The sequence below is a fragment of the Salminus brasiliensis genome, chromosome 2, assembly GCF_030463535.1.
Source record: "Salminus brasiliensis chromosome 2, fSalBra1.hap2, whole genome shotgun sequence".
Taxonomy (NCBI): domain Eukaryota; kingdom Metazoa; phylum Chordata; class Actinopteri; order Characiformes; family Bryconidae; genus Salminus; species Salminus brasiliensis.
In genome coordinates, this window is record NC_132879.1 from 48,821,144 (window position 1) to 48,950,495 (window position 129,352).

The window sequence follows — 129,352 nt, forward strand, 5'->3', positions numbered from 1 at the left end:
TCCCTCAAGCCGTGGGGTGTGTGCGCGCCTGTGCTGTAAATAGTCCTGTCCAGTCATCTTCGGAGTCTCCTCGTTTTACACTCATATGACTGTCATCCAGCGCCTGCCGCTCCTGAAGCCTTTAAGCAACATGGAAACAAGCACAATATAAGTTAAATGAGGCTCTCGGGTCAAGAGACCATGAACGTGGTTGTGACGCCATATCCACCTTGTCGACTCATGGTGGTCATGAATTAAGCTGAGCCCTGCGGTGTGTGACCTCAGCGTGTCAGGCACGTGAAGGGCTGGTACGCATGGTGGCCCCCCCACATCAAACTCTGGCATCGTGCCAAAGCATCTGCCACACGTGCCAAAGAGCCTAAAGAATAATTACACGTCACATGTATAGCAATGACTGTAATTCATCTGCTTGAAGACGTTATCAGGAACACATGTCTTCGGCCTGCGTGTGTGTGCCTGCATGTAGAGAGCGACAGAGAGAGAGAGAGAGAGAGAGAGAGAGAGAGAGAGAGAGAGAGAGAGAGAGACATAAAGAGAAAAGAAAGACAGGAGGAATTACAGCTTGTCACAGGAGAAGAAGTAACAGGACTGTTTGAAATATGACAGGTATTAATAAATGTTAATGAGTGAGGGAGCGAGAGAGTGATTGAAAGAGAGAGAGAGAGAGAGAGAGAGAGAGAGAGAAGCAGCTGGCAATTTCAAATTAAAGTTAATTAAAAGAAATACGGATAAGAATGATTTATTTAACATATTTAAACATATGGGCATTTGATCTGCATTTTAAAGGTCCTGTCTGCTCATTTTCATGATTCTCTGCTATTTATTATCTGTAGTTATTGATTAATTTACTTTAAACTGGCAAAGAAACGAATGTTGTTGGTCTTTTCTCTAAGGAGAACTTCTGTAGTTTTCCTCTTTTGTATTTAGATAAATTATGGAGTTAGCAATATATTTTTATTAGTTCATCTAGTTCATCATGATGCACATGCAATGCTCACGACACTTGGAGAGTGAAGGCCGACACACGTATGCATCCAGCCATCGTCTCGTTTTTTGAACCACCGTCGATGCAATGTCACCAGACCACCAACCCATGACATGCACCCAGCTCTGATGCATCAGCCAGCAGACGCCAGTGCCGACTGCACTGGAGTGATGTGGGGGGAGTGATCATAACTCATCAATGTTTTTGACGTGTTGCAGTACTATCATATATCACACACTGTATTTCCCACTCTGTGCAGATACGTGTATTACTTTGTGTATTGATCCTGTCATTGTAAGATCAAGGACACATACTTCTACAGTAGCTGCTCTTGGGAATGTCCATCAGTAGCTTCTAAAAAAGGAACTTGAAAGATGGTAAGCAAGGCCAGGAGTCAGAAGGTCGGTAGGTCAGGGCTAGTCATCACACTGATCTCGCTCCCCACCGATGTCTCAATCAGGCGCTGAGTGTTATATTATGGCTTTTATTGACTGAAGCAGTCTATCTACCGTATAAAGCTGTAAATAATATACAAATGAAGATATTTTAGAAACTGTTGAGCTTTAGTTATACAAATTAAGATTTTTTAGGAAACTGAAGCTGAATATTTGAATAATAACTGGATTGCTGCTGTAATCACTATAGAAATGTGAAACGTTTAGCTGTAAATGAAAATGTTTAGGAAACGGTAAAGCTGTAAATGTACACACATTAAGAAGTTTTAGGAACTTATGAAGCTGTAATTATCCAAATTAAGAATTTTTCACAATAACTGTGAAGCTGTAAATCAGACTAAGTTTCATAAAACTATGAGGCTGTATTTTTTTTTTTGGAAAAGATGTATTATAAGCTGTATATCAAATGAAGAATTTTTTTGGAACTGTTAATCTGTAAATTAAATTTCAGGATACTAAAAGTTGTGAAATTAGATTTGTTTTTTGCAACTTTTACACAAATTAAAATCGATTTTTGTAACAATGTGAAGTGAAGTATGGAACTAAACTGAAATGAAAGAAATCTACAAAGCTAAATCTATGTAAATCTAATTACATTTTATTAGGACACTGAATAAATGTGTAAAATCCTCTATTACTATGAAATTTTTTGAACGGTAGTGTTAATCATGTAATCAATACGTACAGTTAAAGTAACTGAGAGAAATAGATACATAAAATGGATGAAGGTGAGGTCGCAGTTCTGTCAGAATGTCTAAAGAACCATCAGTCAGAAGTAGCTGTTGATGAATGTGGAGGATGTTCCACAGGATCAGCCATTTAACCACAGTCTAATAAGGCAGAGAGGGGCATCAGTGTTACCCGCGGTATTTAAAGTGAACTCTAATGGAAATTGTGAAGCAGATACGCCACACTGTAGGAAGATACAGTTTCGACAGGGCCCTAATGATTTTATTTAGCCGGCCGCTGATGAGCGGGTGATGATTTATTAATAGCCAGGGATTGAGTAGAGCTGTTAGATTACCACAGCAGAAGCCGTGTTTACGCCTAGTGGGATTTTCCTGCCTATTTCGGGAGTCGTCTAGAGACAGCATGTAGACGGGGGTTCATCTTTCCAGCCCTCCACGGGCCTCGGATTCTTTCCCCAGTGCTCTGACCTTTGACCTTTGGCCTGCTGGCACACACATCACAGCGTATTCCCATAACAGTGGCCAGGATCACGACCCGGAACACAAAACCGGCACGGAAGAAAGACGGCTGAATTTCAGCACCATCACCTGTAGTGCCCACCAATCTGTCCACCCTGTCTCACCTCTTTGTCTCCTGTCCCTTTCTCTCTATCTCTCTTTTTCTATCCTTCTATCCCTCTCAATGCTCTCTGTGTCCACCTGTCTCTCTCTCTCTCTCTCTCTCTCTCTCTCTCTCTCTCTCTGCTTTCGGTTTATGTCTCTTTACCCTACTCTTTTCTGTCATTGTAGCTCTTCTCTTCTCTGTCTTCTTCTCTTTTTCTGCCTTTTTCCAAATGCTCCCAACACTGGGAGGGTGAAGATCGACACATGCCTCCTCTGACACGTGTGCCAGTCAGCGCCTCTTTTTCCGAACTGGCGCCAATGTAACGCCACCGAGCAGCCAATGCGCTCGGAGGAAAGCGCTGTGTACCCAGCTCTGAAACATTGGCTAGCAGACTCTAGTGCCGACCAGCACTGCTTTGGAGTGATGAGGGGAGAAAGCGCCATCTACCCACCCTGGAGGGAGCAAGGCCAATAGCGCTCAGCCCCGGCTGCCGATGGTTAGCAGCATGACCAGGATTCGAGTATATTTGAACTCAATACTCTTTATCTACTCCCTGTTGCTGCATCTCTCCTCTCTCTCCTTCTTTCCTTCTCTCAATTCTTTCTTTTCTATCCCTTCTTGCTTTCTCTCTCTATCCCATTTTTCTATTTCTTTCCTGTTTCTTTCTCTTTCTATTCTCTATATCCTTTCCTTCTCTCTCCATCTTCCTTTCTCTCTCTCTTTTATTCAATCTCCCTTTCTGTCTTTCTCACTTTCCCTCTCACAAAATCTATCTTTCTACCCACCCTCTTTCTCTTTCCCTCACTCTCTCTCACTTGCTGACTCTCTCGCCCTCTTGTCTTACTCTGCGGGTCTGTCTCTCGCCCCCATTATATGAAGGTGAGTTCTCTCCATTACATGAATCAGACGCTGCACTGGAGGGGTCTGTAATTAAACACATCCAGCGCTGGTCATTACCAAATACCATCCCTAATTGCCCCTTATCTGGGGTAATTACTGCCTAATGGGGGAAAATGACTTCATATCATGTGGAGAGAGGCTTCGTTCAGTGTGTGTGTGTGTGCGTGTATGTGTGTGTATAACTGTGTTAAATTTGTGGTGAGATTGAATGTGTAGTACGGACTGGGGGAGGTGAAAGCAGGCTGTAATGCAGCGGTAATGGTCTGGCTCTGTGCTTGAGCAGGTGCATTAATGCTACTAACACACATACACACATACACGTCCTTCATAATAGAAGAGATCAGTGGATGTAAGAGGGCGAGTATGTGAACCATACACCCTGTTGAGTCTGGTGTTGAAAGTGACAACACAATAAATGGGAGGGAAACACATTTTTCCTGTTTGCTTTGGTGGAGAGTTCTTTTCTATGAGTGTGTTTCATTTGAGCATGGGCGCTAAGAGCACCAGCACTTCAATGGTGACAAAAGGCTCCTGCTCTGTGGATATACAAGCTGCTGCTGTAGGCTAAAGCAATGGTTCATGCACAGACGAGTGAGCTCTATCTCTGTATCAGCGCTTTTGGGCCGTCTGCTGCTCTAAGCACACCATTCCCCTTCTGTGTGTGTGCGCATATGTGTGTGTACTTGTTTTTCTAAATTTGCAGGACAAAAAAAGCGGTTAAAGCGCTGGGTTATCAATAACAGGGTTGTGTGTTCGATTCCCGGGCTTGGCAAGCTGCCACTGTTGGGCCCTTGAGCAAGGCCCTTTACCCTCTCTGCTCTCCAGGCGCTGGAGTTGGCTGCCCACCGCTCTGGGTGTGTGTGTACTCACTGCCCCTAGCTCACTTGTGTGTGCGTGAGTGTGTGTTCACTACCACAGATGGGTTAAATGCGGAGGACACATTTTGCTGTACAGTGCACACTGTACAGTGACAAATACGTGCGCCTTTAAAAAAAATGTCCTGACATTAAAAACTAGAGACAATTGTTATAGAAATATAGAAATGTGTAATAACACTTTTGTAACACATAGTGTTATTACCATAAGGGTTAAAGGTGCCCTAGAGGGGAAGAAAAATGTCTTAGTTGCATAATTAGAGTCAAAGGCAAAGCCAAGTCAGTAAAACAGCACTGTAAAACATGCCAATCCCAAAACCCCCAAACTGTGATGTAACAGTCTTGACTCATTATATTTACACCTCCAAAATATACACATGCCCAGCCCACTAATTGGCTAGACACTAAATGCTAAAAAGCAATGCTAAAAAGGCAAAAAGCTACCGCTAACTGACCGGGTGAACCATCTCACAGAAATGAGTTGTGTGTCACATGGTTGCCACGCCAAGCTGAGAAAGCGAATGAGCCAGGCAACTGCTTTTCTGGCCCGAGGAGATGCATTGCTGTACCAGCCAGCCAACAGTACTGTACAGTACTGCAACAGTATTGCAGAGTTAGTGCATCGCATTATGTTTTATTCTGCAATAAAATAACAGGGTGGTAAATTGGCTTGTGACATTACAGCATTTTTCTCCCCAACCAAAATCAAATACATCAAACAACAACTTAAAATACTCAATAAATGCATTACCTGGTACCTTAATAAGCTTTGTTGTCTACAATCCCACAATAATTTTCAAAAATCCTAACTTTAAATGACCTTTCATAATAAAAGGACCGGTACGAACTGTTTTTGCTGGGGTTTTGCTGCAACAGTCATAATATACGATACCTATGGGACATGCTGTATTAGCGCATGTCCTGACATTGTATAAAAACAAGCGTGTGTGTATGTATGTGTATGCCTGTGTGTTAAGGAGTGAGGGTGTCACTAGTGGATCAATGACTCATTCTGTCTGACACTACTATGTCGACTCAGCATCTAACTCTGAAAAAACACACACACACATATGCTTGTACAAACACACACACACACACACACACACACACACACACGGTACAAACTAAGGCAAACTCTTGAAAACCTTTCTCAAGGTCGGAACGTTCAGTGCTGGAGCCCAGGGGACCTGTATAAAACCCTGCGTCCTACTTTAACATCATGCTCTGACACTAAAGGTGAGCGTCTAAAGTTATTCAACAGCACAGAGAGTCAAAGCAAGCCTTGCAGCGTCCTCCCTTAAACATAACCTCAGTTGAGAGCTGTAGAGATAAGCAGTCTGTTCTGATATAATGAAATAATGTGCGTGAGAAAAAGGAATGGCGTTTGCACACTGTACACACAAGGAATCTGCTACATCTGCTACATCTGTACCATACGGCCGGTTACCATGGACAAAAAACTGTAGGACAGGGCGGAAAACCTGTTGAGTCTAAGCACACTTGTGTGTGTTGATGGACAACATCATTATTGACTGACACAGTATATAAATCTCATACTTCAGTGGACGTATAGATACACCATACGTCCAAATATTTATGGACACCCCTTTAGATGAGTGCATTAAGCTACTTTAACATTGCTGGCAAAGATGTGCAAATGCACACTCACTGTCCCTGTAGAGAAGTACTTCCAATTGAATAAAACATAAACCTATTGGCACCATGTCTAATACCAGGAGTGGGCTAGAGGGGTACAAAGCCCCCCAGCATTGAGCTGTGGAGCAGTGAAGATGTGTTCTCTGTAATGATGGTTGGTGCTCCATTCAATATTTTTGGGGATGAGGTAGGGTGGTAATCATCCAGCATCTTGACTAAATACAATCAAATCCTCACAGCAATGCTCCAAAATCTAATAGAAAGCCTTCCCTGGACAGTGCCATCAAACCTGGACAGCTCACCTTAAATCATCTAAGTGAGAGTTCTCCTTGCAGTGTTTAAGGACTTGCTCTACTGTCCAGGAGCATTGCTGTGAGGATCTGATTGCATTCAGGAAGTCAGGATGTTGGATGATCACCACCCCACCTCATCCTCAACTCACTCCAAAAGTATTTGGATGGAGCACCGTCATTCCAGAGAACTCAGCTTATACAGTGTTATACATCATACCACCTCTAGCTCGCGCCTGGTATTAGGCAATAGGTTCATGTTCATCTGCTCCAGAGAGTCCTATTCTATTGGCAATACTTCTGTACAAGCTGTGTGTGTATGCATTAGCACATTCCTGTATGGGATAGGTTGGTAATCATGTATACATCTCACATGTTCCCTGATAAAGCCCTTGCTCTTGGCTCAGCTGAAAAAAGAGAGCAAAATTAGCATTAAGTGTTTGCCTATTAAGAGCCCTCCTCCCTCCATGTGTGCTTGTGTGTACTTGTGTGTGTCTATGTGTGTGTGTGTGTTGTGAGACTGGATGGAAAGTGACAGCACGAGTGCATTGACAAGAGCTAAAGTGAAGCACTCAGACACACACGGCACGGCGCTCCCGCCTCACACACATTAGCTCTGATAATGGGCATCCATCTCCCCGGCTGACAGAGGCATTTCATTAGCATGGCTCTGGCCTGATTCCTACACACCGGCGCTGAGCAGGACATCTGTTCAGTGCCCAGATTATGAGGAAAGACCTGAATACTAATGTGCGCTTACCTATGCCTACAGCTCACTTACTGTGTACATTTGCTAGCTGTGTGTGTTGGTGTTCATGGGTTTGTATGTGTGTGTGCTCATTACTTATTAAACAGTGCCAGCTTCTGATTGAGAACAGAAACAGCCGCAAAGCTGACTGCTGAAGTGCAGCACTTGTAGGGTTCCAAATGGTGAGGATGGTTACATACAAAATATGCACTTATTTCTAAACAGCTCGTTTGTGTTATGTAAAAAGCACATCAACCCCTTCTGGAATGTGTAGAGATCAGAGACCATCCTTAATGTATTTAATTCTTAGTCAAAGCAGCCATTACATACAAGTTACTCATTTTTCACATAGAAGTCGTAGAGCTGAATTTAGTGAGGTCACCCTTTACCGTTATTACACCTCCCATTCTTTTCAGGAGCCTCCATTTCATATTTAGGGATGTTTTCCCAGACCTTTAAAATTAAGTCTTAGAAATTGGAGCATTTTCAGCTTCTTACAACCCAAGTAATCAAACTGCATTCAATGATGTTAAGATCTGGACTCTGGGACGTCCAGTATATTGTTCTGAGAACACCAGCAGCTTTAAGAGTTACATATCCTTTCAGACCCACAGTAATGAGTTCCTTTCTCACAGTGGATGGATGAACAGAAGCGCCTATGGATGGGAACAGTCTTGGTGGTCTACCAGGCTTTGCATGGCAATGTGTTTTATTCCACTGTATTTATTTGTACCTGGCCCTTTTGCAAGTATCTCTCTGTTACAGTCTCCCCAGAGTGAGTAATATTAGCATGTGCACAGCTGCAGTTTTAGTGAGTGTTACAGAACAGTGTGAGGAATCAACATACCAGAACTGTGCAGAAAAGATTGGGATTTAATTTATTGTAGAATATTTTTTTAATGATTTAATACAGTGGTGACATTTCATGACTGCAATTCTCTGGAATATCATTGTCTGCTATGCCATTCTGAGAAAATATATAAATTCCACCTTCAAATAAAGTTGCAGTTACATTCTAGTGCTTGTTGCTGATGTGTGTATCATAAATCACTACATTCCGAATGCGATTGCAAAAATATAGTTATAATAGTTATACTGAGGTCATGTGACGGGGTGGTTGAAAGAACTGAAGCACAGTTGGCATTGTGGAACTTTCCCCAGCTGTTTTTGCAAATATTGAGGAAAGGACATTGTAGGAGTGTATTTTGAACATGCTTCCTTAAACACACGAAGCTTGTGTACGCTGATTGCAGGTGTCAGTGTTATCAGCAGTGTTCAAAGTTCAAGGTTAATTAGTCATGTATGAGGACTACTAGTGAAATGCTTTGATGACAGTCTGGTCACATGAAACAGTAAAGATATAAAACAAGGAAAACTGTTTTGTTCTGAAATAAACAAGATAAGAAGTCATTAGAAGAATGAATAGAAATTGTTGTCGTTTTGTTTTGCTCTGGCATTAATGGCCCGTGGGGACACCACTGCTATGCAATTGGACGGCACTCAATGTGTGAGTCCATTCTCTGTAAACCTTCACTGTTGACACCCCTTGTAATGAATGCATTGCACCTGTGTGTACCCATTGCTGACACAGATGTGCACAGATGTATTACAGAATTATCGAATAGGACAGATAAACATATTGGCACCATGTCTAATGCCAGGCATGGGCTCGAGGGGTATAAAGCCCTCCAAGCATTGAGATGGAGAACAGTGGAATGACGATGCTCCATCCAATATTTTTGGGATGAGTTGGGGAATTGGGGATGAGGTTGGATGGTGATCAAATGCTCACAGCAATGCTCCAATATGCTCCAAAAGCCTTCCCTAGACAGTACAGACAGATAATCCAACAAAAGCAGGTATTTTTAACACTCTTGATTTTGGAAGAAAATGAATGAATAGTATAATAGTAGTGTATGTATAGAAATGTAGTGTGTGTGAGCTGTGAGCTGGGGGAAGCAGATATATTAGAAGAACTAGTGGAATTAAAGATGCGTCATGTTCAAAGCTGAAGGTTTCTATGCTGACTCTCCCAACCAAGGACCAGACATAGTAAATTCTGGTCTGATGGAACCGTTTTTTTTAGCAAAAGGGTTAATGGCAGTTTTGAAGGGTGGTCTCTGACTTTTGCACAGTACTGTAGGTGCATATGTAGTACATATCAAATGCACTTTTATTTCTAAACATTTCACTTGAAGTTTCTCTTTTTCACTTTTTTATCCAAACTAGTTAGAAATAAGAACACGTATACATTTGCAAAATTGATGGTGTGACATGGGCGAAAAGTCTATTGTCTGTGCTCTAACTCAGTCACACAGTCATACTATTATTCCAAATCCAAAATGCTGGAGGACAGAAACATAATAAGGTGAAAAAAACAAAACAAAAAAAAAACAGAGACAGTAAGACTTTAGTAGCCCTGTCTGTGTGTGTGTGCTCATTATTCTCTGAACAGTGCCAACTCTCTGACTGATGTCTCATATCTCCAGCTCCCTGCGGCCCCATTAGGCAGCACAGTCTGTGTATTAGTGCCACTGCTAAAGCCGCTGCAGATCTCGCCGCGATCCCTCCTCAACCTGAAGGACGGCCACATGAGGCTCAGTCGTCCCCCAACAGCAACAAATAAAGAAAGTGGAGACTCCACCAAAGTCCCTTCTGCAAAGTGTTCTCCTCCGCCAGAAATGCTTTTTGGCACCCACCAAATCAATATCAGCTTTCAGTCCCCACACCCAGACGTCACCAGCAGCTCCTGGTCATAACATCAACCCGAGGGCCGTAAATCCCTAGTCCTGTAGGTCTTTCATAATATTTACACCATACAACATTATATGATACGCTCAGAGCTCCCATATGGAGGAAAGGGGATTTCTAACGGATGTTGAGAAGTTGACACCTATAAGCGTCTGCCATAATTCTTGCTTTTAGGAGATTCCAAGGTGTCTGTCGTTCTTCTCCATGAATGTGAACCAAAGGTGGTTGCGCTTTTATGGAATACATGGAGGCCCTGGGAAAATATTAACCTGGTGCACGTTCCATGATACACAATCTTCGAGTTACCCCATGTCACAGCAATCAAGAAGTTTCTCAAAGCTAAATATTTACAGAGAAGTTGCCAGTGCCTTCCAAACCTAAAACGATTCTCCATCTGAGAGCATCACCTGGGATTGCATGTATCAAACGTTTTGAGGAACACTGCTCTAGGATCGGTTCTTTGACTTTCGTATCTTAATGAATTCCAGTGCTGCGATGAGGAGCTGATCCAAGATCGGCAGTATTTCTGTCCTGGGACATGTGATACTGAAGGCCTTGATTTGGGTGGACAGGAGGTTCATGGAGGGAGTATGGACGACTGACAACACTTCTTGGAAGACTCCTGCTAGCAAAGACAGACAGAGACAGTCTGAATAGCCCACCTTTTAACAGAACTGGGCCATGAAAACCTGCTTCTAAAGTGCAACATGGAGGTAAGTCAATGGAAAACAGATCTGGAATTGCAACCGTTTTACATTTAAGCTTAAGTCAACCTTATAGTGCATGGCCAGCTTTCATCAACAAGGCTTCACTACGTTTGCAAGCAGAGATGTGAAGTAACTGTTCTATGGCTTTGCACCTGCTCACATCTGTCCCATCTCAGTGTTAGATTTTTATTTTAGCCCATAAAGATCGAAAAGAGAAGAATAACCCTTTTCATTTCACCCTTTAACATTTTTATTATTGTGCATTTATTACCCAGTTTTTTAGAAGAAGCACATGCTAACTTTTATCCTCCACTGGGAGCTTTACAGGGAGACCTACACCATGTGGACAAAAGTATTAGGACACCTGCTCATTTTTTGTTTCCTGCTTTTGTTGAAATAACTGTCCCTACCACCCCAGCAGCCATTCTACTAGATTTTGGAGCATTGTTGTGAGAATTTGATTGCATTCAGTGACAAGTGCAAGTGAGGTCAGGATGCTGGATGACCACATCCCCAACTCCCCAGCTCACCCCAGTATTGGATGGAGCACCCTCATTCCAGAGAACAGAGTTCCACCAGTTCACACCTGTTATTAGACATGGTGCCAATATGTTCATTTTTTACTATGTAATTCTCATAATTTATGGCTTGATGTCTTCATGTTATTTGTTGTGCTATCTGGTGTCGACCAGAGTTGGATGGATTCCCCCTTTGAGCTTTGGTTGTTCTCAAGGTTTCTTTCTCTTGTTCTGAGGGAGTTTTGTCCTTGCCACTGTCGCCCCCGGCTTGGTCAACAGAGGCTCTTCACCGGATCTCTGTAAAGCTGCTTTGTGACAGATTTCATTGTGAAAAGCTTTACATAAATACACATTAATCTCCTCCATAGCATTTTAATCTATTGGCGATCCTTCTGTGTGCATTTGCTCATCTGTGTCAGCAACAGGAGCTCAAACATTTAGACATATAGTGTAGCTAGTAGATGGAATTGCATGTGACAAAAATGGGTGAAACTTCCCAAAAATAAAGAAGACAATACAACACTTTGTTTGGCTCCCTGAAGAACCTGTCACTGGATTGTGCAGAGGTCTATGGACGTCCAGTTTTGGGTCAGCCTGGCTTGACTTCATCTGCTTTATTTAGAAATGCTACTTACATTTCTGACCAAAATATGGATGTAAGGTAATGAGGAAAGTTTAGCTGTGATGTAAGACTCAGACTTCAGCATTCATCAAAGAAAATCCACCAAGACAGTTGCCTCCCTGTTTTATGTCCACCAAAAGATCTAGACGTCATTTGAATGCTGCCTCAGTCGTATTATTCATGTCTTTTGAATCTTCTTGTGCTCACTGGGATACCTCCTAAAGTTTTCTTTTTCATGAACATCAAGAACATCCAGCCCAAAAACCACATATGAGACCCTTTCAGAGTGTACCGTCCTCTGACGATGAGGCCTTGAAGCTAAACGGAAAAGTTGAGTTTATGAGCTCAGTGCTCCTCTCTCGAATGTGACTTTGAGTTTGAAAAGCATAAAAAAGAAGAGAAGCAATAATTTTGTGCAGATAGAGATCCCCACCCCATACACACACACACAGGGCAGCTGCATCAGTAATGAGGATGAATAGCACCTCTGTGGTGCTCTCCCAGTCACATTGATCATGGGCCAGAAAGAGTGATGGTCTGGGGGTTGGGGCAGAGCTGTCTGCATGCTTTAATCTGTGTCTAATCCATTCTAATTTGGCTTGTATTGATAACCCCCAGCACCCCAGCGCCGCGTACAATCTGCACACCAAACAAGTGGCCTTTCACACTGCCTGCTGCTATTCGTCTTCCTGAAAAGGCCTTTTCATAATTGGAGGGCCCCCTCTTTATTAAGCGGGAGAGCAGATATGAGGTCTATTGGAAAACCAGGCCCGCGGACTTCATCCCCGAGCCAATTAAGCGGGAGTGGTACAAGCATCCGGAAAGACGAATAACTCGATTAGGCCGGCGTTAATGCTCGATCCTCCGAGAAGTTCCTCATCGATAGTATCGACCGCAGAAACACGGTGGAACAAAAGGGAAGTTATTTCCGCCGCCGCGGCGAGCCTTCTCGTCTTACTCCTTGGAGAGCGTCACAGAGGGGAAGGGAATTGAATTGATAGACTGTGCTGCCCCTTGCAACCCTCTTTCTCTCTCCCTCTCTCTTGTTCTCCCCCTTCCTCATAAATGTCATCCCGCTCTTTCTATGCATTAATCTCCATGAGGCCTTGGCTAGTAGCTCCAACACAAACCGATTTTTGCGGGGTCTGCTGGCTCACGCCCCAATGGACTAGGGGTTGGCAGGTTTTGAGAAAGGGACTGGCGTGTTTGTGTGTGTATGTGTGCGTGTGTGTGTGTGTGTGTGTGTGTGTGTGTGAAGGCCCATTTTTCATCCAGGCGAGCCTACAGCAGCAGGGGTACGAGTGGGAAAATATGAGGCGCATTATGGTGCTGGTCATCCGTGCCATTGCAGTCAAAGGCAGCACAAAGAAGAGAATTGCAACGCTTGGTGACAAGACAGTCACTGCGAGAAAAAAAGCTCAACCAAGCAAATCGTGTGTGTGTGGGTTTGTGTGTGCACTTGTGCATCACGCTGTAACACTTCACTGTGATATAAATGACAACCAGCCGAGCCATTCGGGCCCCAACATTTGATATCGCATAAACAGGAACAAACGCGAACGTCCTTCAGGCCTGAAAAAAACAAAGCAATCTGACTTCACTATACAAACACTCCATTGAGGTCTGGACTCAGTTACATCACAGAGACACGCCAGGAACTGTGTGAAACTGCTGGTCTTGTGAAGGAGGGGTCCCGGGGCCGGGTTACATTGCACACATCATTGTGTCCTGGCAAATGGAGGCATTTGACTGGCACGGCTAATGACCAGTAGCTACATCTATGGCATCTGCACCAAAACCAAATGCTTGAATCCCATTGGTGGAGGGCACAGAGGGGACGGGCACGACCCTTGGCTGAGAAACAGTTTTAAATGCCACAGCAATTTTCTTTGCTGTTAAGTTTAAGGTGACTCACGCTGCTTTACAAGACTTTATTTCGAGAATACCACACTATAACAAACGCAACTGTAGCAAAGTCCAGTTTGTGATGTGAAAATAACACCGAACCGCTGCTCCTGATTTAACATATCCAAAAACGTCCATGCAAGGACAGGAGACAAAAGTCCTAGCATGAGTGGAAATAGCCTTGTCTATATCTGACAGTCCTTCAGTACAAATAGTATTTTAGCACAACTACTATAAAAGCATTTCCCAGCACATCTATTCAGAAATGAGCGAAATGCAAGATGAATGCATATATTTCGCATGTCAATAGGCCGCCTCTCCAAACCTCTATACCCCATCATTTCTTATAAGGCAAAATGAATGGCTAAATCATTCAGCACCACTGTGTCCATAGCAACGGCAGAACCATGTAGCCTCCTAATAAATGAAGGGTCACAACAGTGTTTTATTTTTCTGTCACTAGAGATGATGAAAGCTGGAGCAGCTGAAAGACCACATTTGTGCAGAATAGGTGTGTATGTGTGTGAGTTAGGGCAGCAAAAATGATGAAAGGTGACTAATCATGAAGATTAGTCATTGATGATGTTGCTTATGGAAAAAAGTGCCTTATAGTTGTAGATACACCAATCAGCCATAACATTAAAACCTGATAGATTAAGTGAATAACATTGTCTCATTACAATGACTCCTGTCAAGGGAGGGGGTGGGGGGAAACTATGTCAGTTCTTGCAGTGAAATTATGACTTGAGAGCATCTCCAAAATAGCAAGGCTTTGGGGGCAAAGGTGAGCATGTAATGACAGTGGTCTGAGGACCACAAACTAGTCACAGGGTGTTGGGAGCCTCAGGCCTGTCAATGCACAAGGACAACGAAGGCTATTCAGTCCTGTCTAAACTGATGTTATATGACGGAAGTCTGGTCACATTTATGACCAGGTGCGTCTGCTCTGTTTACCTCTGAGATGTTCTGGATCTGATACTGACATCTTGGTGCCAGACAGTACAGGGCACCCTTAGAGGTCTTGTAAAGGGAGCTGTTTGGGTGAAACAGGGACCAACAAGTTTAGGCAAGGTTTGGCTCTTCAGTGTGTTGCTCAAATGGCACATGCATTCATTTTTTTAGTATGTCACACCGCATTCTGTTTAAGACCTTATGTCATTATGTGATGGTGGTTTACTTGCTCTTTACATATTTTTTCTTTTTTAAAACCCCTAATTCTAACACTGCTCTTATTGAATGGTGGGCAGTTATTTGATATGTAATATCCTACATAATATCATGGATACGAGATGTTTAGACAGCGTTTACCCTAACTTTCACCCCGGGAGGTCACAATCTTCACATAAAATGATGTTATCTAACTGTGCCTTGCCTTTATAGTACTCACTAGCTAAGCTAAAGCAAGCTTCATTGCATTTTATACATAGCAATACTATGCTGTGCTATTCTAGCTTAAATGCGCATCTCGCATAACAAAATTGGACAGAGGGAGCATTCTCCTCCAAGTATGCTGAGCAAACTACTTGGCATTTAGAAATACATAGTATTTTATATACCTACCTGCCTAGCATTTTATACATAACAGCACCATGCTAACTATGCTAACTAACATTAGTGTCTACCTTCTACATTTTTAAATACATAGTGTTTTATATACAAACCTACGTACCTAGCATTTTATACATAGCAGCACTATGCTATCCATTTAGCTTTCTCCTCCAAGCATGTCGAGCTGTCCAAGGACGTTGTGCTAGAGGCAGCTTGAGGAGGTCAAATTTCACATGGCTCGGGCGAATTGTGTGCTAGCCTACCTGGATACCTAACTCCACCTGCAGGTTGAGATTGATACGTTGATTGTAGAAGTAATGGTCAGTTGCAGTTCTAGCGTGAGCGAGAGAGAGGGATTCAGTATATGGAGCCTCCGTAAGGAGTTATCGCAAACATATTGAGGGAAGTGAACTGCTGACTGACTCTAATCATACTTAGGCCTTCAGACTCGCTCCGGGCAGCAGGCCAAGCGCTTTTCAAATCTTCAATCAATAATGTCTGCCATGATGTCAGCTTCTCCAAGTCCCAGTTCACCTGGGATCCCACCATCTCAGCCCCCTCCCCTCTCTTTCCTTCTCATACCTTGCCGAAACTAAGGTTTCAGTGCCCAAGAGGTTTTGAGTCAAAGCTGACCCTTTGTACCAAACATCCACCCCACCAATCTTTGGTTCTCCATGAGCTGTCGAGGGCTTAAAAAATGGCTCCAAAGCTGGGAAGCTGAAACCATTACTCACATACGGTTGTACAGACATATAAAAAAAGAGAAAAAACGCTTCTTCACCCCCCTCTGACCAACAAAATGTGTTTCTAATTAAAAGAACTTTGTTAAAAGTATTGGTATTACATAACAGCTGCACTTGGAACACTTTCGCAAGCCACAGATTGTTCTCTTGGTCAGCACACATAGTTGTGAGGCCTACCATAAGTGATTTTCTCCTAATCGTCAATTCAAATAAGCAATTTTGGAGTGAGGGAATACCGAGCGGTTAGCACGGAATACTAGCCTGTTATTGATGGCCACGGTACCAGCAGAAGCACATCTTGGAATAATGCTCTATGTCTATACATATGGCCATTCATTATGTATTAATAACACCACACTGCACCAAGAGTCCTTTTGAGAATGGACAGCGCTTCTGTAGAGTCCAGGACTCTGACTGCGCTCAAGCTATTACCTGGAACTGTAACATCTAGAAATATTAGAAACCGCCATAATGGCTACACTTTTTTCCCCCAGGATGATGTTAAAGCATTTCTCATCCAGGGGAAGCACACAGGAAGGCATGCTTGTTCTTAGATGTTCTGGACCACAGTTTGGCATGAGAGGCTTGGATCGGTGGTCTTAAAGGCTTGTCGTCATGGTGATTTGTCTTAACGCCCGTGTGACCTCGCCCCCTGCATCTGTTTTTCTTTCTCTTCTCTCTCTTTAATCTGCGTAATTATTTATCATTAATTATTTATCCCTCGCCACTGCCATGTTTCAGAGCGGAGTATTCAGCAGCAATAACTGGATTTCTCAGTAAAGACTACAGGAACTCTAAATGCTGAATGCCGGTAGGGACAGTTTTCCAGACAGGGATTGAGTTTAGGCCTGAGGGTATTCTGAGTGGAGATTCTCCATTAAAAGAAACCTGTAGTCCAGGACTAGGCTTAATCTTTGTATGAATACAAAGTGAAAATAAGTCTAAATAAGCTTTGATGGACCAACACAGCACCATGAGGGATATATCAAAGCCAAATCTGATGTAACTGATGTGTTCTCATATTTCCAAACTAATATCAGGGAAATCTGGAGTAATCTTAATTATTCCCAGAGTGGATACAGTCATAAATGCCATCGGTGACTAATTTACCCAGCTGTAAGACTTTGGGCCAACATTGCCCTCTGCTGGACACATTGGCCATTACAGCCAGTGCTCCGCTCAACAGAACAGCCATTTTGTTTAATGTTCAACCACAGCTAATAAAAGTAACATTGATATACACCAGACTTCAAAACCATGAGTTTCGCTCACCTCATTTCCATGCGTACAGACACACACACACACACACACACACTCACACTCACACATGCAGAGTGATGCCCCTAAGAGCAGCAGGGAATATGCCAGTTGTAATGTGAAGCATGTGTATGTGTGTATGTGTGTCAGACCAGGCCTTGCAATGCTCGGCAGGATTGTGGTGGGGTGGGGAAAGGATCTCTGTGTCTGTGTCTGTGTGTGTGTGTGTGTGTGTGTGTGTGTGTGAGTGTAATGGTATGCATAGCTCCGAGTCAGCCAGAGTTCTACACAAAAACACACAGGCACACACAAACACACATCCACACACCCTTGTTCCTCTTCCCTTGGGCAGAAATATGCCAAATCTTTTACCACAGGACGAAAGGGAGGGAGAAAAAGTGCTTGTGAGTGTGATAGAGAGACAGAGACAGAGACTGAGAGAGAGAGACAGAGAGAGAGAGTCTCAAATTGTGTCATTTTAGAGTCAGCAACATGCTCAGACTTTGGTCACCCGTTACAATAACGCTTTTACCATGTCCTCGTCTACTAGGCCTCGTCTGTGCCTCTCTGGGGAAACCCTCTGAAGCCACCTCCACTACTTTATTAGTTGAAGTGAAGTTGGTAATATGAGCCCTCGGATGGGCAGGGGATAGAGTGAACACCAGTGTCGACCTTGCGCAGATACTTCCTTTTTCAATTCCTTTAAAAAAAAAAAAACCTGCGGACAAACCTGCTAACATGCTAACAAGACATGCTAACATGACAGAAGATTATTTTAAAAATATAGATTTCAAAGCCTCAGCATTCTGTTAACTGGACTTTTGGTTACTACTGACACATCTTTGTTACTTTGCCCTACTAACTGGCTAGTTAGCAATCTAAAGGCTATACAGCTAACAAAAACAAAGTGATGGTCTAAGCTTATACATACACAAAGCAATTATTCATCAAATATGTTCCAATTGAGCTCTGAGTGGTCCAGTGGACTAAAGCGCTGCCACTAGGATCTGGTTTGAATCCCGGGTCATGCTGCTTGCCATCAGCAGCCGGAGTCAGAGAGAGCACAATTGGCTGTACCCTCTCAGGGTGGGTTAATGGCACTTCCTCCCCACATCACTCCTCTAGTGAGATCCTCTGTCTTTCCTCAGAGTGCACATTTGGCTTCACCTTCCTAGTGTTGGCAGCAGTTCACATGAATGGGGGTTGGGTAACTGACCTCCTAAATTGGGTAGGAAATGTAATTAAAATGAAAAATAAATTTGCTTAATTTCATTTAATTTAATTAAATAAACGCACGCTGGCGTGAATACTTACAATACTTACTTTTTTAATACCCCTGATTTCAAAAGAAACCACCAATGAATATTGATGTCCCAATACTTCTGTCCACACAGAGTATGGCCAGAACACAAATCACAGATTTTTCTACAATATTTTCAGTCAAAACAATTAAACACAACAAAAAAGAACTTTTGTCTCAGTCTTGAGTTGCTTACAGAGTAACGCTTAAAAGAGCAATGGGGTGTTAAAAGCATACTTGCCCATAATGAACTCAGACCTGCTGAACATTGCTCTAATATAATACAGCATGGAGAGAATGAGCTCAGTCCTCTCTGAGATACGTACTCACACAGATTGTCCTACTGAGAGTAGGAAAACACATGAGTATGAGATGCTATCTGGCACTAGCTTTCAGCTCTCGTATTTGTGTATTAGAGAAATGCCAGCTGGTCTTGACACCCAAATTATTAATCCTGTCGATGGTCCCTGCTTTCTCACAGACATTTCTGCAGTGTTTAATTCAGGATTTATGTGTGTCCAAATATTATCACAGAATGTTGTGCTGAAGGCTAAAAATATTGTCCGGCTTTCTGAGGGTGTGACGTGATAAAAGCATTATGTAAACCACATCACAGAACTGCAGGATGAGTAATGTGCTGTGGACCTGCTCAGAAAAACCTCTGTGTTTATAAGACAGTCTATGATAATCTGACAAAATAAAAGTTCCAGGGAGAAGAAATGAAATAACAAAGTTAGTCAGGTCCCTCCTTCAGGGGTGTCGAAATCTTGTTCAGTTTTGGGGTGATGAAGAAATTGTCATTAGTTATGCTAAGATAAACAGAAGATGCTGTGTTTTATATATATATATATATATATATATATATATATATATGGTATTTTTACAGTAGATATAGACATAAAATCTCTGGGTATGTAGGTGTCTCTTTAAGTGGGGGCTCTTTCTACCATCTTAACTTTAAAAAATACATTTAGCAATAATTTAGTTTTAATTATATTCAGATAATATTCACGTGTTTTAAGCTAAAGACACAATGATGTCCAAGACTGAGCTTATATAGAAATACATTATTTCATATTAATTTGCTACTGTCACAGTGCAGGACTCCAGGAAGTTCCAAATGGTTCAGTTATGGGCGTATGGAGAAAAACAAGCTTTAGGAAGTTTAGTTTGCAATTAGCTTTAATTTCTACAGTTTTAAACATGCTGATGGTGAAACTGAAAACCTGTCATTACCATCACCAGGTGTCATTACCACCACAACCAGTTTTCTGATGTTAATAATGTGTTGCGATAATGACAATGTTTAGTTTTACAGAATAAAAGACCCTGGGTCATGGATAAGATGTGTTTTAAATTTAAAAAGAAATAATCTGAGTATTTCAGCTGTTTTTTTTTTTTAAATATTGCCAGAACGGTATAAATGGTAATGACACTAAATAAACCTCCTCCATGATCAGAATGAACACATGATTAAATTACTCACTTTTCCATGGTTGACATGCGTACCTGTCAGTCATCATTTCAATGATTACAGTAAAACACCCCCCCTGAGAACTGCCTGGGCCGTGGTCTTAACATTATAATGAACATGCATGCCTGACACAATTCTATTTACATTACCATGGCCATGGTGTACCAGTGGCCCAGTACCCCACTGTTCCACTGCTCTAAAGATCAAAGCTTAGGGACATTAAACCCCTTTAGCTGAACATTGTAAGTTTACACACATGCTTTTCTATGGACAAAAACAAGCTGCATGTGCAACTCCTGTGTCAGCAATGGGTTCATCTGGTGATGATGGTGTCTGGATACTGGATGGACACATACAGTGTACTTTAAAATGGTCCTGAACTCCCAATAAAATGCTGTGCCATGATCTGTATGTCAACATGAGTCTGCAGAGCCTGAAGGAGAACTGGAGTTTTGACAGATGAGGGAATGCACTTTTTGTTCTAGTCAAGCACTAACTGAACAAATGAACCCATGAGTAAAGCGATAAATCTTTAAAAGTCTCGACAGAGAGCTAAATCAAACACAGTAGTGCTAGACTAACACAAGATATCCCTGGGTTAGAGGGTTTCCTTAAGTGAAAATCAACAGCTAACTCCTGCTATCCATGCAGAAATACACTTAACTGAATTGCCTGAGATTGAAGCAGTATGGGTTCTTCAGTGTAAGCTATTTCATCAGGGCTTCAGTTCTCTAGTCAAGTGGAGGCACACACTGCCTGTAGTCCCAGGGCTTTTTTTTTACTACACTAAATGACACTGTCTGGACCCAAATTAGTATATTTAGCTACTTTAAGATGCACCAATTGCGAACACAGATGTTTAGAACTGTCCACACAGCTTGTCCACAGATCAGCCATAACATTAGTGTCACTGAGGTGAAAAACATTCATTATATTCATCTACAGTGGCATCTGTCAAGGCTTGGGGTATATTAGGCAATATTATGTAAACAGTCTTAAACGGTTTATGTGGTGATGTGTTACAAGCAGGAAAAATGGCCAAGCTTAAGGATCTCAGCCTCTTTGACAAGGGTCAAATTGTAATAGCTAGACAACTGGGTCAAAACATCTACAAAACATCAGGCAGGTCTTAAAGAATCTGCTTCTGATGTCCTGGTGCCAGATTCCAGAGGTCTTGTGGAGTCCATGCTTTGAGGGGTCTGATCTGTTGTAGTGGCACATGGGGGACCTACTCAAAATATAATGTTATGGCTGATTGGTGTATATTGTCCACAGAAAGACACTGATGATAGAATGGGACACACTAGTCAGGCCATTTCTTGCTGGTGTTTCACCCCAGACTAATGGCTTTCCCCAAGCATTAGCTAGTGGGATACACAGCCCCAAGCATTGGGTGGTGGAGCAGTGGACATGTCTTTTTTGGAGTCATAGAGTGCCAAAAGATACCTGGTTTGCAGGCAGCAATGGCATAAAGTGGAAAAAGAGAAAGCAGGCTTGGGGCTGGAAAAATGCTGGTTGCTGGAAAGTGTCTTTCTACTCCTTCAACATTCACAGCTATGGTCTCATTAAGCAAGGCACTTAACCCCCAATTGCATTGAGGTGACAGCCCACTGCCTTTGGTGTGTGTTCTCATTTCCCTGTTTACTAATGAGTGTGTGTGTTCACTGCCATGGGTGGGTTAAATGTGGAGGTTGATTTCTATTGTACTGCTGTGTAATAGCTGTAATCTAATACAATCTGAGATAAGTTGGAGTGGTGTTTTTGATCCAGGTCTAATCATCCAAAATCAGTATTGGGACTCACTAATAATTATTTGGCTGAATGTAATCAAATCCTTACAGCAATGTTTCAACATATAGTTAAAAGCCTGAAGGCGAAGGTGTCACAACAGCTTGATCAAAGGCTACAGTGATTCACATATTGGCTTATTCTTTTCCACAGTTCAGTGCCAGTTGAAGTATTTTGAAGTAAACAAACTAAAACAAAACCCAGAGCAGTTTTCTTGCGAGAGTAATGACCATTTTAATCCACTCTGACAAAATCCGCTCCGGTAAATGATTTAATACAATTACACCGACTAATCCAGGGCTTCTGCGCAATACTCTGGGTTTGGGGTCAGTTGAGAACACACTTAATGTTTGGAAGAGATCCTGCAAAGACAATAAAGTCCTGATCTGGAAAACCAACATCTGGTGCACTTGATCTCTCAGTGGGCCTGCATGGTTCTGACATTCAGTATGTCCACATGCTGACAGTATCACATAAGGAAAAACCTTTTCCGCCAATAAAGCTCTATGCAAAAGTAATGGTCATTGTGATACACTGTGACACACTGTGCTGTATTGCCCCAGTTAATCCAATTAAACAAACTAATCCAATTCTTCTGCACAATGGTCAGTAGTTTGGGTCACTTAAGCACACATTTAATGTTTAGTCACACATCTTGAGAAGGCCTGGGTGGAAAACCAACATCTGGTGCACTTGATCTCTCAGTGGGCCTGCAAGGTTCTGACACATGTCCACATGCTGACAGTAACACAGGGGCAGATTTATGCAGCCGTGATGACGGGTCGTGGCTCTGGGCCTTCTGACATGCAAAGCTTTTGCTACCTCAAAGCCAGTCTCCTCCACGCTTTGATCCCCATCCTAAATCTGTCAAGCACGTTTACTGCAGAGGATAATGCACTCTGAAAGCGTGGGGGTCAGGGGTCTCAAGGTCCACGTCAGAGGAGCCTGTTCACTCATGTTTTCTGGTTCCAAGTGGTGTGGTTTTAGGTATAGCTGATGATATATTAACATGTGCTTTTAAAAAATCTTATTGTTATTAAAAACTCACCACGTTTTTCCAACGTTTTTCTCTCTTCATGCCATTGGAAATACAAGCTGCCCTTTACTCACATTGTGTGATCACTGTCAATTTCATGACCACTGGACCAATGAAAGAAGTTCAGAACTATTGTCTTGGTACACTAAGGTATACTAAAGGTTCTTTGGTCACCATTCTACAGTAAAGGGAACCTATAGTCATCTTGTAGTCATCCTTCAAATTAGGTCAATTTTGAGAACTTTGGGCTGGAGTTCAGGCAGCTTCTGCTTGTGGTGAGAATGAGGGCTGGAATGAGAGACGACAAGGTTAAAGGGGTTAAAGTGAGGGGTTGGTGGAGGGTTGCAAACAAGTAAACAAGGTAGAGATTATATTTGTAGGATGTTAGATTTGAGAGGAGGGGCTTCAGGCATGTTCCTCTTCCCAAAAACAACACCACTATGTTCCCCTCATTTTATTCTGAGATATTTTGCTGCCAGTTCCTATGACTGTCAATCAGCAATGCCCATTAGAATATGAGCACGATGGCCTGACAGTACCCTGAAGAACTAAATGGACGAAAGTATTGGGACACTTGCTCATTCATTGTTTTTATACTCCATCTTTTATGCTCCAGAGAATCCTATTCTATTGGTAATACTTTTCTACAGGGGCTAGAAAAGCTGTATGTTTGTGATAACACTAAGAACGTGTGATAAGGAGAAAACAAGGCCGTTTACGCTCTTGGGAGGTCCAGCCATGGATGGTTGTGGCATTACTGGGGATCGAAATGATTGGACCAAAGCTTCGATGGCTGTGCCCAGAATGATGTAAAAGACTTACACAGTAACAAACAAACAGTCTTTTTATTTGTGATGAAAAGAGATAAAGAGAGGCTGACTGTTCTGAGTGTTTTTGGTACATCAACCTACCTAAATGTAGTGAGTACAACGATATGAGCCCTTCAAGTGTCAGAAACTAATTTCCATACAAAAAGTGTATATCAATTTGTACAGAATGCTGTTCTAATTAAGGGGTAGTAATCATAATAAAAATGAAATCAGTAAAAATAATGTTCTAATGTAACCAAATACCTTCATAGAGCAGCCAATTTCCCATCTGCTTTCACTCATGAGTGATATTCTGCAATGCCTTTACACCCTAACAGGTCTTTTTCATACAGGCCATGTAAATGGAATAACGTGTTCTGTAAATGCAGTTCAGCACAAGAGGCAGTTAGCTGCATACACCCACATGTGTATGAATCATGCTCCGATCCCCTTAACCCACACACATGCTTCACACACCTCCTAACCAGCCTTGTTCAATACTCACCTTGTTGAAAGTGTGGCATGTCCGTGTTTCATGTCCTGGTCCACTGACTAAACACTTGCTTCTATTGAAGCGGCCTATTCCCAGACGCATTTATAAGCAGAAACATAAGAAGTAAAACACATTCAGTATGACACTCAATATGATGCCAAATACCTTCATCAAATGTGCTGTCTATTTACATATTATGAATATCAGGCAACTTTACATATCTATATATATTAACACACCTTTGGACCAAGAAAACTGGCAATTAAAATGTGTTTGTCTCCACCTATTGGCCAAGTTGTGTCCATGCATCTCATCACTCAACAATAACAAAAGTAGGAAGAGTCATACAGTGCTTATATATTCCATGTATTTCTCCAAAACATACATTTTACTTTCAGTATCAAAAGTCACGCTGCACATACATACATTCATATTCACTTACAGTACATGCCGTTGCCGTATCTGCATACACAATGCCTACAATTCCCTTCCAAAGAAGCACATGTTAGTCTTAAGGCATTCAGGCAACAGATGTAGCACACATTCAGGGCAAGTGAATTCAAATGCGAGAAAAATAGATGTCCACTTCATATAATGCATAAGCTATTAGTATTCAGCTGATGTCAATTATAAACATGATGCAGTGTAGCCCTACATTGTACATTGTCATCCACTGCTGCATTTCCATCTGATTACATAGTGAGCAGAGACTATACAGGTATCGTGGTTGTCCAAGCATGCTTCAGGTATAGGCGGTACATACATAAAAAATATACAGTTGAGCGAGGATTTGGGTTGCTGTGGTAACCATGTGACGAGTTGGTGGAAAGTATTTGCATTCCTTGGTTCATATTTACGCCTTATCAATGCTCCAATGCGAGCTTCAGTGTGGAATTCATCGGTTTCATCCAAATGGATGCAACTGAACATCGAGCACACAGAGGTTTAGCATATGTCACACCTCCACACCTTTGCAGCTGTAACAGGCCTAATTATATTAAAGGCAGGGGTCTAATAAAGGCCTCTCTGACAGATAATGATGATCCACACTGCACACCACACTTTGCATCAACACGCAAAGTCAGTTTGTTAAGTGATCTCTAATAGAGCTTGCCTTTGCTGTATCTGTCACTAGACTAATGCTGTTATTCGAACATAGGCAGACAATATTCAGGTTCCTCTACTGCTTTTAGCTGCAGGTTTAGCACCTGGAAAATAATTGCCGGCAAAAAGGCAGATAACAAACAGCTGTAACAGGTCTAATTATATCAAAGGCAGTGGTCTAATAAAGGCCTCTCTGACAGGTAAGGAAGGTTTACTCTGCAGGTAAATGCATCCACATTACACATCAGCTTAGGAAAGTAATTAAAGATTATTAATCAAAGGCATAATGAACAACACAATGGACTATGACATTATAAAACCAGTAACAGCCTCACAGAAAAGGCTCATAAAGAAGGCACAGTCTCTCGTGTCATTATGAAAGCACCCTATGACTGTATGGCCACCTAAAGTGTGTCTAAAGAAGAACATTACTCACTCATTATAGCTACAGTCTGGCAAAAAATCTAATGTACACACTACACTTTTTTAATTACCCAAATGTGGCTGAGACATGTTTAGTATCTAAGGGTTGCTGCTTTAGTTCTGAACTGGAGCTGTAGCTAATGCAGCTAAAAAGCAAGGGAAGCTAATGTTCTGACAACTAACAAACTGCAGGCCTAAATCATCAACTTGTAAAGTAATCTTAAACTGTAGCCTCAAACTGTGTCAACTTGTAAAGTAATCTCAAATAGACCCTCAAACCATGTCAACTTGTTAGGTAATCTTAAGGTGTAGCCTCAAACTGCTTCAAACCGTTTACGGCTAGGGAACTTTGCTTATTCAAATATTTGAAGAACATCAAATCCTAGCTTAGCAGGTTAGCTGTATCATGACCTGAAATAGAACTTTAATAGGTTTTTACATAATGTTGGAAACCTACACTTACCAAATGCTTAAGCAGTAAAATGTTATGCAAAATACTATGGCAGTTGTTCGACTCTTAAAATTGAAGTTGCTACAAAGGCATGGCATGTCACAAAAGAACCACTTTTGGTTTCATTATGGAACCATTTTGTGTGAAGAACCCTTAAATAGTTTAAGGGTCTTAAATAGTTTTAGAGTTTTTTTTTATCTTTATGAAGCTAAACATTGTTGTTCTATGCTAGCTGTCTCTGTGAAATCTTTCTCTGAACCACTACCTTAATCAGCGACTGATGTTCTGTAGACACACACCGGGCAATTCAATGTTAAAAATGTGTTACTGGTTTAGTAGTCATTCTGAAAAGCATGCCAGCACTTACTACACAAAGCTGCTTCACTTATAACAGACACCTGGCAAAAGAACTACACTTATAGAGAATAGTCCAAGTTTCCTGTAAACCACTGATGTGAAAATACTTTAATACACTTTAAAAGTATATTATTTCTAATGCATACTGTGTGTAATATATTATTTTTTTTAAGGAAAATAGCACAGTGAATACCTCTAACAAGTAGAATGCATTGGTCCAGTTCTTGTGCACAGCAGTTTGCAGCTGATGCCTAGTAGCAATAAGGTTAAATGTCTTAAGACTGCTACTGACATAAGACAGATAGAGTCAAATAAACATACACAGTACAGATCATAGAGGCACTGAATAAAAATAGATTTCTTCATACTGTTCAAAAATGATTTTTTGGCCAATTCATGATTCCTCCGTCGCGCTTAAATCAGATGATTCTGCTACACCCTTGCTGCGATTCCCACTTTATAAATAGGTAAGACTCTTGGCCATAAACATTCTTATAATGTGTCTTTACCCATCAGACTGAAACAGAGAGCACCGGCTCTCCATTTAAGTCTGTTTCGGGACGGAGGGCACATTCATGTAGTTTAGGCATTTAAAAGAAGAAGGAAAGTGGGTGCAAGCTGGCAGCAGGCAGTTGGGGTGACCCGCAGTGGTCGTGCTGATTGGTCAGTACGGGTCTAGCTTAATCTGTCTGTGCAGGCAACAGGTAAACACCATCCCACATATCTGAAAAACACCAAAACACAGCATATGTTTATGTGCAAAAATAAGACAAACAACAAAACTTAAAAGTAATAGAAATTAACCCCTTAAACCTTTAGGGCCTTTTGTGGGTGCACACTTCAGTTTCTCACTCTCATAAGCTGTTTACGTTTCAATAGGTTTACCACCTCACCCCTGTCCTGAAAGTGCTGGAATAAAGTGGATATTTTGTTAAATTCGGTGAAGGCCTGTGTACCAGGACAGCCAGAACAATAAAGGAACATGTCTTGGATGGAAGGAAACCCTGTTTATAGTAGATGCTGCTGTTTTATGATGTTAAGAGGTTTAAGGGGTTAATAACCACCACACTTATCACAGAAGCCCATAGGTGAATCTTTCAGTCTACATTTAATGCATTTAGCTGACAAACCCAGTCTACCACAAGGATGGCAGTGTTGTAACTGTACACTACACCAACCAAGCCCTAATCTCGATTTAATAAGCCCTCATCTACTTGGCCTCAAGATTGCTCCTCAAGGCCATCTCCAATGTCAATTTAAGGGTCATCACTATATTAGTTCAAGTGATTATTTTTGTATGGGCCCTCAGAGGGGTAAAGAACTGAGTAATGTATGCCTGGATCAAAAGTCTCCAGGCTTTAGACTGCAATCTGTTCCATCTGTGACTGTTGATGGAACGTCATTACTCTATGCTGATAGCTTGTAGGGTAACAATAAAAAACGATAAAGAAAAACACCATCATATCAAACCACAGTGTTTATACAGACAAAGCAGTTCTTAAACAAAAGTATTTAAGTTACACTATGTGGACAAAAGTATTGGGACACCTGCTCATTCATTGTTTCTTTCTAAATCAAGGGAGTAACTGTGTCTACTGCACAGAGATTTTGGAGCATTGCTGTGAGAATTTGATTGAATTCAGCGACAAGAGCACTAATGAAGTCAGGATGTTGGATGATCACCATCAATCATTCCAGAGAACACAGTTCTCTGTTCTCAATGCTGGGGGCTTTATACACCTCTACCCCACGTCTGGCATTAGGCATGATGTCCATAGTTTCATGTTGAGTCCTATTCTATTGGAAAAAACTTCTTCAAGTTCTATGTGTGTGCATTTGCACATCTGGGTCAGCAATGGGTGCAACTTAAAGTAGCTGAATTCATTCATTACAAGGGGTGTCCAAAAACATTTGGCCATACAGCGTATGTTTAAAACTCTCAAAAAATGTTTTGCTTTACAAAGTTTACACGGCTAGTTGATCAGCATCCTGAGGCTGGCCCAGTCCTACTGTCCTGCAAGTGGCCACAGTTCTGAGCGGTGAGGTTTTTGAAATTAAGCTAAGAATTGTTAAAAAGATACTAAAACAGACATCGGCTTAGTCTTCTAGCTGAGAATTTGGATCTGCTCTATTGCACCGTATTACAAATGGGAAGCTGGGCATTAACATTACACAGGTCATTCATCTGGTGAGATAAGCATCATCATTTCTCCAGACAAATACCATGTGTTCACCTATGGGTCTGTGGAGCACTTATGGTAAGTGACTGGATGGAAAGTGTAGGACGTCTGGGGGACAACAAAACAGCACCAGGTTTAGCGTGGCAGACATTTGAAGGAGAAATGAAAACGATGTCTAATGATGTCTATGTGAAAAATGATGAAAATGCTTGACGTTGGCCAGCGTGTTTCAGCAGGGAGAGTGATAGTCCTTAAATTGTGCTTGGAACCAGTTGGATGTATGAGTGTGTGTGTTTTTACAGTTGTAGAAGCTCTCTTGTGATGAGGAGCTTGAGCAGCATACAGTTACTATGGGAACCGAGGCGTAAAGCAGCCGTTTTGGCAGTAGTGTTGTAATTGGGTCGATTAGCATGTGTGGGAGTCGATGTGCGTGAGCATGTGTGCATGAGTATGAGTTAGACAAGTTGTTAAAGCTCAATTGTTAAATCAGAAGGGGAGATAAATAAGTGTAAACACTCATTTGCAGATTGTCTTCTATCAAAGCAACAGTGCTTGTGTCTCAGATCCTTGAACGCGGGCCTAAGATTTGTGCAGAACAAACTGGAGGATCTGAATGTTGTTCATTACTATTCCCTAAAATAGCAGCAGACATACACCCCTGGACTTCTACCAAAATATCTACAGAGCATATAAAGAGAGATTCACAAGAAGAAAAAAGTTTAGAGCAGAGGGTGGATCCAAAAATAAAAAGCAACTTGTGCGTGTTTATGTGAGTGCTCTCTAAAAAGGTCTAAAAGGTCTGAATCCACATCCTTGAGAGGGAGGAAAAAGTAGCTTGTGTTTTGTGTGCTTTTTGAGAGCTGGGCAGGCTTCGTGCAGGCCGTAGCTGCGTCCCGGGGGAGTATTTAGTGGGCGATTATTTCTATAAAAGTGATAGAGCTTCCTCCTACCCACAAAACACAGACATAGAACAGACCTGAAACAGGAGAAATCTGGGAACAAAAGCATCGAAATTCAGGCGGAAATAAACTTGTGTGCCCTTTGCACAGCAGCGTTCAGCAAAGTATGTACGAGTATACAAGCACCGACTGAAGCCCTGTATCTGTAGCTGTACACTCTACTCCATTCATCAGTAGAAAGGATTAACCACAGGGAGAATCACTGACCACATATAATTTAGGTCATTCTCAGTACAGCAGTGATATCAGCATGGTAGTGTTCTATTATTAGACATGGCATTGGTGCGAGCGTAGAACCTGCTCAAATAACACATCACTGCTGTGTTACAACATATAAAAATAAAAATAATAATGTCTGGCCATGACTTACTTAGGGAACAAGATCTTTATCTCAGGGATACAAGTGTTTAATATGGATCTATCAAACTGGTTCCTCAGTTCGGTTTCACCAGACCGAGTCACAGCTTTTGTGAAAAAGCGGTATACTGCTTGAGCTGCTCACTAATGACAGCATATGAGCATGTAGGCCGTTGAACTTATTCCTGATAGGCTTATTAGTTTAATTCCAACTATAATATTGTAATACTGTTTATATTGTAATATGATTGTAATAGTTAAAATAGTAAAAAAGCAAAAAAAGGAAAACTTAATCAAACAAACTAGGTGTGAAAGCAGCCTGAGTTAAGCAAGGGCAAAGACTTAGTAGGCCTTCATTATCTTGTTCCCATGCTTTACTAAGAAGATTGTCACCACCAGGGTGGTGGATGGGAACATTAAACCAGACGTGGTCCTGTGGACAGAACCTGACCAGACAAATGGCTAGAGGATGATTACCACCAAATGTGCATAAAAAAAATACACTTGGACATATTTCCCCTCTTGAATGACTAAGTGGTTTGGTGGTTAACAATTGCTTCTTTCATTTTTTCAATGGTGTGATCATTCTAATGTAGCTAACCATTACCAGCAGTCTACGTCACACAAGATCTTGTCTTCACCACACTTGCCTTGGCCAATCAGCTACATTAGCGGTGAGGGAGGAAACTGTGTAAATGAGCTTTTTTACTGAACCGTTCCATTTCTGCTGTAAACAAACCATCACCAAATAATCCCTGGTTAAGGATGGTTCAACAGCTGTGCCTGCAAGCTTAGAGAAAAGACAGCTCAGAGTGTGCAGCTACAGACAAAATCAGAGAGCCTTTAAGGCAACGGCTGTCAATAACCCATTGATTCTCAGCCTTGAGTCAGAGCTTCTTGCAGGAAATAGAAGAGCTGATATCTGAGATGAAAATATGAATGGACTGACAAACACCATTCTCCATCAGGCTATTCCTCACAGGACTGAAGAGAAAGGTTTAAAGGTGAGGCAACACTCTTAACATATGGGATGTAAACAAGGCATGATCTAGCACCTGATATACCTCATTTTCCAAGAACTCCAAGAAAGAGGGAGATACCTGCAAAAACTAATTTAAATTTATGAGGGGCAATAACTGTATTGGTAGTAGGTAGTATGGCCAATAAAACCAATGTAGATGCTTACGTGAACATATGTTTGTATAAATATATATAAAAATAAATATATAATCAATTAACCCAAAATACTAAATGTACTTTCACGTCTGAATTTCTCATATCCTTTGTCTTTGTCTACGTATACTCCAGCGGTCTCTAAATGAACCACCCTCTGGCACCAATCTTTGCTTTGATAATTTCTTACACCCCTAATTCATGAACTGCACTTTTACTGCTGAAACAGTCCACTTACTGGACAAACTAGCATCCAGGGGGAAACACACTTGGTCTTGGACAAGGTGGGTGGGTCTAGCAAATAAGTAGGTGAGTCTGGCTCCACTTCTGGTTTCTACTGCGCAGACTCTGGTTGCAAATTTGGCAACATGGCAGACAGCTTGGGCCTTATTTCTATATTTCTTTATTTCTTGCTTTATTTTCGAACTAATTTGTGGACACTGCTTCCTCACCACCTTTCCCTGCACCTTATTCCGACCACACACATATAGTACTGTCTGCTTACTGTGTTTAATGTCTGTTGTATTTATCCTATTTATTGTATTGTTCTGATTCAATGTTGGCACTTTTCTTGTTCCACGGTGCATCATGGTGGAACCACCTGGAAGACTGTAATTTTGCTCCACTGTGTACTTGTACTCAGATGGAATGACAATAAAGGCCTCCTAACCTGACTTGACTACATAGACACACAAACCTACTTGCTAAGTGCTGTTTTCAAACTAGCAACAGTCACCCTCTTTATAAGACTACATACTGTATGTCCTTTGGTAACGACCAGATGGGTGGGTGTTATAGGTGGAGTAAGGCAGTTAAAGGCATGCAATGCTGGTCAGTGTACTGCCTGAGCGTTCTGCATTCCTGCATTTGCATTCGGAAAGCACAGCCATGTGATGTGGTGAAGACAACATGCTGCAGTACCATGCACACACACACACACACACACACCTTGTCACCTCTTGGCTGTTCAGGTGCCAAACATTGGCACTAGCCAATCAAACGTCAGAGAAGTCTTCTTCCTCTTCTTTATAAAGTAGATAAATAAAGCAGGCAGTCAGCACTGCTCCCGCTAACTACACACACACAGGACACACACACACACACACACACACACACACAAAACAACGGACAGATAAACACACACAGAGAAAAAAAGACAGAAAGAAAGAGAGAGGGGGAGAAAGAGAGACAGACAGAATGAGAACAAGACATGAGACAAAACAAGACATTTTAAAGGGCCCATATCATGAAAAACTATAACTACGAATTCTGATGATGTTTTCTTAAAAAAAAAAAAATAATAGTATAGTATAGTACTAATAATAAAAAGGCCTGTTTTCAAATTAATGTTTTTGTGGTGTCACAAAAGCCAGTGTGTACATGCATCCATATTTTCAGCCTAGAGCAGTTTAGCCCTGCCCATGTATTCATTAAATTGATCAAGTGTTTCAGCCTAAACCAGGGGTAGGCAATAAGAGCTGAAGTCCAGCATTATTATCTCTAACAGACCTAGTAAACCTGCAGGAATCCAGTGCTTTCCCACTGCATGGTATCTAGTACCCCCACCTAGTACAGGTTCTCAATGACATTATCTGAACAGGTTTCCAGATTTAAAGTGGTCCTTTTCAGACACTAAAGTAAAGAATTTGTGGTAAATAAATCATTTTTGGTAGCCAACTATTTTCGCGTCAAGCTAACTGGGTTAGCTCGGCACTATTTGTTATTTTCAGGTTAGCTTTATAAAAATAAAAAATAAAAAGACATGCAAGTAACATCTTTTCCCTTCTAGGACTAGTTTTTAAATAACGCTTTATTTAAAGGCCTAACAGGAAGTTTTTTTATTATTATTGTAGCATTAGACAGCGGGAGCAGACTCTATCCTGTTATAAAGAAAATATACTGTGTAAAAAAAGTTACATTTAGTCTGTTAGGAGTTTGTTAGGCGTCAGCTTTACAGTACGACATAGCAACCTGGCTAAACAGCATATACACAATAGTACACAGCACAACAACAGCGCTAGCTAATGTAGCTAAAACCTGCATCAGTCAAATGCTTTTATACAATGTTAAGACATAAACAGGCTTTGCTGTCAGTAGTGATGGTTGAAATGGCTAGCCAACTAAAAAGCTTAGCGATAGAGATTTTGCGAATGGCTAGTTTGTGTTGGATGTCCACATTGTGTTGTGTAGAGTGGCATTTCTCTTTGGCCAGTCAGCGCTCTGCCAGGGTTACACGTCACGTTTTAGTCCTTACTTGACTCGTTTGGAACCCTGAGTGAGCAGCTACCACCAAAGTACCCGGTTCCAGGTACCAGGTACCAAACTTGCTGAGTTCAGTCGAGTTGACTAGTGTAGGTACCATGCAATGGAAAAGCACCATTGCAGATGTCATTTTTAAAGGCTAATTAACAAAAGCTGTACAGGATAAAGAGAGGGCACATTAAGAATTATTATAACTATTTATTACATAAAACACACCTGTTGTATATTTAAACCTCGCCAAAAAATAAAAAAATCAAGTGTAACATATGGGCCCTTTAAGACAAAATACACACAATTATAATACATACATAGTCATATAGGATGATTTACATCATTTACCTATAGGAAAACACTGAGGAAAGAAAGACTGTATACACACATACACACATACAGATCAAACAAACACACCTACACACACTTTACAGATCCATTCCTACACCAGGATTCAAACCATATAAGTCCATAAAGTAGGAAACGAAACATTAAAGATTAACTCGCAAAACATGTGCATGCCCACCACCCTGGAACGCTGCACTGAGCGCGTTTGACCTCTGTGGAGCAGTACTTGTGTTTTATTAGCATAATAACGACAGATCACTGAAGAGCGTCAATTTAATTAGTGCGCTCTCCAGGGAGGCACTTCTGCCCACTTTCAGGCTTTTTTACTGTAAAATCATTTCACTAATTCGTTGCAGACTTTATTTTTAGCCGGCTATTAATTGCACAAACCCCACAGTTTCCACGGTGACTTGATCATGTGATTTACTTTTGCCGTGGACTGAAGGACCTGGGCCATAGTAGCGTAGTTATCTAAGCATGCAGTGATTTATACCCAGACTAATTACTACATCCTTAACGGATGCAGTAGTGGTAGCGTAATTACAGCAGGTTAAGACACCTAACGGGTCAAAAAGAGCTTAAAAAGTACGTTCAAAGCATACATTCAGTTCATCAGACCATCAGCTGTGGAGTGTGATCTGCACCATCATTAAACAAAATAAAGCCTTAATAACCCACACTCTCCAAAATAAAGGGTCTTTGATGATTATTGACTAACAGTTCTAGAAAATAACTGTAATTGGTATTAAGTCTGTATATTATATGGAGGTTCTTTAAACTTTAAAAGGTTACAAAAATACTGCTTTACATTTGAGAGGCTTAGAAAACCAGACAGACCCTTTTTAAGGAAAGCATGTTGTAGGGATGTTCCAATTAGGTTATTTTGCCCCTGATCCGATCCGAGTCTCTCAGTGCTGAGTATTAGCCAGTACTGATCTGATCTTCGTGTCTGTATAAATAATCCAGTCCCACAGTTTAGATAAGACGAGCTGCTGATTAATCCATTCAGTAAAATCCCTTTATTTTTAGTGTCAGTTTCTATGAGACGTTCTGGACTGATTGATTTAGCTGGGTCGAGACTTTTTTTTTTAAATGACTGTTTTATAGTGTGTTTAATATCTTATAATCCAGTCTGACTCTCCTCCCTGACCAATCAGCTGCCATCTCCTTTACAACACTGCAGTTGGGTTTCTATAGTGTGTGTGTGTGTGTGTGTGTGTGTGTGTGTGAATGTGTTAGCATTAGCGTTCGCCTCCACTCGGTTCTGAATGTGCTCTTCAGTGCTGGTTTAAGAACAGACAAAGGCGAGCGGTTCTCCCGCTGGTTAGTTTCAGTGATAGTTTTATGAAGGTTCAGGTATTATGGTCTGTTTTCATGTTCCATTGTAAAATAGCTCCACACTGCAGACTCTAAACATAATGGTACCATGAAGACACCAGATGGTGCTCAAAACTTGTGGTGGTTAAAACAAAGACTCGGAACTGGATTGGGATTAAAACAGCCAATATCTGATCAATTAAAATATGCCTGGATTGGCCCCAATCCCGATCCACTGGATCAGATCGGGACATCCCTTGTGGGTTAATGTTCGTTGAGCAGTCAAAAATCTTATAGCTCTAATTTTGCAGCTTTTCACTTTTCGACATAATGTAAACCTGGCAGTTGTTCTCAATATTGTGTCAAAATGTCATGATGAATGGACCAATAGAAATGCTCCAAAATGACCTGGAATGAAATCTGACACTGACTTCCATTGAAAAGTAAGAAGGCTTTTTCTTCTAATTCTAAAGTTGTCAGCTTGGGGATACGAGGTTTAACGTGACAGCCCCGATATGATGTTTTATGTTTAGTATGACATATTCCAATACGTCTTGCTGTAAGGACATAAAAGCAATACAACCTGTACAAACCTACAACCTGAGAGCTGCGCCTCTCAGTCCTGCTGAGACATGATGATCAATGCAGGTTCTGAATGAGCATCACATTTCACTCAAGTTTATTCACAGCAAACAAATCAATAGCACTTAGCACTCCCACAGTGAATACAGGAACTAATCTTGCACTTAGTATTGAGATCTCTCTCACTCTCTCTCTTTCTCTCTCTCTCTTTCTCTCAGGATAAGCTCAATCCATTATGGAGGATGGGGAACAAAACAGCCTCTCATTTCACATTGACCTATGGACATATGTACCAATCTATTTTAGGAGGGATTTAGAACCATCAAACCGAATCACTGCATCTCGCTGTCAGGATCTACACTGCATTAGCGGCATGATTTAGGATCAAGGTTCATAGTAAAGTGGTCGCCACTGTACCAGACTGGACCTAAAATAAAATTCAATAGTTCATGTTCAATGTGGATATATAAAAACCACTCACAAAAAGGCTCTCTTTCTGTTTAAAGCTATAAAAAAGAAACTACATTAGAAATGGCCATAAATAATAAAGGATATATATTTTTTGCTGTTATTAAAACCTTTTATTTCCAATGGTACCTTTACTTTGCTTTCTTTTTTGACTGCATGTTAATACTTGTAAATAAGATTTTTTTACACGTTTTAATTGGTCCATTCATTACATGTTTTGACTTTTTTTAAACTACACTCTTAAAAATGTAGGTGCTGCAAATGACCTTTTGAGTGATGTCATTGAAGAACCACTTTTGGTTCCATAAAGAACCATGTTTGAAACAGAGATGTGTGATAGAGGTGTGAGTGTAAAGTACCTATTTTTATACAGTACATTTCTGCATATTTTGATGTACTATTAATGGCTTAACTTAAAATACAGAAAAAATGTGACACACCTTTTCTCTGTCATGGTGTAATAATTCATATATAATATTTGTTAAATAAACAGAAATCATGATGTAAGGTTTGCATAAACACGCCACATTTAAGCTAGTTTCCAAGTGAAGGTAATGTTTATGCCTAATGCTATTATCTTTATCACACAGAGAAACTAATAACGTATAAGCCCGTCGTTTAGTTCTCTCCATAACTACATTACTCACATAATTAATAACAGTTTCATAGGCCCTAAAATAGAACCCTGTGGGACTCCAAATGTTACCCTAAACCAAATGGTTAAAAATAATTCACAACAGTTTCCACATTATGATTAAGAACTTAAACGTAGAGGTGAATATGGAAATGCTTACCTGCAGACAGGCCACACCGATGCCCACAGCCCCGATGATGAGCAGGTGGTCAGCCAGGAAACGCTCCAGCTTAGTGATACAGCCACCCTGCAAGACACAACAACACTCTAACCTGCAGATAGCTACAGACACCACAGCGAGTGTTTGTTTTTGTGCTAGCCTGTAGGTGGGTGATAGCAGGTCTCCTTCATGTGCCGACTCTGCCCTGCTTTCTAAGTCTGCTTCAGTTTTCTTGGAGCTTGGCAGCGTATTTGCTTCTAAGTCGGCACGGAATAGGCCCCGCTAAGATGCTCCCTCCTGCGTTTACCAGATAATGCCCACGAAAAACCTGCTATCTTGCATTCACTCTAGGGAGCTTATCCCATCAAACCACTGGCAGAGCACGGCTTCTGTACACAACAGCAACTTTGAACTTTTATGCTACACTCAGTCAGACTAAATTATAGATGACATTCCCCGGTCGAGGCAGATGGCGCAGAGCAGAGCAGCCGCATTCACGCAGTGTGTGTAAACATACGAGATATCAGCAAGCCTTTAATATTAACCCGACAAGGATGATACTGATATGTATCGCTGCTGTCACGCAAAAACCCTGTATCTTTTTGAATCTGGCAGTTCTTTGCAGTTGTTTCATGTTTTTTTCAATTTCATGAAAAATGGACCAATGGTACTTCTCCAAAATAGTTCAAGTGGGGGATGCAAGGTTTTAGCATGACAGCAATAAAAAAATGCTATTATATATTGCAAAACCATCATGAAAAGCCCTATTTTGTCATATCATTCAGTTTTAATAATTCTTCCTATGGGGCTAATGGAGTAGTGAATATGTAAGTAACTACACTGCAATGTTTATGGCCCAGCTGGGGTTAACCCTGATATTAGTACCTCAGTCTCAGAACACTTAAATGAATATAAATGTTAATAAACGCACCTGCTTGCCTTACAGCTGAAGTTTCCTAATCCAAACCACTCCCCAGTGATATGTTAAGTGCTGTATAGAGTTACAGCACTCAGTGATTATGTGTTATTATACAATAAAGTAGAAGCTTATTTGACCACAGTTTTACCCCATTTAATAACAAGAGGCTCCATGAGACTCACACAAGCCTTCACATTCCAAGACCCACCTCCACTTTGTAGATGTTGGACGGATGGTCTCTAAAGCCACACTGTGGAGTCATGGTCTTGCAGCAGCTGTCAGGAACCAACCTTCCCTCTGCTTCTGAGGACCCGATGTACACGCTGTGCTTCCAGTCGAAGGAGTTGTTGCTCCCACAGCACTTAAACTGCACAGTGAAAGAGAGGGAATCATGGAGGTCATATCAACACAGCAAAAATGACAATAATGTGAATGGAAAGGCAGTATTTTCTACTCTGTACAAACTGGTGGGGCTATTCTTTGATAATAGAGGTTTGTAATAACACATCATTAGGGTGTAATAAAAGCCACTGAGTTTTTGATATTTTTGAGTTTTTTAATATGTGTTAGCTGGCCGACTGCACTTTGGGGTGAAAGTAAAAAACCTTGTCATGCTCAGGCCCAGATTTCTGCAGAGATTGTGGAGTCGCTTACATCCTGCTGAAGTTGGTCCACTGCCTGAGTGATGCCCTCCTTCCCCGGCTGAGCGTAGTTCTCCGTCATCGTCTTACTCAGGTGCTGCTTCAGCTCCTCACTCAACTGAAGGAGAAGTAGGAAACAAAAGCACGAAGTTGGAAAGAGTGAGAGATTTAGATTAAGGAAATGAAAAAAGTCAGGCATAAGAAGGTGTGAGACAGTTCAGAGTGTGAGTGTGAGAAAGACTGTGAGAAAGTCTTCATATCTCTTAAACAGATCTAATTACAGCAGGTACAGCAGTTTTCCCTAAAGAAATCACAATGCACGGTGAACGATTGAGCCCCGCTCTCTCAAACTCAGCAGACAGAACAACTCTGAACTTGTGATTACTGGACAACTGCGGTTTGGGTTTGCACAGATTGTGTGTGAAGTTAAAGATGAACCCTTATTATTACACTGAATAGCACATCATGCATTTAAGTGCAGCATCCACTAATCCATCTCCCTGCTGTTACGTCTAATCATGTTGATTAGGATGATTACAATGGCATGTTCTCATGCTTTAGGCCACAATGTTCATAAATTACATTCCTAAATATAAACAATATTCATCAAACAGTTTCACACATAATTAGCTGATACACATTAAATGGTCACTTCATTAGAAAAACACCTGCCGTGTAGCTCCACTTTGCTGTGGCTCATGTGTTTAAGCTTTCTTAAGCTGACTTTCATCAACAGTCAGTTTCTGACCCTAGAACTGCCCTTGCTTGGATATCTTTTGGGCAGTAAACCACTATGAAAAGTCTAAAAAAAGCTCTAAAAAGCACACTGTATATAACACAGCCATAACAGCACCATACATACTTCTACGACCACTGTTTTTAACTGTACAGCTATGTAGATAACATACACTAAATTGACAAAAGTATTGGGACACCTACACATTACACCTACAGGAGCTTGTATGACATCCTAATCGAAATCCATAGGAGTTGGCTGGAGTTAGTCCTCCTTTGGAGCCCTAACAGCAGGTTATTGAGTAAGCAGAACCTGCGGCCCAGTGCCCAGTACACCAGTGCCGTGTTATACCACTGCCTCCCGTGTATAATTGCTTAAATTAAGTAAATGTGTTTTTGGTTCTTTTTCTTTATTCCCAGGGATGCTTACACATTATTGTAAACAAATTTATAGTGGCGTGTGTGTGTGTGTGTGTGTGTGTGTGGCAAAATGGCTTACCCTCTGATAATACACATACGCCAGAACTCCTGCGACAAGCTCAATCAGGAATATCAGCAGCAAACAGGAGAAGTACTGCAGGACAGGAGCACAAAAAGCAATAACCGCTTTCACACAGCACCATATGAGTTTGTTATTGCATGGTATTTGAGTGACAACCAAGAATTTTTCCAAGTGGCTCTCATCACTCCCATCACATGAACCAACTATAGGCTAGAACCTGATGTCAACACCATGGGAGAACTTCATTTACACTTACAGAGCAATGAGGAATTTATTTACACATCCCACAATCAAGCTCTGTGAAGCAGAAGGTTTGATAAATGAACATTAAAATATGTTTTTTCTTGGAGGAAAATGAAGAGGAACAGATGACAGAAACATCTAAGCTGTTATGATTCACAGGAAAATTGGAGGAGATGGAGACACAAAGAGAGAGAGAGAGCGCTCGAGAAAGAGAGAGAGAGAGAGAGAGAGAGAGAGGGAGAGAGTGGATGGGGGAGAAAAGGGTGATAGCGTATGGAGTGCTTTTTCGGAATGACAGTTTAATGTTTTCAGTGTGAAAATGCAGAGAGGAAGTCGAACATCTCAGCTGTAAATGAGAAGTTTCACAGCTCTGAAAACACTCACCCTCATTTAAAAATGGTTGGATGGGTCAAGGCTTTTAAAGCTATTAACCCCTTTATGCAGAAAGGCTTATTACACTCTGGGGTGTATTACTCAGTAACTACAGGGATTTCTGTATAAACTGGGGGAGCTATTCTCTGGTAATAGAAGTTTGTAATAACACTTTTGGCCCGCCGCCGGTCCACAGGCTTTTGAGGGGTTAATGAGTGGATTATAAGAACAAAGCTGGACTGAAACGAGGGTATAAGATCAATATTCGACAAGAGATGAAAAAGATGAACAAATGTTTTATGATTTCCCTCTTCCACCTCCCTCACTATGATTAGAAATAAGCCAATTAACCCTTTTACAGTGAAGATGCAAGCCTTCGACCCAGGGAGTGGAATAAACACACACACACACACAAATGCAGACACACACATACACACAGAGTTAATTGGCAATGTATAAGCACCTGCCTGCTGTGCAGTTCTACTGAGCACTAATCAGAGATCTACATGCATTTACATTTACACACACACACACACACACACAGTATAGTTAGAGGCAATTAAGGTAAAATTATTGATATTTTTACTTTCACAGAGTAATATAAAAAGCAAGAAAACATATTTAACAGAACATTCTACAGTATATGGACAGAAGTATTGGGACACCAGCTCACTGATCGTTTCTTTCAAAATCAAGGGTATTAAAAAATACTTCATACACATGGTCCAGTTCTCCATCTTACCATTCAAAGTAATCTTAACCACATTCAATAATATTGAGGTCTGGGCTCTGAGTCAGTCCATTGATCTTTGTTTGATGGGCTTTTGTATTTGATTTGATCTTTACTCAGTAAGGGCTTCATCATCGGCTCCACATCCTTTCAGACCCTCAGTGTTGAGTTGTACTTAGTTTTTGTATGTCGTTTGTGGCTTGGCCTTATCCAGATATACCCTGATACTCAAGATACAAGAAGTGACCAGGTGCAAACAGGTGGTTACACCTGGTCATTTCATGTGACTAGTACCTGGATTGAAGATTTACACTGGGTAGCTAAATGCGTCTCCAGTTAGTCAGACCCGAAATCCGATTTCTATGGGGGACAGAATATGCAAATCTGCTTGCTTCCCAGCAGCCAGTTGTTTATTCATTTAGCCTTTTCCTGTGCTCTGCTACAGATGGTTGCTGCCTTAAAATTTGCAATTTTACATGCCGTCGTCCTCCATGGTTATCTTTCTCACAGACACGGATCGCATGCCCAGCAACATACTGCAGGGGTAGGTGTTTCTGTACTGGGAGGGGTTTCGCCTGTTGAATGCTTGTTGGAAAGAGGGATGTGTTTACACTGCTATTATGTGACTCAAATGCGTCTCAGACCTCCGCCTGAAGTGGTTTGAGTAATGGGATTGTATCTGGTTTATGTCTTGGGTGTGTTTACACTTGCATTTTTATAGGACTTGGCCTTATCCAGATAACCTGTATCTCTGACGTTACAGGAGAGGGCAAAAGTTTTCTTTTGAATGAAAGTTAATGTAAAAAAGTACAGAGCAGCTACAGGGAGATACATGTTTTTCATTGGACAGCAGCGATATAATCCTCAATCTGAAGATGCATGAATTGACCAGGTGTAAATGGGGTATATATAAATATATGAACACATACAAACCCATCATTGCGGACCCCCATTAGTGTGGTAGTTAGAAAGTGAAGTTCCACAGACAGAAAGAAAATCAGAAAGTCAGGAAGACAGAAAGGCAAAACAAATAAATTGTGCCTGTCATGTCAGGACAACACTGCACACACACACACCAAATCCTGAGGCTAATTAAGTCAACTTGTCAGCCAGGCAAGAGACGAAAGCTTTACAGAGGCTGTAGTCAACTCAAGGCCAATCAAACAGTGCAGTACAGCTGCTTCCTGTGTCCTGACTATGACCCAAGTGCATTTGTGTGTGTGTGTGTGTGTGTGTGTGTCTCTGTATTAATATGTATTTACAATCCAATGTAAGAGAAGGCAGTTCCCTCTGTGACTGGAATATTAAACGTGCCTCTTGTTCAGCAGATGACTTTCAGATCCCCTTCCTCAGAAGTTAATGGGGCAGCTTACATTTATCATTGGGATCTAAACAAACCTACAAACACGCAGAGACGGAAACGCCCAGAGGTGGCGTCCTACCTTTCCCTGAGTGTCATGCATCAAAGTGAAGGCTAGCTATAAATAGCCCTGCTGCAGTGGCAGTGACAATCTTGTTGCTTTCTCTCTCTCTCTTCCTCTCGTTGTGTGTGTGTGTGTCTCTCTCTCTCCTATTCTGTCTGTTTCTCTGGCTCTCTGCTTTAATAATGAAGGAGATGCCTGAATGGAGCAGATGCCTGAAAGCTCATTTGTCAGGGCAGATGTGAAGCTGGAACAGGGTCTGGGGCCGAATCAGTGCCAGGCCTGCACAGAGGGCACACAAAGTTTAAAAAAACAAAACAAAACAAAGCCTAAAAACAGAGGCCCCGTATGTATTTACACCCAATAACTGCTCTATCCAGTTGTGTTAGGGTGATATGACAGGACAGGAATGCGCTGATATTACATGGACAACAATAACTGATTAGTGACTTCCTCATAACAATAACCCATACTGATACCAACAACAACCAAAACCTTACTGCTGAATCCATATGTGCAGCGCAATGAAGCAGGTTGATCGGAAACTTTCATTTTGCATTGACATGACATACACTGTATAGACAGAAGTATTGGGATATCTGCTCATTCTTTGTTTCTTCTCACATCAAGGGTATTAAAAAAAGAGTTATCCAACTTTTGATAGAGTAACAGTGTCTACTGTGCAAGGAAGATGTTTTACTAGATTTGGAGCATTGCTGTAAGGATTTGATTGCATTTAGTGACAAGAGCATTAGAAAGGTCTTGTGTCTCCCGCCTGGCTGATAACTTGATTAGCTTCAGGATTTTGTGTGTGAAAGGAAAGACGTGGGAGTGTATTTCTATTCATGGTTCAGAAATGAAAGTGCTGTTGGTCCATTCATGCTGTTTATGCACTTTCCGTTTACATCCTGTTTAAAGGTCATGTCCTGTTTAAAGGTGCCATAGAATACATCTACTCAGTATTTTATATTGTTCCCTCATTTCTAAACAGAAGGTCTGAGACTTTGGTGGGATGTTTTATATATCTATAAATAACTCTATGATTTGACCCCAGAATAAAACACGCTTGGTTTTTCTTCTCTGGCTGGTTTGCATGTCACAGTCACTCCTTGCTCCATCCAGTACTTCTGGAATAAGCTGCGAAGTTGGGGATAATGCTAATGCTCTTGTTGCTGAATGGAATTAAATCCTCACAGCAATGTTCCAAAATCTAGCAGAAAGTCTGTCCAGGACAGTAGAGACAGTAACTTCAAAAAAGGAGGATAAACTCTTTTAAATACCCTTAAATCTTTTTTGTAATACCCTTGATTTTGGAAGAAACGATGAATGAGCAGATGTCCCAATACTTTTGTCCATATAAAAACATAGCATAACTTTGTTTTTAGCAAGAGCATTGTGGTCATAAGAATTTGGAAGCCCAAGTAGGTCCCACTAAAACCGCATGTACTAACCCACTCAGAGCCCACACCCACCTGGAACCCACCTAGCCCACAATCCACCCATGTGAGTCCCACATGAGCATGTTGGCTGGGAAGGGTTAAGCAGCAGTCAGGGAAACAGCATCTAACTAAGATACACCATCCCTACCATGGAGAGGAGGCTCCTCTGCTCGCGGATGACTGCGCAGCACCCCAGAAATCCAGTGACCATGACCAGTGCTCCGGCCAGGATCAGGATGTAAGCAGAGACGGCAAAGGTGCTGGAGGCCAGTAAGCTCAGATACTCCCCTTTATCGATCAGAGTCCAGATACCGACCGCCATCACCACTCCTCCACCCATCTGGGAGAGCGAGGAAAAACAAGAACTGTTAGGATTGGACAGTGGATATTATGTACACATTCACAACACTGATGCAAGTTCAGTAACTAACCATGTAAGTAATCCCATAATGGTGTAATTCCATTTGAATGGTGTAGCACCATGACCGTAATAACACACACACACACATACACACACACATCTTTTTTGCTAGTAGAGGAAATTCCTGTGCAGTCATTCCGGCCCTTTCCTCCGGGGCCTAAACAAAAGCCAGGCCAGTGTCACACACTCCCTCCTGTGGCTTCTGTACGGGAGCTGCCCTGCATACCACACACCCTGCAGGGGTCCTGCCCACTCAACCGCAAGAAAAGCCTCAGGTTTGATCAGACTGTGCCGTCTGAAAAAAACACAACTATGCTCTCTAGTTTCACCGCCCACAGAGAGGGTCTCTGAGACCCCGCTGAGAGAGATTTTTAGAGGAAGTGATCACAAAAACTCAACAGCCTGAAAATGAGAAAGTTTGTATTTGCTTGCTTGTTTCCAGACAGATGATACGCAAAGAAACACGCAACTTTCAGCAGAGAAACACAATATTTTTGGAGGTTGACAACAGCTTACGCTGAGATGTACACTATATGTCCAAATGTTTCTGGACACCCCTTGTAATGATTGCATTCAGCTACTTTAAGTTGCTGACACAGATTGCTGACACAGATGTGCAAATGCACACATACTCACACAGCTTATCTAGTCTCTGGAGAAAAATCTAGCTTACTCCCAATAGAATAGGACTCTCTGGAGCAACTGGATAAACATGAACCTTTTGGCACCATGCCTAATGCCAGGTGCGGGCTAGAAGGGTATAAAGTGACATTCTCTGGAATGATGGTTACAGGTCCACTGACACTGACAGGCAGAAGTGCTCAGGTATAATACTACTGCTTTTATTACTGTTTATTACTGGTATAAGGTGGCCATCCTGGATTTTGATGGTTAGTTAGGCTCTCCCGACTTTCCAAGAAAGAAAATCCCACTTGTGGAGACGTTCCAGTTGAAATTTCCTGCTTGGAACTTAGAACATCTGACATCCCAGTTCAAATGGAAAGCAGTATAAAATCCTGAGGAGCTCCTGTGAAAGAGAGAATAACCCCAGGGCACAGTGTCCATTTATTTCTGTCTGAATAATGCTGCAGTCTCAAGGCTGCCAAGGACACTGTACTTGTAAAAGCCATTTATTTCAAGTTTTTATTTCAATTATGAAGCAAATATTATATCCAAATAAACAAATTCACTTATAACCAGACGTTCCAGGTATAACAAGCATTTCCAAGTACTTGCAAACCACTGATGATCTCGAAGGCCGAACCCCTTTTTTTATTATTGTTTCAAACAGCATGTTTTTGCAAGGTGCGGCCTCTCGAACAGATGTTCGATGTATTATGAATTGTGTCTTAAGAAGTGCCTGCGCTCATTTCCTGAGTGTGGCTCACTAGGGTTCGGTTCCTGGATTTATGCAAAGCCGTTTCCTGGCGCTGTCAAAAACTCACAGAGGATCAGTGTCAAAGTGCATCTCGGACTGTACACACATTTGTATGACAATGAGAGTGAATCAGTACACAACACACTACTGAGCCGGGGTGTTTAGACCAAAGGAGCGGGCCGAGCTCGTTCAAAAGGAAATTTTAAACACCACTCAAGAAACCCGTTCAACTCTAGAGGGTGCTGTCCCAGTTCAGAAGCTGCTGCACTGCCCGATAGGAGGAGAAGCAGAAAAGGGGGGGTTAAATTATGAGTCTGGGCCCAAACCACAGTGTTACTGAAAGTGACTCACACACACACACACACAGTAAAAGCACACATTTGGCTTGCTCCTTTGCTATGCTCAAAAACAATGTAAAAGTGATCCCTCCTTGCCCCAGGCTCCGATAGGCATCAGGGCTTGACTGAGCTCTATTATTGAACACACACTTACTTTTAAAAGAGTACGTTATGCACACAGACAATCAGATTCTGCACACACTGATTGGATCTTGAACTCAAATTTCTTTTCTCTCTCTTGCTCACTCACTTTCTTAGTTTCAACCCTTCTGAGTCATTTTAAAGTATGAAGCTCTCACTGTTCCCTCTACACAATCTCTGCCCCATGCAAACACAAGACTAACAGAACCCCATATATGTCACAATGTGATAAAGCTGTAACACTCAAGACAGCAGCCTGAGGACTGAGGAGCGCTCACTCCGCAGACTCACCCAGAAGAGAAAGTTGAAGACAAAGAGGAGGTACTTCAGACACACCGTCTTCCAGTCGTCCTGCTCATCCTTATACACGCTCCCCATCTCTTCAGCTGAACCTAGGATAGGAACACAGGAACATATATGGATACAGACAGTCAGATGCTATATAATTAAAAGTATTGGGACATCTGCTCTTTCATTGTTTCACTGTTTTATCTGAAATCAAGAGTATTAAAAATACTGGAGTAACTGTCTCTACTGTCCAGGGAAGAAGGATTTCTACTAGATTTGGAGAATTGCTGTGAGGATTTGATTGCATTCAGTGACAAGGGTGTTCAGGATGTTGGATGATCACCACCTCACCTCATCCCAAAAGTATTGGATGGCGCAATACCATCATTCCAGAGAAAACAGTGAAGCTCCACAGCTCCACAACTCAATGCTCCAAAGCTTTATACCCCTCTAGTCCAATAGGTTAATGTTTATCTGCTCCAGAGAGTCCTATTTTATTGGCAATACTTCGCCGCAGGGAATAGACAATCTGTGTGCAACTTAAAGTAGTTGAATGTGTCATCTGTGTCAGCTATGGGTGCAACTTAAAGTCGCTGAATGCATTCATTACAGGGGGTGTCCACAAACATTTGGACATATACTGTATTTCAAACAATTATTCACAGAATTCAGCATCTTATCCATTGGCTTCTGTTATGCTGAGTTTCAGCTGTTCATTTCTAGGTATAGGGATGTTTTTGTCTGTGATAATCAACAACATTCATCAGAGATTATATTAAAATATGCTGGAATTTTATCATAATACAGCTGTTAAATTGCATTTTGCAGAATTGATGGGGTGGGATGAGGGGACAAACAACAAGGACAAAAGCACCAAGAGGCCGTTTCTGGGGGTTTTATAGGAGAGACAGCAGTCAAATACTGTTGTTTTCCGTGACACTTTAATTATGGGCTGCGGCCCGTGCACTGCCTCTGCATGCGAGTGACATGGACCATCTGAGCGCTTAGAGTGGAAGCAATGCGTGTCAAAACAACAGCCAAATAATGGCTCACAAAATAAGGGTGTGTGGGGAGACAGTCCAAAATACACACTGCAATACCCTTACACACTTACCCACACACAGAAAAGAAACACACAAACCCACGGAGCTGCTTTCAAATTTGAGGAAAGGCAGATGGCTGCAGGTCATTACGATGCTGACTGACATCTACAATAGCTCTAAATAAAGTATTATACTCTCTAACGATATACCTCACGCAGGAGCACACGGGCGTTCTTACTGCATGAGGTACGCTCATATTCTGCAGATACAGTATATGATTACATGTTAGGCCGAGAGTAAATGAATAATCCATTGGTTTGCCAAATGTTATTGAACAGTGGAGAAAGCCCCACTTGTATCCTTGAAGTAATTAGAGAGAGTGCTCCAGCAAGAGATTCCCTTGTTCTGCACAACAAATTTTAGCTTAGATAAAAAAGATTGTTTTGGCAGCCAGTGTTGCAAATTCTACCTGCTTATTTTTTTAATAGAAAAAAATGTAAACATTAAAGGTCACTCCATTCTGAAACAATCACAGCAATAAACCAATAAAACAAAATAAAATAGTAATTGAGCCTCATTTATGTGAAATTGCCAATGATAGACATTAGCGTTGTTAAAATAAATATCACCAAATATACATTCTGAAGCATATGTGATAAATGATGTTATCGTGATACACAATGTGCTTTCTGAGCATATGGAGGATACTGTTAGTGCCTAATAAACACTGATGTAATTAGACAGGTTTAATTAGATGAAGTGCAGCAGATGCTGAATATAAAAATTACTGTATTCATTACAGAGAGTATCTGAATAGTGGATTTTAAGAATCTGTTTCCACTGATGTATTTAGCCTGTGGGTACATGTATTGTAGTAAGTATCGTGAAAAATGTCTTTAAATATCGTGATATAGTATTTATACCATTTCGCCCAGCCCTAGATGATCCAATTACTTAAAAAGTAGTGGAAACAGACATTCAGAACCTTTCATCGACATAGTCTTGCCCATGTTGGTTATACTGTTTTATGTATTCTGTTGATGAGCATAACTAGGGTCGGGTTTAGGCTCTTTTTTAATACTGCAAACTAATACCATGCTATACTGTCTTCTTGGGGGGTGGGGGGTGCAGTTTGTACAAAGGGTGACAAAAGTGAACACTGCACAGTTTTAAATCAATCATTCAATAAATATTAAACCACCAGTCTGATGATTACAAATGCTAAACTGCTCTGAATCAGGAGAGTGAAGCTGGTTAGCCTCTGCTTAGTTAGCAGGATAACAGTCAGTCTGCTCAGTACAGAACAAAACTCTCGCTGATTGAAGGCCCTCCTAAAAGTTTAGACAAGAAGGACTCTAACTAGGACGACTAGTGACTAATGGCCGAGGGGTTGCTGATTTTTTTTTAGCTCCGCTCTGTCTCTTGGAACAGAGGAGACACAAGCTTTGCCTCTTGTTCCTCAACAGTTATTGATCAAAAAGCCAATAGATTTGTCACTAAATGCTTTTTTGAAAATAATGTGCTAGACGGATCTGAAAAGTCTCTAAATTGGCAACACTAGTCCAGCCCCCTGTCACACACAGGTTTATAAATGCATCCAGCTTTCAAGTCTTAATCTCAAGTTTGAATCCTTGCTGCTTGTGTAGTATCTACTGCTGGATGTTGTTTCAAATAACTGAATTTAGAATGGCTATTATCTGAGAACCCCTCACCCTTCTGCTGGCACTGAAAATTGTGTCAAAATTGGAAACTCCAGCACCCAGTGTTTTGATCTTTTTCTAAGTGAGAAATAAGTGAACAGATTTAAGGCATTTTAGAGCCTAATTTCTGCTGAATTTATACTAATTGAAAAAAAGGTTCGAATCTACAATCAAACCTTTGTACATACATATTTTTGTGGATTATTTTTTTCAATATGTTAAGCAAATGAGTATGGGCAGTATTTGTGCACCAGTGGGTCAGGAAAAGTATCAGTAACCAATAATTTCATGGTTTTGCTTCCCTTTTCCCCACCTCCTATCATCAGGAGAAAGTACTGACGTAGCTCAGAGGCCCATCCTGACAGCATGTTTCACCCAGAAATACATCACGGGGAAGAAGAAAAGTGACTTCCAGCTCACACTGTTTTTTTCACAATTCAGATGAGCTGCTGGTGGAACTGAAGAAATCCATACAGTGACCGGAGTTCACAGAGAAGTCAACAACCCAACCTCTGTTCTTCTAACCCATCAATAACCTTACTGTAAACAACACATTCTGATTACTGTATTTACGCTGATATTTTAGTGTTTTACAGGCAAAAATAGCTGTCTAAGACTAACACTAAAACACGCTGTAAAAAAACAAGCTATTTTCTCTTGAAATGAAAATCATGCTAAATGAAAGGGTTTTTAATATAACTTTACTCACATGCTACTATTTAACAGTTTTCCACTAGCAACTTTACTGTCCTGTTACAGCCATTATGATCATCTGCCAACAACATTCAGGTTTGCTAAGTTCCTAAATAATCAATTTTCAATCAGAATGCATGTTTATTCTGAGCAACGTGCCATTAGGTGCTATTGATATTTCTCTGTGAAAGCTAACAGTGAGAACACTACTGAGAGAAACTCCTCTAACTCTTAATAAGTTCCACCAGTCATGAGTTACTGAGGTGGGCCTCAATGTTTCTCAAAGGCTCAAGACAACAGAAATAATTGAGGGCTACAGGAAGAGAGAAAGTCACGGGATAGACTGTTTTTCTCAGGTTAGAAATAAATCTAAGCTGTCAGGGAGCCTCTGGCTTTAGTTACTGAGTTAGTGGTGTGCAATCGATAATATTTTATCAGCATTGTGATACATTACACCACATTAAGTGATGCATTAAACTGGTTAAATGTGTAAAACAACATATATATATATATATATATATATATATATATATATATAGTAATCATAGTTTTAAATTGCAGTTTGTTGTGAAAATGCCATAAGAGGTATTTATTGAGAATTTATATATGCATAAGTAGTATGTTTGTGACTGTGTTTGGGGGGAAAGATGCAGTTTTACAAGCCCATTCACAACCCTGTTATTTTGGCTCTGGTTTTTCTTTTAGCTTTCTTTTTTTTTATAATTATTGTATCTTCAATTTTTACCTAAATGCAGTTTAGAAGGGAACTGTGGTGGAGGGAGAGTATATTGTTGCTGTCCAATTAAAAACATGTATGTATGTATGAATGAACATTTAGAGCATTTCTATTGGTCTGTTCATCCATAATTATTCGTACAGTGTACAGAGCAGCTACATCTATGGAAAAAAAACTGAAAAGAATGGAGATACATGGTTTTCATCGGACAGCAGCGATGGGGTGGTAGTCGGGGAGAAATAGCTAATAAAAATGTTCACTCTACATTCTATGAATGTATTTGTCCAGTACTTGTTAATTTCAATAAAACATACTAAAAATAATAAAACACTGATTTTATTTTTATAAGAAAGAAAAATGTGGCTTACAGGAGCAACACAGCATGACTACCCAGGATTTGTAGCATTTATTATATTTTTTATTAGCTTTCTTTATGTTTTCCTGTATGATACCAATATATTTACAACATTTTGCCCTCTGTATGTATACATATATATATATATATTAGCATATTAGCACAATGCTACTATTTGCATTAGGCAGATGCTAGTTGCACTCCGTAGCCTTGTACTGACAGTAAAGTTTAATCTATGTATATATATTTATATATCTAATATCTGTCATTTGCTCAGCATATGATTCTGTGTCTTTTCACAATTTATCCAGCATCAAAAAGTGTATGAATGTTTCCAGTTTCATGAAGAAAGTCTTCAAGTATCGTCATACAGTTTTGCTCTGAATGTCGGAGGAGGGGCTGAGAGAGAGAGAGAGAGAGAGAGAGAGAGAGAGAGAGAGAGAGAGAGAGAGAGAGAGAGAGAGTGAGAGAGGGAGAGAGTGTGTGTGAGAGGGAGAGTGTGTGTGTGTGTGAGAGAGAGAGAGAGAGAGAGAGAGAGAGAGAGAGAGAGAGAGTGTGAGAGAGGGAGAGAGTGTGTGTGAGAGGGAGAGTGTGTGTGTGTGTGTGTGTGTGAGAGAGAGAGAGAGAGAGTGTGTGTGTGTGTGAGAGAGAGAGAGAGAGAGAGCTGTTGGCTAGTCCAGGCCTTTGCCTTGGTTTGATAGCGGGTTGTTTTAGAAACGGAAACTCTCACAGCTTCCTTTCATCCACAGCAGCAGAGTGACGTGGTTCAGAGAGCCGCACAGACAGCTCCTAACACGGCCATGTGATCGAAAACAGCCCGAAAGCAGCACCAGCGAAGTCTCCCAAACACCTGATCGCTAACATGTCTGTCACATCCACACAGCCGAGCACAGCGGCGCAGTCTCACCCAGTAAAGCCCTTCGCCTCGGACTTGTAGCAGCTAATTACGGTGTTATTTACTAAATGCTGGTTTATCAGGCATTTCTACGAGATCAGCTCGATCGACACCGGACAGCGTAATGTAACTTTTCTCCCCTAAAAAAACACCGTGATCAAGATGAACGCAGCCACGGTGAGGAGCGTCTAGCACCTGCCTGCAGCCTCTCCAGCGTCAGGCAAAAGTAGAGGAAAGTAGCACGCGCTGCGTCGCTCCTTTATTTTAAATAAGTGAAAAAAGGTGGATGAAGACACTCACCCCGCGGTCTGTCCTCAGGGATTACTAACACGTCGCTCCCTCTGCCCTGTGTCGGAGTCTTTCTTGTTGCTCCAGCAGCAGCGGCTGTCCTGTCCAGCGGAGGAGGAGCGCAGGGTCACTGCGGCTGGAGAGTGGAGGAAGAGGAGGAGGAGGAGGTGCAGCCTGCTCCTCCCACTGCCACTGCCACTGCTGCTGCCTGCTCTACAAACTAATCACCAACACTTAATGCACCCACATCAGCCTTGTCTAGGGCTTCCAAAGGACTACCATGACAGAACCAGACGAGGTCATAGCCTGGTGCTGGACTGGAATGGGCCTACAGTGTGTGTGTGTGTGTGTGTGTGTGTGTTTTCCCCCCTGACTGTTTTCTAATAGTAATGCATTAGTAGAGTAGCCAAAGACACGCTCAGGTGAATGTGCAGCTCATCTGAGAAATGATAAGGACTCAAGCTAACTGTTACAAAAGGGATTCTTCATGGGATCTTCAGTAAAGGCAATCATGGCAACCTAGTTCTTTATGATAAATGTTTTTAGAACATCATACCTGGTTCTTTATAGAGTCCTTAATATATTTCCTACAAATAAATTTGAATATGCAGCCATGCACAAAAGTTCTTAGACCCTATTCGAGCTACAGTGCCACTAGAACGTTTGTGAATCCTTTAAAATGTGAATTTGACTTGAAATGTGATCAGAGCTTCATCTAATCCCTCGAACTAGATGAAGAGGACTCAGTTAAACGAATGACGCAAACATTTTTTATATCTATTGAGCAAAATTCCAACATTAAATGTCAAAAACAATATATGAACCTCTAGGAATGTGAGTTAGACAGTCGGTTAGTTTCCTGTCTAGTAAGTCCTGTTAGATTTCAAGAACATAAACTTGGGATTTTCACTATAAAAGTCTGATCATCACCACACAGGTTTATGGGTGTGTGCCATATTTCAAACAAAGGAGATTCCTGAGGATCTGGAGGAAATTCAGCAACATTGTTTCTCTCCCAAGGAATGGCCGTCCAGCAAAAGTCACTCAGCACAAAGAATAAAACAAGAAGTCACAAAGAACCCCAGAGTAATATCCAAGGGCCTACATGCTCCTCAGTGTTAATGAACCCACCATCAGGCAAGCGCCGAACACCACTCATGCAGCAAGACTACGACCTCAGCACACAAGCACATCTTGGAATGGTTAAGTCGAAGTCCACCCTTTGCCCATTTGGAATGACGTGAAAGGACCTAAAAAGAGCAGCTCATACAAGGAATGCCATCCACATCACTGTGTGGAAAAAGGAGGAACAGGCCAAAATCCCTCCGCCCTGTTGTGCAGAAACATGTGGTTGATGTTTTTACTGCTAAACTGTGGAGATGTTGTTCTGTGTAGAGGTTGAGGATTTATGTTTATTTTTTGACCAGGGTATTTGACCAGGGGTGCCCACACTTTTGCATATGACACTTTTGCCCACACTTTTGATCATTTACAAATTTTCAGTAATGGGACTTGTGAAACCAATGGCAATATCCATTAATTTGTATGTATGTAAATCTGCCAATGCCACAGATCCCAATACATAAACATGTAAAAAAGATCAAATTTGAACCTGGATCTGCCTGGATTTGCATTAAAGTAAATGTTATTATTATTAAAATTATTATTTAAAAAGGCTTATTTGAATGTAAGAAATAAATGATCAGATATTGGACTAAAATCATCAAATCTAATCATTTTGAAGTACTGCCAATAGAATAGGACTCTCTGGAGCAGATAAACATGAACCTATTGGCACCAGGCCTAATGCCAGGCAAGAGGGGTATAAAGCCCCCCCGGCCAGCACTTAACCATTGAGCTGATGATTGGTGCTTCATCCAATACTTTTGGGATGAGTTGGGTAGTCGGGATTAGGAGGGATAGTGATCATCCAACACCCTGACCTCACTAATGCTCTTGTCGCTGAAGCCAGTCAAATCCTCACAGCAAAGCAGAAAGCATTCCCTTTACAGTAGAGACAGTTACTCCAACAAAAGCAGGATAAACTCTTTTTTAATGTCCTTGATTTCAGAAAGAACAATGAATGAGCAGGTGTCCCAATACTTTTATCCATGTAGTGTATCCTATGCTAATAGATACTAGATAACAGTATTTTCTTTTCTGTGGTTTTAGTCTACACAATCTATCTCTGCACAGAACTCTGCAAACAAACCTCACCTACATTCTGAAGTGCTGTTGCTTGTATGATAGACCAGGTTGACACTACATAAGCAGAGTAGTGTACAGAGTGGTGTTTCCCTTTTTGTTAACCCAAGAACAACCTCAATCACACTCTGATCAAGTGGTGGTGAAGCAAGAGGGGGATTTGTCATAAAATGTCCTTTTCATTATGCAAAGTACAGCTTCTGCTGATGAAGAGGTAGTTTGACCCTCGTGGCTAAGGTTAATTTGGTATTTTTAACAGCGAGCTGGTGCTGCGTTGATTAGACAGGCCTGTCCAGCCCTTATTTATAACCGTCAATAGCCGGGAAGGCTTTTATGATGGAAAAGCAGAACACACACTGAGCACGTAGCATCCAGCCGTGCTCTTTCTTAAGGAGAGGTTGATTGAAGTGGAGCCTCTACTTTGCAGAGGTGACTGTGGTCAGCACAAGTAGTCAAAATCCATATTATCTCCACCAGTGCTTAACAGAATTGGGGTAGAGACAAGGTCAGGATCAGAAGTTAGAACCAAACTAAAGTAAATTACAACAACCAAGTGGTCTAATTCTTCTAAGCACACATAAGAAAATAATATGGGTTGGCTGGTTCTAAAACATTGGGCCATATGCTATTCTGTAGCATATCCCAGAAAGGTATAGAGAAAACATACATTATGGACACAGGGAAGATGCACCAAATGCCTCACCAGAGACAGAGACCGGAGCAGGGATTTCTGGAGCTGTTTGACTGACACAGATCCTGGATGAGAACAAAAAAAAACAGTCCAATCAAAATGAGCCAGGTTTTGTTGGACACTCATTTAGCCTGGAGTGTCGATACTCTTAAAGTTCATTAAAGTCAATCATTCAAATGTAAAACAGCCCAGCTCAAGCATCCACTCCTCCAGCATACAGCTCAGAGACAGGGTCTGAGATTCAGCATTTGTGCTCCTGGTCACAAACACAGTCACTCTGTCCTCTCAGTCTGCCGCCCTGTAACCCAATAAAGTCAAAACTCCATTAGGAGAAGATACACTGCCATGGGCTGCAGGCGGACACAAGCAGCAGCAGCAGCAGCAGTCACCTGCCCCTGACATGATCTCTGAGCCTGAAACGGCATTAGAGAAGAGGATGTCATCTGTCATTCCAGCCCAGTGGAAGAGGCCTACTGAGACGGGCCTGACGGCAGTTAATGTGAGAGATGTCATCACTGATGGATATTCAGACTCTGATAATACGCTTAATGGAGTTTGCGGCATCGTCTGAGAAAAAGTACAAACTGAAGCTCGTTAGGTTGGGCACTGAGTTGAGTATTATTATGACATTGCTTTTCACAGGCTGGAACTGACACAGGAACAGGGAGATCAGGACATGGAAATATGTTCTAAACGAGAAGATGTTCCAAATCGGCCAGCTGGGGTGGTTCAATTTTACAATTTTTGGCGAACCACGGTGCAACAGAAATTGAAAGTCATCCAGGACGTGACTTGGTGGTAAATAAGCACACAAACAAAGGGAGGGGGAAAAATCCACAATTAACTGGATCCAATAAACAGAAAGGGGGCGACAGTGAAGATCTCTTTAAATGAACCAAGCCATTTAAATGGCTATTTTTTGAAAACCCTCATTGTGATTCTGGCTTGGTGGTGTTTTGGCCTTCGCTGCCTGTCCCTTGTTAGTTTATCACTCTGGTCTTTTGTGCCCAGCCTAAAGCTCTATAAATGCCTCTCTCGGGGGGAGACTGGGGCCAGTGTGTGTTTTGAGGGAACGGTTCAGCAGACACAGTCAAAGAGTGCCTCGGAGAGGACAAAACAAATTCACTGACTCAGGCAAAGACACACTTACCCACACACAGGAGATATGGTTTTATGCAGTGTCAGGGCATGGAAAATACATGCACTGATCAGCCATAATATTAAAACCAAGTCAAATATTTATCAGCTAACAATGCCACCTGGCATATGCATACTGGGCGGTAATTAAACAGTCAGTTGAATCAGTGGAAACAGGAAAAATGTCTAAGAATCTGACTTGGTCTAAATGAATAAAGAATCTCTAGATTGTCTAAGAATGTCTAAGAATCTGACTTAGAAATAATATACAAAGGTTTCTCGTCTGTTTTTTGTCTCTTCCCTGTAAGTCACTCACTCAAGTCTTAGTGTTCATCATAATGTACAGATCTGATTGGCTGAGTAGTGTCGCCTGTGATATTAACAATGCATGTAATTGGTCTGTGAATTTGCTGGGCTGCTGAACCTGTACTGTAAAGGCTGAAAAACACTGGAAATAGTCAATAGTTTATTGAGTACAAGTCCGGGCAGGACAGCGTGGCCCACATATTGGGGACCTCTGCTCTATGGCATCATTCAAAGAACCCTTCGTAGCACCTTTATTTATAGGTGTTAACCCTACTCTTGACCTCAGTAACCAAAATGTTACAAATGTTTAGCCCTTTCAGAGTTAAAGAAATGAATGTAGCTTTTATAACACACACAAACACACCCACCCATACACACACACACAATAACATACCAGTGGTCGTCCACTGCTAGCCTCAGGCTGTGAGCAGTAATGCCTGAGAAATGACAAGTTCCAATGAAGTGAGTTGTCTGCTCTTTACAAAAGCCTGTTGTCTGAAAGGCTGGTGTATGAAACCAGTAGAGAAAGGCACCTCCAGCTCTCCTCTTTCAAGTGTACTGTAAGTAAAGCGAGTACATAACTAACCTTGACCAACTAAAGCAGAGTTTGTAGCAGTTCTATAGGGACCTGATTTTGTTGGGCTACTTCTACTTCTTCTACTTGAGTCATAATTGCACTGAAGTAACAATACTTTTACTTAAGAATAGCTTTAGGCCACTCCACCCACCTCTGACAAAAATACATCTCTCCTGCATGAAGTGCTTGAATTTGGAGAATAATAGAACGCGCTACCCACGTCCTCTCACAGGTTACGCACAGACGCCAACCGGCTCAATAGAATGTACCCTTGGACACTTTACAAAAGTGTGTGCGCTTGTCAGCCTGTCACTTGTGCTGGTGTGTGAATGTGTTACTCGGAGTGTGGTGTTACACAGCATGCGTGGGCAGCAGTCCTTCAGTGTGGTGCCTGCTTGGGCTGCACATGCAGTGGAAATCCTCTCACCAGGAGACATCTGAGCTGCTTTACGACTTCAACCCAAAGCTGCAGTGTCTGTCAGAAACCACCAGGTCCCCATGCCATAGTTTTTAATCACCGATAGATTTATCGGGAGTAAATATATCAGGGTGCTGGTTTGCTGGGTCTCTACTGCTCATGGAAGGCTTTCTACTAAAATTTTGGAGCATTGCTGTGAGGATCTGATTGCATTTAGCCTTAAAATTTTAGAAGAGTATTAGCAAGGCTAGGGTGTTGGTTGATCACCATCCACCTCACCCCCAACTCTCCAAACAATCCTAAATATATTGAATGAAGCAACAACCATCATTCCAGAGAATACAGTTTCACGGCTGGCATTAGGCATGGTACCAGTTAGTAGCAAGCTTTGTGTTGTGTGTATTTGCCTTTTTTGTGTCAGCAATAGGTGCAACTTAAAGTGGCTGAATGCATTCATTAGAAGGGGTGTCCACAAACATTTGGACATGTAATGAATCTCTTACAAACCTCTACATTTATGAAGTGCTGCAATATCTGAATACACATTTTAACTTTTTATGATGCTGGGGAGGGGTGTAAATGTGTGTGACCATGTGTGTGAAACCCAAAATAACTGGGATAGATAGTCCACAGAAGACCATAGAACACTAATATATGGTTCTTTAGGGTTCTTTTGGTTCTGTACTACCTTCTCCTTTCAGTGAATAGATTGTTAATGCAGTGGCTCTGATACTGAGCCTCAGGAACCCCCGGACTGCTCTCATTGTTGGTCTATTCACACATGTTGGAGCAGAAAATCTGGACCGCCTGGGGTTCCATGAAGACCTGAAGTTCTACGCTACTTAAGTGTTTGCTAGAACCATATGTTCAATGAAAGAACCACTGAGGAACCTTTATTTGTAGGAGTGTGTGAACAGGATGGAGAAAACACAAATGTTTGCAGCTCTCAGAACAACTGGCTGGTCCCCAAGAAGAAAACTGTTAATAAAAATAAAGAGCTAAAAGGTTTTTCTGTCGGTTACCGAGGTCAAGGTTAGACTTGAATTCTGAATGTGTAGGCGCTGCATTATTTAGTTACAGTAATATAAAGGGAAATAAAAAAACCCCACAAAGATAGAAATACAAAGCTCTGTATATAAATGTGTGTGTGTGTGTGTGTGTGTGTGTGTGTGTGTGTGTGTGTGAATTTGTTTGTGTCTTCCCACATCGGCTCCAGGGATTACACAAGCAGAGTGGGCGGCCCACTGTACCAGTGTGGGGGTCGCCGCTCTAAACTCAAACCCTGCAGCTCTGTGTGTACATGCAAAACTATAAATGGAGCAGACTGGAGCTGATTCCCACAGAAAATTCACGATCACACCAACACACTATATCGCACTCGCTCTGCTCACTTTATCACGCAGGACTCGGAGGGGAGAGGACACAGAGGTGAGGTTTACTGTTTGGCTTTCAGTCTGAGCTTCAGGAAGAACATCTCCACTAATAATGCAGGCTGAAATCCACCAGAAATGAGAAAACACACACTCTTGCAAATAAAGGAGTTCTTTAAAATGTTCTTTGAGCCATGCTATAGAAGACCCACCTTAGCAGAGCCTTTAAATTGGTAAAGGCAATTTACATCAAGGTTCTTTAGTTCTCAAAAAGGTTCTTCATACTCACACATCTCCATTATAAACATGGTTCTTTATGGAACCAAAGTAGTTCTTCTGTGGCATCCCTCCACAGAAGAACCATTTGAAGCACCTTTATTTTTAAGAGTAGTCTAGCCAAATATAGATCATAGATACTTATAGTTAGTTAGTATAGAATAATACTTAGGACATGAGCCAAAGGTCATAGAATGGACATGGGCCTTAGGTCACTACGTCCAATGCAAACCGTCAGCTAGTGGGGTATCACATTCTGTGGATTGCTTTAGGAAGAGCTGGATCTGAGTTTGTTTAATTATCACTAGCTGGCCTTTCTAATAATATGCTGAAAACAATGTTCTAGAGCCTAGTGTAAAGCCTTGCCAAAAGATTAGAGGCCTTACTGCAGCAAAAGGGTGACCAAGTCTTTATTAGTATCCTTAATCTTTTTTGACATGCTGTGTTTATAGAGCAGGGGTGGTCGATTCCTCTCCTGGAGATCTATACCACCCTGCAGAGTTCAGCATCTAATCAGCTCTAATCTAACACACCCAGGTTCATCCAGGTAATGAACGTCTTCAGGACCTTTTGACCATTAGAAGTTTGGCTACCCCTGGTCAACACATCTATGAATGACTAAGTGGGTAAAAGATAAACTAATTTCCAAAAGGCATAAAGTTAAAGATGAGATACTTCTCTAATACTTTCTGCAGGATTAGCATTAGGTTTCCATTATTTGGATTTAAAAATAACAAAAAAAATCTAAATATAAGGGTCTGAAGCAGACGTTAGGGCAGTCTGCATGGTCAGTACTCAGTGGCACCCACTTTGTTAAGTATCACAGCTTGTAAAGGCTACGAGTTTTTCAATTCTTGTTTGGGCGATTTTTCCTTAAGCAAAGGCTTCTAGTTCTCTGATATTCTTGGGTCATCATGCATATACTGCTCTTTTGAGGTCTACCAGTGAAATCTACCAGTTCCTCATGCCACTGGCTGCAACACAAGCCCAAAGCATAATTGATCATCCCAATGCTTAACAGTTGGTGAAGTGTTCTTTTCAGGGAATTCTGCATCGACTGTAGCTTTGCTCATTGTGGTCAAAGAGGTCTATTATAATCTCTATAGTCCACAGGATTGTTTAGATGTTCCTTAGATGTTTAGATGTTCCGTCTGACACTGAAGTTTGTGGTGAGGACGAAGGTAAGGTTTTCTTAAGGGTCATACAGTAGCAATCAAAATTATTTGACCGTACAGAAAATAGCTCAACACAACTAATAGAACAAGTGCTTTCTCCACATTCAGGAGCTGATTCAGCTCAAAATGCCACTTTTAAAGGGTGGTCTACTAAGTACTAAAGACGCTTGTCATAAAGGGGCTGAATAATTCTGAGGCTGCAGTCGTCATTAAAAGGGGCATTTCATGTTGAATGTGGAGAAAAGACTTGTTCTATTAGTTGTGATGAGATATTGAATTTGCTCTTGTTTGATTGGTTTACTGCAAACAGTTAAAGGTTTGTACATTTTGGTAAATAATTTTGAGTGCAACTGTATTTGTACACCACCACTCCACTCCAGTCTTCTAAGGTCTTTTGCAGTCAAACAGGGGGTTTATTTGCCTTCTTAGCAATCCTACAAAAAAAGCAGCTCCCTCAAATTAATATTAACAGCCATTTCTTAATAACGTTATGGACTGAGGACAAGGCTACCTGAAAATCATTCGCATGACTCATCTTCCCTCATGTCCGGAATTTAGCAGCTGGGTGTTGGGACGGACGCAGTTCCATAGCCAGGGAGATTCATTACCTGATGCCCACACCCGTATACCACACGTCATAGCACATGGCCATCCACTATGAAGTGGAAAAGCAAAGAGGCGACGGGACCAAGTGGTTGAAGGGATGATGGCGTGACATGTGGCCTAGTCGATAACTCGGTTCCAGATACCAGAACTTCAGTAAACCCTAAAGATCTGTGAAATCACAACCGCAGTTCAAAGTAAGAAACTGTTTAAAGGCTGTGTGCGTTGCCATGGTAACGTACAAAAAAACTGTTTGACAGTGATAGAGGGCTGTCAGTCACCCACGTTCATTAGGATATTAAGACCACGCCCAGACCGTCCCCAGAGGTCTGATGAGGAGTGTTTTACCACACTTCACTGAACACCCGAGTTTAATATTATACAATAAATTGAATATACCCAGGGGCTTCCTTTGCACGCCACAGTTTACAGCCCAATACTGATAGTCCCTACACAGATATAAATACACTTAATTACACAGAGCCAAATAAGGATATAGACATGAACTTGAAGAAACAAATGTATATATTGATAGTATATTAAATATATATACATTTATATGAACATATATATAAATCACAAGTTAATAATGATAATTTAAATACTATATATATTTTATACACTAATCACATCCAACGCATCAGGCTCACAACAGCAGAAGCTCTTCGTGCTGTCCTACAGACTGGCTGGGGGATGCAATCTCGCGGCTCCATTGAAGTGAGCTGGAAGACTGCGCGCTCCTCCGTGCTCCGCGTGCGGGTGTGTGGGAAGGTGGAGGTGCAGCGCTCGCGCGGAGGAGGAGGAGGAGGAGGAGGGAAGGAGGAGGAAGGGAGGGGGGTGGGGGAGCTGATTCAGGCGCTTCAACTCTAGGGAAGAAAGTTGCTCTCCCTCCACGCGAACTTGACAAGAGCGAACACGACGAGCACGAGGCTCCACCACAACGATAAGGAAAAGAAAGTCGCGTAGTGTAGAGAGGCTCTGTTTGGATAGGTGTGTGCGCGCGCGCGCGCGTGTGTGTGTGTGTGTGTGTGTGTGTGTGCGCGCGCGCCTATCTCTCCATAGGACCATGTCGCGGCGCTGGCCATGCTGAGGTCTTCTGGCTCAACTGGTAGCCAAGCGGCGCTTTCTAGGATCTGTTCCAAGATCTTTCTAGGAACTTTTGGTTTTGCACGATGGACTGCAGGACTCTTCTGTCTCCTGCTGGACGGTTCTCTCGCTGGAAGCTAGACCTGGTCGCGCCAAAAAGTGCTCATGGCAAATGAAGTTCCCAGTTCTTTTCGGCTGAATGAAATTCAACTAGTCATGTTTAGCCAGAGTTGATTGAACTGCAGGGCTTTTTGGTGCAGGAATAGAGTCTTACCTACTTTGATGCGCCCCAAAAGTTCTGCGAGGGGGTTTTGAGGCACACTGAGAGATCATTCAAACGCATCGAGTTAGGCTGAGTGCCGCTGTTTCGTATGGGACTGAGGCACTCATCGCGGTGCCTGCTCCTGCGGAGGAAGATGGCGGAGGCTGAGGGATCGGAGGTGAGTGCAGGGTCCGTTTTATAACGCATTTCAGAACACCTGAGCGCGTCCCACCGCGTCTGATCAGATCACTCCAGCGAATAACGCATTACAGAGCCGATCTGACGTCTCGTGCATTTGTTTAGTGGCGTTAAATGCGAGCCCGGAGCTCCTCCACCCCCGTGCAGGATCGCCTGCAGGCTAATGCTGTGAGAAATAGCCGGGTACTGAGATGCACTAGACGAGATGCTGTTTGACAAACAGAGCCATACCTCTGTAAATGCACTGCAGCAAGACCCGTGAACGTCACGCTAACCGGTCCCACAGAGATAGCGAGGCTACTGCTGCGGTCATTGAGGACACGGGACCACTGCTGGGAGACAGCAGCCTGTTCGCTTGCACGCCAAATGGAAAATGGTAAGATGTGAGCATGTGTACATGTCCGCGGTGCTTTGACCTCTCCAGCACGCGAGAGTGACGAGCGGGAGTGGAGAAATCGAATCGACCGCCGGCTTCCACGAGCGCTGTCCGTGGTGCTGCAGTGGCTGATCCAGCGTTACACTACAGGACATGCGAGTTACGCCGATGGACGCCGGATTTATCCTACTGCTTGTGTTTGATGTTACAACAGAGCAGCGAGACCCTGGGGTGCTGTATGCTACACTCTAAGCAAAAGGGGTTCTGTATAGTTTACTGGAACCCCCTTAAGTACTATATAGGACAGACAAGGCATCGTTTATGCATTCAGAAGGATGAACCCCCTTTCAAAAGCACGTATGCTTATAGCTACACTCTTTATACAGCCATGGTACAAAGTCCATTACAACGTGAAAAGGAAATTCCACAGATTTCTCACGATTTCTGCATAATTCAATCATTTCCATGTGAACAGTGCCATTCAACATGGTTTGATGTAAAATGAGAAATCATAGAGAAACATTCCAGCTCAGATCCTCAGTTCTTTACAGTGGTTTCTTTACAGTAAAAAAACAAAGCTGCCAGAATTTTACTATATAAAATACAGTAGCAATGTGCACTGTAGTACAGTAAACATTTACAAATAAATACACCATCTTTGTTTGAAGCCAAAGCATATTATATATGGTTATGCTGTTTTTACTATTACACCAGAGGTGTTCAGTCTAGTACACAATGGGCTGGTGAGGCTGCAGGTGATTCAAAGCAAGCAGGCACACACTGGTAAATTAATGTAGTTTTACAAACTGTTACTGTTAAAATCTTACGGTTTTGGTTTGCATTATTTTTGGAAATGATATTTCCCCATTCTTCCATGTCCAGGTTCTTAAAAGGTTGCTTTTTAACAGCGTAGCCCTGTAAATTTCACAGACATATTTACAGAAGTGGTTGTATTAACCAGGCTTACAGGGTTGCAGTGTCTAATAAACCAATGTATTGTTATTATGTTCTTATTATATATGTCTTATTTTGCCTTTGACTGACCTGCATGTTTGTACTGGTAACTAGATTTAACATCATGTTCCTATTATGAACAGTATGAACAAGTGGTGATTTTCACATCAAACCACTGTAAATGACTTTACATCTTAATCAGTTAATTATGCAGACATTCTGAAAAATCATCATAATTCCCCTTTAAAAATAAAGGTCCTTAATTGGTTTGTTGCCTGAAAAAAAAAGCCCTTAACTGATTAAAGTGGAGCCTGTGTTAATAGGTTTGTGTCTCATCTCTCCTTGCCGGCAGCAGCAGAAGCAGCAGCAACGCACGGTCAGCACGCCCACTCCCTCATCCCAGACCCTGCAGTTGGCCCCCGTGCCCAAGCCTGTGCCCTCCGTCCATCATGTCCCTCGGCCCCCTCACACCCCACACGTCTCGTCGCTGTCTGCCTGTCCAGGGCGAGGCAAGATGGCCAAGCTCCTCAACCCCGAGGAGATGACATCCCGGGACTATTACTTCGACTCCTACGCCCACTTTGGTATCCATGAGGTAGGCTGGCATGGTTGGGACGGGGTGGGTTCATATCCTAATGATGTTTCGTGTAGTAGAAATATTTATTTGATATTTTTATTGAACTCAATCCTCACATATATTTTATTTCATAATTAATTTCCAATTTGTCCCCAATTTGTAAGGCCAATATGCAATCCCTGTTTTTGTGAACTCCCACTATCACTAGCAGTTCTCCCATGTCTCTTCTGACTTATGTGAAGCCAAGCACCACCTCTTTTTTGAACTGCCACTGTTGCAGCATTGCTAGGTTGCTGCCTAGGAGCCTCCCCAGCTCTGATACAACAGCTAACAGACACCCGCACTGACCAACATCACACTGGGAATTATGTGGGGAGGAAGTTCCACCAACCCACTCCCGAAAGAGCAAGGCCAGTTGTGCTCCCTCTGACTCCGGCTGCTGATGGCAACCGCACATATATTTCAATTCATCTTCTGCTCTGAACTATTTTTCTCTTCATGTGGTAACAAAATTAAACTTAAAATTTGAGTCAGGGCTCCTGAGTGCTTGACCTTGGTGATGTCTCAGCCAGGAGACCTAGAGAGTTTCATTTGCATCAGTCTCTCTGGGTGAGTTGGATGAGTCTGTTAGCTGACATAACTGTCTTAGTGTTCTCCTCCTAGTGTAGCTAGTCTAGTCTAGTCTAGACTAGTTTACCCTTCCAGCTCTGGCAGCACTATGTGACTGGGAGAGTACTACCTAGTGGGACGGAAATGGCTGTGACAAAACTGTGAGAAACAAAACTAGGGTATAAGCTCATTTAAAATGCTTTTGAGGTTTTAACTGATGTTAATTATTGTTTCCGGTCCTCCTAATTAGATTAAAATCAGCTTGTTTACTGTTTTATTCCAAGCATTATGTTGAGATGAACAGTTACTGTGTGCTTCTTACCATGTGATCATTTATTTTTTTTAGATTGAACTAACAAACCATGTTTTACCATCTGATTTATCAGCTGATTGACCTTTCCATTGTCTGCCCACAGATGTATTCTTTTATAGTATTCGAAAAAGCCCATTCACTCTAATAAAGAACTGAGTCACACAGCTGCTGCATTTTGTTTTTACGTGTATACATATGAAAGGTTATAGTGTTATGATGAAGGCAGGATGTAGTATTGACATAGTGACAGATTCACTGTAATTTACCACCTGCTTACTGTAATAACAGTTCAGCTTGGCTGCACAGCATTATAAACGGCAAACATTATGTGCGGACTCCAAACAAACAAACAGCTGCCCAGTCTGAATGATTTACATATTTTGATAAAACCTGATTATAGATAAAACATTCTGTAAAACCTGTCCGACCTTGCTTTGAAGCATGGAGATCAATTCTTGCTATTTTGTGTTTTATTCCACAAATATAGCACCATGTTGCTTTTTTCTTACTGGCTAACTTGCTAAACATACGGGGCCAGATTTCCATACACAGATTAACTCCTTCAGCCTTAACAGACCATATGTGGCCCTACATTTGATGTCCTTACTCTCATTACCACATAACTTATATATGTAACTATCAGCTATATACATTAGGCAATAAGAGAACAGACAGTTCTTGACGTTGATGTCACTTTGACAAGAACCTAGATGACTAGAAGACAACATCTCCAAAACATCTAGTCTACAAAAAGGGACATGAGCACCCAAGACTCATTGATGCAATCCTTGGAGGCCTTGTTTTTTTTTTGTTTTAGTTTTTTCTGCTGCTAAAGTCTTGGTGCCAGATAACCACTGGACACCTGCAGAGGTCCTGTAGAGTCCATGCCTCAAAGGGTCAAAGCGGCAGGTGGTTTTAATGTTATGGCTGATCAGTGTACATAATGCCTAAAAGACACGTAGCAGAGGAATAAATCATGAACTGATTAACTTGATGAAATGCTGAGCCAAGTGATGTTCTCTAATGAGACTTCCTCTTTTATCTTTTACCCCATTTCTGCCCGCTGACAAATACCCCTAGAATACAGTCATGTAATTGGTGCTACAGCACTCATTTTGTTAGCATTCATTGAATCTAATAAAAGCCTTCATTACCGAACCTTTTGGAAGCTCATCCAGATGGAGAAAACACCTATCTTACATAGAGGCCTCAGCCATGAGGCAGTTTGATACTGGGACATTTTGAGTATGTGGGTCAGGTTGAGCAGTCTGCAGATAAAGGGTCTGTTCCTGATAACAGAGAATAGCAGGGCGATGGAGGAAGAGGGGGAGAGAGAGAAAGAGATAGATATGTATCAGTTAATCCCTAAAGGCCTATAAAAGGAGACCTGTCTCTATAAAAAGAATGCCAGCGATACTGCGTTTTGTCCTACATATCACCCCATACTCCAGCAGCGAAGATATGATCGGGAACAGAGAGCCAAAGTTCCAGGCAGCTCTTTCAGGTCGCAGGGGTTGAGGCTCACTGTGCTTATGCAAGTCAACCAAGCTATGGATGCCCAACAGCAGAGCATCTTCCAGTTAGCCGTTCCTCCAGGCGGTGCTTCATCTAAATGGCCAACATTGCCTTTTAGTCTTTTTAGACTTGCTTCCGTATTGAAACTGGATAGCCATTCTCTTAAGTCTCAAAAGGCTTTCACTGGTGGGCTGGGTGTATGTAAATTTTGGGGGCGTAAATATCTTGAGTCAGTACTGTTAAGTAACAGCTTTGAGGTTTTGGAATTGGCCTGTTTTACAGCTCCATTTTACTTCTGTGGGTTTTGCTATTGAAGAAGAACAGCACAGTGTTTGAGGTTCACAAATAGTCACATCTATAGACCAAACTCTCATTATTCAGCTCTGCCAGGATACATACAGATATCCTTTAAAATATAGTTGTTGTTTTTTTGCACAGTTCAAATTAAACACAGCACTTTATATTAGTGTCTCAACAAAGGATAAATAATTGTTGAAATTGTATACAAATGAAACACATGGATGCACGCTTTAAGGCTTTTCTTTGGGAATCTCTGGAAATTTCTTATTTGTAGTATCAAAGGTGTCAACTTCTAAGAGCATGTGGTTACTGAAAGGGGTGGGGCTACAAAGGAAAACCAAAAGAGCTCTACTGAGCTATGAGATGTAGGCATGGAATCATGCATACATCTCATAGCTCAGTAGTCCTCTTCTCGGTTTCCCTATCTAGCCCCCCTCTCCGTCCCTTTCAGTAACCACACTCTTCTTCGATTGCACTCTCTCTCTCTCTCTCTTCTTTCAGTGTTTGACTTTGTTCTCAGTCATTCTCGGCTATCTTCTAGCCCTTCTGTTGTTGTTTTTGTTTGGCAGATTATTTTTAATCAGTAATGTACACAGTGACTCGTATTCAACTCGGTCTTTGAACAACATATTTTAGAACTTGACATATTTGATGCTACAGATATTTCTAGACAATGTCTTCCTTTTAATTTGGCTTTGTAAGGGTTTGTCTTAGCTCTGATATAGGCCTTAACACAAGCCGAGAAAAATAACAGGATCTCATGATATCTGAAAAATGACACCCAAGATTTCCCAAAGGAAAGCCTTAAAGCAAGCGGTACACTCTGAAATGAATGAAACAGATAGCCTAAATGATGGAGCTGCGTTTATTCATTTGGCTGTCACAGCCAAACGTCACAGCTAGTAGTTGGTCAAAGTATTCTAGGTAATTGGACTGCATTAAATAGGCCCCTTTACAGCATAAATCCATAGCATTGCACTTTCTACCAGGAGAATTTAAAGGACACTATTCCCTCTCCACTTTAGATTGGCCTTTGGAAAAAGTACAGTATTAGATGTCAGTTGATAAGACAGTTATTCTATGAAGTATGTTTGTGCAGACGCATCCAATAATGTAATTTGCTTCTCTTTACAGGAGATGCTGAAGGACGAGGTGAGAACACTGACTTACAGGAACTCCATGTACCACAATAAACACATTTTTAAGGACAAGATTGTTCTAGATGTGGGCAGCGGGACGGGAATCCTCTCCATGTTTGCCGCCAAGGCAGGAGCCAAGCACGTGTACGGGGTGAGAACACAACTTCAGCTCAGCACAAAGCGCTTTCACAGTGGGAGACCAGAGCCTCACATTAGAAAATGGCCCACAACCTCATTATCTGCAGACTTCGTAAAATCCCTTCACACTCTTGTAGACCACATGCACACACTTTGGAGAGAGTGAGAGAGGGTGAAGAAGGGAGGGAAGAAGAGAGACACAGACCATGAGAGAGAGAGAGAGAGAGAGAGAGAGAGAGAGTATGTACAAAAGTTATAGATGCTCAGACACTTCTTGTAATTAGTGAATTCAGCTGCCTTAAGGTGCATCCACTGCTGACACAGCTTTTATAATCACTATAGAAAAGCACTGACCAATAGAATACATCACTCTGGGGCAGCCACACATAAGGAGGTCACCATGTTCAAAGTCTCCCAGCATTTGGCTGAGGAACTGCATTCATTTATCTAATATTAGGATGAGTTGGAGTGACATTTGTGTTACATCAGTGCCTGACGTCATTAATGATTTTGTGGCTGAATGCAAGCAAATCCTCATGGCAATGTTCCAATATTTAGCCTAGAGCCTTCCCAGAAGACTGGAAGCCTTAATTGCAGTGCAGAAGTGTTATAGCTGTGATTTTAGTGGAAACATTGAACAGGTGTCTACAAACTTTTGGACAAAAATTCGTCCGAACATCAGCATTATTCCATCAAAAACTCTCGTAGTGTATATTGACCTACTGCAATATGACTGGTCAACATTGTTTTGACCTAAATTAGACTATTTACATTTGTTGGACCACATGAATGCCCTGATTCACCAAAAAGCTCATAGATGATCATCAAGAATTGTCTGAGGTCAAGATGCCTACAGTACATAGTAAGCAAGCCTATGATTGGGTAAACGTCTCTTATGTGAATCCAAGTCATCTGAAATATTAGAATGGACAACAATGCAATAATGATAAGCAAACAATATATTGCACAGTTCCAATGCTTCAATGCTAGTCCATCATGGGCTTCTATCAGGCCACACATACAGAACTGGACAGTTAGCGCTGTCCTTCAAGTGCATTCAGGTCAAAAATAGTGCCTGGGTACACACACTCCCAAAGTGGTAACTATCATGCAATAGGAGAGACCTACATAGCAGGCAGAAAATGGCAACAACTAACATTAGGGACAGAATTAGGTACAAAATGAAGGAAGAAAAGCACTGTTGTTAACATTAAAGCCCTCAACCTTTAGTGTTATCCCTTGTTTTCCATATTTTTAGACATTTAGCAAATTATGTTATCCAGATATCCTGGAAAGAGAGAAAGCAAAGGCTGGTTTACAAAACTGGGTCAATAGGGTCAATGTTTTTAACGAAATAGTTCAGCGCCAAATCGAATCTACATCATTTTCGTCTTAGCTCAGATGCAGTCGATCAGTCAAGACATGTTCGGTGTCCAAATTTTGCTTCTTCAGTTGAGCACTGGAACAACAAAGCTAATGTTGCTATTGCTAAAAGTCAAAAAGTCACCCAAACCTTACTGTAAATACATGCTTGCTTTCATACATGCTAAAACTGCATGCAGTTCTTTGTTAAGGTGGTGTAGACTTGTCAGTATGGTTTAGGACACACATTGACAAATCGGCGGCACCTTAATGAAGACCTGGATGGGATTTGAGGGAGTTTAGAGAAGTGTGTAAGTATGTACCTGCAGAAAGAATTGGGATGATTATTGACTACTAGTGTGCTAGAAACGTTGGCTCTGACGAAGCAGAATTTGGACACGAAACATGTCTTGGCTCAATCAAGTGCAAAATAGAGCAGAGGGATGCTAACCTAGTTAACCTACATAAAGGAGGTCACTAGAGCAGTGAGCTCTAACCGTCCAAATATGCTCAGATTTTAAAGATGGATGTTGAGGACTTAAGCTGTCTTGCAGATATGATGTTCTGAACCAAGGTGCAGAAATATTGAGGAGCTGAGCTTTTTGAAGCAAGGAATGTCTCTGACTCTTCACTAGCTTCTATAGAAAGCCAGTGGAGTGATCTCAGCAGAGGGTTGAGAGGGAGTCACATGGGAGAACTTCGGGAAGTTGTGAACCAGATGAGCTGCAGTGTTGTGAATGCTCTGCAGAGGAGAAATAGCATATGAGGGAAGGTCTGCAAGAAGGGAATTGCACTTGTCAAGTCTGCAGATGATTTGACATACATCCTCTGCAATAAGGAAGAGTTATATTCTCCAAATGTTGTGAGGATTCAGCATAGTGGTGGATGTTATGGGATCTCTCAGCTTGAATTATAGAACATACAACACATTTTTCAGAGTCAGACACCACACCTGATACACGATGACAGCACCACAGAGCCATGCACATTAAAATCACACAGAGGTGGCGTAAAAGCCTGCATTAGCCTGCATTAGCAGAAAGGGGACACCTAGGTCCCAGCAAGTGATGGGTAAAATGTGCAGTACCATGGTATAATTAACAGCACTCACTTTGATGTGTGTCTTTATGTGTTTTGCAGATCGAATGCTCAAGTATATCAGAGTACTCTGAGAAAATCATCAAATCAAATCACCTGGACAATGGTAAGACCCAGCGCTAAAAGTCCAGTGTAAGTGAAGTGTGCCCATACACTATATGTCCAAATGTTTGTGGACACCCCTTTGAAAAAATGCATATAGCTAATTTTAAGTAGGTTGCATCCATTGCTGACACAGATGTGCAAATGCACACACACAGCTTGTCTAGTCCCTGTAGTGAAGTACTGGCAAAAGAATAGGACTCTCTGGAGCAGATCAACATTAACCTATTGGCACCATGTGTAATGCCAGGCGTGGGCTAGAGGGGTATAAAGCTTCCTAGCGTTGAGCTGTGGAACTGTGCTCTCTGGAATGATGATGCAACATCCCAACCTCTAACTCTCCTGCTGAATGCAATTGAATCCTCACAGCAACTGTGACAGTAGAGACAGTTACTCCAACAAAAGCATTTTTTATACTCTTGATTTTGGAAGAAACAATGAATGGGAAGGTGTCCCAATACCTTTGTATCCACGTATCTGCTAAAGAGCTTCACACCAACACGCCGCCAGGATATTCAGTAGTTCATTCAAAGTCCAAAAAGTTCTCTGAGGACACGCCGTTTGTTTATGCTGTATGCCTATGGAGAGGGAAAAGTAACACATTTCCCACTTAGCATGCAGCATACCATATCACAGGAAATAGCACACCCACTTCCCGTACAGGACACTCACTTCCTGTGGTGCGATGGCAGAAGTTGTTGTTTATCTAAATCAGTCCTCAGCAGTTCTGATTAGCACTGAAGAATGGTGTTGTTGGTGGGGGCCCTGAGTCAGCGGGAGAGGAATCACTGCAGTGTGCTTACACACACACATAAACATGCATTGACACAGCTCTCTCAGCACACTCTCCCTTAGTCAATCAGTAATTGGAGACTGGCAGCTCGCCCTGCTGATAAAAAGGAAGAAGCAGAGAAATAGAGATGAGTAGAGGGGTGGAAAAAAGGGTAAAGAAACAGAGACATCAATCATCTGCACAGCAAATTATCACCCAGCAAAGAAATTTCACCTTGAACTTCAGAGCAAAAGCATCTTATTTCATGCACTTGCTGCTATTTATGTGTCATTAATGCATCAGGATAAAATCTGAACTTCAACCGTGAATGTTTCTCTATACGTGTGCATTTGTGTCTCGCAGTTATTACCATCTTTAAGGGGAAAGTGGAAGAGACTGAACTGCCTGTCGACCAGGTGGACATTATCGTCTCTGAATGGATGGGCTACTGTCTTTTTTATGAGTCCATGCTCAAGACGGTCATCTACGCCAGGGACAAGTGGCTGGTTAGTCAGTGTTTGCATATGTATAGACAAAGCCATGGTCGTTTAGGCCCATAAGCTCACTTCTTCACTTCTCTAATACTTCTCTAATAATTGGTTACACCCCCCTTTGCCTTCATAACAACAGTCCTGTCAGTCCTAAACTATTAAAAATAAAAGTGCTGAGAAGTGTGAGGGTGAGGAATATTTTATTTAATGATTCTTTACCAATTTAAGGGTTCTTCACACCCAGAATCTCTTGTAGAAATAGGTCTTTATGGAGCCAAAAGTGGTTCTTTTAATGCATTGCTGGAACCTACTGAGGCTCGTTTTTTTAGGAGTGTCAGAATAACTCCAGTATTTTGAGAGTTTCTATTGTGAAATTTCATCTTCTGGTACAAACTGACCCAATTTACACCTGGTCACTTTATGTGACTATTATCTGGATTAGATCCTGATCACATGCATTAACACCTGGTAGTTTAATGCATCTCCAGTAAATCAGCCTGGAATCTGATTGCTGTGTGGGACTGAATATGTAAATGATTTCTGGTGTTTTACTGGGAGAGGTTTTGGTTGTCAAATGTGTCTCATATCAGTATCAGATTTGTATCTGGTTTAAAGTCTTGGGTGTGTTTACACTTGCATTTTTATATACGTTTGGCCTTATCCAGAGATAATCCTGATACTCAAGATGCATGAAGTGACCAGGTTTAAACAGTGTCATTGAGTTCGATTCCCGGTCTGGGTGACTATGCTGTGCTACACCAATAAGAGTCCTTGGGCAAGACTCCTAACACTACACTGGCCCACCTCTATAATATGCGTAACCCTGGAAGTCGCTCTGGATAAGAGCGTCAGCTAAATGCCGTAAATGTAAATGTAAATGTAAATTGAGAACTAGGATTGAGGTCTGTTGATTCGACTTATCAGTCAACATGCCCCAGTGTTTTATCATGACTGTTGAAGCAGTAACATATAGATGAAGACCTCTAAATGCTGTTTGAACATGAGAGGGTTAAATGGACAGGGGCCTTCCCCCCAGTATAATTCTTACAACTTCTGACATGATTGGCACTTGTTTTGTTTTTGTTTTTTAGCCAAGAGATGTGTAGTCAAGTAGTAGAGAAGAACTGATAAATGTGACTTGTGTTTTTGTCCAAGGTTTATATATAATAGATACTAGAATAGGTTCATTGCGATTCAGTAACAAGGCTGTGTGTACACTCTGCACTTTAGAGGAACTCAGTAAGAATGGTAAATGATATTTTTGGTTTGCCAGGTGTGCAGACAAAGGCTGTTTGAAATGAATGAGGAACACGATAGTTGTTCTATGACATAATGCGATGTGATACTTGCCTCTTTCAGAAGCCTGGAGGCTTCATGTTCCCAGACAGAGCAACACTGTACGTGGTGGCTATAGAAGACAGACAATACAAAGATTTTAAAATCCACTGTAAGTACATTTTTTTACATGCATACACAACAGGACACATATACACATTCAGACACACATGTATATACACACATGCATATATTTATGAAATAAATGCCTTGAATCTGAAAAAAAGAGACAAGAAGAAAAGAAGTAAAAGAGACGTCCCTACCGGCTTTTGTCTCTGTCCTTCAGCGAAAGGCTCTTTTACTTCAATCCCTTTTTTCTCTTTTGGATGGAAGAGTGTGATTTGCCTCAATGTAATCAAAGGCTGCCAGACACAGGGAAGAATCTATTTCAGGCCTGAAGGGATGAAAAGCAGAAAGAGATAAAGAAAGAGAAACAGAGAGACACAGAAACAGACACAGAGGGAGCTAAAACTTATGAATACATGCATTTTCTTGTGTGGTGTGGCAGAGCTCATCTAATCAAACAAATCATTTCTTTAAGCAAATATATTTCTTAAAGCCAGCGCTAAACTGTAAGGCTATACATTGACAGCCTGCTCACATGTGGCCTTGGCTGTCTGGCTTTAGACTAAGAAAGAGTATATCTTTGACTCACCCTGCTTTGGGTAAAAATAGTGTCCCTCTACCCTTAAAATGAAGGTGCCAGAAAAGGTTCCTTGGAGTGATGCCGTACTCTCACAGTCAGGCAACCTGTGCTCGGCAATGAAGAGGCCACAGTGTATAAAGCAAGAAAGGTAGAAGAGTTCAAATTAAAAGGGAAAAAAATCTCCCAGCAAGGGAGTGGAAGTTACGGCATGATGTGTCTGTGCAGACACAACAGATGGTGTCACAACTTCTTCATCCCAGGAGGCCTCGCAAAATCTGCCAAGGGCCTCGGAACCAAACTGTTTTATTGACTCACTCTCGTTTAACCCCATTACCATCTCACTTCAGCTATGATCACTCATGATATGATTGTAACTTGTCAACCTGTCAGCAGTCTTCTTAAGCCCTATTCGGAGGGGATTAGTTTTACATGGGGATGTGGAGTAATGTGATTTTACTACAGGAATTACTACGGATTCACATGGGATAAGAAATTTCGGCATTAATGACTGAGATGGGAGCAGCTACTCGACCTCTGTGTTGCTGTCACCTCCAAAAACATTTCTCCAACAGCATCCAGTGACCACTGACAAAGTATTAATAGGATGATAACCAATCAATCAACTACATGTTTATAATGCTAGGGATAATTGAGGAAAAACAGTGAAAAACATATTTTCCACAGGATATGATGGAATATTTACTCACATGTTGAATCGCCTGGGATTACCCATATAAAACTAATCCTGTCCAGATACAGCATACTATACAGTATAGTCAGGAAGCCTTTAGAGTCACCTGAATTGCTTTGTTGGTTACTAATAAAATGCTCCTATGCTTCACAGTCAGGGTGATGATTTGGTGTGCAGTGTTCTCCTACCTCTAAACAAAGCATTGTGCATTAGTGCTAAAAAGGTTTCCAATTATCTGTCCATATAACATTTTCCTAGAACTTAAAACCAGAGCTTGTATGTATTTTTGGACAGCAGCAGCTTCCTTCATGGTGTCCTTTAATGAACGTCTTGAGTTTTTCATTCAAAATTATAACTAATAATACTAATAATAATAACTAGTCTTCTGCAGATCTTTTGCTGTTACCCTGTGGTTCTTTCTGATCTCTTTCAGGCTGCTGTGCTCTTGGAGTGATCTAAACAGAATCTACTCTTAGGGAGACTAGTAACAGTTCTCAATGTTCTCCATTTGTAGACTAACCGTAGACTGATGTATATCCAGGTCTTTAGCAATGCTCTTGTAGCCATTTCCTGCTACAACTTCTAAACGTTGTCTACATCTACACCGGGTGCACACTAACCAATCTTTCTTGGGAAGAACAGATTTGTCAGCAACCAAATCCCAGCACAATATCTTCCCTTAACTGAAACACTTTTTGCCAATTAGCTATTGGAGAAATCATTAACACAGAGGCTCACTTACTTTTTCTGGCCTCAACGTGCTCAAAAAAAGGCATGAACTGTTCTGTTTTTGTTATTGGTTCAGTTGGATTGTTTTGTCTAAAACTTAGACTTAGACTTAGATCACGATCAGATCACTTTAGTAGTCAATGCAAAAATCCAGGTAATTCTAAAGGGATCACTTGCAACTGTATCCAACCTCAATTTGTTTGCTAATAACAGATTTACAAATATAACCTCTTATTGTCTCCTTCTCTCTTCTAGGGTGGGAGAACGTCTACGGTTTTGATATGACCTGCATTCGGAATGTTGCGATGATGGAACCACTGGTCGATATTGTGGATCCAAAACAAGTGGTGACTAACTCCTGCCTTATTAAGGTACGAACACAGAGGGTGTGTGAGTGTGTGGGTTGACAGCCAGAGAACGAAGACGTGAATGTGAGTGCCTGAGCATGCTCTTTGTGAAAGCCCTGCTCTGATTCATAGAGCAGATTGACTAGGCGCTACTTCAGGACACATGTTGCGTGGGCGTTACATAATGACCTAATTATCATTAAGGAGCTGTTTGATGACAGGGCGTTAAACAGTTTTCATCACTTTCACTGACTCTGAGTGCATCTCACACTAGGGCTGCATGATATGACCAAAATACCATATTGTGATTATAATCACCACATATTTTTACTAAAAGTGATTTTAACAGTAAAAGAATGACCATGACTGCTCAGTCATTTGACACGACTCTCACAGAGCATTTATACAGAACATATCATGCAGCGTATGCTTGTTAATAAATTCAGGGGAAACCTTCAGCATTCGGTAGTGCTCATTCAGGGATTAGAGAGGGATTAGAGTGTCCTGCATATTTTTCCTTCTTTATCGACTGTCATGTGAATCATCAAGATCAACTGCCAATCAAATGTAAGAAGCAGTCACAATATGTAGACCAGTGGAAAGATCTGAAATGATGCTCTATATCCTTTCTAATGACTGAAGATATTAGTGTAGACTACAGAGATAATGACCTACACATCCACTTTGTTATAAGCAGAGTTTGAATGATTGCCATTTTACAATCTGCTTTTCTACGAAAGCCTTTTCAATGCCAAAAATATCAGAGAAAAAGAGGCAAACAAAAAAACCCCAGAAAGAAAACAGTGGGCCAGGCAGATGAGAGGGAAGAGAGAGATTTCACTTCTCTAACTCTTCTATTGGTATACCTTTGAAACACCTGGGGTATAAGCCTCTTTGAACTGAAGAATGGCCTGCCGCTCCTTTGTTAGATTTTCTCAATGAAAGGATGAGATGAACAAATGGGACAACGTCTGGAGTTAATGATCTGCTGTCGACACAGTGATCAAAAGCTCAGTGGAGGCTTTGCCCATTCAACACTGATTCATATTTTGTGGACAAGGTGACTGAAATAGCCGAGAGGTTTAGGATAGTACTAAAACATCTCTATAACATTTGCAACAACTTCTGCAGTCACTGAGAAGAATCTGTGAAGAATGTTTTACCCCATTTTCTACCCAATTTGAAATTACCCAATGCCTGTTCATGTGAACTCCCCCTTTCACTAGCAATGCTTTGACACTTGTAAAGTCAGCTACTGCCTCTTTTTAAACTACCACTGACCCAGCATTGCTAGGTAGCCAGCACGCTCCCCTGCTCCGATACAACAGCTAACCCAGGCCGGTGCTGACCAGCATCACACTAGGAGTGACGTAGGGAGGAAGTGCCATCAACCCACCCCTGAGAAAGCAAGGCCAATTGCATTCTTTTCATTCAAAAGAAAATCAGTCATAACGACAACAGAGCTGTAAAACAGGCCAATTTCAACACCCTAAAACTGTTACATAACAGTTACTTGTTAAACTTGTTAAATGTACGCCCCCAAAATGTACATACACTCAGCCCACCAGTAAATGCTTTCAGCAAGACCAACAGCATAAAACATAACAGCTACTTCAGGAGAATTTGGTGTTTTTGATATTTCTGAATTGTTATCTGACACAATCTTTGTGTGAATCAGCACATCACTGCCAGAATCTGCTAGATATTGGAAAACAGGTTGCTATGTGAACTACACCTTGCGACCATGGCTTTGCCTGAGGCCTGGTCCCGTGTAAGTAGTCGTCCAGAGCAGCAGATTAAGTGAAAGCCAGAAGAGCAAGCAGTTTCACCATCTCTTTAGCTAGCCAACTGCACACCACGCTGGCAGTATAGCAGTGATGTCCAGTAAGATTCTGCAATAAGAAGAAATTACAATTATATGTTCTAGTTACAGTGATACAAACAAAGCTATGCTATGTGACACTATGCTATGTTATGTATGCAATGTTATCTGTTTATAGTGGGCTTATATTCATGAGCCCACTATAAACAGAAAACTAGCATGTTTTATTCTAGGAGAAAAAACAGGAACAACAGAAACAGAACCAAAATCAAAGACTATATACTATATAAATATGCCATAGTGTTTTCGGTGTGGAGCCAGTACACTAGAATCTGTTCAACGTTTGTGGGTATTTGCAGGAGGTGGACATCTACACAGTGAAACTGGAGGACCTGACCTTCACCTCAGCTTTTTGCCTGCAGATCCAGAGGAACGACTACATCCATGCCCTCGTCACCTACTTTAACATAGAGTTCACCAAGTGTCACAAGAAAACTGGCTTCTCCACAGGTTCTGCTCCACTGACAAACACCTCAGTTAAACCACTAGAAAAAAACTTATAGATCATTATTTTTTCTAAGCATACACAGTTACCTTCTCATTTCTGCTCATGTTCGCAGCACCTGATGCTCCCAGTACTCACTGGAAGCAGACAGTGTTTTACCTGGAAGACTACCTGACCGTGCGGAGAGGGGAGGAAATCCTAGGCAGCATTGCTGTGAAACCCAATGAGAACAATGAGGTAAGAGGCAATGAATGGCTAGAGAAAAGAGAGTGGGTGCTTTGGCAGAGACAGAGAAGCAGAGAGAGAGAATGAACAAGGGCCAGACTGACAGGAGGAGACCAGCATGCAAGTAGGTGTGCTAAAATAGAAAGATGAAGGGAGACAAATAAAAGAAGTGAATAGTAAATGTGACAGTCTCTGGAGCAGTTACTGAAGGCCTAATTAATTTTTTTTCTCAGCGTGACCTGGACTTCACCTTTGAGCTGGATTTCAAAGGGCAGCTTTGTGATGCAGCTATTTCCCACGACTACAAGATGCGGTAGGGCTCCACCAGGGGGCGACAGTTCCCTAAAAACTGAGCTGACCACGGAAAGCGGGGCTGAAGAGGCTGATTCACTTGCTGCTACATGTTTTGACCAAATGAGAGAGACCAGGAAGACAACACAGGTCCAACGTGATGTCATCATCGGTGCGAAACCAGCAAAAAACAAACAACAAAAAAGAGCAATAGTGTCATCAGTCCTCCAGTTCTGCAAAACACAAGGCTATATGAGAGCTAAATCACTGAATGTAACCGTCAATGAGCTTGAGAATGTCTTAGTTGTGCTTTATTTTAGTTGTAAGAAAAGAAAGCATGGAAGAAAGAACAGTTACCGTAATCTATAAGACAATGTGACACAAGAAGAGGTGACACAGTTCCTTAAATAGACTCACTTCATGTGCACATGTTAGACTCTACAGAATGATTATTTTAGCAGCATGGAGAAAGACAAGTATTTAGGAGACATCTGATTATTTATTTTTAAATAATTTAACATATTCCTTATGATTAAATGTAGTTAATTGTTCATTTTGTTAACTGCTTGGTGGTTGAACAGTTTGATATTGTGACTGGCATGTTTTCTGACTTGTTGCTTTCATTGGGTTAAGATAATCTTTTTTAAGAATCACAAAATTAGTTTGAAGCTTTTCTGTTGTTTTTTAAAGCATCATTTTAACATTTTAGGCAATCTTTATTAAGTTTCTTGGAAGTTCAGGGGCTGGAAGTGGTAAATAAATCAGAGATGAATAAACTATGTCTGTTTCTAGTTCATTTACTTTAGTATTACAAGATTAATTTATAATAACAAACAAGTAAAACAAAATAAAACATTTGTTATATTACAATATCATTCAGAGAGAATATGCAGTAGAATTGTCAAAGTAAAATGTACATAATGCTATTGATATGTCACTTTGTTTGTGGCATCTTTTTAATAAAGAATTTTAGTAAAAGTGTTGGATTTAGAGATCTGGAGAAAATGGTATACTTGTGCTGAAAAACAGATTTTAATGATTTCATTCATGCTTGTTGCAATTCAGCAAAACACTCTGCGTTGCTGCTGTGCTGCTACAAGTGACTTTTTAAAGTCCTATTTAGGGCACTGACAGAACCAACTGAATGACATTCCACTAGTTTACTTTTTCCACTTACTGTTATATATGACTTACAAGTCTGGTTGATTTTTCATAACATATAAAATATTTGAAAACTGCTTTAACAGACAAAATCAATAGAGCTGTCTGTCAACATTGATCCCCATATTTGATCCCAACAAAACAAAACTTCTCTTGAGTAGGCCTTGAATGTTTGGGTTTTTTGCAGACATGACTGAATATCGTCTTTATCAGTCGGTTAATCAAATATAAAAGAGACAGATAAAAGATGTGAGGAGTAAAGAGAGATTCACCTCAGAGGAATTTCTTAATTACATCTAAATCACTCTCTTTTATCAGGATGTAACACTCAAGGTCACATACACCCTTTACAAGTCATTGTAGAGCTCCTCTGGCAAGAGGTTCTTCCTTGCTATTCATTACATCTGCGTGAGGCAGGGGTGTCCAATCTTGTCTGTGAGGGGCCGCAGCGTGTGGCTGCAGCTTTTAATTCCAGCCAAGCAGAAGCACATGTGATCAGTTGTTTAAACACTGGTTAATTGATTAAACAAGTGAAATCAGGTGATTGTTTAGCATGAACACCTGCAGCCACACCGGCTATTTTCAGATAAGACTGGACATCCCTGGAATAAAAAAGCCCACAAAACCCACAAAAAAGCAGCTTTTATTTAAACATTTAGGTTTAGGGTTGGTTGTATTTGTAGGCAGAGCAGCATTTAAATACAGTAGTACAGAAGTAAATTAAAAGATCCCACAAAGATAGGAATACAGTCTATGTGAGAGCATGTGCGGTCACTTGCAGCAGGATTTCTTCTTCACTGGCTGATCCACCAGTCGCACTGTGTTCTCCCACACTCTGTCCTCCTGCTCCCTCAGCACTCTGATCAACAAAGACAAAGCCTCACTGAGTAAACAACAGGTAAACAGCATTGAGTAAACAATACACAAACAAGAGCAGATTGCACATTTACAGCATTCTATTTAACAAAACACAAACGATGTTCAAGGAAACACAACAAAATACTCAGTAAAACACCAACAGCATTGTATCCCCACACACACTCTCACCAAACTGATAAAAACCACAATAAATAATTCCCCACACCCACACCTTCCTGTCATGGCCACCATACACACTGCTGTGGTTTCCTCTTTTACTGCATGATTCAGGTCACAAGTGTTAGTTCAATATTTTTTCAAAAGTATAAATGATGCCTGGTTTGCAATTATTTAAATTTGGATATATGAACGGTGTGTCATTGCTATCGAGTACCACCCTTACCTGGCTAGATGTAACATGGCCTCTAGTACATTGTAACCTGTATAAGCACTGCACTCGTAGAACATCAAACCACTTTCCTGTTAAACATAAGAGGAGAAAACAACTCAAAATGAAATGCAGTTATAAAGGAACGTATAACCAGTGAAACAAATGCCACCAAAATATATCTGTATCTGTATAGAGCTTGAAATATCTGTATCTGGATTTGGATGTAAACTGGAAGTGTGCCTGGCCTAAACCTGAACTTCACAATTAATGTTTAACAGTTTTTAAGCAGCATTTGATTGTAGTAATTTGATTAAAGAATGATGAAGAGCAATGAAAAATGTACAAGCAAGATAATGTGTATACATTTATACACACATACACAATCAGCCATATCTTTAAAGCCACCTGTCTAATGTTGTTTGTGGGTCTCCCTCGTACTTCAACAACAACTCTTACTCGTAGAAGTATTGACTTCATAAGACACAGACAGTATTAGTATTAATATTAGTCAGTATGTGGGGAACAACCCCTAGTACCTGCTTGATGTTTTGGAGATGCTCTGAACCAATCCCAATATGGTTCTTGCCAAAGTTACTTTTAATATTTTTACTTTTAATAGTTACTTTTTATATATATATGGAGCACATATCTGCCCTGTGCACACCTGTGGTCTGCGTGGGCTATATGGAGCAACAAGGGGATTGTCAGTTCAGAATTCATGTACAGAAATATGGTTTTACTTCAAAGTTCAGTAAGACAAAGTTTAGGCCAAGCTACTGACAGCTAGCTGTGTCCAAACACTTACTGGAACATCCTTGATCTGGTATCCATGTGAATCCACTGCTAGTCAGCTCTGCCAATATATTTTTTATTCTATATAAATATCTTTATATAAAATCAAGAATAGCAAAAGGGAAGGGAAGTTTTAGTACACTATTCAGAGCAAGGAGTTTCTGTAAATATGAGCATTTGTCTTTTCTGGAGTTGGTTTTAAAAACAAGCTACATACCAAACAAAGTGATGAGTGAAATATTAAGGAGGCTTTACAGAAGAGTCTGGAGCTGTATTCTTGTTTATTTTCTGTAATGTGCCTTTGTCAGTGCACTAAATATATGCTAAATCTACAGATGAATACTGTGGCCTAAAGTATGTGTTTTAAACCTTACCTCAGCCAGCCTTTTCCCCTCCTTAGTCGGCACCTCTCTTAAACTCTCCTTGTCTGATTTGTTGCCTAAAAGCATGACAGGAATTGGGTCCCCCACTGCTTCCTGTATGCTGTTAAGCCAGGAGCGCACTGACCTAAAGCTGCCATGCATGGTTACATCGTAGAGCACCACCACACCATCAGCCTTGCGGAAAAACTGCTTAGTAATACTTCGATACCTACAAGAGATGGGACAAGCTTCATTTATTGTTCATTCAAACAGAGGAGTTGGAGTTTTTGATGATCAGGCATAATTAGGCAAATTAGGTTTTTAGTGTACCGTCCACATGTCTGGTGGATGCTGACATTTCACTAGCCCTTCAGGTTTTACATTTTTTACCTGTTTAATACATCACTGCTAACAGGTGCATAAAATAAACCACATAGTCATACAGTGTCTGTAGACAAATACTGGCAACCAAATGAGTCATACTGAAGAAACTCAAGAAGCTCAGTGACTTTAAACACAGACAATGCCACAACTCAGGTTGTGAAATGTATGTCCTGCTAAATCTGCCCCAGTTAACTGTAAGTGTTTTTACTGTCTTACAGTATCTAGGGTCTAGGAGTAACAAGAGCGCAGCTATAAAGTGATAGACCACGCAAACTCAAGTCCCTGCCTGAAGTTACTAATCCAATAAATCCAAAAAATCACAAATATAATGCTCTATTTAAATGTAAAATCTGTAGTTTTGCACTACATAGGGAGTAGAGTGTAATTAAATAAAATCTCTGTGTTTTCTTCCTTCTTTGTGGTCCTATGAGGTACTTTTACTTTTTCGTCTCAGCGTAGACAGAAATATTTTCAAAAAAATTTTTTAGGAATATTCAGTGAAAACAGGATCTAAGACAGAATCTTCACAGCTCTTGAGAAATGTTAGGTAGCATAGTTAGGTCTCTATGTGAACCTCCAGGGTCAAAACCAACCTGAACACTATTTATTAATGTGCTAGTGATTTCTAATTATCCATGGTAAACTAGAAACAGGATGCCTCTCTTGAAAGGATGTCGACACAGTATCACAGTTTTCTAATAAAAATTTATCTGGCCCCCTTTGACATTGGACTGTATATAATGGGGCCCTTGCCTTAAATGGGCCATCCTGGAAATGCAACTAAGTTAATCAAATTACTCACCTCTCCTGACCTGCAGTGTCCCATAACTGAAGAGCGGCATGACTATTTCCCAGATTCAGAGTACGAACACTGTAGTCAATACCTTTACAAAAAGACAAGAGTGCTTTAGTTCAGTGTCTATCCATTTTACTTTCCAAAACACACACACATACATTGGGTCCATTTCCCAGACATGGATTAACAGTGAATTGCCAATGGAAATTATTTGTAGGATTTATCTGGGAAAGTGGCCAAATGTGTTTGAAATCTGTATTTGTGCTTTTAAAACAATATTGACCAATGGCCACAAGGGGGCATTATTCAGTATGACTACAAGCTGAACTGCTTTTGTTGTGTGTGGGCCGTTAGACTGATGGAGCTTGACATAATCTGCTGTGAAATGTGTACCAGGCGGAGGGAGTGGGACTTCCCAAGCCATCTCATGTGATAGTATTTTTTCTTGCAACAGCAGAAAGATATGCCAGAATACGTATCAAGTATGTAAACGCTCTTTTTTAAAACTATGTCAGTCAGTCCGTCTGTCTAAACAGTGGCATGTAAAATGAAAATTGTATGAAAAGCAATGAAAAATGCAAAATAATGTGAAACTAACCGACAGTAGCTGTGGTGGCTGTGTGGAAATGGCCATTACAAAAGCGGCGCAGGAAAGCTGTCTTGCCCACATTTGAGTTGCCCACTAGAATAACCTTAAAGAGGCGTTCAGGGGTGGCCACAGCCCCCTCCACTGGACCCTAAAGTCACAAACACAAACAGTATCTTTCAGTATGACTCTAAGGAGTAGCACATGTAATAACATGTGTAATAACAAAATAATTAATAATTTTTTGGGGTTACTGTCATTCATGAATTAGGTAAAATAATCATTCACCCTCTGCAAAGTCTCCTTGCCTACTGGCTGGCCCCTAGCTGAAGAGGGCACACCCCCTTTCCCTCTTTTCTGTTTGGAGAAAGGCTTCTTCATATGGGAAGGTGAAGGTGAGTGAGCAGAGGCTAGGGAAACGTTTGAGGAATAAATGGGGCTCATGTTCAGTTCAATTTGAGCATTTTCTTCCCCTCCTTCCTTCTCTTCCTCACTCAGTTGATGGAACAGAGGATGAGGGTCTCCTTGTAGCAGGTGTGGGAGGTGGTCCTCCTCAATGGAAATGACTCGACGCAATGGCCAGCCCTCTGGTGGCGCATCCACCAAATCTTGACCTGAACTCGTTGCTACTGGACCTGGAGCTGCATTCTGCTGGGCCCTTGAGGTTGTATGTGGGCCATAGCCATTCACTGTGGTGGAGGGCATGTTTTCCGAGCGTTGAGTCAGTTCTTCAGTGCTAACTTCACTACAACGAGGATAGAGAAAGAAGAAACATGAGTGCCCACGGGGAGTTTTTTCATGCACTACTGCAGCTTCAGGGTTGGGTGGTATGCACCTTTTTTACCATCATACCATCTCCAAATATTACTGTGGTACACAGCATGACCGGGGATGGGGAGTAGCGTAAGTTGTACAAGTAGTACCAATGATTCTATGTTTATGTGGCTTTTGTGCCATCTCATCCTGCGTTATTTCAAAACCTTAGCTTGGTTAGCATGATAACATTCTGTTCACCACAGAACATGTTCAAGTCTGGCTGGCTGACAGTCCACATATAAACGTTTAAAGAGATAATGATGTGACTGATGTTGAGTGACTGATGTTGTGAGTACGCTTGCTATTCTCACTAACATTTGGGCTAAATACGCTAGTGTTGAAAACATGCCTGAGAGAGCGAAGTTCAGCAACTTGTGTTTGAGTGACTATAATGCAATAGAGTCATGTTGGATCCATACCCTGAGAGCACAAAGTCAAGTCAATGGTCTTAGGAGTGTTTGACTGTTTTAAGGCACATCTAGGTCACCTCCCTTGTATTTGCCAGGTTTACATACCGCTGTATATACCATATTACCATTACACCGCCCAACCCTACACAACAAAGAGTCAGCAAATCATTTCCATAAACAACAACACAAGCCGAGAATCATCACGATGATGTACCTTTTTGCAGTCTTTGTTTTGTCAGAACGCTTTATGAAGGTTGAAGATGGTCGCTGTTTGTGGGTGCTTTTCTTTAATGAGTTGCCTTGTTTCTATACAGAAACAAAATCAACAAGTGTTCTGTGAGAAACATGCAGCTACCACAGAAATAGATAAACATTGGATGATGTGAGAAGAATCTAAACACTTACTAAAGAGCTGACATCTCGTTCATCTCTTAAATGTTTATTCATTTCTCTGAAAGACAACAACACTGAATTATATACAGGTAAACCATGAATTATAGATGATGGGCTTGAACCTGTGTGTGTGTGAGGGACTTACCTGAGCAGGTCTAACTGTTTCATTAGGCTTTGTTTCTCTCTCTGAAGTCCCTCTGTGATTCTGTACATCTCCCTGTGTGAGACAAATGAGCATTGTATGCATGTGATAATGTGTATCGACTATGTTAGAAGATGTATGTTTGTGCATGTATGAGTGCTCTGGCCTACATTTCTCTTTCCTGCTGTAGCCTTGAGGCCTTTTCCTGCAGAATGGCCAGCTGCTCTTGAGCCAATGAGAGCTCATGACAGGTGTTCTCCAGATCGCGAGAAAGTTCTTCATTGGTCATTTTCAGTTTTATATTCTCCACCCGACTCTCCTGCTGCTCACTGTGCAGCTCTCGACACTGGTGCTCCAACTAGAGGCGAAACTATAGATTATTTGCAAGTAATTCTTACACAAGTACTTCTTTCCTAAATATACAGTGCAGCACCCACCCTCCTTTGTTTGAGGAAGAGCTGCTCCAGCTCCTGCTCTTTGCTGCTTAGCTGCTGCTGTAGATCCTGACTGCGCAGTTGCAGACGCTCTGAATCCTGGAGAAAACAAAGAGTAAGAGTGATCATTAAAACATGGTAAACAATTCACGTGTTTCTTGTAGTTTCAACATTTCACAAAACCTAATCATACATAAACAATCCTAATGCAGTTGGCCTGTGCAAACGTTTGAGCACCTTAGAGGGCCAGTAAGACTGGCTTCCGGATCTAAACTTGACCTCCACAGTTCCCCTGAATTGTCTTTGAAATGCTTAAGGAGTTTATGCACTTGCACAAGGCCACACTGACAATGTTGTTGTTATGTAACTGTGCATCACAATTTGCTGAAAATAACATGCTTTATGTTTGAGCAGCTACAGACTTAATTAATGCTAATTTATGCTTTAAATTTTTCCCTTTTTCTCCCAATTGGGTCCTGCCAACTAACCCTACTGTTTGTAGCTCCCCCTAGCACTAGCAACACTCCCGACACTAGAAGGTTAAGGACTTAACATGTCTCCTCCGAGACATGCGAAGCCAGCCATGTAACGTTTTTTCCCTGTGGATTATAGTAAGCTCTAGCAACATAGAAAAGCACTGTTCTATGCAGTGAGAATTAGGAGTGAGAAATGCAGCTCACTTTGAGAAGCAGTTGATCTTTCTCATTTTTCATCTGTTGCTCCATTTCCTCATAAAGTCGTTGGATTTCACTATCATGTGTTGCAGCCTTCCTGTAGAAAAAAGGAAGTAAACATTTTGGCTCATTTTGATCTATGCATGTTCTTTGCTCCATTTGTGGTTAATTACAACAAAATTATTATACAGGCGTATCAATAAATCAGCATTTAATACATGAATATTTACACATGAATTGATAAAACTAGAGTTAAACAAATGGGCCTTTCAGGCCAAATCATGCCAACGTACTTCTCACAGTATTTACATTTCCGAAGCCCTACTAAGATGTAAGCAACCAATTAGGAGGAACATAAAAAATTGTGCCTAATACCACCTGTCACGGGTTAAATCATTCAGTCACCTCCGTCTGTAGCTAGACTTTATGTAATTATGCATTTCTGAGTTACTCTTACTTCAAAGCTTAAGGGCCACTGGACATGGATAAAAAGCATTCTATACAGTATTAGAATAATCTTTTACTGTGAACACGTCGGTCACAGTACAAGGCAAATAATATCATAAATGGGGGATTATGTCCACAAAGTGGAAATTATAGGAATAAAGTTTTCAATCTGGGCCATTTTCAAAAAGCACCATTCCATTAAATCTATGACAAAATGACTAACCCTAAAGTGGTATCTTAGCAAATAATTGTTAAAATGCTTCTTTTGTTAGTGTATTATACTTATAGCCTTATAACCTTATGTATCTACAAAGAATGATATATACGTTCTCCATGATGTGCTGTACCTTTTGGATTGTACTGGGATTCACAATGCAGATGGCACAGTGTCATTTGTGGTATCTTTCTGTCTACATGAACCTCACAGTGATACTGAATAGCTTATGTGACTGGTGTCATCTCTAATTAACACATTTAAAAAACAAAACAAAACGGTGGTTTCTCACTTTCTGAAGGCACTTTCCATCTCCTTCCTCTCCTGTTGGATTGCTCTGGTATGGGATGTGACTCTGGAAAGGAACTCTTCAAAGTTGTACAGTAGGTGAGGCTCGTCTTTTCTTAGCTGAGCCCACAGACTTCGCACTTCACTGGGTCTACAGAGATAGAGAACGAAGACAGATGCAATAAGGTCTGTGGCACCTGCTTGTAAATGCAATGCTTGATTTTGTCAAAATACAAAATAAAAACGTCACTGACTCCTCAAAGACGTTGCTGGCACCCAGGCTCTCCATCAACAAGCTAAAGTGTCTCTCCTCCTCATCCTCATTCCCTGCTTGTGCTTCATCCTGATACAGAGCTTCTGGAACTTTGTGTAAGAGACCTGTGATCTGATCCTCAACTTCGCTCATTCTACGACCATGCAAAAAGTCACCTGGGGCAAAAGGAGGAAACACAATGAGACTCAGAATGTCTGTCTTTTGCCATCAGTGTAACTATTATATGTATGACTTCAAATCTCTCTTCAAGGTGTGTGATTAGCAAACTCACTGAATCCAGAGGAGAACTCTCCCAGAGTTAGGTAGCCATTTTTGTCTGAGTCTAGTGAGTCAAAGACATTCTCCAGCTCGTCCTCAGAGAGTGGCAGCTCTCTGTGCAATCTCTGAAAAAACGAGCCGAGGGGTATGTCAGGGCAGCCCAATATACACAGTTAATGTTACTAGGCACATGTTGCATACACTGTGGCCACTTCAGGTCAAAAACAGCTACAGCAAACGTTTGAATAGCCTTGACAAAATTACACTTTTTTTCTGTAATTAATCCATCATAAACCACAATATTTTAATGCAGTGAAAATCTAATTACCAGTGTGGCCTGTGCACAAGTCTAGACGCCATACTTATTGATATATATGCAAAAGAGGCCTGAGGTCAACCGTAATTTCAAATTTTAAAGCTTTAAGAATGTGATGACTCTTTAAATCTAGTACTAGTAGATCTAGTAAATGAACATGAATGATGATTACAAAGCAGGGAAAGGCTAAAAGAAGATTTTCAATATGTGTATCCCAGTAAAGACGTATGCACAAACCCACTCAGAGCCCATCATATTATATATAATGACAAGAGAGATTTGCAGTAACTTCAAGCACATAGGGACTGTTGAGAGAACCTTTGACAAAATGTGCATGTTTTGATCATTAGTAGAAAAAAAAAAGAATAATTAAAGTGAAGACCATAGAAAAAGAGAAAAGACTATACCCTCATATCAGTACTTGTAATGTAGCCTTTAGCCTCGCTGTCACAGATCTGGAAAAACTCCTTTGTCTTTTCCAGCACCGCAGCAGATGCCAAGCCTGATTCCTTTCTTTCTAAGCCCTTCCTCGGCTGTGGGCGGGCCTGGTTCTGTTCTTTCTCCAAGCTTTTGCAGACAACATTCATGGTCTGTCTGTGTGGGAATTCAGACATGGTCCTGACTCTCTGCAATACAGTCTCTTTTGCCTTCTTGGGACAGATCGCAGATCACGGAAATGTTACACAATCCAAAGCAAGGAATAATAGAGGAGCACAGGGTGATGTTAAATAACATCATATGTCACTGTGCTGTATTTCTCTTTAAACCTGTAGGAGACAAAAAAGCATCAGTCATTTAAATATTATTTATTTCACCATGGAACAAAATGCTCAGTGAGAAGTTGATGATGCATGATTTAGCACTCTACCCTATTTATGCGTGTAAGTGTGTGTGTGCGTGGAGAGACATGGTGTAAGTAGTGTAAATCCCCTTTACTGTTTTTCTTTCCATTGAAGTGCACTAAACGTCTAAAGTGTGGACAATTTGTGGACACAGCTTCCATAATGTAAACACACAGCTTGTTTAGCCCCTGTAGAGAAGTACTGCCAATAGAATAGGACTCTCCGAAGCAGATCAACATAAAACCTAGGGCACCCTGCCTAATGCTCGACATCAGGTAGTAGGCTATAAAGCATTGAGCTGTGGAGCAGTGCAACCTCTGTCCTATGTTGGAATGATGGATGGTGATCTGTCCAGTACTTTGGGATGAGTTGGGGAGTTGTGGATGAGATGGGGTGACCTTATTAACACTTCTATCGCTGAATGCAATTAAAATCCTCACAGCAATGCTCCAAAATCAGCAGAAAGTCTTCAAACTCCCTTTGATTTCGGAAGACCGCATGAGCAGGTGTCCCAATACTTTTGTCTGTGTACTGCAGTTATAAAATGGTGACTGATTAGAAAACAGAAACACAGTCAGTAGTTTCTGAGCTTCTTCGCCACATCATTTCTAGTGTCTGTCTCTTCTTCTGGATTCTCTGAACTGTGGTAACACCCTCAAAACGTGTGCTACTACAACTTGGTCAAAGTGTCGGATTAAATCTTGCCTTCGAAACCAGAGACCTACCTTTCATCAAAGTCAGACACTTCATCACAAGCCTCGGAGGGAACAGGAAGGGTTTCTGCGGTCGGAGCTGCTGAAGTTCCTGCTGTGTCAGAGGAACAGGTTCAAGACGAGAAAGGCTGGCAGAGCGATGGGGTCTGCGTTTCATATGAGCCTTCTGCTGCCGTCTAAAGGCGAAGCACATTTTATATGACCCACTTTAGCTACAACAGGGCTGCAGACTCGTCGAGGTTGATGGGGTTAACTTGAGATTAGACATATTTTGTAATTATTTAGCTAGCCAAGCCAGCTGGCGAGCTGGAAAAAGTAAAGTAGCTAGCTAACGTCGCAGACAAAACGCACGTCTAAACAAAACAAGCCAAACAACGGTAGCTAATAGAGAAAGTACTGTAGACTCACCTCAGAGCTCCCTAAAGTGAAAAAAAGTCCTCGGGAAACTGGCTTAAAGTGACAAAACTCGAAGTACCTCAGCGGTATCTTAGTGCTTATAATATTTTAGGTTGGCTTTTACCTCCGGACGTGCTAAACTGCCCTAATTCAGCTCTGTCAGTCTGAGTGAACTCGGAGAGGCGAGAGCGGTTATTTCTGAGAAGTTGCGCTCGCGGTCAGCGCACCTCACTGTTTCTATAGTAACGGGCGCCCACCGCCTCAGCCTGTGTTGTCTGAGTCACGCTCGCGACCCTGCAAACGATGTGGTAACTGCTAAAGTTTAGCAACATCCCGCAGACTCAGCTTGACTGAGTCCAAACTGGGACCTTTATGCTGCCATGAGATGCAGTGGTTTGGAAACTGATTCAAATAAGAGCCATTTATTAATAAAAGGTTCGCTTATGGCCTCATTTTGAGGCAGTAGTGTTGTTATCTGATTGTCAGCTATGTTACGTGTCTTTGGCACGGCTGAACTGCTCACAGCCGGTTGGCTCTGACTGTACTGGAGCTTTGGGTCATTGTTTCTAGCTAAGTCCTCTCAGACTTGCCAGTCTCCTTCATGAATGACCTGTTATTATTATTTTTTAGGTGAAGTAGTTTTAATCCAAATGTAGAAAGCCCTCGAAATTTAAGAAAGTTTATGTAGTTGCTTATAGATGCATCTTGGAGCCTTGGTTCTTTAATTGGGCATGTCTAAATTTTCCACGAAAGACTGCTCGATCGCCCAAACACATTGCTTTTAGGTCTGGTTGGATCTAAATGTTGAGCAGTTCATGCATATGCATACATGCAGAATGTACACACACCAAGCACCTTTTAATATATAGACTAATGTAGCTACCAACGCTGGGTAAAGGCCTCCCCCTCCCTTTGCTCTGAAAGCAGTCTCGAGTCCTCACAGCATGGGTTCGACTAGATGTTCAGATGATGCTGGTCTATGTTGACGTGATCGCAAATCTTCCATTCTACCCAATCCCAAAGGCGCTAGGCCACGAAAAAACACTGAACCGATTGTCCAGTTTGAGACAACTCTGCGCTGGGCTCTGTAACATGGTGCATTATCATGCTGGAAGTAGTCATTAGAAGGTGGTAAGCTCTGGCCCTGAAGGGATGCACAAGGTCAGCGATATTCAAATAGGCTGTGACATTCAAGTGACAAACGATTGGTATTAACAGGCCAAATGTGTGGCACGAAAACATTCCCCACATTATTCCACCACCTCCACCAAGCCTAAACTGTTGACCCAAGGCAGGTTTGTCTGCAAATGCTGACTCAAATTCTGTGTGCCTCAGCATATGGAGGCTGTGCTATAGCCCGGCTGCATCTCACTCTTGAATTTAGGTTATCTGCTGTTAACTAGGTACAAAAACCACCTCTAGAAAAATGTCAGATGTCATTTTGTCTTGGGCAAAAATGGTGGCCACAGTAACAGTAAGGGTGGCCTATTAATACAGCTATAGAGTATGCATGACCAATATTTAAACTCAACTGTTTTATTCAAAAAAGTTGCACAGATTATATAAAGAACATGTGCACCAACAGCTTTTATGACATTAAACATGAGTGAGAAATCCAAATATTACACTTTCAAATATAATAATACAGGGGCCCCAAAATGTGCAGATCCCCAAGATTGACTCTAGGAATCTCTAATGTAGAATTTTAAGATCTTCTCTTAAACACACCCTTAAAACACTTCATCATACTAATATCATTTTTATACATCTGTAAATGGCGTCATTCAGGCAGTCAGTCTATACATTGCTGAAAAACACAGCAAAACCACATAAGATGCCTCAATACAATAAAACTCTCAGGAACTGCAGAAACAGGGCCACAGATGTGGTTACAAAAAGTCTAGAGTGTACCAATAGGGTACACTAAATGTACACTTTGTACATTTTGTCAGTCTGTGTTGTCTGCCAGATGTATAAATCGCAGATTGGGCCTTTAAATGTAGGCGTGTAGCCATGTCCTCTTTTGTCATTTGCGCTGGGACTGGATCTTCTGAAGCAACAGCTCCATCTGCAGATTCAGGTTGGGTTGACCCTTCTTAGTCTTCTTCTTCAACAATTGATACGTTTCGTTTTTCTTTTCCCTGTACTTTTTCAGAGCTTCCTCTCTCTCTTCTTTGTCTTTCAGGTATTCCTGCAATACATATAACACAGTATAATCAGTATACAGTAATATCAGTGAAGCATGAAACTTATACTTTAAAAAAGTACTTTATTCATTTTAAAACTGTAATATTTTCTCCCTCACCTCTCTCTTCCTCTCTCGTTCCTCCTTTAACTTCTCATAGTCTTGCTTCGACTTCTGATAGGAAGACATTTTCTTCTGTTTCCACTGCCTCTGTGAGCCTTTGTGTGAACTGCTGACACATGGACACAGCAAATTTGGACATTCATGCAGAGGTGGTTTGTTGATGTACTACACCAATTCCAAAAAAGTTGGAAAGCTGTGTAAAATTTAAATAGAACCTGAATGCAATGATTTGCAAATCTCACAGCGTCACATTTCATTCACTACAGAAAATAAACATGATGTTGAAAATGAGACATTTTATCATTTCATGAAAAATATGAACTAATTTAGAACTTGATGGCAGTAATGCAGATCACAAAAGTTGGGACAGGAGCAACAAAAGGCTAGAAAAGTAAGTGGTACTAATAAGAAACAACTAATTCACATGACTGGGAATCTGTGAAAACTGCATTTAAAATTTGTGAACCAATTTCATAAAATGTAAAATTGTGAGATTTTGGATATCCCACCATAAACCGAGCAAAATATCATCAAAGGATTTAGAGTATCAGAAAAATTGGTGCAAAAGGAAGACGGGCAATGCTCAATATTGCTCAATAATGTTAATGATCTTGGGGCCCTTAGGCAGCACTGCATTAAAAATAGGCATGATTCTGTACTGCATGACTGCATGGGCTCGGAAACTCATCCAGAAATCCCTGCCTGTGAACAAAGTTCGCCGTGCAATCCACAAATGCAGGTCAAAGCCATATCATGCCATATGAAGTAGAAGCCATGTCAACACGATTCAGAAACGCTGCTGTCTTCTCTAGGCCAAAGCTCATTTAAAATGGAAACTGATCTGTGGTCAAATCATAGAGATGAATCATTCGAGATGACTCATAAAGTGAAATTATTATTGGAATCCACTGATGCCATGTCCTGTGGACTCAAGAGGAGAGGGACCATCCAGATTGTTATCAGCAGACAGTTCAAAAGACTGCATCTCTGATGGTACGGGGTTGCATTATTGCCTATGGTGTGGGCAGCTTACACATCTAGAAAGGCACAGTCAATGCTGAACAGTATATGTTCCCATCATGGCTTCACAACAGGCAACTCCAGATGGTGATCGGACCTGCCTGCAGTTCAGACATTTCACCAATAGAAAACAATGACAACTCAGGCAAAGATGACCCAAGATTGTTGAGCAGCTAGAATCCTACATAAGACAAGAATAGGACAACATTCCTCTCCCGAAACCCCAGCAATTGGTCTCCTCACTTCTCAGATATTTACAGACTGTTGTCAAAAGAAGGGGGTATGCTACAGAATAGTAGATATAGCCCTGTCCCAGCAATATCCACCAAATACCCACTTCTGCTACAGTGTTTTAAAGAGGCAAGTTGTATGAAAATGAATGTAGAATCACCAATAATGTCAAAGCAGCCACCAAGTATAGTCTGATCCAAAGAACCCATATTATATATTAAACAAAATTTGGCACCATCACAACTGATGTGGTGAACTATACCTGGACTATGTGGTTACTGACACTGGTGAGCTGATATTATAACATACACACCTCTCACTCTGTGATCTCTGTGGCAGTTCATTAGATAAAACAGAAGCAGCAGATTGCTCTGCCGAGTCAGCAGTCCCTGTGACAGAGCTGGAATTGACAGAAGCTGCTTCCATGTCCTCTCCTTTATCCTCCTCAGCATCAGCAGCTCTTCTTTTCTTCCTATGATGTCTTTTCACTTGCTCTTCTTCGTCAAGCCTCTCCTGCTCAGCCATGTAAAGGTGCTTCAGATGCTCTGGATAATTGTCTTTTAGCTGTGGCTTGGAATTCTGCATTCTCCATCTCTCCTTTCGAAGAAGTTTGCTGTATTGGCGTTGTGCTTTCTGCTTCCTGTTGAAGGCAAATCCCTGACCTGCAGACAAACAGCTTCGTTAAAATGTGACATTTTCCATTTGGGATTTGACCAGAAAACACTGATAACAAAGATGCTTACACACAAACTTTTACCATTCACATAACGCACTAGCAGTCAAACAGACTTGCACATCATTTTACTGGGACATTACACAATACACTTTTACCATATTTATCCTGTCTGTCCATAGATTTATCCTGTCTGTCCACAAAGACAATGAAAGACACCAGTTGTTAAGCTGTTAAGTTGAATGCATGATTTGGAACATATAAGGTCTTGAGAGAAATGTGTGTAAAAGCGAATCTTGGATGTTCATACTATGAACCAATAAGCTATGTATGTTTTCTGTTTCAGTGAATATTAACAAAATAAATCTGACAGCGCAGTGTTTAATTTTCCCCCCCGGTTATACAGTCCGCTTTGTCATACTTTCCTACCTTAGTCATTTATCATGATTTAACATAGTAATTTCACACATGCTTCACTGTTGCTGTCCAGTACAGAGACATATTGCCAAAAATAAGATATTAAGATAATATGGCATAAAAAGATGTCCGTTATGACATAGAACTTCTTGTAATTAGATAACAAATGTCAATTATGATATCAAAAGCCTTGTAATTACAAGTCTCATTGTTATGACATATGCCATAAAACCACATCATAATTATGACAGAACAACTTGCAATTAAGAGAACATATCTTGTTTTTATGGGATGTGATAAAAACAAAAGCATAAAAAAACATGACATAACGGACATAGAAAAGGTCTCCATGTCAAAACTACAGTCTTAACAGTCTAGATTGATAGATAAACTGACTGCTGACTGAATCAACAAGATTGTACTATATGCATAGCTTAAATCACAGTGGCCAGCATTGTAGTATTTGGACACTATTAAGTATCCTTAAATCATGGAGATCTTAGCTGATTTCTAACTGAGCACCCTGAGCGACACCGAAAGAAAGCATTTGTCTGCATTTTTTAGGTCATCATAATTAAATTCAGAAAAAAATTAATTACTAGACACTTTCTCATAATTACAGAATAGTCTGTCATATGTCATTTTACCACATTTGATCTCATAAAAAGGTGTATTAATTTAATAAGAATTATTATTATAATGACAAGCAGATCAAGACTGGCAGTAAAACACCCCCATAGTCCACAGACCTTCCACAGTAGTGGATCCCAACTTGGGCTCATGAAATCTTAATGGACCAATGTTTTCTTGCACTGCATAGTCATGTTTGCGTCCTTCGTGCTTGCAGAACAGCTATATAAACTACTTATATAGTTATAGACAATATTGCATGTGAGTAATTCTTGTTGACGGTGTGTTTTACATTAGGGTCACAGAACCCCACCTTAGAAAGCAAAAGCATGGCAATGTAGTTAAATACGTCCCAGACAAAACGACTGTCTTAGCTGACTAAAGTCTGCTAGCACTAGCTAGCGAAGTTAGCTAGTTAACGACCAGCTCACCTTCCTGCACACTGCCACTGAAAAACTTGTTCACCGGGATCCATTTTCTCTTCTTTTTAACAGCAGCTGCCTGGGGGCCTTTTGAATAATCCCTCTGTGGGTTTTTACCTTTAAACGACGTTTTACCTTTAAAATTAGGTGCCATTGCACAGCTCTATAGAAGCTACCCCACACTAAACACACACATGTGTACTAAGCCACAGCACACCACGTGACGGCGCACAGTTCTCTACGTAGACACTGAACTGCAGACATAACTAATCGACCACGAGCTACCGCTCCACCGGGCTTTTTAATGTCTACATATTTACGTCGAATAATCATCATGTTTTTTATAAATATATGACTCCGTTTATTTTAATTTAAAAAAATACGTTCGAAGACGACGGAAGCTCAAAAGATCCCTTCTTACGGACCGCGGTTTGAACGGCTTGTAATTTTTAGCACCTAGTTTTGTCTAGGAGGTTTATACGTCACTCCCCCGCAGTGCGTGTGAGTGGGACATGTCAGCAGCTCTGCCTGTGTGTGGTGTTTCATTATGGCGTTTTCTGCTGTCTCTAAAGAGGAGCTAAAGAGGAAGATCGACGAAGTTCGCCGTTTTCTCTCCGTGTCCTTAAGCATCGCGAATGCGCACACCGTGGACTTTTACACGCGCGATGTTTGGTGGTCGTTCATGGCTGTGAGCCCTGAAGAGGTTCTGGCGGCTGTAAGTTCCGCTCAGGAGCGCACGGGGGCGGCAGAAGGCAAGTTAACCTCTGTAGCGCAGCTGCGGCTGAATCTCCAATGACTTCCAGCTCCCTGTATAGGGCACTAGCTTCACAGGCTAGGAAATAACTGCTTCTGCTGGTACTGCCAAAAACTGCACTTTTCTGTTCAGTAAAAGTCATTCGGGATTCGGGAGGACAACAAAAAGTCATTTTTACAGTAATAGCTACAAATATTCTTGTTTTTTTTTAATGCAGATTCATACCTGTGTGTCTTTCTATTATTTTAGGAGTTGCATTTGTAAATACTAATAATCAGTGTTCTCCTTATGTTTTAATTGTTTGTCATGTAACCTGTTAAAGGAGACATATGTAAAATTCATGTTAGTGAATGCAGCTGCATTTGGGTATCTATAGAGTCTACCAGCCCACAAACTGGGAAATAAGACAAGCCTGTCAGTTTGGAGAAAACAAAAAATAACTACCTTGGAGAGAAAACAGAGCTTTCAGCATGCTGTTCAGATATGGATAAGTCACTAGCCATCTTATTTAACCCATGACACCTCTCATCTGAGTAGCTTCACCTCACTACCTAAAAAAAAGAGATCGGATCATATGGGGTGTTTTTTGAACCGCAGGCAAAATAATAAAAGGAATTGCATCATGAGATCATATTGATCTTGATTTGAGATTTGCGATTTAAGTTGACTGTAGACTACAGCTGATGGAGAGTGAGTAAATGAGTGTACTGTGGGAAGGAAAGTGAGAGATATGAACTCAAGGTGACGTAAACGTTAGTTAGCTGGTGCGATCCTCAGAAAAAAGATTAATAGTGGGTCTGGAAACAGTTGGTATCTAAGCAGATTGGGAAAAGTTTGTACTCCCATCAGATAAATATGATGGTACATATTTGCCTAATGTGAAGAATTGATTGATTTTTATTTATTTAGTTAGTTAGTTAGTTAGTTAGTTAGTTAGTATCAAGGCATTTGAGATTCAATCACTGTTTTAATGAAACACTGAGTCTTTTGGAAAACGTTGATCAGCCTTACAAATAATAGCCTTACTATAGATCTCTGTCCACCAGTAGCTGATTTACCTCCTCAATTGTTATTTATATTATACCCGTTCTTGGATTTATTCAAGAAAGTTATTCAAACTATCTATTCCTTTTTGTAGTGAGTGAAAATGTGAGCTTTGGGTTCTGTAACATTACCAAGAAGTTGGTGGATGTAGAGGCTCTACTCAGGTCAGCCAAAGCCCACTCTCTGCCAGGCCTGGGCGTGTGTGTGCAGCGTGAGGCCGTGTTGGAGACTCTGAGAGTGATGTGTGCAGAAACCCAAGGTCAGCGCTTCTAAGTGTGAATAAAAAAAAATCAAATCTCAAAAGATTTACTGTTCCAGTTACTGTTTCATGATGGTGTTACTTATTCTGTTTCAGACGGGATGTACGATAAACCCCTGGTACCTGACGAGTTCATGAACTCTAAGAAGGCTCATGAGGTACCAGCTATGTCTGAAGTGGTGGCCAGTCTGGCCAAATGCTGCAGAGTCAAACAGGTGCTTCTGAAGATATCCTGTCAATACAGATGAGTTAATACTTTACTAAGTTATTCATCTACAGATTATTATTGTTATTATTATTATTATTATTATTAACTACTCTGAAACTTATATGGGTACAAGGCTGAAGGGCTATATAGAGGTCTATGCCATTTCAGGTGTCAACCAAAGTTGGTTTGAAGTCGTGGTCACACTCAATGTGAGTAAAAGTGGCATGCCGAAAATAACGAGGTGACAGCCCGGTGTGACCACAGCTTTCAGGTGTTTTATTCACCACTTATTGTACATATGCAAACTCTGTTTCTCCCTCTCTCTCTCTCTCTGTCTCTCTCATGTATAGGTTATAGATGTGGGTTCAGGGAAAGGTTACCTGTGCTCATTCCTCTCCATGCAATACAGCCTGCAAGTATTTGGCATTGACTGTTCCAGCATCAACACACATGGTGCTCAAGAAAGGAACAGGAAACTCAAGAAGTTTTCCAGAGCCTATCAAAGACACAGCAAAGCCATGAGTTACCAGGATGCTTTACCCAAAGACACAAACATAAGGACCGAAGAAGATGAGCGAGCCAACCAGCTACACAGAGGTCCTTCGGACCTGGATGGTGAAGTGGAGGAGAGTGAAGAGGAGAGGAACACTGCGGAGGAGAAAAACCATGTCGGTGTTAAGAGTCATAGGGCTGAGGTCCAGAGCCCTGCTTCACCAGAGCTGGTCACTGACGGTTTCTCAGACTCAAGAGACGAGCCAGACTCAGGAGGTGCTGATTCAGAGAACAGCTTCTTCGCTGCTCTGTCTCCAGACATTGTGGAGCAGGCCTCTCCCCGTGTCCCCCCCAATCAGCTGAGTCTGGAGGAGAGGGAAAAGAGGAAGAGGGATAACCTAGAGAGGAAGGCACGGGATGGGAGAGGAAAGACTGAAAGCAGCACCCTGTTTTCTCCATTGACTTCCTATGTTACAGCAGAAACGGAGCTCAGGACACTGATTACAGAGCTGGAGGTGAGGCACAGGAAAATTGCATCACTTTGACCAATGGACAGGAGGTCTCTCACTGAAATCTCCAATACAGATTTTAAAATGTCATTGACCAATATATCAGATGACATGATTAACAGAGCACACACTTAATAGACTCCAATAGCTGTAGTTATACAGGGATTTATTGACTGATATTATTGTCAACTGTTAACTGTCAACTGTCCCAGTTCTCGGTAGTTGAACACCAGAAGCTCATGAAGCTTTATGTAATAAAATAAAAGACATTTATAATCACACTGACATAACTGTTTAGCAGGTAGATTTTGTAATCTCTTTTAGCTATGGGTCCTCAAAATTATTCTCTTACCATCCAAGAGTTTAGTAGTTGTTCATAAACTCTGAAAATCATGTTTTTGCTTTTTTGTTTTTTTTTGTTTTTTTACATTTAATGAATGTAGTCAAGCTAAATCCAGTAAATCAGTAAAACCTTGATATTAGGGATTTGTTCAGATATGCGAGTACTTGGTTACCCGTTTGAGGTGTCAGAATCTAGATACTGAAATATTCAGCAATGTGTTTAAAAGATGATGAGCCCTTGTCAACATCCAACACTGTGTGCTCTTTGCAAATAGGATTCTGAACTGTTCTTGCAATCAATAGTGAAACCCCTTTTTGGTGCACTATATAATACTTTATAAAACGAGCTTGCATCTCTATTTTAGCCATTTTTAGCCACTTTTTCACCTAATTAAAATGTAGAAGTTGGTCTTTATGTTGTGTCAAAATTTCCTGATAGATGGACCAATAGAAATGCTCCACATTTTTACATTGAGTTCCACTGAAAATTAAGAAGGTTTTTTGCTTCTCCTGCAAAGTTGCCATTTTGGAGATACAAGGTGCTCGCATGACAGTGATGGTATACAAGTGTTTCTCCGTCTTAGAAAATAATCGCTGAACCAGGCAGAACCGTTTAAGCAAATTATTCTTTTTGAGCTGTCATGTTTCCATTAAAAAAAAACAAAAAACATTGGCTTGGCTAAGGATCATTGGAAGCTGCTAAAAAGTCATTGCTAATTCCTTTTGCCTCATGACACCAGAGCCGTAAGCTTATAGTCCAAGGTTTTAAAGAGCTTCTAAAAACCGGTAATCGCATATCCCCAATTCGTTTTCAGTGAGAACCGTGACACAGACTGGCAGGTGCTGCGACAAGTGAGCCCAACTCCAAGAAACCATTAAAAATATCCATGAGGAGAGCACATATCCCCAATCCTACAATTCTTTGGCTGCGTAGTGAGGATGTTCTGCCTTTAGCCAATGAAATCCCTGTTTTTACCAAGGTAAAATAAATAGATAAATAAATGGTTGGTTCTCTGCTTTATATATCTAGTTTGAAATCCTGATCATGATTTCTGTGGTTGTGTATGAGTTTCTGGATGATGCGTTGCAGTCACCCTGGTTACCATGTAAAAAGCTTGAGTGATTGTCCTGCACCTGCTGTATGAAAAGCTGTGTTGAGCTTAGACTTTTTATGTTGCTTGCTATGAGGAAAAGCCCTGCGTCAGTTTTTTTCTTTCCTCTTTCTCCGTGAATAACTCAGTGTTAACACTTACTAGAATATCAAAATCAGTCCCTACTCAATATCAGACAATCAATTAGACCCTAATGCGACTTTGCTCTTACTAGTATCTCAGGCTAATATGTGAATAACCTCCTGTTAGGCCGGCTGCATGTATTACTAATCCTTCGGCAGAACCGGGAGTCGTCCCCACTGTATATGTTCTTTTTAGAGAGGGGCTTACTGAGGGTAATGTCTTAAACAGAATCGTATGAGTCTTGGCTTCATATGTACTTCACTCATTTAGCTAGGTCTGAAGTGTAACATGAGAGCACAGCAGCAGTGGGGTTCTAATGGAGAGCATCTTGAAGCTGCTTTGTTTCCCTGATGTGACGGCAAGATAGCAGTAATTATCCTAATCATGTTAATTATGCTGATTATGGGAAATTAGGCTTGGTATTGGGAATGGCATTGTTGGTGCATGAGATGGTTCCACTGTAATGCTGGATGCGTATGATGAGCGTGATCAATGCCAGCAGTCTGAAAGAGCTAAAGTGGATGCATACGCTCTGCTGCATGCTGCCAGATAGATTTCACCAAATTGTGCTCTTCTCCCTCTGCCTCTCTCTTTCTCTCTCTCTCTCTCTCTCTCTCTCTAACTCTCACTCACTAATTCACTCACTCACTTACCCAGGATGCAGTTATGGTTGGGCTCCATACGTGCGGAGACCTGGCTCCCAGCACCCTGCGGATGTTCACGGCCAAGTTGGAGCTTCGGGCTGTTTGCAGTGTGGGCTGCTGCTACCATCTCTTGTCTGAGCAGTTTGATCAGGACGGACATGGTGAGTGCACGCCCAGTACTTCAGCGCTCACACACCCCAAAGCTGTTTTCAATAAAAGAGCCGCACAGTTACTGCAGGAGCTGAGTCACTTTCGCCGCGGATTAAGTAATAATGAGGGACACGTCATCATACTGGCAGGCCAAGAGGGCTAAAGTAGTGTTTAACTGCTGTAATCATGGGAAATGAAGGTGTCACCCTAAGTTATATTTGTCTCATGGAAATGGTGCCCTAGAGCAGGCTGGTAGTTGCTGGTGTGAACCTGGATTTTAGACTATGTTCACGTAAGGCAGATGTACAGTACTGTGCAAAAGTCCATTAAGTGCAAGTTATTTTTTCAATTTTGCTGCTATGGCCCAGGGGGTTGTGGGTCTCAATCCCAAGCCATGTTGCTTTGCTATCAGCAGTCGAGGTATGAGAGAGCACAAATGGCCGTGCTCTCTCCAGCCGGGTAGATGGCGCCCTCTCGCATCTGTTAGTTCTCGCATCTGATCCAACGCTTTCCTCCAAGCATGTTGGCTGTGTGGTGGTGTCGCTGCGATGGCAGTTCATAAAAAAGGTGGTTGCTGGTTTTGCATGTATTAGAGGAGATGTGTTAAGTGCTTACGCTTCTAGTGGTGGGAGCATTGATAGTGCTATGGGAAGCTATAAACGGGAGGGTTCATTGGTAGGGTTTGGGGTTTCCTTAATTATTTTTATGTTTGGGAGAAGAATTTGGATATAATAGATAAACAGCACTTAAAACAGCACTTCTTTTTTTGAGAGAAGAGAAAAAGCAAGCTCCACAAGTGTCTGTCTGTCCTTCCATTGTGAGAAGACTACTCAGAACATTTACAAATCAAATTGCTGCATATGCTTGTATTCCCTGAACAATGGACTGATTAGTCCAGACCTCAACATCACTAAATGTGCTTGGGATGGTGAGAAGCAGAATATGCTTTGAATTCTAAGACTGAACTTGAAGAATGTTCCTGCCAAACTGAGTGTTTTTAAAACAATGCGTAACACTTATTGTTATGTCCAGGGAAGGCTTTCACAGCATGGCTGTGAGGATCTGATTGCATTCAGTGACAAGATCATTAGTGAGGTCAGAATATTGGATAATACCACCCCAACCTCAATCAACACAGTTCCACTGCACCACAGTTCAATGCTGGGGGGCGTCATACCCCTCAAGCCCACTCCTGTCATTAAGCATTGGGCCAATAGGTTAATATGTATCTGCTCCAGACAGCCCTAATAGCAGCACCTCTCTACACGGACTAGACAAGGGGTGTCCACTCACAGGATATGTTGCACTTAATTACAGCATTCTGAGCAAACTCTAGACACTGTTGTGCTGAAAATCCTGGAGATCAGATTGATCTAGATGGTCAGTGTTTTACTGAGAGTCTGTTGTGTGTTTATTTCATTTAAAGAGGATGACTTAACTGGGTTTTCCTGAATCTGAAATTGAAAAACAAACAATTTACTTAATGGATGTTAAATTTTAAAGGCAGTTTCTGCACAGTACTGTACGTACACTGTCTGGGGCACAGCTGTCAAAAGTATGATTCTCTTCTCACACATTTAGAAGTGGCCCACATCAGCAGTAACACATGAAATCTTATCAGACTGATCAAACTAATTTGGATGTCCAGTGATGCAGTCTTAACAAATGTGACTTGAATGACAGTCAGTCAGACTAAAGACAGTCTTTTCTGCCTGGGTTGAATGTGCCAAAAAACAGTCTGTCTGAACAAAGCCTTCAACCTGGTGAACGTAGCTGAGTAAAGCACACTGTGCTTCTGTTATTCTGTGAAGAATAAATGCTCTCAGCCATAGACTTCATGATCATCACCTGCACTGCGTGATCACTTTTGCTTACGTCACTTTACATTATATGATATGTAGATGCACAGCCGGACTGTGGTGTGTGTGTGTGTGTGTGTGTGTTTCCTCCATGCCTTAAAGAACAAAAAAAGAAAAGCCCAGCCCTGTGCCAACACGGTGATATCACATCTCCCTCAGCATGCTACCTCCCTAAAGACTTCCAGCTATCCCTGAGAGAACATATGGTTTCTGACACACACACACATGCGCATAGAGTCACTCAGTGGGGACCTGGAGAGCGTAGACGGTTGAGGCTATTCAGCAGAGCTCTCTCTCTCATACTTTATGAGTCTGTCCCACACCAGTGGCTCATTTGTCACTTTCCTGTAGATCGTGGGGGAGGGATTATTACTTATTTTCCCAGCCAAGCAAAGAAGTATAAACGCCCTTAAAGGACTCAATACATTACATGTGACAGGCAATAGAAATACCAGACCATACTGGTAGACCGCCAGAAAATGCTGCTTCCTTCAAATTCACTTAGGGGAACGAGAGGAGACGCTGGAAAGCAGACTTATAGAATCCAAACAGCGTTTTATGAGCATAACTGTGATGTTTTTGACCCCACAATTGCTGTGAATAAGGTTAAGCCTTTTGCAGTGGAGCACAAGAGATATATTCCTTTCTGTTTAGTCAGTAAACAGTTCTCATAGGATTATGGAATATCATCAGATCACGACTGGAGTGAAGCCAAGGTGAAATATAACATGGTGAAGGGCTTGATGTAACAGTTATTTACAGTAGTTGTCCAGTATGTTTTGGAAGGATGTGATCTTTTGGAAGGTCATAATCTGACATGCTCTTTTATTAACTACATTTCTCAGCTCAATTCTGCATTAACATTTAGAGTGGGCAGTGTGATGACATTGTGATAAATGATGTGATGGTACAGCATAATATGCTTTATTGCAATGTAATACACTGTGTTGCAATGTAATATGCTGTGTCGCAACACAGTACCCAGTGTTGCAATGTAATGCGCTGTGGTGCGCAGTGTTGTGCTGTAATGTGCTGTGTTGCAATGTAATGTGCTGTGTTGTGATGTAATATGCTGTCACAACATAGTGCGCTGTGTTGCAATGTAATGTGCTGTGTTGCACAGTGTTGTGATGTAATGTGCTGTGTAGTGCAGTGTTGTGACGTAATATGCTGTCACGACGTAGTGCGCTGTGTTGCAGTGTTGTGCAGTGTTGTGATGTAATGTGCTGTGTTGCGCAGTGTTGTGATGTAATGTGCAGTGTTGTGATGTAATATGCTGTCACGACGTAGTGCGCTGTGTTGCAGTGTTGTGCAGTGTTCTGATGTGGTAGAACACTGGGCAGTGGTGGCTCAGCGGTTAGAGCGCCGGGATATCGATAACAGGGTTGTGGGTTCGATTCCCGGGCTCGGCAAGCTGCCACTGTTGGGCCCTTGAGCAAGGCCCTTTACCCTCTCTGCTCCCCGGGCGCTGGAGTTGGCTGCCCACCGCTCTGGGTGTGTGTGTGTACTCACTGCCCTAACAAATGTGTGTGTGTGTGAGAGTGTGTTCACTACCAGATGGGTCAAATGCGGAGGACACATTTCGCTGTACAGTGTACACTGTACAGTGACAAATACGTGCACCTTAATGTGCTGTGTTGCGCAGTGTTGTGATGTAATATGCGGTGACGACTTAGTGCGCTGTGTTGCAATTTAATGTGCTGTTAGTACTTTTCTGTTTTAGGGGTATTGCAATATATATACTGAACAATTAAAATACAGATTCAGACCAGTTATGGAGAGCCTGTAAACAGTCCAGTGTATAGTTACTGCTGAACCTGCAGCTGATGTTAGTGTATTATGCTGTGATACATACATCCTGTTGCTTCTTAGGTTATTAGTTTATAAAAAATATATTAAATCAAATATATATACATTTTACAGCACAATTCCTGTTTATTTCCTGAATTGAATATATTAGGAAACAAATCTATATCAGCATTTACTGTGCCATTACCTTTGCACATGGCACATTTTGTTTTAGTTTTTTCCTTTGTGTCCAAAGTTATTTTGAGCAAAGAAACAGTAACTACTTTAGAATGTGCAGAAGTATGTTCTCTGTTGGAACCTAAAAAAAACAATCAAAGCATATAATTTAACCAGTCTTGCACAAAATGTTGCATAAGACTGTGTGTTATTGTATGTACTATATGTTAATAAAAAATTCTGTTTTTCATAGAAACTTAAATATTGTTATAGCAAGATTTCCCCAACTCTAAAATAACCAGAACAGCCAGTCCTGCAGCCAGACTCATGTCTTGTCCAGCTTTGATGAGAGACAGACATTAGTATGAAACAGTTGTAACAACAATACTACTAAGTAAGTAAGTTTGCTTCCTAGCGTTCAGTGTTGCTAATCTCCAGAGTGTTAAAGAGTGTGTCAGAGTGCTTTATGAATGAGGCACATACAGGGCCAGTCAGAACAGAGCTCATTTATCATACACCGATCTGCCATAACATATGACGTAAAAACATAGATTTTTAGATCTTCATCTACAGTGGCATTTGACAGGGTGGGATCTACATATTAGGCAGCAAGTGACCGATCACTTTTTGAATTTGATAAAAGCCAGATAAATGGGCAAGTGGAAGGATCTGCGCCAAGGGCCAAATCGTGATAGCTAGATAACTGGGTCAGAGCATCTCCAAAACATCAGGCATGACATTGACCATTTCTGACAGACGCAGATGGAATTTGCCTTCCGCATTTATCCCCTCAGTGCAGTGAACACACATACACATCAGTGAAACACACACAGTGGACAGTGAGCACACATGCCTGGAGTGGGTAGCCATTGCTGTAGCGCCCGGGGAGCAGAGATGGTGAAGGGCCTTGCGCAAGGGCCCAACAGTGAGTGGCAGCTTGCCGAGCCCGGGTATCGAACCCACAACTCTGTCATCAATAGCCCAGAGCTCTGACCGCTGAGGCACCACTGCCTCTAGCCACCACTGCCCCTAGCCTCCAGTTGTGTTAGTGTGTACTACCACTGTGCAATTTGGCCCGTCAGCACACCATAGAGTTTTTAAGGGGTTAAATATTTGTTATTTGTTTTCTAATTTGCTCTCTCACCATGGCTGTGTGAAAAGTATGTAATAAATTCTGCCCATTTTGGAACAAGTGGACCTCAAGCAACATATGAAAAAGAATATGAAGAAAACACAAACAAGAAAGCTGCTGAATGAAGATGTTTTCAGTTATCATAATATATGGTTTTGTTGAGTCACCCACCCTTAGTTGCCCTGCCCATGTTCCATGTGAGTCCTGGATTCTGATTATTCTGAGTCTGGGCAAGCAGTCCCTTCTGTTTGCATGTGAGTCAGAGAACAACAATGACATAAGAGCTTTTAGTAAAGCCATCTTTAACTGAGAGGAGTTCAGAAGCCTCATCCCTACTAACACCACTTACCCCCAATCAGAGCAGAGCCGCTGCGCCCGAGAAGAGCCAACAGCAACAGCCAAAGAGAGCGAAGCAGAATTAATGAGGCCGCTCAAGAGCAAGAAGCCCCTGGTATTATTTTCAGTTCAGATTCCTCTCTCCTGTCCAACTTGAGAAGCCCCTCAGAGTTGGCCTGCTGCCAGATTTTCACACAATTGAAAGTGTTGGATGATGACGTTATGGTCTAAAATTGAACAGACTAATACACACACACTAGCACACAGTGGAGAGTGTCCAGTTTAAGACCCCACAGTGACTGCGTAGTGCTATGCAGTGTGAGGACTTGCACGCTATCAGGTCCCCGAGTAAAAGCACTGGTGTTTGTGTCCTCTTAAGCATGACGTCCAGTTTTCAGACACACACTTTCACACACTCTGGGGTTTGTGCTTGGCTCTGGCTTTTGTTCAGCCTGGCAGGGTTTGGATTAGCATGGTGGTTGGTGTAAACAGAGCTTTTGTTGCATTAGGAATAAGGCCTAAACACTCCAGCCCAAGCTCTTTTGACTGGCAGCCTGACTGGAACATGTGGTCTGCAGGCTTGTGCTCCACCACAGTGAGCGTTCTTGAGGCGCTGAAGCAGCAGTGAATCGTGAGCAAACTTTTAAAACGCATCATTTCAGTTTTCAAAATTTGATCGACAGAGCCACGTAGATAGCCAGTGTGAAATACTCTGTATGCAACTGCACACATCGGTTATACACTATAGGTCCAAATGTTTGTGGACATCTCTTCTAATGAATGCATTCCGCTACTTTAAGTTGCACCCATTGCTGACACAGATATGCAAATGTCTAGTCCCTGTAGAGACTGTAAAGAACTGCCAATAGAATAGGACTGTCTGGAGCTGATAAACATGAACCTGTTGGCACCATGACTTATGCCAGGCATGGGCTATATCATTATCGATTCAGCATAAAAAGCATTGATTTCCTTGATGTTTTTGAATGTGTCCCATTTAATCCTGAATTTTTCTCAGACATGGAAAATATCCTAATCATGTGTTGAGTAATGCTTTAAAATGATCAATTACTAGTTTTTAAATTTTTTGTGGGAAATGAGGTTTATTGTTAGCCACAATTGTGACTGGTTGGATAATGGATGTATACTATATTACCTTGTTGTCGCTGTCCAATGAAAAACCTGTATTTCCAAAATGTTGACTTTACAGGAGAAAGCAAAATTGGTTTTCATTTTGAATAAAGGTTATTGTAACATTAGAGTTTATTCCAAGTCATTTAGAGCATTTCTATTGGTTCATTTATCCAAAAATATTTTCACAGTGTATAAAAGCAGCAACAGGGTTCAGACGATAGGAAGAACTAAAAACAGACAAAAATGGAGAGTGTTTATCATTGGACAGCAGCAATATATTTTTTTAAATGCAGTCACTGAAATTGAATCAATGTTTATTTAATAGAGCTGGGGCCTGTTTACACCTGGCATTAACATGCCTTTTGTATCTGGATACTATCTGGATCTACTTTAACTGGATTCTGTTGAAAAGCACACAAACACGTACATCATTCCCCTTTTGCTTCCTGCAAACAACAGTTTATCATCAAAATCCTGCGGGAGACTGTGAACAGAGTACCGGTGGTGGTGCTATAACGCGGTGGAACAATAGATGGTTCTCGCAGTCCACAAGGGTACAAACTCTGTAATACTGCTGCTAGTACTGTCATCTTTCAGAAAATAAACACAACATAGTCCGATCTGAAACCTGGCTTTTATGTGGACAAGTGAAATCCGATCATGATCCGATCACCAAAATACGCAGTTTTGCCAGATGTAAACCGGGTCTTGGGGTGTCTGACTGAATTGGTCACAGTTGTCGACTGCATTTCGTTTGAATAGCTCGAATAGCTGGGGGTCTATTGCGTTTTCAGACAGAGCCAGATGGTGTTGGGCCTGTGGTGGCTCATTGGTAAGAGCACTTGGTTATTGATGACGGAGTGGTGGGTTCGATACCTGGGTTCGCCAACTGCCACTGCTGGGCCCTTGAGCAAGGCCCTTAACCCTCCAGGCATGTGTTCTCACTGTATGACTGTGTGCTTTTGCTTACTAGTGTGTATGTGTATGTGTATGTGTATGTGTATGTGTATGTATGTGTGTGTGTGTGTGTGTGTGTGTGTGTGTGTGTGTGTGTGTGTGTGTGTTCACTGCATGGGTGGGTTAAAGGCGTGTCCAACGCAAATGTCGGATGTGGTTGTCTTTTGCTTTAAATAATTATTTTAAAAAATTTATTTTTAAGCATCTGAAACAATGAAGTTTGACTAATATGCAAAAATAGAAGAAATTATGAGGGGGATTATCTCATATTTCATTTGGAGTTTTTTTTGTGTCACCGTAATTTTTGCCACAGTAAAGACAGTCTTTCTTTGCATAAAGTCTAACATAGTATATGTGGTGAAATCACTGTAATGCACAACCTCCCATGGCTTATTACCTTATTTTTAACACCTCTTTCAGCAATGTGATCTCAAAACAGGCTTAAACTTAATATAATAATATGCATTCATGCTATTTTTAACCCTTTCTGTTTATCCTGCACAGAATGTGAGGCTGGTGTTTATGGATTTCCCATGAGTCAGTATCTGAGAGAACAGGCATGCTTCTGTGGGCGGAATGCCAGGATGTCGGCATGTCTGGTAAGAAAAAAAAAAAAAGCAAATTAGTGTCTTTGCCTAAATGTTTGGTTTTGATTTTGTTACATATGGTCCACTGAATAGATTTTTGAGTCTTTGACACCACTGACAGTATATCACAGTTACTGGGTCTCCAGCTCCTCATTATTCTCGCTCCTGTTGTTCACAGGCTCTGGAGAGGGTGTCGGTCGGAGGAGGGGTGAGTGACTGATTAAGTCGTATTCATGCCTCCATTCAACATCCAGGATTTGCATATAGAGAGAGGTTTTGTGCAAAAGCTGTTTGTACAGCTGACAGTAATATAAAGACTATGCTGAATACCAATGCTGCCATTTGAATATGCATATTTATATAGCTGCAATTAGATAGGCTGATATGACTTGCTCTTTACATTCGATTTTCTTGTTTTTGAAAATGAGCTGCAACACAGAGCCACGTGTACTGTCTCTTTCAGTTACTATCTGTGTGTGTGTGTGTGTGTGTCTGTCTGCATGCGTATGTATGGTACATGTGTGTTTGCATCTGAGTGAATGAGTGTATCCCAGTCTTGCAGCGATCACGGGAAAGATAATGTGTGATCTGTGTTGAACATGCAGAGTGAGGTGAAGCTGGTCAGGAGTGTGAAGTGAAGTAATGTCTGAATGAAAACGTCTTTAGGGGAAACACCTTTAAAATGATCGTAAACAGATGTGAACATTTAAACACGTGGGATCAGTTGAGTTACTTCTTATCAAATATGTGATCCTTGAGTTTTTTCACCCGTCTGTTACAGCTTCCTATGGAATCACTCTTCTATAGGGCAGTCCTTCATGTTATCCTTCGGGATCACTACAATGCTCATAAAAGGTAAATGTTTATCAAACGTTTTATTTGCTCACAAAACCCAACGTTATTATTAATAAGTGTCGAGGCACAAAATACAACACACCGACATCTGTCTAGCGATCTGTCTATTGACTATCTGTAGGACTTTCTGGAGCAGATAAACATCAGCCAGTTGGCACCATGCTTAATGCTGTGCTGCGTTCACATGCTAGTCAGAAGGTACCTACTTCCTACTTCCCCCAAATCAGAATTCCAGGCACATGGGAGAGACATGAAAGATGGCGGCTAATGTAGCGCTAATAACTTGCTCCGGGCTAGCAGAGTAATCAGCTTGCTATGAATAGAACAATAAATACCATTGTTTTATCTAAAGTTAAATGTACACAGATAGGAGATTAAAATAATATGTGAGAATTAAAAGAATTATATAAGAATTATTTACCATCCAGTATGGATCCTGTCTTCTTTGCCATGTTAAAAGGTTACAGATCATCTCAACATGCAAACAAAATTATCAAAATTATTTTAGAATTCCAACTAGAAATTACAACTAAGGGAACTCGTATTTATCATAATTCCAATATCAGGCCCTCGCTGTTGAGCTGTAATGATGGATGGTACTCCATCCAATACTTTTTGGATAAGTGGGGGATGATTTGGGTGGTGATCATCCAGCATGCTGACCTCACTAATTCTCTTGTTGTGGAATTCAGTCAAATACTAATGGCAAAGCTCCATAATCTAATCTAGTAGAAAGCCTTTCTGTGGACAGCAGTACATAGTGTCTGTCTGTATAGATAGAAATCGAACGATTATCAATTTTATAAACAGTTACTAACTTACTCATACAGGCTTACTTAACACATCATATGCTGCGTTCTGAGTTGGAAGGTGTGCACTGTAGTTGTCTTTGCTGTATTTCAGCTGACATGCATTTCCCTAATATGTGGCCATTTCTTCTTATTGTATTTTTGTAAGGTTTAAGCCAGTCTAGGGTGCAGAAAAAGGAGCCTGTTTTTATAAATGTATATGGATGCCTATTGAAACTGGAATTTCTAGATATTTTGGAAACGTAATGCATCTGTTGTCGTTGAGAAAATTTCATCTGTGTAATTCCCACGTAATACATGCTACATAACATGATTATTACATATAGTTTAAGCTCAGCATCCTGGCGTTGAGTCTTTCCATATGGAAATTAACTTGTTAAGTATTATTTTACTGATTTAAGATCTGCTGCCAGAGGACTTATGACTTGTGCATTTTCTTGCTGCTCGTAGTAAAATAGATCAGCATGTAGTATTGGGGCTTTCTGTGTAATCCCAAGTTATTTGTCACTGTGTGAATGATGTACAAAGCTTTCGTTCTTGTTAGATACACTGTGCCCCCCCCCCCCCGAGCTCATTCAGAGCACAGTTCTGATTGAAGCTCAAATTGCATTTTTTTTTGTTTGTATAATTAAATCACGACTGATATGACTTATATTCCTACTCCTGTGTTTTCTTGTTCACAATGAGTTTCTTAATCAGACATAAAAAAAAACATTTGATATAATGTAGAAAAGTAGAACTAAACAGCAGAAACTGCAGCCGTTCAGGGTTCTGCAGAAAGGGGTTATGGTTCTAAGTAATGGCCATGTTCCACGCATCTGCTCATGTAATGCTACATTGCCACATTTTCCAGTTACACCATTTCTCTTGTTTCCAGCCGTCATTCCACTGCCATTCAAACCCAAGAGCAGTTTGTATTTTCAGTAACAGAAACACCCTGTCCTACTGGAGGCTCCCTGGGGAGTGAGTGCTGGTTCCCCCTGATCAGTTCACACATTTCCGCACCATCCCTGCCAGCGCGTCAATGTTTTCCCTTTAGGATGCAGTGAGCTTCAGAAAGCAGTTGGAGAGCACTGAGGGGGGCTTAAAGCACTCCAGATATTTGATACTGACCTCACAGCACAGTATGAGTCCTGATTCAGTGTTGACTGATGCCTCTGACTGCAAGCTGTGAAACTGAAAATAGAACTGAGGCCTTGAGTTTCGTGTGATTTCTCTTATTTATTTATTTATTTGTATTTGCTCAGTGTGTCGCCACACTGTAGCTATTAATGACTGGTTTATGAGATTCACTGTTTGTAAATAATATTACTTTGTACTGCTTTCAGTAAGTCTGTTGTTTGATGACTCTTTTCTCCTTGGCAGTGAGAAGCGTGTTGGAAATGTTTATTCCAAATCCTCCTCTTTCGTGGATTACGTGAGAAGAGCACTGAGGAAACTGGACCTGGATGACTCAAAGGTGAGGGATGGTGACACTGCAAATGTAAAGGACAGATTTGGTGCTTGAAACATGTGTATTGCATATATTATTCAATGTGTACAATAGTTCTATATTATTAAAGTCAACACAGTTCTTTCCAAATGACACTAAACTCAAAGTGTGGTAAATAGTTGAAGAAAAAATCATCAACAATTTTGTTATTAATCATAATGCAGAAACTACAGGAAATTATTTGATACCTGTTTGGTTCAGAATATTTTGAGTCCCACAAGGTTCTATTTTAGGGTCTCTGAAACTGATGTTAAAAATGAGAGTATCACATGTATGAGGGTGAAGAACTGAAGTGTGGGCCATATTTTATTCTGATAAATTAATGCAATAAATTTTGTTGTTTTTAGAGTGTTAGCGTGTCAGAGATTGACAGGGTTTATGCAATAATCCTATAATCTGTCCTTAAACTAAACATGTCAGGTTACCCTCCGTGAGCTCCCACATTGATTTTGCTGATACTGTATCTCTGTATCTCTGTTCTATGGCTTATTGTGGAAACTTGGTTTAGTGTCAGGAGAACAATCACAGACAGAGCTTAGGGCGATGGATAAAGCATCATTAAATTCAGCAACTGCTGTGATTTAGTGTATGTTTCACATCCTAATCCTCTGTGACTGTTTTGTGAATAGTCTTTTGTCAGTTTATAAACCATACTTTGAGAACATGCATATTGTCCTTTCTTTTCACCTGTACCTGTTTCTCTCCAGCTCTCAGACAGTGTGGTCCACAGTTACCATGACCTCTACAGCCCTAGGATGAGTGAGATGGTGGCCTTTAACATGGTGAGCTTGGTTTCAGAATGTTCAGCCTAAATTAAATGGATTTATTAAATGGGGGGTTCCAGGACTGCCCAACGGTCCTACATTTTTCGTATCATACAATACCTGGCTCACGTAATCTGTGCTTTTCTAATAGATTCTAGCTTTAAAGGTCCTGATTTTATATTAGCCTATATAGTGTTTTATACGGCAAGCATCTCATATTCCATGCTTGTAGCCAGAGATGTTTACGGATACAGCTCCATCTTCCAAATGAGCCGGCTTACTGGTTACACTGTAAGTAGAGGAATTTCCTCCTCAACGTGGAAATCTGTAGCCAAACCAAGCCGTAAAATCATGGTTTTTGCATTGATGAGCTGAGCACTACATGAGATCATGAGATTTTTACCAGAGTTTTATCAGTGATATATGTCTTTGAAATGCTCATTTTAAATGTTCGCCAGTTTCAAGTGTTTTGGTCTCTCCCCATTCATAGAGATAGGAGCCAGGTCTCGTATGACTGGAAATAACTGCCCCGCGGCGTTGCAAAAACAAACTTGCCTATGAGTACTTTGTTGTAACTCACTAGCACACTCACTTAGATTGAGCAGGCTGACTAGTCCTTAAAAAGCTTGTGGTGCTTCCAATCAGTGACACCATGTGCCTTTGATACCTACTTGATACCTAACCGAAGCAGAATTGCAGCCAAGATAAATGGTTTTAAACAGCTTAGGCGGCTTAAACCGACCTCTGCACTGGACTGTACAATGATGTTCAATTATCACTTACAGTGTACATGTGAGCCTAATTAACACTATAGTTATTGTTGTATATGATGGTGGACAGTAAATCCATTGAGCTATATTTGACTCAGTATGACGCTTGTTTGTTTTCTCCCTCAGCTGAAAGTGACATTGGCTCCCTGCATAGAAGGTCTCATCCTGCTGGACCGATTGTGCTACTTGAAGGAGCAGGTAATGAATCACTTGTTCTTAGGACAGAGGCCAAAGAGGCATAGTTACTAAGAGCTGCTTTGCTTATCTTGACATATGACTGTTTATAGGCCGAAGGATTTTGCCACTGGTAAGTTTTTGTGTGTCTGTACAGGCTAAACAGAGGCGCCATTCACACTGTGATGAGTTTGGAGGCATGGTGCCATATTTTCCCTGCTAGTCCATTGCCTTTGGGTCCTTAGCCAGTCTGAGGCATTGTCACAGAGGGATCTGTTTCAGTACCACAATAAAGTTTTCTCCCCAAGTGCTGGCCCTGTGTTTGTCAGCCTGTGTAATATAACACTGCAAGGCTTCTTAATCCTCTTGTAATTAGAGGAAAAAAGAGGTCTTTGTAAGCTTCACTTGCACTATTGGGAAGGGTCTTTGTTTCAGGCTGAATCTACATGCTTTAGGATTACACCACATATGTCTGTAAAGTTTCTCGATGACAGGACTTGCTGTTTTCCATTCTGGAGATTGCTGTTGAAAAGCAATACACAGCGATACATGTATTTTCCCAAGATGAAACAAATTATAAGCACTTAGTCATGATGTTCTAAACCGAAGGCTTCTGACTTATGTTCTTATTAATACGGCGAATAGCTTTGAGCTCTTAAGAGCTCCCACTGTGGTTGGTCAGTGGTTGGTTTTCAAACCACCATTCCATATACTCTCATCGCTCAGGCCGCATGTGTGCTTTTACCCGAGAATGTAGCGGTAATTGAAAGGGAAGGGGTTCGTTCAGTGTGAACTCAAGCCAGAGTTGAAATCCAACCTAAAGTAAAGTCATCAAGTGTGAAGGACGCATATTACCGCGAAATACAGTGACATCTAGATCACAGCACAGTGAAACATTTCTGTGACGCTTTATTGTCTCCTGATGTTTAAATTTAGGTTTAGTGATAGAAAACCCTGCCATGGGGGTATATTTTTGGACATTATTCTAGCGTGTGTGCATGATGAAAGTGTGTAATCTACAAAAAAGCACTGCAGAAAGTATAGCTTTCAAAATTTTACGTCTTAAGTTAAATTGGTATTTATTTGCTCTTGGGTTCCCCCTACAATTGAGTAGAGTAATTCACTTTTACCCCACGTCATGAAACAAAATCATCCTATGAGCTCCCTCCTGCAGACAACTAGAGACATGCACTTGTTGACAAGCTGAGAGAAACAGAACAGGCATCTGAAGTGAAGGAAGGATGTGAACTGAGGCGGTAGAGTCATGTTACAGGAGTTTACATAAATATGACTACCCGAGCAGCTTTCCGCAGTTCTTGGAGGACGTCTCTGGCTGGCTGGTGGCTTACTGGCTTGTTCACCATGGCCAGCGATGCACGACTCGCCTCCCATTAGCTTTAGTATTTTTAGATGCGTTTAACCTCCAAAAACGTTTGCTAGTGGGCTGGTTGAATGAAAATGTTAGTTTTGGAGTTTTGGAATTTGCCGGTTTTACAGCTCTGCTCTATTTTCGCAAGTTCGCTGTTGAAGGAGGACACACCAGTGTTTGAGGTTGGTGGTTTGTCATTTCCCGGTATCAAATTCTCATTTCTCAACTATGCCATGTTCCGTTTTCCATCAGAATTCCCTAAATCAGTTAAGTGAACAGGTTTAGCCTGATTTCTCATGTATTATTACAAGACCACGGCTCATTTATGGCTGTACAGCTGGCACTGGCTAGGTTCATTCTTCAAGTCTATTTATCCTACAGGAGTTTAGAGAGCAGTTTAGTGTTACACCTCTGTTTCCCCCCAACCCTAACACACTTTGAACATAAAACCCCCACCCACACAACAATGTCAGTCAAGAACGTGCGGTTAAGCCAGCCGTGGGGCGATTTACATAGAAAACAGAAGAGTTAAAGAAATTGTGATTATAAGAGAGGGTCGCAGGCTGCTAGTTTCTCTGGGGATCATTAATATATGGTCTTATTGCGTTCACTTGGCGGTCACATAGGCCAATCTGTGATATGTTTGCCTTACAGATCTCTGTGGTATGCCTTTGTCAGACATTGAAAGGGCTTGTTCCTCATTAAAGGTTCTTGATGACAGACATGTGAGCTCCCAGTGCACATATGGAAATTAGACCTCACACCAGACCTCATGGCATTTCTTCTTGTATAAATCATTAAGCTATGAGCCTCTGCGTCTGCTGGAAATATGAATGTGTGCTTTGATGAGTAATTATGGAGAGCTGTATTATATGGATTACGAGTGAAACTGCTTGTTTTTATCTGAGCTGAATGTCATACCTAACCCACATCGTCTCTCTTACTGTTGAATAGACCAGTGATTGCATTCAGTCAGAATGATTAAAGCTGTATTCAGCAAATGTGTAGAAAAGATACTAGCCTGTATTCACCCACCAATTAACCATAACATTAGCACTGCCCTATTAAATATATTAAGAGGGTACCCACTTGTGCCAAGACAACAAGTCAGAACATTCAAGGCATGGTCTTCACAAGACCTCTGAATGTGTCCTGCACTGTTCAAAGTAGAAGATCCTTGAGGAACGTTTGGAGGTTCTTTAGTTTAAACTGTGGAGGAACCTCTTAAGGTGATGTGGGGAACCTTCAAGAATCCCTTTTCCTCAAAAAACTGTTCTTGAAGGTTCTACACAGTTCTTTTTGTACTTTTAACAGTGTGTGGTATCTGCCACTAAGAAATTATCAGTAAGTCCTTTAAGTTGTGAGGTGGGGGCTCCTTGAATCGCATCAGTGATCCTTAAGTGCCCATGACCCTGTCGCTGGTTTACCCTTTGTGCTTTCTTGGACCACTTTTGGTGGGTAGTGACCACTGCATACCAGGGGAAAACCCACATAACCTGCCTGATGTTTTGGAGAAGCTCTGACACAGTCATCTAGCCATCACAATTTGGGCCTTGTTAAAATGTAAATTCTTTATTTATTTATTTTTTGCTTTTAACACCTTTATCACCTTCAATAAGTGACTGTTTACTTGCTGACAGTTGCCACCATAGATGTTTGTTTTGGGTTTTGTGCCTTATATATTTTATTGTATTATAAGAAGACTAAACAGTCTTCTTGGTCAATTTAAAATCACATGCACTTTATCGCTCTGGATTCTTCACAAAGCTCCACAATGTTGTTACAGTTTTGGCTTTATACTTTACTAAAGGGCACCATTCATTAGGCTCCATGCACCCTACATAAGCACATTTTATGACCTAACTGATCTAAACCTATATAAGCATTTTAAATCTCTTATACCAACAAACATTGCACTCATTATAACATTTTAATACATGAAATTATGTCAAAATTGACATCAAAAAGCAGTCTTTATACCAAATGGCTCTTGTTAGAATAAAACTTCTAGAAAACTAGAAACGTGGTTAGTAGATTTATGCCAGCCACTTAAATCTACTTTTATAAACAGTGTATAAACTGTGCATTCTCTGAATGTCAAATTAAGCAAATAAACAGTATGTGTTTATTAAAATATGCAGAACTGTGTTCTCGGTAGAGGATGTAAATTTTTCACCTAGGAAATACAAAACAAGATGGTGTTCTGGAGCCTTATGCATGCTGCCCTTTACCCAGCTGTGTAGCTTTGTACTGTTTATCTGAAACCTGTGAAATTTCAGCCTGATTGGTTTCATATTTTTAAAATGTTGATTCTGAAATTTTAATCAGTACTCCATATGGACCTGTAGTGTCTAAAAGCATCTTTCAAATGTGAATTCCCTGTTAATTCCTAAATGTTTTGGCAGGAGAACGTGTCTTACTCCGCCCTGGTGCAGCTCTTCGACCCGCTTCTGTCACCCAGATGTTACGCTGTCGTCGGAATAAAGGGACCTGGAATTTTATGAAGCTCAAAGATGCTTCACCACAGCTATGCCTTTTTATTATTTTATGCTTTTAAAATAAATTGCCCATTTTATATACATATGTGCTGCTTTTGTGTCCTAATTACCATGTTTAACTATAAACATGCTCCTGCATCTGCGTCTGTGCGCTATAACGTAGTAAGGGCGATTGTAAATCACAAGCTAGTGATGTGGTTTTCATTCCTTTCTGACTCGTCTAGGATCTTTTTATCTCAGAATATCTGATGAAATTAAATTAGAGCTAAACAGGATTAAACACCAGCTCCCCGTAATGAGTCTAGATGAGGAGAATCAGATGGACCCACGCTGTAAACTCAGATCCGGATGTGAGAATGTGACTTCCCAAAAGCCTACACAAAGGCTGCATTTAGATCATATAGTCAGAGCACATTTCACATATGTGAGACATTAATACACATGTATTGAACGCATGTCTGATACATATCTGATCTTTTGCTTATAATTGAAACCGCCCCACATTCACAACAATTTTTAGTTCAGAATCAGAATCGGACTTTATTGGCCAAGTATGCTTACACATACAAGAAATTTGTTTTTGGTTACAGTAGCTCACAGTGCACGATAACTGACATTACAGAAGTAACAAACACACCCAACCTTCACGCCAAACACACACACACACACACACACACACACACACACACACACACACACACAGTGACATACACACACAGACACACCTGTAAACTTAACATGTGCAGAGTTGTATATTTAAAGTGAAGTGCTAAGTGCAGCAGCAAAGAACAGTGCAGACTGGATTAAATAGATATAAATATGGAGAACAGAGGAGTCACTGGTTGAGACGGTAGTACAGATTGTTCTGAGACACTATCAGATAAATAAAGTGCAGTACAGAGAAAGGAGAGTGAGAGAGCATCTGGATAGGATGCTTAAACCGCATGTATGTACTAAGTAAGCAGTCACTTGTGTTTAGACACACACACACACATCTGACCAGCAAAAGGTAGAAAAGCTCATTTTGGGCTTTACAGAGCTGTCCAAGTAATGCTAGTGAATTGTGGTATTCAGTAAGCGCTGCTCCATAAAGTAAGCTTACCATGAGCTCTCATGGATACTGCAGGTTTGCAATATACTTAAAAACAAGGCACCCACCGGCTGTTAATTAGCCTCGCCTGTTTACCAGATCATCAATGTTAATCACCACCTCAACTCCTGTTTAACTCAGCCATGCAGAGCACTGCTTATGTACCTCACACTCTGAAACGTATTAATAACTCAAATACGTTCCCCAAGGATGGGCTGCGTTGACCTACATGTGTCATCAACATGAGTACACCTCCGTAGATCTTCATTACACTGCAGGGTTGGAAGCACGGGCTACAACTGTTCTGTTCTTTGCTCAGTTATTTTTGTATTCATCCCTGTCATCCCTGGCTATCTGTGCCTGAGTGGATGATTAATGGAGGAGTCGATGCTACCGGCAGTTCTGTTGCTAACTGTTAGGTAATTATCCCGCATATTAATGGGCGTACATTCATTTGATAACACTTCACTGCATGGTGTTGTCCAAAAGGTTTGCATGACTACTTATTGAAAGTCACTTTTCCTCAATTCCTTTGGGGGAAAGTGTGGTATGTGTGCACTACTTTACATTCCTCTTTTTTCCTCCACACACATCACATGGAGAAGCCAGACTTTCTATGCTATCTCAAAGTGGCTTTGACGGTTTCCAAAAAAAAAAGAAGAAAAAATGGGAAAGGGCCTAAAGTAAAAGACTGCCCCCCCCTGCGTTGTCTGTACTTAATAACACCCCCTTTGGCAAGTACCACAGCGTGCAAGTGCTTTTTGAGTCTTCCAGTTCTTGTTTAGGGAATTTTTGTCCATTTGACCTGGAGAAAGGCTATGAGATTTTTGGTATATCTTGCATGCACTGCTCTTTTGATGTCACAGATTTTAGATGACCGTGGGAATTGGAGGGCCATGGCAAAATGCACAGCTTGCACCTCATGAGGTAGTTCATAGTCCATTATCCTGCTGTACAAGCCGCCCTGTGTTTATCCATTCTTTGCTGTTGTTTTATTGAATCCAAATGTTCCACTGGCTGCAACGCAAGCCCAAAGCATGGTCGATCTACTCCTGTACTTTGTACTTGATGGGTAGTCTTTTCATTAAATTCTGCACCCTTTTTTCTCCAGACATACCTTTGCTCACTGTAACCAAAAGCTAATCAGTCTACAGAGCTTCAGTGCCCCACCACTCCAGAGTCTGCTAAATCTCCCTGTTAAGTGCAGATGCTTAATTACATTATGAACTAAAGAAACTGCTAGCTGAAAACGCTTTGCTGTCTTCTTACATCCTTCTCCTGCTTTGTGGACATCAATTACTTGAATTCTCAGAGTGCTAGGCAGCTGCTTAGAGGAGCCCATAGCTGCTGTATTTATAAAGCTTTGTTATTTGCATTACCAAGCCTTTTACAACCATAAATGTGAACAAGTGATAGCAGGCCTATTCACTTCTAAGACTCAAGTTGCATTGCTAACAATGGAAGTAAATGAACACAGTGCCGTTAAACTTCACAACATTTGTGCGTTTTACGTTGAAATATTTATAATTGTATTAATTGTCTGTATTCTTAAACTGTTTAGGCATATTTGGCTCATGTTTTCCAAAGGCAATTCATATGTAGTTCAAAATTCATTTAGTAATGAGTTTAGTAATCTTTTTTCATGATTATATAATGCTACTTCATCCATACATTAACTCCACCAGTGATCTCAACACGTACACGTACTTTTGCTTTTGTGCCCAGATAAGTAGGGTTAAACAATGCCCTTGACTGACCTTAGACTTTTATACCAGTACTGTATATACTCTGAGTGAATGCACTGATGGCTGTTGGCCTTTTGTGCAGCGTGCTATTATTGTCCTTGATGACTCGCACCGTTTCCTCTGCTGCTGCATCACAATCATCACTCTCATTTATTACGTGGTAGTGCTGGCTAAAGCTGACACATCTGTCAACAAGCACCCCAGACCTCAGAAGTGAGAGCACGGAACAGAAAGAGATGCTGTATAGGCCTCCGCGGGACGCCTGCACTGAGAAAAGGCCTTGACTACTGCTCAGTTCTGACACATCACACCTGTGCTGCGGAAGCCCTGCGCGTTCTTCAGGACGTCTGGGGTCGTTCTTTCCGAACACGTCCAGCAAAACATAATGTAAGCTGCATTATTCATATCCTGTTGTCCTGTCTTGAGGATATGTGTTCTCTGCCAAGTGTTTGCGCATGTGAGGTTTTCTCTTTGTCAAACACGTAAGCACTTAACCGTGTTCATACTCAATGCCATCCTGAAACACTGGTACTGTGGCACCATTTCCTGGACTGTGGCTGGATTAGAATGGGAAACACGCCCAGGATATGATGTTATGATGCAATCTGCAGAATCTCTGGGACTGAAATAGCTCAGCGATGGGAAACATGCTCACTCTTCTCCTTCATCTTTCTCAATTTGTGTTTGGGGAACAAGAGGAAGGCTCTTTAGGAAGCAGAGGGGACAAGGAAAGCATGTAATGCTTCTCTGTCATCACTCAGATCGTCCTGCACCACACATGAATTGTGCTTGGAGAAGAAAATAGCATGTTTACTTTTTAGTCCCTCGTTTAAACACTGCTGATTTCCTTTTCCAAAACAGCAACCGCCATCCTGATTGCAAGATTAATCTTTTTTTACCATTCTAACCCAGCTTTAACGAGTGACCACTAGCCAGCTATAGTGTCTTTCAAGGCCTTTCAGCCATATAGCTGTAAATACCCATGTATGCCTATTCAGTAGAGTGTAGGAATGCTCTACTGCTGGATGGAGTCACTATTACCTTGTGTCATATAAGACACAACCCCCTTAAGAGAGATTTTCCATGGTTAACACAGGAATGACATACCCCAGATGCAGACAATCAGCCAGGACATGTTTGGCATTTGAAGTCTGCTACTTTAGTTTAGAAAAGGGAGATGCTATGGGCTCAGAGGAATAAAACGCTGTCACTATGACCAGCGGATCGCTAGTTTAAATCCCGGTCATGCTGCTGGCCATTAACAGCCAAGGCCCCAGGAGAGCATAGTTGGCCTTGCTCTTTCCCGAGGGGGTAGATGGCACTTTCTCCCTACATAACTCCAGTATGATGCTGGCTGGCACTGCCGTTTGCTGTTCGATGCAACAGAGATGGGTACACAGCGCTTTCCTCAGAGTGCGTTGGTTGCCTGGTGGCGTTGTATTGACGTCAGTTCAGAAAAAGAGGCGCAATTTCTGAAATCATAAGAACTAATAGGGAGTTTGTTTTCTCTTTGCTGTAAGGATAGTTTCTACTCTTCAGGGAAGGCTTTACAGTAGATGTCAGAACATTGAGGATTCGATTGCGGGCCAGTAATGATGTTGGATGATTAGTTCTGGATCACAAAGGCTGCTCTAACTCAGCCTAAATGTATTGGACAGAGCTCCAATACTCCAGAGAACACAGCTCCCCTTCTCCACAGGCCAAAACCGGGAGGCTTTATATCTTTCTAGTTGACACTTGCCATTGACCTGACTTTAGGCTCATGTACAGTTGCTCCAGAGTGTCTCCATTCGATTGGTAATGCTTTTGGTCAAACTGGACACCATTTTGGTGGCTTCATTTTAGGATTAAGCCTAGTCCTGAATTACTGTCAATGGAAAATATCCATTCAGAATGCTGTGTAGTCCGGGAACAAGCGTATTCCCTGTCTGGGAAACTGACCGATGCTATAATAACATTATTTAATAGCCTTAAATTTAACAAGTGAATAATGATCCTGTGGATAAAGGGTTACAAACAGTGCATACGTTGACTTTGCAGGCACTGCACTGTGTGGTCTGACCAGCCGGCTTTATGCAGGGCCGTGGGGGAGCTGGACCAAAAGGGAGAGGCTGTGACCAGTTAAGCTTCCGGCCGGAGGAACCAGAGGAGGCGGAAGTCTAGAGGAGTCGTGTAACTCCTTATCAGGCATCAGGGCTTTACAAAGGCACCGTATGGGAAGGAGAGGGAGAAGGAGGGAAGCTGGAAGGAAGGAGAGGTGCGATTTATCTTTTCAATCAATGACCCATCATCAGAGGGGCCAAACAGGATGCAGGGATGTTAGGCAAAGGCTATTTACAAATTCCCTTACACACACACACACATACCACATACACACCCCCTGCCTGTCCCCAAAGAGCCATGATAAGTTCCATCTGAAAGCAATCACCCGTCCAGTGTGTGAACAGCAAATTCAACACAACCGCTCCCCCCTCAGACGACAGAAACAAGAACAGCATGATTTATTATCTGTTCATCTTCTTCTCTAAGGTGGACTCGACTCTTTCTTCTTTTTTTTTTTTAGAATAATCAGGGCCTGCTGTAGACTGTAGGCGGCCCTAGACGAGATTATAGTTTTCAGGCCTTTGTCTAAGAACCTGGCATCTTAGCATCTCTTTACTTAATACTTATACTAATACTTAAGTATAAGGCTGTGTGTAGGAATGAATAACTGTAAATCTCAGAATATATGGTTCCTTGATCCAATAAATAAACATTAAAAGTTACCTAGAATTCAATAATGAGAGTTAGATGGAATGATGGTGCTCCATCCAATACTTTTGGGAGGAGTTGGGGGAGTTTGGAATGTAGTAGGGTGGTGATCATCCACTGTCCTGACCTCACTAATGCTCTTGTTGCTGAATGCAGTCAAATCCTCACAGTAAGTAGGATTTGCTTATAGTAGAAAGTTTACAAACAAAAGCAGGATAACCTCTCTTTAATACCATTGGGGTTTTTGAAAGGAACATTGCATGAACAGGTGTCCCAATACTTTTGTCCATATAGTGTATTTACAGCTCCAGAATATACATACACTCAGCTGGTTAGCGAAAGTGTTCTAAAGTTAAATGCAACTGTGACTTTGGGAGAAAACAGCTAAAAGCTATGATAAAGCACCGGGTGAAGCACTGCTCAGGGAAGGGCAAGCAGTTGTGCGCAATGGACGTAGAAGAACCGTGTGGTGTGGGGAATTTGGTGACGCAAGAAGATGCTAGACTAAAAGCTAACTGTACTACAAGATCTTACTACAACCTGTTTAAGAGGACCTAAAGGGCCACCATTAAGGATTATTTAGGCAAAATAACTCCAGACTTTATTCCCAACCAAAGTCGCAGACTTTATACATATTTATACATCAAAAACGTATTAAATGCAATGTTTGGTACTTTTAAACCTTTTTGTGTTTTTAAAAGCCAGTGACTCCCCAGACCTATAACTAACATGCATGCTGAAGTTTCTCCCCAAGTAGTCGCTATTAGTCATAAAGTTGGGACTTATTGTCTCTGTCCTATTGCTTGCACTTGCACCCTCATACCCCTTGTTTACGCATTCTCGCTAGGTGTGCAAGGCTGTAGGGTGTCCATTTCTTAAAATTTCCCCAACATGGGTGCTCATAAGTGCCCTATATAAGCAATTGATGCACCCCCTCACAATTCTGCACCAGATCACAGTTTTGTTAAGACAATTACCCATGTTCCACTATGATTCAGAGAAACTATTTAAGTTAATGGTTAAGAGGTCCATCCATTTACAATATTAATAATAATAATAATAATAATAATAGAACTTTTTTACAAGCAGCAGCAAGTAACAACAGTGATAGGGAAAATAATAACTTTCTGAACAGTCTTTTCTTTGCTGTATTGAAGTTTAAACCTTTAAGTCTAATCCTTTAATACGTTACAAATGACAAAATTACATTTGTTTACTAAAGCTAAATCATTATAATCTATTATAATCAGTCAATAGTCTCCCTAACACGTTTTGCTAAAACCTGAGCATGACTTTTCAGTCTGTGTGTTTTCCACTATCAGAACTGATCCACTTTCTCCTGCTGATGGACAGCAGAACACCATCTTATGCGCTTTTGAAAAGATTAATAATAATAATCACTATGATTGCACTGCGCTGTCAACAAGCATCATCCGGTTTCAAATCCAAATATTTTCCATGTCAGACTTTTCCAGTCATATAGCTGTTGTTTGTGTAGATAGCAGATATGAATTGCTTGCAGAACACTACTGGAATGATTTCCATATTTCAGTCTGCTCTTTTATTACACTGTAGCGTTGGCCGAACGCCCACCAATACAAATGGCATTGTTCACAAGAGCTGAACACTAACATATAGCCTGCTGAATTCAGGCTAAGAGAGAATGATGGGATAAATCAGTAGGGGACTGTTTATCATAACCGAGTGCTTCAGAAAATGCTATGTTTAGTTTTCATAGGTAATCTGTCCTTTGACATTTCTCAACTAGAAAATGAGACCCTGAAAAAGAAACCTGACCAACCTAAACATAGCATGCTAGCCATCTTCTGAACACACAGATATATTCAATAGAGCCCAGGGGTGTCCAGGCTAATCTGCAAAGGGCCAGTGTGGCTGCAGGTTTATCTAATCAGTTGCCTGAAGATGAAGACCACTTAATTACACAAGTGGTGTCAGGGGTGCTCCTGGTTTGTTGGAATAAAAGCCTGCAGCCTCGTCAGTCCTTTGCAGATAAGACTGGTCACCCCTTTTCTAGGCGGTTCTATTGTAGTGTACGCAGGATCTAAGATTACTATGGCAACGGACAAGCAGTAAGTTCAAAGCTGTGCTTGAGCTTGCATAATCTAATACATATGAAAGAACACCATCAGAGGATCCTTAGGAAGTCTTAAGAAAATGTGTCATTTATGTGAAAGCCATGATGGCCGTAAAGTGAAGCTGAAATCAGAACGGATTTTTTTTACCTTGTTAGTTCATTGGAATGCTGATGCACCCAATACTTGTTGGATGTGTTGGTGATGAGATGGGAGGCCTTCCCTGGACAGTAGAGACATTTACTCCAACAAAAGCGGGATAAACTCTTTAATACCCTTAATTACAGAAGAATTAACGGATGAGTAGGTGACCCAATACTTTTGTCCATATAGTGTAGAAGGATCTGGTGGGATTAGCTTTTAGCTCTTCTTAGTAAACTATGCCAAATTAAATACAGTTGTCTATTCTAGGGCACCTATATGTTATCTGCCATTAAGCTCTAGGTGCTAGATATCACAGTTATCTGCCATTAAGCTCTAGGTGCTAGATATCACAGTTATCTGCCATTAAGCTCTAGGTGCTAGATATCACAGTTATCTGCCATTAAGCTCTAGGTGCTAGAACATTCAAGTGTATCCCCACTTCACCTTCCCCTCCTCACTTAATCATTCAAAACACAAGCCTCAGCACCTGTAGCTAAGTCTGAATCTGAAGCCGGAATATAAACCCTGCAGAATCTCTGAAAATCTGTGAGGTGCTATTGGTGCCTGCTTCTAAGTGGTTTACTTGCAGCGTAATCAGTCGACGGTTACTTTTATTCCATGATTAAAGGCTGTGGAGTTCAAACACATATCTGTCTGACAGCTATGAGGGCTCCAAACACGCAGCCATAAATTCTGCTCTGTTTGAAAAAAAGTCGCTCTGGCATGCTTCAGTGATGAATGAAGAACAACAACACATCATTTTGAGTAATCAGGAAAAAGGGGGGGGGGGGGAAGACAGAAGGAAGGATTCAGAGCAAGAATGGATGTGTTAGGGTGCCAGACAAGTCCCACGGTAGATTTGCGTTCCTCACGTATTCCGAGGTAATGGCTCACACTGATTTTCTGTCTTGGTCTCTTATCTTGTTTGCCTGCCATTAGCTGTTTTTTTTACAAGGTTGATCTTAGCTGATGTTAAATTGGCTTGAATAGATTTGGTGCTATTTTGGACTGGGAGTGGCTGGACGTGCGTCACTCCTGATTATGATTTATGGCTGCCTGCGCGACATTCATCAGCCTTTATGGAAAAACACCTCACCGAATGAAAAGTATATGGAAATTAGTAATAGCTGCTCATTACATGTGAGCTGAAACCGCAGCTCCGTGCAACTGATTTATTAAGTCGGAGCTCATTTAAAAAGTCTTTTCCTTTCCTATTGTTCGTGTCTCCGGATTCAGCCTCAGGTACTGAAAGCAGGCAGGTTATTAGACTAAGCTTCAATCTGAAGGCAGAAAGCTCCTCTTTATTACTGAGGCCAGAAGTACAGGTGAAGCTTTTCTGTTGTTTAGTCTGCAGTCTCTACACTGTGTAAGTATAAGATCATTGGGGAACTTTTGGAAGTTCTTCAATTTGAAACTGTGGATGAACCCTTAGAACATATAGGAAAATAAAATGGCCCTGAAGGTTCCTTAAAGCACCTTAAGAGGTTCCTCCACAGTTTCAAACTAAGGAACCTCCGAGTTCCTTAAGGATCTTATACATTAAACAATGTAGCAAAAGACAGTAGAATGCACATTGTGTTGATACGTTACATGTCCAAAAGTTTGTGGACACCATTTTCAACACACCGATTGCTGACACAGATGATCAGTTATGGTCAGTCATCCCACCTCTCCTGCAACTCTCGCAATCCCCGAATTCTCCCGCATACCGAAAGGTTATGGGTTCGATTCGCGCTCCAGTCTCTGAGTGCAAGGAGTTTGGTGTTTTCTCCTCATCTCCAAGCGGGTTTCCTCCCGCCTCCCAAAAACATATGGTAGGTAAATGGTTTTGTGTGATACTCATCATCAATATGATGGACTGGCACCCTGTCCAGAGGGAATTCCTGCCTTGCACCTAACAATTCTCAGGTTAGGCTCCGGACCCAGCGCAATGTTCATGGTGCGTTTTATATTTTTAAGGAACCCAGTGCATCTGCGTTGATGTTCTAACAGCTTCCTGATGTGTCAGGACTACACACAGCAATATAACAGATCAGGAAGCACGTCTTCAATGGCTTTGATTATTGACACAAAACCTCCAAAACGTCCAATGGGAATGAAAGTCAAGGGTCAGAGGTTTGAGGTCAAGCAATAGGTCACGAGTAGGACAAGAGTTCCTATCATGCGCTCTCTGATTGTGCACCATCTGCTTTTCCCTTTTTTGCTACTCATGTACATTCATACAAACACACACATGCACACACACACACACATGCACATGCACTGAACAGGTTGTGGCCCAGCTGGTCCACAGTGGGGCTGCACAACATTTTCAAACTGATCACACATGGATCATATCTCACCACACAATGCGAAGAGATCTCATCTCATTATAATCTCTCTCTCTCTCTCTCTCTCTCTCTCTCTCTCTCTCTCTCTGTCTTTATATTAGTGTCTCTCTTTCTTTCTCACTTTCTCCTTTTTTTCTCTTTCTTTCACTCTCACTTTTTTCCATTTTATCTCACTTTCTCTCTCTTTTCTCTTTTCGCTCTCTCTCTATCACTGCCTCTCTTTTCTCTGTCTTTGTTGTCTTACTCTAGTTTTCCCTCCTATCTTCTCTTCTCTCTCTTTCTCTCACTATGTCTTTCTCACACATACTTTCTTTCTCTCACTCTTATTCATTTTTTATTATTTCTTCAATCTCTGCCCGTCTCTCTCTCTCTCTC

General features: G+C 41.3%; 5 protein-coding genes across 13 annotated transcripts; 2 read left to right on the forward strand and 3 right to left on the reverse strand.

Annotated features, from left to right (window-relative positions):
- Nucleotides 1-24,502: 24,502 nt before the first annotated feature.
- tspan11 (tetraspanin 11) lies at nucleotides 24,503-52,340 on the reverse strand. 3 transcript variants are annotated; one of them, XM_072673054.1, is made up of 9 exons: nucleotides 52,210-52,340; nucleotides 46,491-46,591; nucleotides 44,070-44,261; nucleotides 39,714-39,788; nucleotides 38,493-38,597; nucleotides 38,047-38,205; nucleotides 36,920-37,006; nucleotides 32,114-32,230; nucleotides 27,126-27,212 (listed from the first exon to the last, which is right to left on the reverse strand). In XM_072673054.1, exons 2-8 carry the CDS (start codon nucleotides 46,575-46,577, stop codon nucleotides 32,153-32,155), a joined length of 783 nt encoding a protein of 260 aa, XP_072529155.1. In that variant the 5' UTR covers nucleotides 46,578-46,591; nucleotides 52,210-52,340; the 3' UTR covers nucleotides 27,126-27,212; nucleotides 32,114-32,152. The 3 variants fall into 3 exon arrangements, with proteins under 3 accessions (XP_072529156.1, XP_072529155.1, XP_072529154.1); XM_072673053.1 differs by having other exon boundaries at nucleotides 27,127-27,212; nucleotides 32,106-32,230; nucleotides 52,210-52,337; XM_072673055.1 differs by lacking the exon at nucleotides 32,114-32,230 and having other exon boundaries at nucleotides 24,503-27,212; nucleotides 52,210-52,337.
- A 9,507-nt stretch (nucleotides 52,341-61,847) lies between these two features.
- On the forward strand, nucleotides 61,848-79,614 carry prmt8b (protein arginine methyltransferase 8b). 4 transcript variants are annotated; one of them, XM_072673060.1, is made up of 10 exons: nucleotides 61,848-62,481; nucleotides 64,184-64,426; nucleotides 68,280-68,435; nucleotides 70,925-70,988; nucleotides 72,120-72,262; nucleotides 73,607-73,694; nucleotides 75,904-76,019; nucleotides 78,177-78,327; nucleotides 78,438-78,559; nucleotides 78,781-79,614. In XM_072673060.1, exons 1-10 carry the CDS (start codon nucleotides 62,413-62,415, stop codon nucleotides 78,862-78,864), a joined length of 1,236 nt encoding a protein of 411 aa, XP_072529161.1. In that variant the 5' UTR covers nucleotides 61,848-62,412; the 3' UTR covers nucleotides 78,865-79,614. The 4 variants fall into 4 exon arrangements, with proteins under 4 accessions (XP_072529161.1, XP_072529162.1, XP_072529163.1 ...); XM_072673061.1 differs by having other exon boundaries at nucleotides 61,849-62,481; nucleotides 64,187-64,426; XM_072673062.1 differs by lacking the exon at nucleotides 61,848-62,481 and adding an exon at nucleotides 62,799-62,877.
- Nucleotides 79,615-80,653: 1,039 nt separating this feature from the next.
- cracr2ab (calcium release activated channel regulator 2Ab) lies at nucleotides 80,654-91,059 on the reverse strand. Of its 3 annotated transcripts, none has more exons than XM_072673058.1 (18): nucleotides 90,798-91,059; nucleotides 90,402-90,480; nucleotides 89,242-89,601; nucleotides 88,532-88,643; nucleotides 88,241-88,415; nucleotides 87,991-88,137; nucleotides 87,044-87,134; nucleotides 86,367-86,462; nucleotides 86,100-86,287; nucleotides 85,933-86,004; nucleotides 85,800-85,845; nucleotides 85,609-85,700; nucleotides 84,457-84,913; nucleotides 84,181-84,319; nucleotides 83,589-83,670; nucleotides 82,415-82,631; nucleotides 81,261-81,337; nucleotides 80,654-80,858 (listed from the first exon to the last, which is right to left on the reverse strand). In XM_072673058.1, exons 3-18 carry the CDS (start codon nucleotides 89,446-89,448, stop codon nucleotides 80,771-80,773), a joined length of 2,286 nt encoding a protein of 761 aa, XP_072529159.1. In that variant the 5' UTR covers nucleotides 89,449-89,601; nucleotides 90,402-90,480; nucleotides 90,798-91,059; the 3' UTR covers nucleotides 80,654-80,770. The 3 variants fall into 3 exon arrangements, with proteins under 3 accessions (XP_072529159.1, XP_072529158.1, XP_072529160.1); XM_072673057.1 differs by having other exon boundaries at nucleotides 90,402-90,483; XM_072673059.1 differs by lacking the exons at nucleotides 90,402-90,480; nucleotides 90,798-91,059 and having other exon boundaries at nucleotides 89,256-89,321.
- A 1,246-nt stretch (nucleotides 91,060-92,305) lies between these two features.
- ccdc59 (coiled-coil domain containing 59) lies at nucleotides 92,306-96,685 on the reverse strand. Of its 2 annotated transcripts, none has more exons than XM_072673953.1 (4): nucleotides 96,496-96,685; nucleotides 94,658-95,006; nucleotides 93,091-93,199; nucleotides 92,306-92,976 (listed from the first exon to the last, which is right to left on the reverse strand). In XM_072673953.1, the coding sequence occupies exons 1-4, from the start codon at nucleotides 96,638-96,640 to the stop codon at nucleotides 92,812-92,814; spliced, it is 768 nt and encodes a 255-aa protein (XP_072530054.1). In that variant the 5' UTR covers nucleotides 96,641-96,685; the 3' UTR covers nucleotides 92,306-92,811. The 2 variants fall into 2 exon arrangements, with proteins under 2 accessions (XP_072530054.1, XP_072530053.1); XM_072673952.1 differs by having other exon boundaries at nucleotides 93,091-93,202.
- Nucleotides 96,686-96,986: 301 nt separating this feature from the next.
- Nucleotides 96,987-118,905, forward strand: mettl25 (methyltransferase like 25). The gene is made up of 12 exons (XM_072673954.1): nucleotides 96,987-97,238; nucleotides 98,379-98,543; nucleotides 98,640-98,758; nucleotides 99,102-99,758; nucleotides 101,987-102,134; nucleotides 110,011-110,105; nucleotides 110,272-110,301; nucleotides 110,875-110,948; nucleotides 113,123-113,216; nucleotides 113,957-114,031; nucleotides 114,910-114,981; nucleotides 118,732-118,905. Exons 1-12 carry the CDS (start codon nucleotides 97,034-97,036, stop codon nucleotides 118,828-118,830), a joined length of 1,833 nt encoding a protein of 610 aa, XP_072530055.1. The 5' UTR covers nucleotides 96,987-97,033; the 3' UTR covers nucleotides 118,831-118,905.
- Nucleotides 118,906-129,352: the final 10,447 nt, after the last annotated feature.

Excerpts from the sequence above, each read along its gene's own strand:
- cracr2ab (XM_072673058.1), bottom strand. The coding sequence starts at position 89,448 with ATGTCTGAATTCCCACACAGACAGACCATGAATGTTGTCTGCAAAAGC. Across the intron at positions 84,320-84,456 it reads GCAAGGAGACTTTGCAGAGG|GGTCCAGTGGAGGGGGCTGT; the intron begins GTGAATGATTAT and ends TTGTGACTTTAG. Across the intron at positions 81,338-82,414 it reads AGGGGAAAAGGCTGGCTGAG|GAAAGTGGTTTGATGTTCTA; the intron begins GTAAGGTTTAAA and ends TATGTTTAACAG.
- tspan11 (XM_072673054.1), bottom strand. The coding sequence starts at position 46,577 with ATGGGGAGCGTGTATAAGGATGAGCAGGACGACTGGAAGACGGTGTGT. Across the intron at positions 39,789-44,069 it reads AGAGGAGCCTCCTCTCCATG|TACTTCTCCTGTTTGCTGCT; the intron begins GTAGGGATGGTG and ends CCTGTCCTGCAG. Across the intron at positions 32,231-36,919 it reads TCGGTGTGGCCTGTCTGCAG|TTAGCGGGAGCAGTGCTGAC; the intron begins GTAAGCATTTCC and ends GTGTGTGTGTAG.
- ccdc59 (XM_072673952.1), bottom strand. The coding sequence starts at position 96,640 with ATGGCACCTAATTTTAAAGGTAAAACGTCGTTTAAAGGTAAAAACCCA. Across the intron at positions 95,007-96,495 it reads CAGTGGCAGTGTGCAGGAAG|GTCAGGGATTTGCCTTCAAC; the intron begins GTGAGCTGGTCG and ends GTTTGTCTGCAG. Across the intron at positions 92,977-93,090 it reads AACGAGAGAGGAAGAGAGAG|GAATACCTGAAAGACAAAGA; the intron begins GTGAGGGAGAAA and ends TATGTATTGCAG.
- mettl25 (XM_072673954.1), top strand. The coding sequence starts at position 97,034 with ATGGCGTTTTCTGCTGTCTCTAAAGAGGAGCTAAAGAGGAAGATCGAC. Across the intron at positions 98,544-98,639 it reads GATGTGTGCAGAAACCCAAG|ACGGGATGTACGATAAACCC; the intron begins GTCAGCGCTTCT and ends ATTCTGTTTCAG. Across the intron at positions 102,135-110,010 it reads GTTTGATCAGGACGGACATG|AATGTGAGGCTGGTGTTTAT; the intron begins GTGAGTGCACGC and ends TATCCTGCACAG.
- prmt8b (XM_072673060.1), top strand. The coding sequence starts at position 62,413 with ATGGGACTGAGGCACTCATCGCGGTGCCTGCTCCTGCGGAGGAAGATG. Across the intron at positions 62,482-64,183 it reads CGGAGGCTGAGGGATCGGAG|CAGCAGAAGCAGCAGCAACG; the intron begins GTGAGTGCAGGG and ends CCTTGCCGGCAG. Across the intron at positions 72,263-73,606 it reads ACGCCAGGGACAAGTGGCTG|AAGCCTGGAGGCTTCATGTT; the intron begins GTTAGTCAGTGT and ends TGCCTCTTTCAG.